This window comes from Lytechinus variegatus, chromosome 11 (assembly GCF_018143015.1).
Source record: "Lytechinus variegatus isolate NC3 chromosome 11, Lvar_3.0, whole genome shotgun sequence".
Taxonomy (NCBI): domain Eukaryota; kingdom Metazoa; phylum Echinodermata; class Echinoidea; order Temnopleuroida; family Toxopneustidae; genus Lytechinus; species Lytechinus variegatus.
This window is the reverse complement of record NC_054750.1, coordinates 17,192,351-17,300,791: the sequence shown is the minus strand read 5'-3', so window position 1 is coordinate 17,300,791 and position 108,441 is coordinate 17,192,351. Positions and strand designations below refer to the sequence as shown.

Here is a 108,441-nt window from a genome sequence, read left to right as displayed (position 1 = left end):
CCTACTCCCTCTGGGGACTGCTGAAGTTACCCGCTACTTTTACGTATTTTGCCCATTTATGGGAAAATATGCTATTTTCGAGCCCCCATTGAGGTAAAAGGTGCTTCTGCTATGTAGTAAAACCACTTTTATTGCTTTTAAAATATATCGAGACGAAAGCATAGAGTTTCCTCTATCTGCTACATATAGAGAAGTGCTGGTCAGCAAAGCCTACCCCCTCTTGGGACTGCTGAAGTTACCCGCTACTTTTACGTATTTTGCCCATTTATGGGAAAATATGCTATTTTCGAGCCCCCATTGAGGCAAAAGTGCTTCTGCTATGTAGTAAAACCACTTTTATTGCTTTTAAAATATATCGAGACGAAAGCATAGAGTTTCCTCTATCTGCTACATATAGAGAAGTGCTGGTCAGCAAAGCCTACCCCCTCTTGGGACTGCTGAAGTTACCCGCTACTTTTACGTATTTTGCCCATTTATGGGAAAATATGCTATTTTCGAGCCCCCACTGAGGCAAAAAGTGCTTCTGCTATGTAGTAAAACCACTTTTATTTCTTTTAGACTGTGGATACGAAAGAGTCGAGTCTCTTCTATCTGCTACATATAAAGAAGTGCTGGCATATTTAAGCATACCACCTTAGGGGTCGTCGAAATCACCTACCCCTTTTCCATATTTTACCTATTTATGGGAAAATATGCTATTTTCGAGCCCTCATTGAGGCAAAAAGTGTTGTTGGTATGTAGTCATGAGTAAGGCCATTTTTATTCTTTGAAACTACGTGGAATTAAAGAAGTAGACTTTCTTCTATCTGCTCCATATAAGTGGTTGCGCAGCAAAGCCTATCCCCATTCAGGGGGTTCCCAAAGTCACCCACCCCTTATCCATATTTTTTCCAATATATGGGAAAATCTGCCAATCTTGCAGCCTCTGAAGAAGGTAGATGTTGACACCTTTTTTACATGTAGCTGATAGAAAAAACCTATTCTTTTATTTCCAAGTGGTTTTCAAAATCAAAACAAGCTTTACTATATAACAGAAATGCCCTTTTGCCTGAATGGGGGCTCAACTTATTTTTCAATAAAGAGGGAAAATAGACATAAAAGTTGGAAGAGTTCGGCAGCCCCTAAAGGGGGAAGGCTTCAGCGTGCTACCACATCTTATATGTAACTGATAAAGAAAATCCTACTTTGTCATCTTTATGTGGTTACAAAACAAAAACAAGGTCTTTACAGCAAGGCAGAAACACCTTTTGCCTCAATGGTTCTCCAAAATGACGAATTTTCCGAGAAATTGGCAAAATACGGAAAAAGGATTGGGTGACTTTGAGAGCCCCCGAGGAGGTAGGCTTTGCTGTGCCCTGACGTTTTTATAATGTAGCTGATAGAGAAAAGCCTACTATTTTGTCTCTAAGTGATTTAAGGAAAAAATTGCATACCCAAAACAATTTTTGCCACATTGGGGGCTCCGAAAAGCACGATATCATAATAGTCAAGCTATACGGATAAGGGTGTGTTATGTAACCTTCTACTGGCTCTTGTGGGACTATGCGTTAAAGGGGAATCCAGCCTTGGCCATAAAATGTTGTGTTGGGAAGGAGAAAAATAAATTAAACAGAATGGTGAAAGTTTGAAAGAAATTGGACAAGCAATAAGAAAGTTATAGATGCTTCAAAATTGAGATCACTAATACTATGTAGATTTCAAATTGGCAACTGGGTAAGTAAATTATGACAAGGGGCAAGGACAACTTTCCCATAGGCCATGTACTTTATTATCAGGGATTTGTGGTTTTCTCCTAAGTACCCATTCCCCTGGGGCAGTAATCTAAATATAACCCATGTAGTATATTGTTTTATGTCCTCATGAAAGAAACATATAATTTTGAATAAAACATTGGGGAAAAATGACATTTTAGCCATAATATGTATTGGAGTACATGGAAGAGTAGTCCTTGCCTTACATCACTATGACATCCAATATGCGGCCAATTTGAAATCTCCATGGGTATAGTGATTACCAATATTTACAACTTTTAAAATTCATATTTTTCTTTTTGTTTGTCCAATATTGTTCAAACTTTCACCTATCAACTTGTCTGATTTTTCTTTTCCTTATAAAAACAAGTTTTTATTTGGGTTGGATTCCCCTTTAAGGTGCATGCAAATGAAAATGCAGAGCAATGCCTCGATCCTCTATCTTTTTCAATAGATTTCATTGTTATAAAAGTTGCTTTGCGTAGAAAAAGACTTTTACCCTAATACACATGATACAAGTAATACATACCTTTCTATCGATCGCCAAGCACGTTACATGCATTTCTGCCTGTTAGGCACATCAACAAAGGCGATGCAAGTTTAAACAGATAGATGTCAATGCACATGACCATTTTGGTTCAATTTTTTTTTATGAATTCTTGTTTTTTCAAAATATATTAACTGGACTATTCAGAATACAATTTCAACCGATTTCTACTATTCAAATCATATATATTGAAATTCGTATTGATTAAGATTGTCTCATTGAGAACATTGAGAACATGATAATGGATTGAACCTTGTTTCACAAGATCTTATTGTAATAGGCTGCAAATTGTCAAAAACCAATACCTTGTTATGATCACAAGATTTGATAGGAATATGTAATTGTAGATTGATCACAATCTGTACCTCATGGTGATATAGTATTTATTGTTCACTTGATTCGAGTGGAATACATTGCTAATGGAATATATATTGTTCACAACATTTGTAAAATATACTGTAGATTGCAAACGACCTGCAGCTTATTGTGATGCAGTATATTTGTTCACATGATGTGATTAGAATATCTTCAACCTGTTGACAACCCAACCTATATCGTATTGTGATACAGTATTTATTGTTCACAAGATCTGATTGGAATAAGTTACAAATTGCAAACAACCAATAACGTATTGTGATTACGAAGATGCAGACCACCTTGTACACATGATCCGAATAGAATCATAAATTGTGAAGAACAAATATCTTATTGTTAGGCAGTACAATGTTGACATGATTTGGTTGAGGCACATAGAAAATTATCAACAACCAATATCTTTTTGTGATGCAGTATACATTGCTCACAAGATCTGTCTGTTAACAATAAAATATTCTATAGTGATCATGATTTTATAGTACATAACGCCAGAAAAAAAATCTGATTAGAATTCAATGCCAATTGTGAACAATAAATATCCTATTGTGGTGCAGTATATATTGCTCACAAGATCTCATTGGATACAAAAATTACAAACAACCAATAACTTATTGTGATCACAATAATGTAGTACACTTTGTTCACAGGATCTGAATGGAATTGTAAATTATCTTTCTGGGCAGTATATGCTGTTGTTCACAGGATCTAGTTGAGATATAATGAAAACATATTAACAACCAATTTCTTTTGTGATACAGTATATATTGCTCACAAGATATATTTGTTGACAACAAATATTCTATTGTGATCCTGACCATGATACAGTATATAATGTTCTCAAAATCTGACTGGAATGCACTGCAAATTGAGAACAACCTATATATTTTGTGTTGCATTGTATATTTCTCACAAGATTTGTTTGGATTAAATTGTAAACTGTTAACAAGCAATATTTTATTGTGATGCGGTATATATTGTTTACAAGATTTAATAGGAATATAGGGTTAATTATTAAAAGCAAATATCCTATTATGATAACGATGATGTTGAATACGCTGTTGACAAAATCTGATTGGAAATTGATAACAACCAATATTTTATTGCGATACAATATATATTGTTCACACGATGTAACTGTAATATTCTTTAAACTATGACTAGCCTACGTCTTTGTAATGCAAATTATATTCACCATACCAATATCTGGTTAAAATACTTTGCGGATTGATCTCATCTGTAATGTCATGAAACAGACCATTGTAGATTGATCACAACCAGCTTCCTGTTGTGATGAGATATGCTTTGCTCACAACTAAGATCTTATTGTAAAATTACTATAGATTAATCATTATCAAAATTTCTTGAAAATGCAGTATGATCGATCAAAACTGACACTGCAAATGTGCTACATGTTGTTCGCAACGAGATTCTCGCTGCGAGCATCATGCAGTACATCGTTAATAGCAGTATACTAATCACAACCAAGATATGATCAAGATGTAGCTTAAATTATCCATTACCAAGATCTTATTATTAGACTGTTCACAACCAGAATCTTGTTGTGCAGTAATGCTCACAACCAACAATCTAATTCAAATATGCTTCACATTTTTGACAACCAATATCTTGTTTTGATGTATAATTTTGCTCAACAGATCTGATTGGAATATATTGCAAATTAATTGCAACCAAAGTTATAATGGAGTTTACATCCAAGATCTTACTGAAATACCATCTCGATAGATCACAAAACTAGATGATGCATTGTCGTCTGACCACATACAAATTATATGGTAATTGTATTCACTAGCAAGAGATTATCAATGAACATTCTTTAATCACAAATATGATCCTATTTCTTTTGCATTGTCAGTTAGTCAAAACTAAGACTGTATTGTAAGATTTTGCAAATTGATTAAATTCTAACCTAACTATATTTTATTAAATCATAAACCAGATATTGCCAAACCAATTCGTACTATGATGAATCAAATCACATTCTGTAAAATTTTAGTTTAAATTGCATGTATAGATTTGCTGGGCCAAGTAGGTCCGTACACTTGCTTTAGCTATTTTTTTTTAAGAAGCAACTTGCTCTCTCTCCCCATGGGGTATCCGCAGTTTATATTATTTCAGTTTTACACGTTCTCGTTCTCTGTTGCATTTGTTGCCTTCTTTGTTGACTCATCTTTTTTTCTTGGTTTGTTTTGTTTTGTTTTTTAGTGTGCATTAGTCTGTCTACATCATCATCCTTTTTATCTTATTCTTTTACATTCTAAGACCACCCCTGTTCCTCCTCCCCCTTCTCCCCCCCCCCTCTCTCTTTCTCTCTCTTGGCTTTGATTTGTTAAGTGTTGCGAGCATCATCTTGTCTGTCAATTTCTTGTGTGACCGTCATTCACCACCGTTGTTTCTGTTTCCACTGCATATTTCTTTCCTCTGTCGTCTTCACCGTTCACTACTCCTCTATCAACGAGAGTACGAACAATGTCTCATTTGATTTCAATACTGGCAATTATTCTTTTCTACAGGTTTTAATTCCTAGCACTCAATGGCCAGTGTGGATAACAATTTCGCTTTTAACTCTTTAACAGATGACGAACTATTTGAATTGTTTAGATCTCCTCCCACTAATGTAACCCCCACATATTCTTCAGGTACATATGATAATTTCATTGCTGATGCCATCAGTTCATCGGCTGAAGAGCTGCAATTTGACTTTGATCACAATGACCCGGCACATACTTCCCTTTGTAAATACGTAACCGTTTCCCAATTTAATGATATTGTTAAGAATTTTTATACCAATACATTCTCCCTACTTCATTTAAATATAAGAAGCTTGAGCAAGCACTTCGATGACTTACAATTGATACTGAATAACCCATCACCACAACCTATGTCTATAATAGGTCTTACAGAGACGTGGCTATCCCAGGACACTAACCTTCCATTTTCCTTAAACAACTATAGCTTCATTAACAAAAACAGACAGGGTAGGACAGGTGGAGGCGTTGCTCTGTACGTTCATCATAGTTTTCGCTACTCTATCCATGAAAATATTTCAATTGTCAATGACTTTATTGAATCTCTTTTTATAGAAATTGAAATCACCGGCGCCAGGAATGTAATTGCAGGTGTCGTTTATCGACCTCCAAATTCTAATGCAAATGACTTTACCTCGTATTTATCTGACCTGTTAAATTGTCCCACTTTTACCAACAAGGATTGTTTTATTATGGGGGACTTCAATATAAATATACTGAAATTTACAAACAATAACATTGCACACGAGCTTGTTGAAACTTTCTTAGCGGCCTCTTTCCTACCACTTGTGTCCAAACCAACTCGTGTCGCAAACTTATCTGCTACGCTAATTGACAACATCTTCTCTAATATTATACCTCATCCTGATTCATGCATAATTTTGTCCGATATTACAGATCACTATCCAATTATGACTTCTTACAAATTAGCACAACCGTCCTTTCGACAAGGTGCTTGTTCCTCAAGACGTAGCGTCAATTTAGGCAATTTAAACAGATTAAGTACAAGTCTTGAAAATATGGATTGGTCTTGTATTTATGACATAGAAGAGGTTAACTCTTGTTACGATAAATTTTGCGATTTGCTTTTAGGTCAATTTGACATTCACCTTCCTAAAAGGAGAAATGACAAGATGAATTATAAAAAGTCCCCTAGACTACCTTGGATCTCCAAATCCATACTTCGCTCAATTAATCGAAAAAATAATCTTTATTATAAATATAAAGCAAAAGGAACAGAAAATGCCAAATTGAAATACACATCTTATAAAAACACTTTGACTAAAATCATTCGTGTTGAAAAGAAAAGATACTTCGAAAATAAATTACAACTACATAAACATGATATGCAAAACACTTGGAAAATTCTCAAGCAAGCTATGAATGTCTCAGAAAATAAAGATGTTATTTCAGAAGTTAAATCAAACAACGAGATTATTCAACAGCCCCTCAACATCGCTAATATATTTAATGACCATTTTTCATCGATCGGAAACCGCCTTGCTATGGATATAGCGCCCTCATACAAACAATTTACCGAATTTCTTGGTACACCCAATCCAAATTCAATATTTTTTACCCCGACATCCCCTTATGAAATTATGGATATTGTCTCTAATCTTGATAATAAAAGAAGCTCCGGTTATGATGATATCAATAACGTTATACTTAAAACTATAATTCCATATATTGTTGATCCTCTTGCTTACATTTTCAATTTGTCTTTACTTCATGGACAAGTTCCTGACTCCATGAAAATTGCAAAAGTCATTCCCATTTATAAGAAAGGAGATAGACTGAATATTAACAATTATCGACCTATCTCCCTACTACCATGTCTTTCTAAAATTCTGGAGAAACTCATATATACTCGAACGATTAAATTTTTGAATGATAACAACGTTTTTTCAAATTTCCAGTTTGGTTTTAGAGAAAAGCACAGTACAATTCACGCCTTATTATCCTTTGTTGAAAAAGTTGCTCATGCTGTCGATAAATCTTCACACATGGTCGGTATTTTCCTGGATTTCTCCAAGGCCTTCGACACTATTAATCATGACATCCTACTTCATAAATTATGGCATTATGGCATACGTGGGAAGGCCTTGGAGTGGTTCAGGAATTACCTCTCTAACAGAAAACAATTTGTTTTTCTTAATGACCATTCCTCCAATTTGTGTAATATTAATTGTGGTGTGCCACAAGGAAGTATTCTGGGACCCCTCTTGTTCATTTTATATATAAATGATTTTTGCAGAGCATCTGACATTTTATCTTTCATTATCTTTGCTGATGACACAAATCTATTCTTCTCTCACAATGATCCGCTTACACTTGTTAACATAATAAACTCCGAATTAACTAATATTTTGAATTGGATCAGAGCTAACAAATTATCAATTAACCTTCAAAAAACTAAATATATTTTATTCAGTAATACCATAGATTCCTTACCTTTTGACATTTTTATTGAAGATTTCCGATTGGAAAGTGTTACCTCAATTAAATTTTTGGGAGTTCATGTAGATAACAAACTCTCCTGGAAATGCCATATTGATAAAATTTGCAAAACAATATCCCGAAATATAGGCATCATAAATAGGTTGAAAACGTTTATTCCTGTTACTTCTCTACTTACATTATATTCTTCTCTTATACTACCATACATCAACTATGGGATCCTTGTTTGGGGCAATACCCATCAAAGTTTACTTAACAAAATATTATTATTACAAAAAAAAGCCCTTCGTATTATTTCATTCTCGCACCCCCGTTCTCACACTGATCCGCTTTTCCTTGATTACAAAATTTTAAAGGTTCAAGACTTATACCAATTTCAGCTTGGGCAGTTTATGTTTATGTATAAAAATAGTATGGTTCCTTTAGCATTTAATCATTTGTTTTCTCAAAATAACAATTTTCATAGGTATCCTACCAGGCAAGCCGATAACTTTCATCTGCCTATCTTAAGAACTCGTTTTGCGCAAAATACTTTTATTTTCACCGCCCCCAAATTTTGGAATTCACTCCATAAAGATGTTCAACAGGCCCCCTCTATCCACTCCTTTAAGAGAAAACTAAAAATAATTCTTTTACTGTCTTACCAAAGTAATTAATTAGTTTGTATATTTTTAGTATTATCTAAGCATTGCTATTTTTGATTTTTTGATTTTATTGTTTACTTCTGCAATTACATCATTCTGCAATTACATCTATTGAGTCACACTCTCGTTGATCCACGTTTGTACTCTCGGTCTTGCCCCCCCCCCTTTTATCTCTCTCTATTTCTGACCCTCTCTCTCCATATTATCTGTGTCTGTCTGTCTGTGTGTGTGTGCATCCATCTCTCTCCCTCCCCCTCCCTACTTATCTTTGCCCTTTCTCTCTCCCTCTCGCTCCCCTTTCAGTACTTTATTCCTTCTCTCTTCCCTCTATTCTTTATCATGTCTGTTTTCTTTTTAGTTTTTAGTATCGTCCTGTATCTCTGTCATCTTTTTATCATTTCTCGCTATCACTCACCATCTGGTTATTATTTCCAATATTCTATTTTAACTTATTTTATTTACCCCTGCGAATGAGCCCCATTTCTCAAATGTTTGATATACTTTCTTAGGGGATCCACGCTCTACAAGCAATGCTTTTTAGTGGATCCCCTCATTTCCATATCAGATTCTGTTAAAACTATTTTACAAATATTTTGTAACTTGTAATTGATTTGTAATCATTGTTATCACATTTCATTTGTTTCTGTCTATATTTATAATGTATGTTTGATTTGTATTTGCTTGTATTTTGTAATGTTGATCATGGAAATGGAAAATAAACTTGAACTTGAACTTGAACTTGAACATTGTCAGACTCTGTGCAATAAAATATGAAAATAATTGATTTTCCTTTAAAAAATCAAATCCGCCAAAGATATCAATTTTGAACCCCGTGGGACACGATTTTGCAAAGGGAACATCAAGATTCATTAACTAGACACTTCAGGCCAAAACAAAAACGGAGAGTGAAAAATATTTTGATGGTACACAGGATCCCCCATATCCGACTCGACTACAACGATGCAGTCATACATGGCATAGGTTCGTTGTTGAAAAGTAGACTGAAAACGAAGCCTATAGACTGCCCAGTGGGCAATTAATCTTTGCTGAAATCATTTATTTATCAGCAGAGATATAATGAAGGTGAAAATATGTTGTTTGGAAGATTTAATATCATGCAAAATGCAGGAAACATCAATAAAGTATATCGTTCGCACACCTTAGCCATATCGTGAAAATAGGCCAAAAACGCACTATTTCTATGTGCGCACCATATTGAAAAGGGGGCTGAAATCACAGTCTATAATGTCATTTCCAATTACTGGCATATTTTTTCTAAAAGTAAAGATATAGATAAAGTGAATAATATTACGCTTGAGAAGATATATATCAAAGAAAATACACTAAAAAAGAAAATAAATTTCTGAATCGATTTTCGACAATTTTTGAAGCAAGAAATCTCCGAAACTAATGATATGCAAATTTCATTACGTAATTTGCATATGTAAACAATAATTTCTGTTTGTGAAATTTTGCATATCGCTTGTGCACTACTTGAACAATATATTTTGAAAGTTTCATACAGAACAAGCATGGTTTGGCTGATATATTCTCCCTTGACCACATGCTATATATGTGTAGAATGTCTGAAAAATGGTGAAATAGGGCCATTTTGTAGTGACGTCATATATTACGTCATTTCGGAGGGAAGACCACGGATAGAACCCGGCAGCAATGCATTTTTGTAAACTTCAGGGTCCATGCCATCCAGCTATGGGGTCATTTGCTTGTCCGGCTTTCGGTTGAATAAATCTCCTGGGCTGCCGGACTATAAGGATAATAATGCAAATACCATATCATGCCTTGATAAACTAAACGTAAACAACGTTTACACAGAGTAGATGAAAGAAATGGGCAGATCGGAATGTCGGGGAAAAACACACAAATTCTAAACACAAAGCAATGAATAAATTGATATTAATATTAGAACAAAGGAAAGAAAAACGTGTTCTGACCTTTCCAATTATTACAGAGCGTGACAGGGTGAAAGGCAGTTTGGCGAATTATAGTAAGGATAATAATGCAAATACCATTATCATGCCTCGATAAACTAAACATAAACAACGTTTACACAGAGTAGATGAAAGAAATGGGCAGATCGGAATGTCGGGAAAAACACACAAATTCTAAACACAGAGCAATGAATAATTTGATATTTTCTGTTTATTAAACCCACCATGGGCATTTATTATATTCATAATTGAAAATTAAAAATCACATTACATGTTTTCCATATTTCTTTTTCAAACAAATATTCCAAAATGAATTCTCGACAATATTTACCTGTTTTATTTCTTATAAGTAATATAATATTAGAATAAAGGAAAGGAGTACGTTTATACAAAAGTCACTATAAGTATTTTGTACATTTCCAATTATCACGTCATTTTTTCTTTCTTCCTCTTATCGCTCCCTTCGCTGTTTTTTATTATATAGTTTTGATTACTTGAAAATTACAAGGGTTGGTCTCTTTGTATTTTGGGGGACCCCTTCCATGTATGGGACACATGCCAATTTTCCGCCAGTGTTTACTGCAGTATAAAATGTGTCAACAATCAAACTGATTCATTTCAGGAATAGTGATTGATGATGATGATGACGATGATGATGATGATGATGATGATGATGACGATGATGATGATGATGATGGTGATGATGGCGATGATGATGATGATGATGGTGATGATGGTGATGATGATGATGATGATGATGATAGTGATGATGATGATGGTGATGATGATGGTGATGATGATGATGGTGATGATGATGGTGGTGATGATGATGATGATGATGATGGTGATGATGATGATGGTGATGATGATAGTGATGATGATGGTGATGATGATGATGGTGATGATGATGGTGATGATGATGATGATGATGATGATGATGATGATGATGGTGATGATGATGATGATGATGATGATAGTGATGATGATGGTGATGATGATGGTGATGATGATGATAATGAAGATGATGAAAAAAGAAAGAAAGAAAGAAATAAACAAGAATGTGTTTGGTCCAAAGTTTACGAGGATTATGCTATTCCTGAGTAACAAAGATTGTGATTATGGTTTTATTGTCGTTGCATCCAGTATCTTAGGTTTTACATGTAAAAGTTTGAAAGAACAATCTGATAAGAGTGGGCGACTGTTCCAAAAACGTCTTGAACCACCATCCGCCTGTAGGCCTTATAATTGCTTTGATATATTTATAGAATACCGGAACATTCAATAAAAATAATACTTTTATTCGGCTATTACCATTCACCAGGCTGCAACTGTTCTCATTCAATTAATGTGTCAGGAATGGTTAGCTGTCGAATTATTTTCGTTCTTTTTCAGTTGCCAATAACATGGCTCCCTGGCTAGCCCATTGATCCGGTAAAATGACGTGCGCTTTCCCGCTTCGTTTCGGAAGGCCAGTCTACACCAGATGTTCTTCTCCCATTCACGTCCACGCAAAATCCCTATGTTCTTACCTTTTTTGCGTGTTTTGCATGAAATTCGTATATGGTTTTAATTTGCATGGTTGTTATTCATGGACAGGAAGAATATTTCTAAAAATACTGGAAATATTGCAAAAGTGCCACTTCACGAAATACTTGGCACTCGGTGTCTAAAATGACCAATGATGTTTCTTTTCATAGGACTGTAAAATTACATTAAAAACTTGATCGATAAAATTACTCATCATGAACCAATGAAAAATTGAAACGCATGCATTTTATAATATTATAAAATATATAGATGGGCCAGCTGCTCACGCTTCAAAAACATAAAAATTATTATAACGTTCTTCATCTTCAATGGATTTCCTTAAACTTCACTAATATGTTTAATTATTTTTTTCTGGTATTTTTAAACAAAATTTTTGTCAAGGTAAACTTCCTCTTTAAGAAGGCCGACAACGTAGCTCTGTTTTGTGTGTGTGTGTGTGTGTGTGTGGGTGTGTGTGTGTGTGGTGTGTAGGTGCGGGTGCGTGTGTATAACTGATTTCATTGTTTTCTTTAAGATATAATATGATTCATGATTCTATTAAGTTCGTGAAAAAAAGTAAAAATATGAAATGTAAAGTGTTATGTGATTTGAAATGTTAAATTGAAATGTTATGTAATTTTTTGTTTATGAAATCAGAATAAAAACATTATTCAAAACAAAGAAAAGTGTGTGAACTCCGATGGAATCCTGCATCCGCCCCTGCTCGTACTAGGTATAAAAATCTATATGTTTGTCACATTTTCATTTCCAATATTGATCTTCACAATGCCGTGAAGGATCTAGGGAAACTATCGATTTCCGTGTGTCTTGCCATGGATCTAGTAGGTCCATGGTCTTGCTGATCGAGGTAATTTGCTCTTGCGACAATTGCTACTCCGATGATTAATCGGAAGATTGTATAAAGTGGGCACTATATCGTTGCGTATATCCAGTCTCGAACAGACAGTGTGGGATGGGGGTTTATAGCAATAATTGAGCTGAAAATGTCAAATTTTGCGGGCACCCCATATCAAGCGCTATTACTCATGTTATATGGGGGTGCATGATATTATTAGTTATCAATTTAGGTGGTCACAGTGAAGGCTTATCACTATTTATGTCACGAGGCGACAATTTGTGCAGTGTTAAAAATTTGTGGTGTCAAATTTTGCACAACATCCCCCCCCTCCGAAAAGTGTATTGGAGAATCTCCCCCGGGATTTACGCCCGCGCGACGTTTGGGTTAAGGTTGTGATAAGTTCAGAATCATGTTATGATTAGGATTATGATTAAGGTTAATGTAATTTTTTGAATGCAGAGTGTGTGTTTGAATTAATAAAATAAAGGGAATTTTTTTTCTTCTAATGTGAAGAACATTTATTGATTTAACGCATAATTAATACTAAAATTAAAGTCCGAGTCATCTGGTCACCAGCTTTTCCATTTTCATTTGGCATATTTCTCAACAACTTACATTTTCGCTTTTGTGTTCTTATCCAAAAGTCCTATATTGTGTTTTTGTAGCGATAATATAACCTACATCAGTGGTCACAGTCGTATGGAAAATCAATACACTCTAAAAACAAATCAGTCAAAAATGACTAGTTAATAGGGTCAGCTGGGAGCGACTGTTTTATTCTAGTCATATTTGACTATTTTCTAGTCATATTTTACTAGAAGGGAGTTATTTCTGACTAGAATATATGTCAGAAATTAGAATATCAGTGATTGCCATATCAGTTGCTCCCAGTTGACTACTAGTCTAGTCAATTTGACTGATTTGTTTTAAGAGTGTAGGTTCTCAAGCAGGCCAAAGCCATGAAAGAATGAAAGAAAACAACAACAAACAAAAATTACACTGTATTTCCGGCTATTCACTTATTTTCAAAGAAGTAAAAACCAAACTTCTCTATGAAACTAGAAACATAAAGTGAAACACTAAATTTGATAATTGACATAAAATACTTGTCAACATTCGATGAAAACATGCTGTTATTGAGCTATTTTTACGAATTCTCATTGCCAACCTTTTCAAGGAGACCAACGTCAGCGAATCGTAATTAATAGCATATTGAATGTCGCCAATTCCCATCTTATCATGATTTTTTTCTCTTTCTGTCTCCTCCTCCTCTCTCTCTCTCTCATTGTCTTTCTTCGTTTCGTTTCTCTTCTCCATTCTTCATCGCTTCATCTCATATGTTATTATCCCTGTATGTTCAAAATTTAGACGATAACTTAAGAAGGTAACTCCCCAATGACTCTGCTTATCCGTTGTATCTATTTAGCTCCCATCTTTCTTTAATCCATCTCCCTTCCCCCTGCGCTATGCATCTCCATTGGACTCTTTCTACCTATTTATCGCCCTCTCTCCATCTCTATCCCATGGCAACCCAAACGAGACCAGTTTCCTAATTAGAGATCACGTGCCTCCTTGGGCGTGACGGAATGGAAGGAGATATATAATCTCGAGGATAACATATCTTCCTCTCAGATACCAAACTCCATCGTCACCTGACGACTTGAATCCATCCCAGACATACCAAATAAAGGTAAGATTTTACATATGTATATAGTCAACCTACTTTATATTTGAGAACATACTTGTTTCTCCCACTATTTTTCAAATTCTTAGTTATTCTCAGTTAAGTAGTCGTTTGAAGCATTATCGTGATTATATTCAAATATGAATTTCATGTGACTATTTTTTATGGTCGGGTACTCTTTCTCTTAAAAAACCTAATATGTATTTATGTAACTTTTACTATATATCTTTTAGCCATTTGGGTATTGATGTTTTAGTTCATAGGCCTCTAAAAGTTTTCACTGTCACGATAAAATAGCTTATAAATATCATAGCTCGGTTGTTTTTTCATTAGAATTTGAATAACCTTATTTCATTATCTCGCAATCATTATTTTTTATAACAGCAACATGGCCAAGGCTCTTTTCTTCGTACTCGCTGCCCTCCTCATCGTCGCCGTCATGGCCGACTTCGAATTCCTCGACGACGACGAAGCCGAAGACGTCGAGTTCATGAAACGCGACCCCGAAATGCAAGAGCTGTTGCTCGCCACAAAGAGGGGCTCCAAGATCAATAAATACTTTGGTGAGTACACTCTATTCTTCGCCACTTCCTTGGAGCAGGCCTATATATGAGCGGCACAAGAGTATTTCAATAAGTTTGGCAAAAATCTACCTTTGTATTTGTTTCAAAATGGAGAAAGCAGTGGCCTTCTATATCATTATAACCCTTATTTAAAATTTCTTCTTTCTTCTACTCATTAACGATATTTTTCAATTTTCTTTCCTGCGATTTTATAGATTGATACCAGCCTCCTTCTCACTAGCTCCTTACCGTTTAGAAAAACTGTAATTTAATTAAGGGGAAACAGTTCAGTCGGTCAGTTGGTCATTTATGGGAGAGTGTTTTTTTAAGAATTTGTTACCATATTATTTACAAAAGTGGCTATGCTTTTTTGTAACTTTTTGAAGACGTCGAACGATGATTTACTTAAAATTTTGGCTGGAGCAGGAGTTAATCGGAGCAAAAGGATCGCAAAAGTGCATCGTTAGAATTTTATTGAGATAAATATTTGAATTTTAATTAAAGAACATGAAGATGTATAGGAAATAAATGATGGTTTGATATAAAATATTCTAAAAGAGATTATGCTTTTAGTCTTTTGTGTCATGCTTCATTGCTTGTGTAAGGCAATTCCTTGGCTCATGCCCTAATGCTTTTAATCCTCTCAAACTGTAACTTATCGACACATCGGATCTCAAGAGGCCCCTCAAGGTTTTGTAGTATCCCCGATCTTGATTCCAAATATAAAACATTATTAACGCGCAAATAGTTTTGGTTATGCCTTGTTGCCTATATCATTCTTTTAGAGGGTCCTTCGCGAAACGTGTGGTGCAGCACATCATATTCAATTGATAGACGTAATTATTATTATTATTTGACGGTAAGGACCAACTTGACTGAACCATAAAATGATAAATAATGGTAATTTAACATGTTCGGGGCGAAAAATAAGCACTTTATTTCACAGGACAATGAGGAGAAATTGGAATATTTCATCTTTCATTATAATAAATTACAACGTGAGTGATGTCACCAGTGATCTCATTTGCATACCGACCGGGATGTGCAGATAACTATTTGGTGAAATTAAGCGAAATTTAAAAATGTCATAACTTTCTTATTTTACATCCGACTTTGATGAATTAATGTTGTGCATGTTAGAATCAAGGTTCCCCAGAGCTATCTACCCTTTGTAAAAATTGGTGAGGCCTATAAAATGTCTCTGCCGGGAATCGAACCCAAGCCCCCAGTTTATGCCGGTACCTAAACCACTAGACCACAAAGACGGGTTAATGGATAGGGCGACCCCGATCCGAATGACCGTCAGAAATTTTCGACCCCACCAATTAAATTTCCTATGTCGGGTGTAAATGAGTTTTGAACAATGACAAGCCGATATGCCTCAGCTGGATCAAAACAAGTGCTTAGATACAGTACATGTATCGGATCGGGGTCGCCCTAGCCACTAACCCGTCTCTGTGGTCTCGTGCAGCGCTCCTCAAACGGTGGGCCGCGAGGCTCTCTCAGTTGGGCCGCGAGAAGCTCCAGAGGAAAAAAAAATGGGAAAACTATAGTATGTTTCACAGACCTGGACCTGTCCGACAACCCGAATATGTAATCGGTCTACGTGGGTCAAACAAAGTTAAAGCAAGCTTTATTGCATGTTGCAATATGCATATAGATTATGACGGTTTCGATCTAACTTTGATGTGAACCTCATCATCATGCATATTGTGTAGAATTATTTTTTCGAATGCAGTAAGTTTTTGAACTGTTTGTTTCGAACGTGCTTCAGGGCGTTGTGTTCCAATTTTACGAAAACATTCTTTCATCAAAATTGACCTTTTTTAAAGCGATTTAAAAAGGGTGAGGCAACAAAGTGAAAAGTCTCTGAATGTAACTGTAAGACAATGTGACCCTGAATACATGAAATTTGGATTCATCATGACTGGCAGAGATGCAAAATCATAAGCAATGTGTGTCGAATTTTGGAGGTATTCAGCATTTTCGTATAGGGTTGTTATATTGTCATGGTTATATATGTTTGGAGGAGGGGCTCAAAGTCCGGGCTACTGAAAGTTATATGCACTAATATGCCTATTATAATCATTGTCTATCTTTGAGTCGAGACAAGTAGTCATATCGCTTTCTTAAAATTTTGGTAGGTGGGCCTCGAAAAATATTTGAAAGTCAAAGTGGTCCTCGAGTAAAAAAAGGTTGAGAAGCGCTGGTCTAGTGGTTATGTCACCCGCGATCTCAACTGGGGCCTGACTTTTAGTCCCGGCAGAGACATTTTTTCGGCCTCAACATTGTTCTCTTCATTCTTTTCTTTCATATTTGAGAACAAGAGTTCTCAAATATAATTCACAGTATAAAGTTACAGTATACCAAGTGGATATTCGTATTAACAGAATATTTTTTATACTGTAAAGATGAAATATATCGCATACATTCGTTATTCCAAAGGTTCGTATTTCCGAAGGTTCGTTAGTCCATAAACGAAGTGAGATTCGTAATTCCGAAGGTTCGGTAATCCGAAAATGAAATGAGGTTCGTAATTCCGAAGGTTCGATAGCCCGAAAACTAAATGATTAACGAATCTTATTTCGTATTCGGACTAACGAACCTTCGGAACAACGAACCTTATTTCGTTTTCGGATTAACGAACCTTCGGAACATCGAACCTTATTTCGTTTTCGGATTATCGAACCTTCGGAATAACGCCACAAATGTTCGGATTAACGAACCCTTTTACGTTTACGGATTAACGAACATCGAGGTATAGGCAATTTACGTGTTTCGGAATTACGAACCTTCGTAATAAAGAACCTTTGGAATTACGAACCTTCGGAATTACGAAGTGTAACCAAATGTATACACTATATTGTCTTTGTGTACAGCTTGTCCAAGACCCGACGCTGATTGTTGGTGTAATAGAAAGAGCAGGAAGACCGTTTTCTGCCATGGTGGTGGTAAGAAAAATATTCTTTTTTAATATATTTTTCATAGCTTTCCACATTCCTTATCAAAATGTTATTGATATTTGCCTCAAAATGCTTGTCTTGTCGATTTATTGTTGGTTTTGGAAAAATAAATATAGAATAAACTTCCGAAGTGTCAATTGAACAATTTATATGATTTAGTCAATTGGAAATTCCAGGTCGCACAAAATGTGAAGTTAATTAACAAAACAAATATTGATCAATTATTATTTTTTTGGGAGGGGTATATAAACGGTTTTATTTATAATTAATTTTCAAGCAAAGTTGTTATCGCTTTTTTAATACTATAATGTAGCCTTTTTTTTCTTATCCTATGCAGGTGCCGTGTAAACTCCACTAGGACAAGAAACAGGATTTTTTTTTTTTTTTTAATTTTCTTTTCATTTTCCAAGTCGTCTCGTTTCTTGGTGTTTGTTTATTGCATCGTGTTCGTCCTGGCTCTCGCTCTCTCACTCGAATACGGATTCAACCATCTCCTGATCAACGTCACGTTCCCTGGTCGTTTTCACACCACAAGTTATTTTTCGTTGTCTTTTGTTTAAATAAAGATTATTTTTCTCCCCTCACCAAAAAAAGTACAAAAAATCAAATTGTTAGAAAGTGCATCATTAATGTCATGGACTCCAAGGTATCCTACCCTTTGTTGCAATATAATTTCAAGGAAACTATGGACACGACTGTTTAAATAAAAGTATAATCAACGAAATATATCCAGCGTCCCAAGTAACAAACCCAGAACAGTGGATGTTAAGTACTTTCTTTAAAAATTTTCATTTACATCGTTAGTTCGAACATCTTCTAGAGAAAAAAAATGTACCAAGCACATTGAATGTGATAAAGTATAGAAGAATACAATGCATGGTCGTTTCTTAAAATCTTTTTTTTATTTCGCCAACTTTGACGACAGACTGATGGGAAAATATTTGTGTCCTTTATCAGTTCAAACGGATGGGGGAGTCGTGCTAGCGTAAATGACGGAATTTCGTTATATGCGAGAAATGCAATTATCAAGATTTCACTCTTACTGGTACAAGTTATGATTCGAAAACTGATGTGAACCAAAAAAATACATTTTGGACTGTTGGAGGAAAGTATTTATAATCCACCGTTCGCCAACTTTTTTTTCTGTGACCTCCACCCCCCCCCCTAGAAATTCTAAAATGGAAACCTTAACAATATTAGGCCATTACACATTCAGTTGTTTTTCTTATTGCAACAAAGGTAGGATTCGTTCGATTTGATGAGAAAAGAATAGAAATGAGAAGGCAAAAGAGAAAGTAAAATCGGGGGGGGGGGGGGGAGGCAGAATAATAGGGGAAAAGAAGTAGAAAGGGTTTCAAGAATTGGATGTGCATGTATGTGAGTGGGCGAGTGTTAGCATATGGGTAAGAATTAGGATATGCGCATGCGTGTGAAGACATTTCGAGAAAAAAGACAAAGAAAGATTGAGAGAGAGGGAGAGAGAGAAAGAGTGTGAGTAGTATTGGAGAGGAAAAACGAAGGTTAAGGAAAGAGAAGACTAATAATCTACAAAGATCAATATAAACGTGAATTAAACAAGATCTTTCGGATCTCTGACTACATAGGCCTTCAAATCAAATCACTTTTATTCATCATCCCCTTGGATACATCCTTCATTCCCTCACATTAGACACAGAGTATAGAGAAATGAAAGAACGGGACCGCTCATGCGAATGATATTAATTTGCAGCTCGGCAATGTACCGACCACGGACTGTGACGAATTGCGACTTGATTCGTTCTTCGCGGTTGATCACGTGATGGAAAAGCAAAAGTTGTTGTCGACATGTGTGATTGCGATTACAGATGGAATCGATTATACACGATAGCCTCGTTCTGCGTGCATGCAGGCAAAGATGTAAAATGAGACATTCAGGTACTTAAGTGATGAGCAATTTACTGGGAGACGATTGGAGGTCATGACCGATTCACCATGGGCATGATGGGAAGGCATTGAAGAGTTCCAGGGAAATATCTATAGATATAACGGCGTATTTTTTTCAAACAAAAACGAAAGCATGATATACACCTACAACATCCAATAAGAAATATTACAAATTGCAAAATTATATAAGAACAAATATATATAGAGCATGAATAGATTGCAAAATTGATATAAGAACAAATATATATAAAGCATGAATAGATATGAAACCAAAATTAAATATCTGTCAAATAAATTGACATTCAGCAAACATGGTGGGTAAGGAGGGAAACAGGAAGCATCCGAAAATATATTTGTCACCTATTTTAAGCAGCATTTAGGTATCTTTATTCAGAAATAGCATTAGAGTGACTAGACCCAATGGAAAAACATCTTTAAAAGGTGTATAAGGGTGACTTTTAAGTTTGTATTTGCGTGTGTCTTAGTATGTGTGGGAGAGAAAGAGGAAGAGAGAGAGTGTGTGTAACTTGTACTCATAGGGTGACTGGAAAAATTAGGGTGTGTGTGTTTCAAGATGTGAAAAGGTTTGATCGTGAATTGTGTGTGTGTATGCTATTTAGTTACTCAAACTCGGAAATATGAATCAATCAACCCTGTACTACGAAACCTACATTGGCTTCCTGTTCATTCTCGTATTTCTTTCAAATGATTAGTTTTTGCATATATATATATATATATATATATATACATATATATATATATATATATATATGAATGCTTCCATGAGATAGCTCCATCATATTTATCCGAACTATTAACTTTACATCAGACTCCTCGTACTCTAAGATCAAGCACAAAGCGGCTGTTTGCTATTCCTCCCATTGTTACCAAAACATTATGATGAGCGCTCATTTGCACATGCCTCTTCCGTCTTATTGAATGCAATTCCTAATTATATGAGAAATATACATGATTTAGATAAGATTGAGATAAGATTGAGACTTCCCTAAAAAATATCCGTTTAACTTGTAATGAATTCAGTGCCCAACACTCTTTCCTTACTTTCTAATTTTTTTCCTTAATTTCATCAAAGTGCATAGGGACATGTGTAGTAATATGTATTGTGCGCTATAAAAGAACTGAGTACTATTATTATTTAGAGCGCATGTAGGTGAGGTTGGGAGATCTGTGGAAACGTGAAGTAGACTGGAGTGGATTGAAATAAGAGAATAATCCAGACATGTTTTTTTATAAATGAATTTTTTTAGAAATGAAATCATTATCCATCTTCAGAATTGAGGAAGAGGAGGAACAACAGGAACAACAAGAATAGGATGAAGAATTTCATAATCAAAAGATGAAATAGTAGTAGTAGTATGGTAGTAGTAGTAGTAGTAGTAGTAGTAGTATTAGTAGTAGTAGCAGTTGTAGTAGTAGTAGTAGTAGTAGTAGTAGTAGTATTAGTAGTAGTAGTAGTAGTAGTATTAGTAGTAGTAGCAGTTGTAGTAGTAGTAGTAGTAGTAGTAGTAGTAGTAGTAGTAGTAGTAGTAGCAGTAGTAGTAGTAGAAGTAGCAGTAACAGAAGCACAGTTATTTGGCATTACATTCTCCCATTTTATGAGAAAATATATAAATAACATAAAAAGAGACGAATGCCAATGTAGATTTCAAATAGATGATTACTTCCATTTTATTCATCTACAATCTATAAGTATATTCACATTATTTACAGATCAGCAAGACATTTTCATAACAGGAAAATGTGTAAACTACATACACATCAAAGATATAAACACCATATATGTATTTACACATAAATTATTTGTATACAAGGATAGAAAAGGTAATTATTTTCCATTAGAACAAATTCAGAGTTAACAAGTCTAGCGAGCAGGTTTTGCCTTTAAAATACATATCAAGTTTAATTGTCACAGTTTTTTGCTCATGTCACTAAGATACACAGATAACTTTTGTAATTTTTTTTTCAGGTCAGGTGGTGGATGTATGGAAGTCTACACTACACACAAGTGAAATTAACTCATCCCATTAAAAAAAAATATTCTGGTTAGGGTAGGGTGTGTGTTCGACAAATTCTCTTTGACAAGTACATCACCCCCCCACAAAAAAAATAAATAAAACTGAACAACTTTGAACTGCTCTCATCTCACATTTTTTTAATGCAATCTGTTTAGAGCATTCATGGTGAATGGAGTATAATAAGGCAACACCAGACTTTACAAAAAGCATACTATATATGAATTATAGCTCAATCTTCTGGGTGCAGCCAATGAAACCGTCCCCAAATCAGGTCTATCAATTAACAAATTCAATTCTATGTTTGGGTTATGAATACGACCTGTTAACTGCATAACACCAAAGGGTAATAAATTACATACTTTTCAGTACACAAATCAAATCCAAGCCAAAGTTTAATTGTTACACATAGTTAGCGATTAATAACTTCAATACACTTGATTTTTGTCAATGCAATTAATCATTAAAAAAAATGTTCTACGACTATTGTTGAGCTTTGTGTTAGATGCCCCAGATCTCATTTCTACTAGAGTGGGATTTAAGTCAATCGCTGAGCTAATGAGATGTGGTATGATAAGGGTATCTCTGTAGGAGAGACTTGAAAACTAATACAACACCATTTTCAAGTTACCAAACTTACATAGCATGTATGCAGGGATGAGTGCATCAATATGTCATACTACATATAGAAAAAATGCAATCACAACACATTTGAATCAATACTGTCTTTGAGTATTTATGTCAGATGTTTGGTAAATTAGAATTAGAAGAAAAATGTATTTGATCTGAATGAAATTCAGAAGAATTACATAATAGGATACTTTTTCTTCATGTGGATTACCAAGAGTTTATCAACAAAAATAGAATGTAATAAACACATTGGCCCGTAATCTTAAGTCAGGTTTAACTTAGACCGTGGTCAAACTCTGTGCGAAAATTATGGGAAGCCAAAATTGTAATTTTTTTTATTAAGTTGCATGTTTCTTATGTTTACTGTGCTCTTACTGATTCATCGATGGTGAAGACATTCATCGATGGTGAAGACAATCATCTATTTATACTTCCTAGATAATCATGAATGATTTGAGAGCCAAATGAGTTGAAATACCCTGTATAATATCTCTACTGTTAGTGATTTATGTGACAATTGGCTATCCATACTTAAACCACAACTTTTAATCTGAGTTCAAGTAAAACCTGACTTCAGAATACAGGCCATACAGGCTGCTTTGATAGGCAGTCTCTGTAAGTGCCAAGCTAAATAAAAATCCACAATCTCTTGCTTCTAAATTGAATTAATATAGCAGTCTACCAATTACAACTTACAGAAATAGATGTACACATAAAAAAAATGTATATTATGTAAAACCTGGATATGCTTGATAGCGCCAAAATAAACTACTGACATTAATTCAATCTGATATGCAACTGTGAACATGCCATGAACATAAATTAAACATCAAGACAATTACATTTCGATCAAACCAAAAGTTGTCCTTCACGGTGCTTATGATAACTAATGGCACATATTATTGATTGAATAACAGAAGGTAGCCAGTCCCAGAAACAGAGTATACAGACATAGAAAGAGATAAAGAGAAATGGAAAGGAGAGAGGGAAGGTGAGAAAGAGAAACTAAAATGGAATTTTGAGGACAGAGAGAGTGTGAGAGAGAGAGAGGGGTTGACAAAAAATAAGAAGGTGGTTTCAACCGCCTCGATCATAAGAATCCCCGTCAAATTACGAGAACTTTTTTAGGCTAAAAAATACCCATTAATCATTCCTTCATTCACACCGCCCCGAAACACACCCTTCGGGATAAGTTCCTGAAGTTACGAGCATGCGCAGGATGGTCAGATAAGCAGGCAATGCGCGAGATTCAAAATCACTAGCCCAGCAGCCACCCACGGCATCCGCGCCCAACGACACGCTGGGCTAAAAGTTCCCGTAAATTGCTTTCACATTGCCAAAATACCTGCGACCTTGGAAAAATCCCTGCGAAAGTGCTCGTAGTTTCGCCAAGTACCTATTTAGCGGGTATTTTCTATGGGGAAATTACGCGTAGCTTGCTTTCACATTACCAAAATACCTGGAACTGACGAACTTTGAGGCGGTCTGAAACCACCTATTGTGAGAGAAGGTAATGAACAAGAGGAAATAGGTGAAAAGGAGAGCATGAATAGAAGTGATTCCCTTGGAGAGAAGGGAAAGACAGGAGGGGAAAGAATAAGGAAAGGGGGAAGGGGTCAAATTAAGAAACTTCTTTGTACATTATACTAGAAGGTCAAGTTCTTCCAACCTAAAAAATTTCATGTATTTGTTTTTTAGACATGACATTTGATAAATTCTCTTGGTTTTGCAAAATTTGTATGCAGTTCTAAAATTCACACAATATTTCCTAAATGCATGTCAGACCCACGATTCAAAACATGAAGTTGTGTACAAACCCAATTTGCCATGACGGCTGAGATCAAAACAGGGGCTGACTCAGCCCCCCCCCCCTTTTCTTTGGTGTCAAAATAGCCAATTGTTATAGGGGTAAGTAACCTCTGAAAGACTAGGCAATTTAAGTAAAATGCCTTCCCCAAGGGCATAAATGTTATGATAAGAAATGTGACAGTGAATGGATGGAATACATCAAAATGCTAAAAAAGAATAATATCAATAATGCATAAATCATATCATTGTGCCAAAGAGTTCGACTGGAGACCTACATGTAGATGAATACTTTTTTTGAGTTTTACTATGATTTGTGACACATGTGTCTTTAAATGCACAAGGACAATAGATGACTCTAGGTTCAGTGATGAAAGCTTGGATTACAGCATCCTGCAGTTTAAAGTTGATTGTTTCCTCTCTTTTTGGTGGTTTTGTAGCCCTTGTAAAAAAACAAGGCAAACGCCAAGCATTGTCTCGCCTGCATATTGCAGTCATGAAGCGACTGCATGTCAAAACTATAGGTCATGTCATTATTAGTGGAACAAACAGATGCAAAAAGCATCCGAACATACAGTACCAGTCAGATATCTTTAATACCTTTTTCAAAGCTATAGAAACAGGTATCTTTAATACCTGTTTCAAAGCTATAGAAAGTTATTGTGTGTACAACACAGCACAGTGCCAGTCATGGAAAGTTCATTGACCTTAATCAAATTCAACTCACATTCGAACTTGACCTGCACCTTCAAGAGATGGACCTCTTGTATGAATTTGGCAATCCTACCTCGAAGATATAGAAAGTTATTGTGTGTACAGCACAGCACAGTGCCAGTCATGGAAAGTTCATTGACCTTTGACCTTATTCAAATTCGGCTCACATTTGAACTTGACCTGCACCTTCAAGAGATGGACCTCTGTTATGAATTTGGCAATCTCACCTCGAAGCTATAGAAAGTTATTGTGTGTACAGCACAGCACAGTGCCAGTCATGGAAAGTTCATTGACCTTTGACCTTATTCAAATTTGACTCATATTCGAACTTGACCTGTGCCTTCAGGAGATGGACCTCTGGTATGAATTTGGTGATCCCACCTCGAAGCTATAGAAAGTTATTGGGTGTAAAACACAATTGTGCCAGTCATGGAAAGTTCATTGACCTTTGACCTTAATCAAATTCAACTCACATTCAAACTCGACCTGCACCTTCAAGAGATGGACCTCTAGAATGAATTTGGCAATACAACCTCAAAGATATAGAAAGTTATCATGTGTACAACATAGCACAGTGCCAGTCATGGAAAGTTCATTCACCTTTGACCTTATTCAAATTCGACTCAGATCTTGACCTGTGCCTTCAGGAGATAGACCTCTGGTATGAATTTGGTGATCCCACCTCGAAGCTATAGAAAGTTATTGGGTGTACAGCACAATTGTGCCAGTCAGAAGGAAAGTTCATTGATTCATTGATTCATTCAAATGACAACAAAATGACAAATTGTGTCTATTGGGCATAACCTTTTGCACATCCAAAAGGGATGCACAGAAAACTCACCTCAAGTGGTAGTGAATATCCCACAAGAAAATCTGACAAGAAAAAAAACAGGCCAAACTCTAACAAAGGGTCAAAATGTCCATCCTCACTTCCAGAAGCGGGGGGGGGGGGGGGGGGGGGGGGGGGAGTATTACAAGGCGTGTCACTACTCATTGCTTGCAGGGTACAAATTTTGTGCAACTACATATATGGGGTGAAAGGGGAGATTCGTGCCCTTGTGTGCTTTAGATCTAAGCCATTTTTGCACAGTAACAACACAAATCATCAACCAAATTTATCTAGGCATCTATTAAGGCATAATTGGAAAGTAAAATTTTCCCCATAATGACGCTTGTATGACAAATTTTGCTCGAAATTATATTTATAGTGAATTTGTACATGAAGTCAGCCACCCCCCGTCTTGTTATGGTTACATTCTGCTAAAGAAAGGTCTGAACATTTCTGCGGACCTCAACGCTGAACGCCTTTCACCAATATATCCTGTAGCATGCGATTGTAGTCTCCGACCTGTTCTCTCACTTTGGCCACTAAAGGGCGGTAATCACTCTCCATACTTTTAGCTGCAATAACTGGGGAAGAAAAAACTGTCAAGGAAGGTAACATTTTCATTACAGATAGAACCAAGGTAATGATCTAAAATAGATTCTCAATAAATGAAAAAAGAGTGACAACCACACATCTCTATGTACTATGTTACATGATTTGGGGGAAAATATAATAGTAAAGCCTCATTTATTTCATATAATGTGCGCCAAAGCTTGACGAAATTCGTCAGTCATTGCTCATGGTGAGACACAGCCCCTCTCATTGTAATAAAAGCTGATTTACCAATGTTGTGCAGACAAACTCCAATATTAGAATGTTAGATGAAAGTTTACAAAATGACATAACTACAGCTTTACAAAAAACTTAAAACAGGACAGGTTGAAAGACTAATGGCTGATACAAATTTAAATGATAAACAAAAAGGGCTTTCATACGCAAGGGAAATTAAAATTTGGATTAGAAAGCCCATATTTCTATTTTTGTCGACCTTTCAACACAGTAGAAAATCATGAGAAACTGCACGGAAGAAACACTTGAAACTTGCATGTCCTAATGTTGTCTATGATAAGTTCAAAGAGCTGGATGGACATAACATATACATATATTCATGCATTATGCATAGTGTGCTTAAAGAAAATTCATATAAAGTCCTCGGCATCGAAATCATTCCGAATAACTAAAAGAAGACCTATAAAGAGGATCGTTCTTGAAATTTTGTCGGTCCAAACATGCACACACACAAAAAAATTGATTTGCAAATTTCCTTTTTTATGTATGTGTGAAGGCCAGTACTATAGGAGGAATTGTTATTCTGTAAGCTTTCTCCCAAACGAGGTCAATCCTTATGTGGGTTCATGTACATGTGACCCCGGAATGTAAGTAGGTTAGGGCATTTGGAGCAGACCATCTATTCATTGATTTATTAAACAATATTTCAATAAGGTGCCCTTCAGCAAAAGCTGGTATTATTGAATTATTAAAGGTTAGAAAAAATACTGTTTATTTGCCAGTACATACCCCTAACACAATGACAACATTGCTTGCTCAATCTCAGGCACAGATTCTATTGTCAACAAAAATAATCATTGTATTTCATTCAGGCATGTTACACAACATAAAAGGATAAATGTTAACAATGTAGCCGTCAGAAAATGTGAAAATGTCTCTACATTTCACTACATGGTTCACTCAAAATATAAATCAGTTGGGGCCTATACTCACATTTTGACTTTTTGGGTACGTGTCTACAGAACAAATCTAGTGCCAGTGCCTAGCCTAACTTGATCTATAAATAACTTCTAAAGCGACGTCTTTTGAGAGTGTTTGTTTCAAGAGAAAACATTACATTGATTTATTTTTCATGAAATGAAGGTATTTTCTAGTGTATTGTAAGCATCTTTTATTTTTTGAAAAGAAAAATATCACTCCTGTAATTGCACAAACTTCATGTCCTGGGGAAAGTTAATTTCAGATCTAGAATAACATGCCCAAGACATGACATGTAAGGCTTTTCTCCGGGGGGGCACTTCCATTGACAAGTGGATACCGTACGTAACGTAGTAAGGGTGTCAAAAACACTGAAATGCCGAAAAAGCAAAAATATTTCGCTAGGAAAGATACGTGTTCGCGGTCCTTTAGCGAGGGTATAAAAAAAGACTACAATGCTTTATAAAGGAAAGAAAGAATATGGCTTGGTTGTAAAACTCCATGTTTACATCTATTTATATATATATATATATATATATATATATATATATATATATATATATATATATATATATATATATATATATATATATAGGGGAAGGTGGGGTAAGTTGAGCATAGGGGCAAGTTGAGCCACCAGCCCCAGGCCAATAATGAATGAGTCAGACATTGTGGTGGTGTCATGTATTGATGACCCATAGCATAACCCCTAATCCCACGACATTGTTTCCAACTTTGAAACAAAGTTTTTTAGAGGGAAAAATATGAATTTCAGCCAAAAAAGTAAAAAAGAGTGTGAAATAGATAAGTGCTTTATAAACACACACGTCTTTAAATATAATAAAGACATGATAACAACATTATTAATCCAGGTATGGATCTTCATTCTTGTCATAGTCTTTTATATGATGGATGCATAATGTGTGGATACAAAATTATCGCACTAAGTTCGGACTGGGGTAAGTTGAGCCAAACAGCATGGGGCAAGTTGAGCCATGGTAATTCCTATGGTAATGTATCTTAAAAAACAAACAAACCATAAAAATCGATTGAAATGCAGGCTGAAAGGAGCAAATTTACATGACTGCTCTTTTCCTTTTACAGGATGTTAGTATTTATAGAGAATTAGCAAGTGAAAAGACTTTAAACAAGAAATTGACATGCTGGTTCTCCCCCATACATTTTGTACATAGTTTTTGTGGCTCAACTTACCCCAGAAGGTGGCTCAAACTTACCCCATATATGGGGCAAGTTGAGCCATTTGACATCGTTTTTTTCAAAGGTCACAATGATTTTCAGTGTGGGGATAGAAAGTTATATATACATGTAGGTGGAAAATATTTCAGAAGAATTAAATTTCAAGGCAAGGTACATATTTCGACAAGATTATTAATCATATCAATTCTAACATGCAAAAAGCAAAAACTGTCACAACTTACCCCGCCTTCCCCTATATATATATATATATATATATATATATATATAAAACAAGTGGAACACCTCTGGCACTCTCACCTCCATTACGCAATGCGATATAGCAGCTGTGCTTCCTTTGAAAATAACTAATGAATATCATTCACAGAAGAAAACACTAATATGATAATGAAATATTATGCCCATTGACCCAAAATGACCTTTGACCATGAAGATCGTGTGACCCAAGACATGTGCAAAACAATCATTCATACTTGATAATCATTATGTTGATGTTTCATGAGCTACATCCATAAACTTCCTTAGTTATGATGCCAATTCAACACATACTCCCAACACGGCCAGAGTTCATTGACCTTTAAATGACCTTTGATCTTGACCATGTTCCTGAAATGCATACAGGGTATTCAGGGATACACTGCTGCTCTTATGTCCGAGTTTCATGAACTAGATCCATAGACTTTTAAAGTAATGACAATTCCACAAAAGTACCCCCAACATTACCAAAGTACCCCCAACATTACCAAAGTTTGTTGACCCTACATGACCTTTGACCTTGGTCATGTGACCTAAAAGTCACACAGGATGTTCAAGCATACTTGATTGCTCTTTAGGTCCATGTTTCATGAACTAGATCCATAAATATTCAAAGTTATGAAAATTCCTCGAATAACCCCAACATGGCCAAAGTTTGGTGACCCTAAATGATCTCTGACCTTGGTCATGTGACCTGAAACTTGCTCATGATATTCAGGTATACATGGTTGCTCTTATGTCCAAGTTTCATGAACTAGATCTATAAAATCCAGAGTTATGATGACAATTCCTCAAATAACCCCAACATGGCCAAAGTTCATAGATCCGAAGTGACCTTTGACCTTGGTCATGTGACCTGAAACTTGCACATGATATTCAGGATTACATAGTTGCTCTTATGATTAAGTTTCATGAACTAGATCTATTAACTTTTAAAGTTATGATGACAATTCCTCACTCTCATGTCAGAGAACAAAACATGAGGGTGCGATTAAGGGCGCTTCATCCACCCCCACCCCCAAAAAAGAAAGTGTATTGATGGTGTGTATATCTATATAAAGTGAGTATCAATAAAAAAGTCTCCCTTATTTGATAAAAAATACATGGGAATATTGTTTCCACATCATTCTTAAACTTTGGTTTCATCTAACAGGTGAAAGTATAAATTTTGACAGAATCTTGTGTATGAGTGCGACTATCCATTTTGGTATAGCTCATCAAAATTCGTTTTCGCAAAAAAATGGGATTTTTCACGCTGTGTCAATGGGTAACTGCAAAAAAGCAAATTGACCGTGCTGTCTATTTTCGAGGGGCATTTTGGGTCAATGGAATACAACAGTTACATTGTAAGTGACAATTCATAACCTTTCTACTCGATTGAACATTTTAAGCATAGGTAAACAAAATATTTTAGGATGTTTGTTTCAGCTGGATTTGAAGTCATAAAATGTACTACATGTATGTATGTATAAATGTAAACTAAACTTCATTTCAGATATCTCAGGCATTCATCTTCATTACGTTTTGTCATTTAAAGGGGGGAGGATTACATTTCATACTTGATGTCATACTAATTTCTCCATACTTCCCCATGCATCACACTGAATAACAGAAGAAAAAATATGAAGGTCTGTAAATTATTTCACACAAATCACTGACAAGGGAAGCAGATATCATTACAATGATCTTAGAGTGTGTGGGTGTGGGGGTGATGGTGCTCAAAGGAGTGTTTTGGCCAAGGTAACAAGTTTAGGAGGGGAAAAAAGATGTTCTAGCAGTACAGACATTACATTTCAGACAATTTTTTCATCTTTTAAAGGTTAAAGATCACACAACTATTTTATTCTGAACTCATATCATGGAATCATAAACCCGGGACGTCTATGGGAAATGTGGTTGTGCAAAAATGCGAATGAAACACGCCTATGAATGTGCAATAATGCGAACGTAACGCATGAAGAGTTACAAGTATTGGAAACAAAACGATACTCTTGGCTTGGCAAGTATTCCCTCAAATGAACCCCTAAACAATTACAGCGATATTTAATTATGTCACGGGTCCATCGATCATCGGTTTTACTTGTACACACCATTTGGTTTAGTATGGCTCCACCTTCCACACTGCGCACGAATCGGACTCTAAACACGTAGTGTTGGGGCAAAAAGGAAATTCTTTATAAAAACATTTAAATTTTGTTTTATCATCCCTGCAAATTTGACCCTAAACACATAGCTTTCCTGGCGAAATAGATACCCTTTTTTCATTATTTTTGTGTTTTTGACTCCCTTATCTACGTAACATGCCCTTATATTGAAAAAGACATCCTTTTTACGTGTTTTTGGGGTCGCGCATGGTATCCACTCGTCAATGTAAGTGCCCCCCCCCTACCCTGGGCATAAACGGTACACTCATAATCAACTTCTATTCTTTATACAGAAACTAACGTATATTATTCATTGAACATTCAATATGACCATTTGGACCATGACAGAATGCTTTCCCTTTCTCTTTATTTCATAATTTTCACAGTCCTGTACAAATTAATGCAGTCTTGACAAGTGTAATTGAAGTCTTTTTCAGATATCTACATGTAGTTTTTTCCGCTTCCATATCACTTTCGAAGTAGATACCTGTATATGGTTACGGAGTAAGAGTAGAAGAAGGTAGCATTGCTGTGATTTGGCTCTATTCTACAAATAATTGTTCTTCCTCACTGTGCGCAAACCTGACAAACAAATGTGTACATCGATGTATTTTTTTGTAATATATCATAAAGATATTAGTGATATAAGAAATAGAAAATACAATTACTATACATACATTGCTAATGAAAAGAAATATTCCAAATTGAAGTTACAGGAACTCCGAGCTGAATTAATGAGTAACAAGTGGAATGCCTCTGGCTGTCTCACCTGCATCACGCGATTCCACATAGCAGCATTGCTGACTTTGAAAACTACTATAACTCGCACAAGATGTTCAGTGATACTTGGTTACTCTTATTTCCGCGTTTTATGAACTAGACCAATACACTTACAGAGATAGGATGGTAATTCAACAAATACCCCCAACGTGGCCAAAATTCATTGACCTCACATGACCTTTGACCTTAATCATGTGACCTGAAACTTGCACAGGATATTCAGTGATACTTTATTACTCTTATGTCCAAGTTTCAAAAGTAAGATCAATAAACTTGCAAAGTTATGATGGTAATTCAACAGATACCCCCATTATGGCCAAAGTCCATTGACCTTTGACCTTGGTCACGTGACCTAAAATGCGCACAGGATGTTCAGTGATACTTGATTACTCTTATGTCCAAGTTTTATGAACTAGACCAACATACTTTAAAAGTTATGATGGTAAATCAACAAATACCCCCAATTCTGCCCAAGTTTATTGACCCTAAATGACCTTTGACCTTGATCATGTGACCTGAAACTTGCACAGGATGATCAGTGATACTTGATTACTATTATGTCCAAGTTTCATGAATCAGATCTAAAAACTTTTAAAGTTTTGATTGTAATTCAATAGATACCCCCAAATCGGCCAAAGATCATTGACCCCAAATGACCTTTGACCTTGGTCATGTGACGTGAAACTCATGCAAAATATTTGGTGATACTTGATTAACCTTATGTCCAAGTTTCATGAACTAGGTCCATATACTTTCTAAGTTATGATGTCATTTCAAAAACTTAACCTCAGGTTAAGATTCGATGTTGACGCCGCCGCCGCAAAAGCGGCGCCTATAGTCTCACTCTGCTACGCAGGTGAGACAAAAATCATACAAACACTAAATATGTAATAAAAATTGAACAATGAATATGCAATGACATTCAAACTTTCAAAGTTATTTTTTTAGTAAGAAAATAGTTCTGTGCATGTGGTTTTTATCAAGTGAGCAAGCAGATCCTTTTGTATTTATAAATCGAAATACATGTAGAAAATACTATTTTACATATTGCTATTGAAAGGAAATATACTAAATTGAAGTTACATATTCAGGAGCTCCAAGCTAAAATGAATCAGTAAAAATCAAACAAACACTAAATATGTAATCGAAATTGAAAAATGAATATGTAATGACATTCAAAGTTATTGTTTTGGTAAAAAAAAGTTCTGTGCATGTGTTTATTATGAAGTGAACAAGCTGATGCTGTCTTTCCCAGTGTATTTCAATACATGAATATTTCCTCCAAGAATTTTAAATTGTTTTTTTTTTACTGATTAGATATTGTGTATACAGTGTATAAATAATCAGTGCAAGTACAAAGAAAAACATATCAATGTACATAAATCAAAAAAATTATGATTTAAAGTGATTGGTTAACATTGGTTTGACTTGTTAAAAATCTGAGCTAGGTCAAACTTGTCACCTGTGTCTGTGATATGTTCCAAAAATGAAGCCCAGAAAAAAATGCGTTCGAAACTGATTATTTAGTGCTTCAAAAATTGAAATATAAAGTGACCGGAAACACCATCTTAATTTCATTCTATACACTTATGTGTACTATTTAGGCTTCTATAAGACGCCTATTTACAAAATCGGGGTTTGCCTAGTAGTTTTAGCTTTTCATTCTCAATAATGGTTGTTTTCAGGGTTTTTATTAGTTCTAATACATGCACTTGTACATATGTTTCATCTTGGTTTGAGAATTCTTTAAATCGGCTGCTCACAAAGTTAAACAATACCTTTAATGTAAATATAAGGAAAAGGAAAGTGGAGGAATGGCATCATCAGCCTCGTCTGCAGGCACAGATCCTGATTGAAATGTTAATCAACAAGTAGGCCTCCACACAAAGACTTACATACAAACCTTGCTGTTTGCGGGTCTGGTCCTACATTTTTGTTGGGGCAGAAAGGCGAGTCAGACTCGCCTCATTGGGCAGATAATTTTCGTTCACATTGCGAGTTCACATCGCCTCATCATTTTGATGGATTCTGTTCTAAAGTAGGTCATATCGTTATTAAAACTGGTACGAATGGTATCTCTAAATAATCTTTACAAGACACCTTTTGAAGTGTCAAGGGATCATATTGTCATTTATAAAAGTAATAAAGTGATAGAGAACAATGGACGGATATGGTGAGAGAACATAGCATGCATGTGAAGTCAAATTTCTCAGGCTAGAATAACAAAAAGAATCATAAATCAGGAATAAAAGAGCAGTGCATTGTACGAAAATGTAGTCAATGTTTCCTTGGTTTCATGTTTCCTGTTTTCTGTTTCCTAAAGGGTATTTTAAAATTGAAAATTAAAACCAATCATGCTTGTTCACCCACATCATCAAACAATATTTGAAGTGCCGTGCGATATCACCATTGTAAAAGTAAAACATAGGGAACAATTAATGGATGGATAGGGTGACGGAACGTTAGCCAACATTGCGTGCATTTGAAGTCATATCAGTTAGACCAGAATAACAAAGAGAGACAAATCACAAATAAAAGAGTAGTGATTTGTATAGAAATGAGGTCAGTTCATCTGCAGAATTGCAGGATTGTTTTTTTTTTTTCCTGGAAGGATGTTGTGAAACTAAGAATTAAAATGAATCATGCTTGATCACCACATCATCAATGGTCTAGATAAAATGTCACGTCAACAGAATCAAAAGGACAAAGGAGTATGTGGCTTATGTAATAAAGATCAGTGCTACAGGAGTGGGCGGCGAATTTTACAAGTTATGAACCCTCATGCTACTGCTTGCTAAGTGAATCTAATTTTAATGCATTTGCTAATATCTAAAGGCTTCTCTTGCCATCTCCCATCATCATAAATGTTATATGACAAGTCCCTCTTTTGTCTTGTGGTATCCTTTCTCCGCTTATTCCCTTTCTATCTCTTCTTTTGCTCATTCCCATCTCTCTATCTTCCTTCGAATCCATCCCCACCTCTTCTCTCTCTCTCTCTCTCTTTCACTCTCTATTTTCCTACTCTTATGGATGAGTAAGAGCCCAGCCATCTCAGTTCATGCATGATGTTATCCTTGACAATAAAGGATTTTTTTCTTCATTTTTTTTTGAGTTTAGAAACAACAATATATGTAACCATATTAATCCAAAAGGGATGGATACAGTAAGAGAACATGAATCAATCAATCAACCGACATTGCGTGCATGAAAAAACAAATTCCCCAATTAGATTCCAAACAATCATATGTCATGCTTGATCAGTGAATTGTGTAAAAAGGATACATTCTTTCATGACGTAGTTGTTCTGCTCATAATGCTGCCATTTGCGTTCGAGGTTACCAAGCTGCGAGTGGGTTTCATTGTCATTGAGCTGTGACTTCAAGGCTTCGTACTGACTGGATAAAAGTTGGACACCTGGGGAAGGTTTCACAATAAAGTGTAACTTAAAAATCATATTTCCAAGTCACATGACGTACAGGCTATATTGCATCACCATAATGGTTTTATCATACTACAAGCACACTATGGCCCGTATTCTGAAGTCAGGCTTAACTTTATAGACCATGGTCTATTAAACTCTGTGCTAAAATTACAGGAAGCCAAAAGTGCCAAATTTGTATTAAGTTGTATGTTTCTTATATGTTTACTGTGCTCTGTCCTGATTCATCGATGGTAAAGAGAATCATCTGTTTATACTTCCTAGACAATTATGAATGATTTTAGAGCCAAATGAGCTGAAATATTATCTCTACCGTAAGTGATTTATGTAACAACTGGCTATCCATACTTAAATCACAACTTTAAGTCCTGGTTTAAGTTAAACCCGACTTTAGAATACGGGGCCTTTGTGTGAATGAAAACAATGAGATACATTCATCCAAGTCTATTGAGCATTCGGCAGCTTTAATTTTCCTTGTAACTAAAATTTGCTCCACTGTGTGTAGATATACAGTTCCTGGCCTACAAAATCAATAACGTCTTTTAGGGCTTAAATTAATCAAGGCCATTGAATGGCCTCAATGAACATCTTATTGGTCTTTGAGGTATTTGGTGTTTGTTTTATCTTTTCCCATTTGTGCTTGAATATAGAAATTTGTAAAACAGTATAAAAGAGTGGCCTTGGAATGAAAATATCATAATTAAATGCACTGGATTTTATCACATAAATTTTAATAATCATCATTCTATTCAGCCATGGAAATCATCTCTTTCGAACACCAAATAAGTTATAGCTGAAGCAGTCATGCAATTACAAGCATACCAGCCTTGTGACAGCATTATGACCGACACATTTCCCATGGGGGAAAAATGTTAGGTTTTATACAATAGCAACTAGAATGCCTCAGGCAATCCCGCCTGCATTATGCAGTTCTAAATAGTGGGACTGTTGACTTTGTGATATTGAAAATGGCAAACATTTTTTTTTTATCATTATTTAAATGCACCAAAGGCCACGAGGAGCAATGTTGTAGAGGCAATCTTTCATGGAATAAGGAAATTAATGGATTCAATGTGACCACTTCCTTATGATGATAAGAAAAAAATATCAATAAGATAAGAAAAAAATATCAATTTTCAGGGTTGTTTATTTTTACCCAAGTTGTCCATGACTTGATACTCCTTATATACAATCTCGATGGAGTATGAAAACATGTTAAGATTGAAACATAAATTTGAGTGGCGTTTCAGGCTGACGTATTTGTAACTGCTCTCCAAGTTGCAGGTTGTTTCGGGTATTTACTTTGCTTGTGTTGAAACATTCTGTTACAATTCTACACAACCAGACATTCTATTACAACCAGACATACTGTACGGTTGTAATACATGTACAGATGATTTAGAGACGACTTTTTTGTTTTACAGAGCTGCCAACCTGAAAAGGAACTTTCAGTATTTTTGAAGCTTTTGAAGTGAGGAAATCACTATTTTTAAAAAAATACCATAGGACCACACATACAACTGAAACTTTAGAAATCAGTATTTTTTATGGAACTATCAGTATTCTTCTCACTTTTCAGTACTAAATACTGAAAATCAGTACTACTTGGCAGCTCTGGTTTTAGATGGCTGTCGTTTTTACGAGATTTCTGAATTAATTTTGGTGCACCACTTTGGCTTGGTTATGTGCATAGTTGGCCAGACTTCACTGGTTACTGGTCCAAAAAATACATGTCCTTTAAAAACCTGAAACCACAATATATTTCATGCCTACTTTCTCCAGTCCAACAATCTCACTACATGTATTCGCTACATTCTAGATCAAATCCTTTTCATTTACAAATTCCTAAAATGAACTCCAAGAAAGGTCAGCAATGTATTATATTCACTGGTCCCAGTATCTACAATGGACTTTGATAGACATGGTTTTAATACAAGATCTGCTGATTCTCTTGTAATCTTGCCAAAACGTAATCTAGAAAAAAACATGGTTTTATTAATGCAGGAGGAAAGCTTTGGAACATCTCGCCATACGCTACAAAAAAATCAACATCTGTACTATCTTTTAAGCATTTGTCTAAGAAAGCATTTTTTTCACTAAATGTTTACTTATGTATTTTTACCAATGTAAACGTCCAGCTGCATTCATTTATAGTCTCTTTTAAACCTTTCGTGCAATAATTTGTATTGAGTGGGGACCTGGATGTTGCAAGCTTTGTCACCTTTTTACAATAGTTATCCTTGTACATTAGAGAATGAGTCGTGTGTGGATTTTTTTTTATTCATGTGTTGTTGCAGGGTGATCTGTCTACCGTGATTGTTTATTGATAGTTTATGAATGTATCTGGGTGAGGTTGACTGATTGTGATTGATTGTGCATGAATGTGTGCTGGGTCATATGGTGGATGGGTGCGTAGTGTGTACTCTTCAAATGGGTCACAAAGTTCGCAAATGGTTCCTGGTTCCTCTTCTCTTTCTCATTTTAACTTGTAAATACTGATTCTCAATAAATTACGTAAATACAGACTGCCACTGTCATTCTTATTTTTTAGCTTATTTTTTAGCTTATTATATGCAGCTGGTCGTATCCGTATATCAGCTTTGAATTTTGATGTAACTTTTTAACCTTTTCAGGACCTAGATGTAAAATAGTGTTTTCATACTGATATTGTGTTTTTCCTGAATAAATATATTTCAATAAAATAATCTCCCTGTCAATATACTTTCATGTTCTTCATTACGAGTATTCAAAATAAGCTAAAAACATATCTGTTTTCTCATTAATACCCCTTTCGTATTTTTATAAGCACTTGGAGAGCAGAAATTTATTTGTCATATCTTTTGGTAAAGTGCCTTGAGCATTATAATGGGAAGGCGCTTTCTAAATATTTGGTTTAAAGTTGTTACCAATTAATTGACACTACATGACCTTTTAACTTGGCTTGCTACATGAAATTACATTCATCTATTTTCAAATCTATAAAACTATTATATTATAAAACTTTTGATATAATGGTTAAAAGATCTACAGGACCGTTAGGCATATTATTGTGCTGAAGCTGATTCTAAGTATGTCCAGGCGATGCGGAACAGCTTTTAAAGTGTGGCGGCTGAGCATGTGAATTAAAAAAATGCAATAAGATGGCATTTCTATGTTTTCTTTAGAAAAGTAGGGGAGCTGATGCCCCTTAAACTCCCTGGTTTGGCGGTTCCTAATGTAGGATATAAAGGGTTATACTTACTCTTTTTTAAGACATCTCTTCTTCTTGCTAGAGTAATCTTGTCTTCTTGTAATTTCTAGAACAAAATAAAGCCAATATAAATTCAATTATATTCAATTTGAATAAATGAATGGTTTATTCAACATAATATTATTATAAACCAAAACATGATATGCTAAAAATACATACAGCAAATTAATATAATCAATGATATACAGCAAACATGTTCATGAGTGATTCCATACGTTTGTACGGGACATTTAGAGACAGCTTTTCGACAAGAAAAACAAAAAATATTCCAGTAACTAAAGGTGATCATCAAGTACTACAACACCAGGGCATTAGGATAACCAAGACTTAACATGACTTGAATTCACATCCTGCATAATACAGATTTAAAATAGTAATATGCAGTAAATGACACAGAAAAGGTGGCTTTTTTGAAAACCTCAAGTTTGTACTCTAAAGTCTGTGAGTTGGACAGATAATTTTCATAAACAAGTGGAATGCCTCTGGCCGTCTCACCTGCATCACGCGATTCAACATAGCAGCAGTGCTGGCTTTGAAAACTACTATAACTCACACAAGATGTTCAGTGATACTTGGTTACTCTTATTTCCACGTTTTATGAATTAGACCAATACACTTACAGAGATAGGATGGTAATTCAACAAATACCCCCAATGCGGCCAAAGTTCATTGATCTCACATGACCTTTGACCTTGATCATGTGACCTGAAACTTGCACAGGATATTCAGTGATACTTGATTACACTTAGGTCCAAGTTTCAAAAGTCAGATCAATAAACTTGCAAAGTTATGATAGTAATTCAACAGATACCCCCATTATGGCCAAAGTTCATTGACCTTTGACCCTGGTCATGTGACCTAAAATGTGCACAGGATGTTCAGTGATACTTGATTACTCTTATGTCCAAGTTTTATGAACTAGACCAACATACTTTCAAAGTTATGATGGTAATTCAACAAATACCCCAAATTCTGCCAAAGTTCATTGACCCTAAATGACCTTGATCATGTGACCTGAAACTTGCACAGGATGTTTAGTGATACTTGATTACTATTATGTCCAAGTTTCATGAATCAGATCCAAAAACTTTTAAAGTTTTGATTGTAATTCAACAGATACCCCCAAATCGGCCAAAGTTCATTGACCCTAAATGACCTTTGACCTTGGTCATGTGACGTGAAACTCATGCAGGATGTTTGGTGATACCTGATTAACCTTATGTCCAAGTTTAATGAACTAAGTCCATATATTTTCTAAGTTATGATGACATTTCAAAAACTTAACCTCAGGTTAAGATTTTGATGTTGATTCCCCCAACATGGCCTGAGTTCATTGACCCTAAATGACCTTTGACCTTGGTCATGTGACATGAAACTCTATTAGGATGTTCAGTAATACTTGATTAACCTTATGGCCAAGTTTCATGAACTAGGTCCATATACTTTCTAAGTTATGATGTCATTTCAAAAACTTAACCTCAGGTTAAGATTTGATGTTGACGCCACCTCCGCCGTCGCCGCCACCGTCGGAAAAGCGGCGCCTATAGTCTCACTCTGCTATGCAGGTGAGACAAAAACTGAACTCAAATTGATATTCATTTACCCAACAACAAAAGTAAAGAAAGCAAAATAAACATTCATGACTAAATAAAGCAAATTAAGTTGTTCGAGAACATTGTAGCGTACGGGACACTCAAAATGTGTCGAACGGACATCTCTAAATTGATGCCAAACTTTATTACTTTATGTCTCTTTGACTTCTTCAATTATTTATTTGGCTGATGATAATGATAATCCTATCAAACTTAAGACATTCATTATGTCAGAAACCATTGTCTGAATATTTCTGTCAATATTCAACCTGCTCTAGTCATTCTTTTCGTATTCAGATGTGTTCATTCATTACATTTCCATACCCGATTCTTCTGTTCAACATCCTATACTATGTAATCATCCCAACATCTTATTCATCTCCATCCACTATCTCTTACTGTTTATATCTATGAATTAGACTCTTCCACTTTTAGTTGGTTCCTCAATTCTCTTTATTTTGATTGGTTGATTTTATGTAATTTGAATATATGTAAATTGTAGATATGATTTGAGTTCTAATGTGGCAAAGCAGCCCTCTTATGAGTTCAGTGCACTACCACACTTCGTTTATTTAAGTTCCATTTTGTTGTGTCTCATAAGTTCTTCATCTCTCCGTTCGCTGTTCGATGTGGGATTGAGCTTATGCTATTCTCCCTACTTCAGTTAAACATTCCCCATAGACTGTATCATTTCAAACCCCACAGGCACCAATATATGTGTAATATACTAGGTAAATGAATACATTTCCAAAAGTATCAAAATGAATACTTGCACCCACCTTCTTCTTGAGATCAGCGTTCTTCTGCAGAGAGTCGAGGTCAGAGTAAGTCTTGAGCTCTTCCTCCATCTCCTTGATGCGCACCTTGAGGGACTCCAGCTCTGCTGTGATCTTACCCTCCAGCTGCTCCACCTTCTGAAGATCCATCTGGAGCCGAGAAGATTCTGATGGAGAGAAGAGAGAGGGGAGAGATGATGCAATGTAACCCAAGGGTCGATGTAGTAAAAGCGCTCTTGTGAGAAAAGATCAGGGGCCCGTTGCATAAAACTTTTTACCTGAGAAAACTCTGGTAAAGACTGGAAACTAAGGTTAGTCTGATTTCTGCCACTGACTTTAACACAGGGAAAAAACTCCTGTAAAAATAACCTGAGCTTGGGATAAACAGGCACACAAACAGGTGATATATGGAATACAAAGAGATAAGGACATCAAGGAATTGGATGAACTGGGCAGACTGAAGTTAACTCATCATTCTGAGATAGAACAAAGCAGCTGAAGAATAAATAAAGATAAAACAGATAAACAGAGAGACCTACATCCTCGCCGATGAGAATGATGTCAACGAATGTGTTCACATACATGTAGTGTTCACACAGTGGATTACGTGAATATGTAATTAACAGAGCTAAAATGCTCAAGTTGAATGCAATTACAATGTATACTCTGTAAGTCACAGTGTGCTCTCATAGTGGACTATGTGAAGGTGGGATTCACACTTTTAAAATGCTCAAATTTCACAGTGTGAATTGTAATTTCACGCTAAAGTCCACACTGTGAACACACTAAGGGAGTGGGGTGGACTGGAGTTAATTCATCTTTCTAAGAACAAAACAGCTGAAGAAAAAAAGAGATAAAACAGAAAAACAAGGAGACATACATCCCTGCTGGTAAGAATGAGGTCGCACAGTGTGTTCATATAAATGTCGTGTTCACACAATGAATTGTGTGAATACGTAATTAACAGTGCTAAATACTCACGTTTAACGTTCTGAATTCAATTCCACTCTGTATACACCTTATTAGTGTGAGTGTTCACAGTCTGCTCACATAGCAGACTATGTGAAAAAGGGATTCACACTTTTAAAACGCTCAAATTTAACAGTGTGAAGGTAATTTCACACTATGGTCCACAATGTGAATACACTATTAAGAGAAACTGCATTCTCTCCAGTAAGGATGCATTAATTCATTAGATGTAAGAAGATGATGGATTAAGTAGAAGGGGTAGACGTGAGGTACCTCCTGTGAGCCCTGAAGCAGTAGCTTCTGATTTGTGCATCTCCGTCTGTTTAAAGCTCAAGTCATCTTGCATCCTGGCCAGTTCCTGAGGGGTTGGCATGTGTTTCTGACGCCCAAGATTCTACAGAAAATAAATCACAAATGTCTCGCATTTTACTTGTTGCTGGGCTATTAAAACCTTGTATCGCATAATTAAAACATTTCAAAATTGCATAGACAGCAGAGAAAAAGTTGTGTTTCTTAAAATATGGCAATGGCAGCAAAAACACATTTCATGACAGCAGTCTCCTAATTGATGAAGACAACTGTTTCTCAGTAATCGAAAATTGCCATTAAAATTAAACTTTTCTGGAGCTGCCCTCTTATGATATCAATGATACAGTAAAGATACATGTACAGTATGAGCTCATCGAGCGACCAGTCATTACAAATCCAATGATAAGTCACCAGGATCGGTTCTCTATAAAAATAGTAATTTGGTCTTCAAAAGGCAAAATTTGGAAAATTAGTTGATCTGAAAGATTAATTCTTCTTCATATTTTCAAAATTTCAAGTTTTCAATTTGAATAGGAAACAGCAACAAGATACACAAGTTTCTTTGAACATGTTTACGTAGATTAATCACTCAGAAGTTTCACAGAGATTGCACAGTCTACACATCTCATGATTGAGTGACCCCAGAACTTTAATCATTGTTGTCTCGTTATTTTAAAGATAAATTCCAGTTTTGGTAACTATCTCAAAATGACTTTCTACAGAATCCAATATAATGACCACCCAAGTGTCTGTTTGTATGAATAAAAAATATGTGCCGAAGGATTCTGGAAGAAATTGTGCAATTGCTGAGAAATAGGCAAAATAAGCGCGGATTCGGTCACTTCCGTCGGGTCTTTATTCCAGCAATAATAATACACTGTCCCACGTGTGCCTATCTGTGTTGGTGATCTGCAGTGTGAACGTTTTTCAGCGTAGATTTCAAGATTTCACAAAGTTCAGTTTATGTAACTGTACCAGATCTAGATCCTCGCTGATATTCTGACAATTAAGCCTGGTTTTACAGACTTTCTCATGAAATCAGTGTTTACTGCAACTCAGTACTGGCATTTCTCTTTAAGCTCTCCCGGGCATTCCTCTACTTTCAATCAGGTACTTGTATGGGATTTGTTGATTAATTGTGACATTTCACATATCATTTCAAAGCTTAGGATGTGCTTTTTCAATCTCAATGACAACCTTAAAATCAATTCTGGGCCCCGTCTAAAGAGTTGCGATTGATCCGATCAATCACAACTATGGATGGCCAGCGACTTCAACATCTATTACGCATGTTTGATCAAAATATTTTCTAACTATGATGTATTTTCATGTATTCATTGTTTTCTTGAAAATTCACTGTTCTTCCCTTGGTTTACAATGGACATTGTGCAAATTTCCTGCAGAAAGAAAATGAGGACACTGATGGATTTCCATAGAGTTACAATTGATTGGATCAATCGTAATGGGTCAACTTATTGTTGTTTTGGGGGTGGTTGGTCAAAAATGTAGTCTGCTTGGCCTTCATATGGCAACTTGATCTCTATTCAAAACAGGGATGCCTGGAAGCATGATAAAGCATTTTATTTCTTTGCAAATAATATAAAATAAAATTTAAAAAAGGAAAAACATTCATCATGGTATTATACTTTAAGTAATATATACTTTAAATGTTACATTCTGGGTATGGATGAAAGCTTGTAATAAGGTCAAGAGATAACATTATATAAAGAGACTGTAACAGAGAGGTTTTAAAGTGATAAACTTGGAGGAAGGAAGGAAATAAGAATATTATCAACCCTCCACCACAAAATGACTGCTCAGTGACAAATTAGATTTTCTTTGAGCTTACCCTGCTGGTGTGGGACAGGAGCGTCACAATAGTTTCTTCACTGGTACTTCTCCTTTCCTGGAAAAACACACAAGATAAAAGACAACAAGAAACTGAAATCTAATCTGGCCATGATTTGATCATAGTAAAATACATATTGCATGTAGACCCCAGCACAACATACGTCAAGCATAGTGTCCAATGGGTTGCTAATGCTATGCTAATTTTGGCATTTCATTCACACTCAGAATATTAGAATTAGACTAATTGAATTCAATTTAAATTCTTCTTTATTTGCATAAAAATGCATATACAAATATTCAAAAATATGTTTTCCAATTTACAAAAACCAACATATTTGATATATAAAAAATACACTTTAAACATTCATTCAACAACAACTATAAAAAAAAAAAAATAAAGAACAACCCCGAGGTGGGCCAGGAATTAATATACATGTAGGCACAGAAAGCCAATCAGTTCCTTCAATTCACTTTCAGTTAAACAAGACACATCCCTTTCAACCCTCACTGTAATGAGTTCCCTAATTTGCTCAACCTTGCGATCCACATTAGCTTAGTGGCATTGAACCTTATTCCACTGCCTATTTACCTGACTAGGGTCCATCATATATTTACTATTCAAGTATTTGATATTTCCTCCAAGCACAGAGAATGAACCAAACTGACACATTTTTGTTATACATGTATATGATACTATGAAGTTATCAGCCTTAAGAGATGAAAAGACAAAATTTAAGCATCTTCTATGAAACCACAATTTTATGCACATCGGTTTGGCCATAAAGGGTAAGAACACAATAAACATGTTAACCAGTAAAGAAGGTTGATTCCTCCCCCCCCCCCCCCCTCCCCTGATGCAATCCCTCTTGGACCCTCCAATCATGCCTGAGAGAATTTAATGCTTTTTCTGATTTTAAAACAGATTTTTTTAGGTGCACCTGTGCACTTCCACCCCTCCTCCTACCCCTTCTCCTCCCTTTTATGGGAGTAGTATGCATGCCATTCAAAAAGCCCTATCGTCTTTTTCCCTGTAACACACAGTACTTCCTTCAAAATATGCTTTTTAGACCACACTGTTTGCAAGAACGATCTACAGACAATCACTCCCGCTGATGCTGTAAAAAAAAGGAGGGCATTTTGAAGCCAGCGCTTCATATATCTCTCTTGGTTTTGAGATGCAACATGCCAAAGGTCCGTGGACAACATCAAGGAAAGATTAATCAGCGGTAGTTATCAAAGCACTTTAAAGAATATTTTTGGTAAATTCAAGAATGAATGAATGAATGTGACTTGAATTGACTATTCTTATCATTTGCAGGCCTGTGAGTGGAGTTTCAAAAAAATAGTGGAAAAATCTGAAAATTTACCTTACTATCTACTATCGCCAAGCCACTGCTTTGCCCATCACGATTCACGGTGTATTCTAGACCAAAAGCTTCAGTCTCTGTATTTTGGTTGTTCCGCTGAACTGCGTCACCAATACATAGACTGAAGAGCTTGGAGGCCCTTACGTACAGACAACGTATTTTAGCAGTAACGTTAAATCTAACAGTGGAAACCCGATTTTCCGATCGTTTTTTTGTCCATAAAATGTCACATTATGAAAAAGAAATCACATCCATATTTACGAAAAAATGTTAAAAATTCAGAAATATCATACCTTAGACCGCAGTTACCGCTAATTCCTTTGAAATAATGATCGAAACATTGTCATCTTCGATCCTTTCGTTGGTCATCGTAAGTTGCCATCTTGGATGACGTCATCATCCTTACAGACGTATTTACCAGTCGCAAAATATCGCAATTTGAGCTGCTGCTTTGCACTTGTATGCCAACAACGGCAACGGGTGCACGGTGTGATCCACAACAGTTTCAGAGTTACATATACTAACATTCGAAACTTTGCGAAGGCAAAATACAAGGCCCCGTATTCACAACACACACATTCTGCTCGCATCCATTTACCTAGACTCGTTTTCCAGCGGTTTTGGATAAAATAGCGGAATTTTGACTTAGCAAATACGAAAATGGAACACAGCAAAAAAGCGGAATTTGAAATCGGTCTTAAAAATGAAAATAGCGGATTTCCGCTAAATAGTGGAGATTTCACAGGCCTGCATTTGAAAAAAAACAAGTGATAAAGAATATTCAGAGAGAAGGATATGTGTTATATTCTACATAAAATCAACTTACTATTTCCTCTTTCTTTGCACTTTCAAACGTTTCAAGGAATTCTGCAAAAAGGGAAAATAAAAGCACAGAAATCACAATGATGTGTCCTCTAATCTTTTACCCCAACAAACTACTAGTATTCTGCACTCACTGATTATAAAATGACTGCATAAGGTCAATGTTATGTATCTGAACTATCACTTTACTCAACATGTTGCAAACATAGATTATAAACAGACTAAAGGTCACAAAGAGTAATGACCTCAATATTTTACATCATAAGAGGTCAAGGCCATCATTAATTACTTGCAGTATAATAAACTGATTAGACCACAAACAGGGAAATGTACTGCTTAGAACACCAAATTGTCATTTTCTGGCAGTTACTATAGTAACATTCAGATTTCAATGCTTCACAGCCAATCAAAACCAAGTATTTCACTTAAATGGTCACAGCTAACAATCTGTGTCAGAGCTGACAATTTTCCTGAAATAACCCCACCCTCCCTCGAAGTAGTCTGCAAGCACAGACCCTTGTTTTTCGCAATTTGCATAGTGCATAATGCAGAGTCTGAACTAGTGAGACTAGATTCACTGTGTACTGAGGCTGACTCTTATTTGACAGACAGAACCTTTGGCATCTAGTCTTTACTCTAGACCTGTTATTGTTAAAGGTGTCAAATATGAGTCGGTGCTTGCATACAAAACAGGAAGTGTATAAAAAAATATCATGTGTTTCAGAAAGCCTAACGTCCAACCTGACCGTTTGTGAAAAGGCCATCAAAGTTAAAAACCAATTCATTATTCTCACTAAAGATACCTCAGTAGCAGCAAATAAACTTACCATTCATGCTCTCTTCCCTCTTCTTCAGCTCTTTGTACTTCATATTTTTCTCTCCTAGGAAATGAAAGATAGGCAAAATGAATTAAAATTCACAATCGTATCATGGCTCTGTGATGCTTTTGTAAAGGTTGAATAATTAGGGTTCCCACAGAAATTCATAAACAGAATTCCATGACTTTTCCATGACTTTTCCATGACTAAATTGCTGCTATTCATGACTTGCTTTCTGGCACGGTTTTCAAAATCAGACACATTATGATGGTATCCATAACCTCCTCTCACAGACATCCATTCCACCCACTACCTTACTCATGACATGTACATCTACATGTATCATCATTGGTACAGTATATGGAGACCTGTTTCTGACCACGGTACAGTACCATTTTCGTTTCACCAACATCAAGATTCAAAATTATCTTGAACAGAAACTCATGTAATTTCTTGAACTGACAGATTTCCATGAACTATTTCCAAATTTTCAGAGCATAGCATGCAGATCTTGTCACAAAAGGAAACTATACAATAGATGAAAATGTCAAATTTTCCAGGCATATCCTGAATTCACCTTAACTACAAAACTTCCACATAAAAGTCATGGAATTCTGTTTTCAAATTTCTGGGGGAACCCTGAATTATATGAAGATGAAACACTTTACATATGTCACACATGAGCCAATTATTACAAAAGAGTGACTTTTAAGTTTTACAATTTAAGGTGACATGAAAAAGGGCTAACAAAGACACCCTAATCCTAAAATTCTCAACATACATGTAGTGCTGCATTTCACTCTACATTACAAAAAATGAGGCCATTTGTGATACAACTTGAGGTTACCAGCTAAATTAACAAGTGCCATGAATTTTACCTTTGGGGACATATAGCACCCTCTCTTGGTAATATTGTCAATTTCATTGAAGAAGATCCTTTGAATACTCACTGTAGCTTACACATTCACAATTACATATCAGAAATCTAGCCGATGCTATACTTCAGAAATGTTTTGTGTATCAAAAAGAAGAGATACTTGTCTACAGTTAATTCTATTTTGACGAAGGTCCCAAAGGAAATGGCAAAATTCATTCTCCTAACATACATTTGAATTTCATATCACCCACAGCAGTTTGGAAACACAGTCATATAATGTAGTAATAAACTTAAACAAGTGGAATGCCTCTGGCCGTCTCACCTGCATCACGCAGTTCAATATAGCAGCAGTGCTGACTTTGAATACTACTCTAACTCGCACAAGATGTTCAGTGATACATGGTTACTCTTATGTCCACTTTTTATGAACTAGACCAATAAACTTACAGAGATATGATGGTTATTCAACAGATACACCCAATTCGGCCAAAGTTCATTGACCTTTGACCTTGGTCATGTGACCTGAAACGCGCACAGGATGTCCAGTGATACTTGATTACTCTAATGTCCAAGTTTAACGAACTAGACCAATAAACTTTCAAAGTTATGATGGTAATTCAACAGATACCCCCGATTCGGCCAAAGTTCATTGACCCTAAATGACCTTTGACCTTAATCATGAGACCTGAAACTTGCACAAAATTTTCAGTGATGCTTGATTACTATTATGTCTAAGTTTCATGAATCAGATCCATAAACTTTCAAAGTTATGATGGGAATTCAACAGATATCCCCAATTCGGCCAAAGTTCATTGACCCTAAATGACCTTTGACCTTGGTCATGTGACGTGAAACTCAGGCAGGATGTTCAGTGATACTTGATTAACCTTATGTCCAAGTTTCATGAACTAGGTCCATATATTTTCTAAGTTATGATGACATTTCAAAAACTTAACCTCAGGTTAAGATTTCGATGTTGAATCCTCCGACATGGTCTAAGTTCATTGACCCTAAATGACCTTTGACCTTGGTCATGTGACATGAAACTCTAATAGGATGTTCAGTAATACTTGATTAACCTTATGGCCAAGTTTTATCAACTAGGTCCATATACTTTCTAAGTTATGACGTCATTTCAAAAACTTAACCTCAGGTTAAGATTTGATGTTGACGCCGCCGTCGCCGTCGGAAAAGCGGCGCCTATAGTCTCACTTTGCTTCGCAGGTGAGACAAAAATGACCAACACTTCAACAGAAATTAACCACCATTATAGAGAAACTTTGATAATCATTAATTCATTGATTAATCATTAATTTGTGGGTGCAGGTGATAGACAAACTATTTCTTGAAAAATGAATGGATGTGTTAGGACATAAATGGTCTCCATTATTTCGGTACTGCTGTAGTTCATGCTGTAAGAGCACTGGATCTCATCTTCAGATTAATGAACAAGATTCTCAAATAATGCGGACTCTGGATAAAAAGTGAATTGTTTGCCCCATATGAGCACTGGCACTGCACTTCATACGTTCCAATCAAATTTTGTGTGTGGCTACCATGAAAATAATCTGCACTATTTCCTTCCCATTTTGGAAATATTTTTGACTATTTTGGAAATAGTGTACATTATTTTAATTCATAGGTCTGGAATAAAATCTCGGGAAATAATAGTTGCAACCTGTGCCCTCTAACAAAAATCAGTATAAATTAAAATATCAATATTAATGTGATGCAGATTTGACATTGAATTAAGGAGAGGGCATGATCATAAGCCAGGTAGGTGTTTCATAAGGCTGTTCGTAAAGTTACACACAACTTAACGCACAACTGGAACTTGATCTTAGGTCCTAATTCAATTACATAGGAATATCACTTGGCACAAGAAAGGGTTACCAGTCGTGCGTAAAGTCATTCGTATTTTCCGAACAGCTTTATGAAACACACACCAGGGGGCCGTTTCATAAAGCTGTTTGTAAGTTAAGAGCAACTTTAAGAACGACTGGTGAACCTTTCTTACGCGCTTAACCATCGCCAATGAATATACCATTTTCTACAAGAAAGGATCACCAGTCGTTCTTAACTTACAAACAGCTTTATGAAACACAAACCAAGGCTACATTACCTTGATGTTCCTCAAGGTCAACATCCACTTGACTGATTTCTTCCATAGTATCCTCAAGCTTTTCCTTGATCTCTTTGATTCTAGTAAAGAGATATAAAGATAAAAAAGTAATTATCTTATTTTGTCTTGAAAAGGAAATGTGTGATGACGACTGCTGGTAGTGAGAAAATGCAAATCATTAATATCAATCTTGAAAATTTGTCTTTTAAGCATTTACATGTAATCAACTGATGTATGTTTTGATTCATCCAGGAAGAAATACCAATTAGAAATAGAAATAAATCTGATCATCTGGACTTACTTGTTTGAAATGGAGAACACTTTCACGTCTGATCCGGGACGCATCTTTAGATCGTCTAAACTGGTGGGAAATCGATTGTGTGTCGCCACCAAGCAGCAACGATTTCCTGCCAGTTCAGACGAGCTGAAAAAACGTCCCATATCAGACGTGACAGTGTTCTACATATCATACCAGTAAGTCCAGATGATCAGATTTATTTATATCCGTAATTTTCATTTACATGTAAGTGGTAAAATTGCCCCCCCCCCCTGTATTTTTCCCCCAGAGTGGATACCTCTTGGAAGGAAAGAGTTACAAATGCTTTACAAGATAATAAAAATCCATAAATTCTATTTGAACAACTGCAGCAACACAGAGAATTTAATTTGTTATTTGCTATCATATACCTAGACAAGTCCACCCCAACAAAAAGTTGATTTGAAAAGAAAAGAGAAAATCCAACAAGCATAACACAGAAAATTTCAGCAAAATTGGATGTAACATAAGAAAGTTATTTTTTTGAGTTTCGCTTAATTTCACATAACAGCTATGTGCACATCCTGGTTGGTATGCAAATAAGGAGAAATATGTCATCCGCTCACTATTTCTTTTGTATTTTATTATATGGAATATGAAATGTTCTAAATTTTTCCTCATTGTCTGAAAATCAAAATTTTATTTCTTCCTTGAATGTGGAAAACTGGTAACCATTGTTTTAACATACATGTATGACGGTTCAGTCAAGTTGGTCTTTATTGTCAAATCTCTAAAAATTGAAATGTTATACAATTCAAACAATAGAAATTTGCATGTTGCTGAGTGGTGCATTAACCTGTATTGTGAAAAATAAGCAAAACTCTAAAATCTTTTTATTCTGCAGTGGACGTGACCTTTAATTTTCAGACACCTGCTTCCATTAATCAACACTAATAATTACCCTATCTCACTATCCAAATAAATCCCTCAAATATTTGTACAGGTTCATTCAATAATGATTCCTGTACTACAAGTGCTCATGTAGAGGTAAAATACAAATTCAACAAAAACACATTCAGCTGATAACGATGGTGATGATGATAATGATAAAAATAATAGAAGAAGAAGGAGGAGGAGGAGGAAGGAGAAGAAGATAATAATAATAATAAACTATTCTTGTATAGTGCAATACACCTTTCAAAATGTCTCAATTGTGGTAACAATTTTAATCTTTTTGAACTTTCCTTTTTTAACTATTACCTTTTACTAAAATGCTTTTAGACGTTTTTTACTTCTGAAACTTATTCCTTTACAAGACAACTTACTGTCTCTCCATACTGCCGATCTCCTGGTTATCTTCCTTGACTTGTTTGAGGAGCTTCTCTCTCTCTTCTGCAGGGGTTCCCCTGGACTGTTCCTCAGCAATCAACTGGTTCTTCTTATCCACTAGCTCATGCAGCTGCTCATAGAGACGAACTGCCTCCTGCTTTACTTGGGAATGTTGAAGCTCCTTAAAATATGAAATAACCATTATCAATAATAACATTACATGTGAAGGGTACATATCCTTCTTGTAAAGTGCTCAAGGTGCTCCTACAAACATGTATATATATACAGTCCGACCTCTCTTATCCGGACTCCCCTTATCCGGATCTCTCTATTATCCGGACGCACACTTGCCGAGATTTTTTTTTTTATTATTCAATCTAGTACCGGTACGTGAGGAAATGAGATTTCAATCTAAACTCAATCCTATAGGGCCTACGTAAACTCACTTTGATTACATATATTTCCAAACATATATATATATATTTGATCAACTTTTTCAATCTACGGTTGTTTTATTCACATTGTATTTTGCTTTATACTACCACAACCGACGCAGGACCTTCATTTATATATATACATGTATATATGTCTTAGCCAGATAAGTTAGGCTACCCATTTCGGTGTCAATATTTTTATTGAGGAATTCCATGAGTTGGTAGGTGAAGAAGAGAGGGAGAGAATAAGAGAGGAATAGAGACTTACAGATAAAGAGAAAGATAAAGACAGAAAGAGATAAAGAGAAAAAAGGATACTTTTTTCAGAAGCGGGGAAGGAGAGGCAGAGACAATGCGAATGAGGAGGAAGAAAATGGAACCCAATGAAGAAAAGGAAGAAAGATATAGAAAGTCATACATACCTCTTCCAACGAATCCTTCTTCGTGCTAAGTGAATCAATTTTTTGTTGTCTCTCTTCAAGTTGCCTAAGGAGTGTCTCATTTTTCACCTTCAGATTCTGGTACTTGCTTCTCATTTGTGGTTTCTAAATTGAAAGAGCATAAATGTTCACTTTGAACAAGCACATGTACCCTAAACAATTGATCAGTGCAAATCCAAGATAAAAACAAATCAAGGACAATAGTCCGCTAACCACAAGATATATGGTGTACCACAAAGCATCCATATAATGACTCATTCTCTGCCATGGAAACTTTAAGAAGTTAAAAGAAATAGGAAATTAGACAATAGTTTAGCCGCACGATATATGGTGTACCGCAAAACATCCATACAATGATTCATTCTCTGCCATAGAAACTTTAAGAAGTTAAACAAAATAGAAAACAAGTGGAATGCCTTTGGCCGTCTCACCTGCATCACGCGGTTCAATATAGCAGCAGTGCTGACTTTGAAAACTACTCTAACTCGCACAAGATGTTCAGTCATACATGGTTACTTTTGTGTACAAGTTTCATGAATCAGATCCATAAAATTTTAAAGTTATGATGGTAATTCAACAGATACACCCAATTCGGCCAAAGTTCATTGACCTTTGACCTTGGTCATGTGACCTGAAATGCACACAGGATGTTCAGTGATACTTGATTACTCTAATGTCCAAGTTTAACGAACTAGACCAATAAACTTTCAAAGTTATGATGGTAATTCAACAGATACCCCCGATTCGGCCAAAGTTCATTGACCCTAAATGACCTTTGACCTTAATCATGAGACCTGAAACTTGCACAAAATTTTCAGTGATGCTTGATTACTATTATGTCCAAGTTTCATGAATCAGATCCATAAATATTCAAAGTTATGAAGGGAATTCAACAGATACCCCCAATTTGGCCAAAGTTCATTGACCCTAAATGACCTTTGACCTTGGTCATGTGACGTGAAACTCATGCAGGATGTTCAGTGATACTTGATTAACCTTATGTCCAAGTTTCATGAACTAGGTCCATATATTTTCTAAGTTATGATGACATTTCAAAAACTTAACCTCAGGTTAAGATTTTGATGTTGATTCCTCCAACATGGTCTAAGTTCATTGACCCTAAATGACCTTTGACCTTGGTCATGTGACATGAAACTCTAATAGGATGTTCAGTGATACTTGATTAATCTTATGGCTAAGTTTCATGAACTAGGTCCATATACTTTCTAAGTTATTATGTCATTTCAAAAACTTAACCTCAGGTTAAGATTTGATGTTGACGCCGCCGCCGTCGGAAAAGCGGCGCCTATAGTCTCACTCTGCTATGCAGGTGAGACAAAAAATTGAAGGTTCTGATCTTAAAAGCACATTTCTATAGTATTGGCAAAGTGATTCTTGCAACATAATTTTGTATTATAGACTGATTTAAAGATGGGTAAAGTAATACTTGATGTTCAGTAATACTTGATTAACCTTATGGCCAAGTTTTATTTACTAGGTCCATATACTTTCTAAGTTGTGACGTCATTTCAAAAACTTAACCTCAGGTTAAGATTTGATGTTGACGCCGCCGTCGGAAAAGGGGCGCCTATAGTCTCACTTTGCTTCGCAGGTGAGACAAAAATGTAGAATCTGATTATTTACACTCTGTGTACACTTGAATAGGTTTAACCCTAAAAAGACTGGGGGGGGGCTGATTCAGCCCCCCCCCGCAACATTTTTCGCAATAAATCCGCTGTGCGAAATTTTTTGACCGCGTCGCTCACTGACTTTTTACTTTCAAGTCTCGCGCAACTTTTGAGACCAAAATTGTGACCCCCGGGTACGCGGTTCCAAAATTACACAACATTTCGTAAGTGCATGCAGACCCAAAATTACTCAAAAAATGTGAATTTGTGTACAAATCCAATGCAAATAGTGTTCTTAGCCAAAATTCATAAATGTTTCATTATTTTTCCTTTTACTGCTTAAAATCAATTTAATTTTATCTTGTTTATGGTTAAAATAAAGTCCTCGACAATTTCCATTGAAAAAACAATAAAAAAAAAGTCGAAAAACAAAGAAATACATAAGAAATTTAGAAAACAATAGAATACATAAGAAAATAAATTTGATTTTGAAATTTTTTTAAAATCAATTTGATCAGATGCCTATCTAGAGTATGTGAAACAAAAATTAGCATTTCAGGGGCATTATTTTATTAATTAGAGCAAACTTATGATTTTACGCATAAATTAGCATAATTAATGAGACATGAGATTTTTTGCCGAATTTGATGTTATAGTTTTGTAGATAATGCCATGGGTAACGCGTGTGCCAATTTTCGTTGCGATCGTGCGATCAACGGCCGAGATCATAAGGGGGGGCTGAATCAGCCCCCCCCCCACCAGTCTTTATAGGCGTCCAAATAGCCCAGTCTATTTAGGGTTAAGATGCAGTTTCAAAGAACAATTATTGTTTCATTGATCTATTAAGAAATCTTCTTTCAAACATCTTAAGGGATATGTCTTATTATACATAATAATTGTTTTATATGGATAATGGACTCTCATAGTAATATTTTAAGGGTGGTTTTGAAGTGTGACTTAAAGTGGCATAAAAACAGTTGAGTGCGGTATATAAACACTGCTGCATTGATCAGATCAAGCTCAGAATGTACACTATTGCATGTTCATCAACATGATTCTGCAGAAAATACAATGCACTTGATGAATTCAGCCACACTTAAATTTCTGTGGCATCCTCCCCCCCTATCAATATCACTTTAGACACTCTATTCATACACTAAGTTTCGAGAAAAAAAACTCTGACATACACGTGCAATACAACAAATATTGAATTGATGAGTGGGGCACACATCTCTATCACTATAAATAATAAACACACATTGAACCTTGACTCATTCAAAGTATTTTTCTTGTTAGATTACAGACATCTCTTTTTTTTCAAAATCATCAAATTCAAACAACTGTATTAAGTTTTGGTAAGTTCAGAGATTTTTCATTTTTAATTTTTTTAATCTACTGTCAGAACACAAGTATAAGAGTACAAATGTATACCAGTACTTCAAATTAAACACACCTTTTTTGTTATTGTTGAAGAAGATGTAATCTGATAAAAAAATAGTGACTAGAATAATGATAACAAAATATGTCAAAGTCAAAAAGCGTCATTATCATATACGGTAGTAGGACAAATTACATTGTACATAAACTGAGCCTTGAATCTTAATCTCAATTCTAATTTGTGCATGAGTAATATGTTTACTATTTTCATGTTTATTTTATCAATGAAATTAATTTATCTTTTGTATAACATTGAATTCGAGAGCATATTGTCAATTTAGCATTTGTTTATTTTCTTCAAAGGTACCTGTATTCAAACTTAGCCAAGAAGATGCCTATGGCACAGGAAATTCTACTGAAATGGACGTTTCAAATACTAATCACTAATCTTCTGCTAATTGCTATGGCAATACCCAGCGAACCTACCACAGTTAATGCATTTGAGGGGGAGCTTGCAGAATTCAATTTCACGTATCCGTGCGATAGTACAAGGGTCACATTACGGTACAGTTATAGGATCCCTTTTTACAGTTCTGCAAACCCCCGGAAAATGGCTTTACCCCCGCATCATTTTCTGAATGACTGGAATAACACTAAAGGTGACCAATGTTCACTGCAACTGACAATTAATCCAGTCTCCAGAGATAATCAAGGAACATACATTCTCACAGCTTACAAAAATGGCCAAATGCTTCCAGATTATCCTAGAATTATGCTACAAGTGAACTATCCTCCTGGAAAGGCAATTTGTGCAACACAAGGGGAATATACTGACGAGGAATGGGTATCGCTACAATGTACAGCTCCTGCAGGCAGTCTAACGGGACAGATTGTATGTTATCAAAACGGAATGAGGCTACCCTCGCTGGGTAGAGCCGCTGAGAGCAGTAGAACTCTGAAACAAAGGATTCTTGCCCGAGTAGCAGATCCTGGGCCTGTGTACTGTTGCTCTTGTAGTTTGGAAGATATCAAAGACATCTGCAACTGCAAAGACTGTCAGTTGCATCCTACTGAAGATAACACTTTCACCAACATCACAGATCCATGTCCAATGACTCTCACCACCGAACACCTAGAGACATCAGAAAAGTCTACAGAAAGATTGATAGATAGAGAATACTCCACCATACATCCAAGGACAGCTCTACCAAAAGAAGCATCAAATGCCATAGCAAGTAATCCATTCATTATATCCACTGTAATCTGCTCCGTGAGTTTCATCATTCTTCTTGTAATATATATTCTCAAGATTAAACAATCTAAGAGCATGTCGAGAGAACTAGTAGAACTGAAAAATAACTGCAAGTGTGAGCAAAGTCATAATTCAATATTGTTAAGGAAAGCAGAGCAAAAAGAAGAAATGTATGTATAGTACAATAGCCTACAGTGTAGTTTCACCAACTGAATGTTAAATGTACATTGTAGCTGCCATTAAACAATGCAGTAGTAGGTGTAAATAAATTGATTCAAAATACAAGACAATCATCAAAGAAAGGTAGAATTTAAAGTGCAGTAGTTGAATTTTATCATGAACAAGCAAGTACTTAAAAGAATGAGGTACTTGTAGTGAGATAAAATCTTTAACACCAAGACAGTTGAAGGGTCGTGTTTTTATCCTTCTAGATTATATTAAAGAAAGTGCTTTCCAACAACTATTTGTCATAAACCAAGAAACAAAACCAAGCTCATGATCAATTTACTATCCATATATGGTTTTTAATAAATAAGGTGGAACTAGGCTTTATTTTACAAGATTTTGTATGAACATGAATAAACTCCTTAAGCATGGAAAACTTGGCAGTGACTGCTTGACTTACTAGAACATAAAAAGTGGCTACATGTAGATGCAGTTTATAAAGTATTAATGCAATAGAAGCATTACCTTAAGTTTTTCCCCCTCAATTCTTGAGGGCAAAGAAACTTATCCCTTAATAATGGACTTGACTTTTAATGAATTATAGATTCTGATTGGTCAATTTTCGTAAGAAATATTCTCAATTCTTGAGGGCAAAGAAACTCATCCCTTAATAATGGACTTGACTTTTAATGAATTATAGATTCTGATTGGTCAATTTTCCTAAGAAATATCAGTTTCCTGACCAATACAATGTAGATGAACACACATGGCAAATTGGATTCCATTATTCCATGAGGCTGAGAACAAGGGGGTGTTTTTTGTTGGTCTCAATGTCTAATATCGAAGACCTATCCATAGTATTGTTAAATAATATTTAGTCAGGATAACTACATTATTCCATGAGGCTGAGAACAAGGGGGTGTTTTTTTGTTGGTCTCAATGTCTAATATCGAAGACCTATCCATAGTATTGTTAAATAATATTTAGTCAGGATAACTACATGCATGTACATGCATCTCTGCATTTTGCAACTTATTGTAGTCACTGTGGAAATCTTGATTAGCATTCATTCAGAGCAGTCACCCCACCCCCCCCCCCTTTCAACACCTTCCTCCCCTCCGTCTCTAAGTATAAGAATTGTACAAGTTGCTTTTGTGGGCAATAATGAACTCTCATATTCCACTCAACTCTACATTCCACTCTGATATTGCAACATTTTTGTGCAAAATTGGCCCTACATGTAACTTGTGAACAAAAATTGGCATTCCATTGCCTATTCAGAGACATACAATGTAATATCACAAAATAAACATTAAAAAAAACAGCCATCATCATTTATCAGTATTCTGATTGAAAGTAAAACACCTTGAAACTATGGATTTTTTTGTATAAAAATCCAAATAGAAACTGTATTCAACAATAATCAAGGTATGTCTATTCCAGAGGTTCATCTAAACTGAATAGGTTATCTTTTGTGAAAATGTAGCCAAAAGTGTGCTAAATATACACATACATGTAGCTTACGTAGGCTACACTATGTATAACATGTACACCTTGATTCAATTGTTCACCTTGCTTTTACTTTTCTTAACCCTAAAATGGCCGGGGGGGGGGTTGAATCAACCCCCCTCAACATTTTCTGCGATCATTCCGCTGTGCGGAATTTTTTGACTGCGCCACTCACAGAGTTTATACTTTTCAGTCTTTTGCATCTTTTGACACCAAATTTACGACACCTGGGTACGCGGTTCCGAAATTACGCAACATGTCGTAAATGCATGTCAGACCACAAATTGTTCAAAAACGTGATTTTGTGTGCAAAGTCAATGCAAATTGAGTTTTCTCATCTTAATCATAAAGATATGATTATTTTTACTTCAAACAGCTGAAATCAATTGATTTAAGCATAATTATGCTTCGAAAAGGTTGTGCAGTAAATCTGGCGAAAAAACAAAGAAAAACAAAAGGTTGAAAAACAAAAAAATACTTTAAGAATTCATAAAACAATAAAATACATAAGAAATGGATTTCCAAATTGAAGCTTTTCTTAATTGCTACAAAGAATATTTTTACCAAAAATTAGCATTCTAAGAGCTTTATTTAGTGAATTAGAGCAAAAAGTATGATATATTAATAAATTAGCATAATTAATTCATAAAAAATAAAATCTCATTATTTTGGGGATACAGCCTTGTAGATTACATCGCACACTACCAGCGTGCAAATTTTTGCAGTGCTCACGCGATCGGCAGCTGAGATGTCAGGGGGGGTTGAATCAACCCCCTCCCCGCCACAGAACAGCCAAAAAAGCTGGGCCTAGTTAAGGTTAATCCTTAATATTGTATCTGATACTGTAACATATATATTGCAGCATCAAATAAAATGTTAGAAAATTAAATTATCAGAACTTGTTTGACTTATATGTAAAATCATATCCAAGGTACAATTATATTTAGGTATGTAATTTAATTTCATACTTACAAGTACAAGTCTGTTCTTTTATTACCCTGGTTCCCTTGTTTCAATGGTTCACCTTGCTTTAGTGGTCTTAATGCTTAATGTTGTATCTGTTACTGTAGCATATATACATGTATTGCAGTATAAAAAGTATAAAATTGTTTGATTAATGTAATATTATATTCAATTACAGGAAAGGTACAATTACAATGGTATGTCATTTAATTTTATCTCCTACTTACAAGTACATGTACATGTCTGCTGTTTTATTATCCTAGATTCCTATTGTTTTCAATACATGTTCATGCACATTCCCTTATACACCAAGTACATGTTATATGGCCGAGTGCTCAGTTCTCTCCATCCTCTAAGAAAGAAGCATGTCATTACATTTCCTGCAGATGACTGAAATCTTGAAGAAACACTAACACACCATATTGTGCCAAAGGAGCCAAGGCATATTGTGCAATCTTGGTGTGCAACCACGTGTACCTGTTAATTTATAACACAACACTTCACTCTAATTTCCCCGCCTTTTGTATGAGCAGAAGCAAAAAGGTCAAAAGAGAGAAGCCACGAATACAAAAGTGAAGACTTTTTAAATATTATAATCTGGTGGGTGTTTCATAAAGCTGTTCGTAACTTAAGATCGACTTTCAGAACGACTGGTGATCCTTTCTCGCGCAAATGTTATATTCATTGGCGATGGTTTACCACGTAAGAAAGGTTCACCAGTTGCTCTTAAAGTCGTTCTTATCTTCGAACAGCTTTATGAAACGGCCCCCTGTTGTGATAAGCTATTCAAATATTGGATCTATTGCTCAGTGAATATTCCAGTCTGAAGTTCTGTTTATTTATCTGTTAATATTTCCGGTCTGAGTTTCTGTTACTTATGAATCTATATCTGTTAACTTATTGGGTCACAGAGGATAAAGCCATTTCCTGTATATAATCTTTTATAATCACAAAAGAGTACAAATTATAGGCATATATGAATTGAATTTGAGTCCAACAGAAAAAGAAACAAGGATATGCTCAACATTCTTTGAATGGTTTAGAGTGAGTAATACATGTACATTCTTTCAGTAGCACCACTCTGTTTTAAAAGAAGGTTTCATTTTTACAGATGCTTATAATTTTGTATAAATGTATTTCCTAAATACACAGGCCCTTTATTGATTCTGAAGTCCAGTTCAACTTCATAAGCCGTTGTCTAACTCTAGGCTGATATATGTTTACACTGTATATTTCTTAGGTATAATGTCCCCTTTCATCATACTTTAAAGCTCTTGCTTCCTTTTATTAGGTCCCTCCACTCTGAATGTAATAAGTGTACCCTTTTTTCTATTTTATTCTGCAATAATTGTAATCATTTATACTATTTCAGAATTTATTTGTGCAAAATAAATGAAAGGAAATTATTAAAGGGAAGAAAACTGTTTTAAAGTTACATATACAGATAATTATTTTGAGTGTCAAATGATAGATAGATCCAGTACATTAAGAGATTTATTTCACAATTGGCTAATCATAGTAAAAAAAAAATTTGGTAGGATTCATAACAATCATGTACATGTATGATTTTTTGTAATTTGAATTGTGTCTTTATTTTGTATTGCATATTAGATTTCCAACTCATTGCCTTTATTTTCCATTTGCTATTGTACAAATATTGAAACTAGCTAACAAATTTTGTTTCACTGTGTGATCACCTGCTCTCATAGTTCTATACTTTAGTGCCCACGATTGCACAATAATTCTGCAACAAATCAATTGCATGTGTTCTACTTGTTACCAAATAATTTTATGAAAGAGATCAAGTCGAGCAAAGAAAGACGTAACCCTTACATTTAAATATTAAAGGGTTTCTGCATTTTAGGATGGGATAGGATTTGTGAAAAGCAATAAACGAAACCGAGATTTAGCAATCATTTATCATAACTTTATCATAAATAGAATAGACAAATGACCTACCAATTTAAAGCTTAGAATCTCCTCTTTCATCTGATATTACTTAGGTTATTTCTTATTCACGCATGAGTGAGCAAAAACAATTTGAAGAAAGGATACCAAAAACTCATTTGGCGGGGGTATCTGGGTTTCAAAAAGAAAACCACATTTCTGAAAAGTTCAATATCTGCTCTTTAATTTGGTACCTAAATTACAGAAAATGGTCAAGAAATAAAAAAGTTCTGGTCATTTGAAATAAGGCTTGTATTTCCATAATTTCATGAGATAAACGTGTTTTCACCGGTTTCCCACAGAAGCTTTCGCATGGTGAACAAAAGATTTAATGCATGACTGACCGTCGACAAAACGGAGTGTCGAGTGAGTTTGAAAGCCAGCCTGGAGAACCTCTTCATTTTATGAAATTATTGAAATTCAAGCCTTATTTCAAATGACCAGAACTTTGTTTTTTCTTGACCATTTTCTGTAATTTAGGTATCAAATTAAAGAGGAGATATTGAACTTTTCAAAAATGTGGTTTTCTTTTTGAAACCCAGATACCCCCCGCCAAATGAGTTTTTGATATCCTTTCTTCAAATTGTATTTGCTCACTCATGCGTGAATGAGAAATAATCTAAGTAATATCAGATGAAAGAGGAGATTCTAAGCTTTAAATTGGTAGGTCATTTGTCTATTTTATTTATGATTAAGTTATGATAAATGATCGCTAAATCTCGGTTTCGTTTTTTCTGGGACGCACTGTATAAAGACAAAGATTTAGATTGGTTTATATTTTCCAGGATGTCTCAATGTATTCATATCAAGACCATCGGTGAAGAGCCTCCCTTGGGACAGGGAACAGCCAGGCTTTCATCTTGATCATGTGAACACACAAAAAAATAACCATGCATGGCTGGTAATAATAACCATTTTGTCTTAGTCCAATGGAGTAGATGACACTTTGAAAATCATAGCATTTCTTTTAAATTAAACTTCGGTTAAGATATCACTATGTAGGCAAAACCAAAATTATATAATTTTATTTTAACATACCATGTCATCCACCAGAGTATCAGCCATCCGTCTACACTGCTGTATTTCTTCATCTACTTGGGCTATCTGAGATTCGGTCCTAAGGATAGAAAAGGAGAATATGGATACAAGAATAATATTTTGAACAGTAAATGCAGTATACATACATGCATTTATTGAAAAAAAAAAAACTTTTGTTTACACTGCAATTTCATTATGAGAAAAATATGAACTTCATATATCAAATCTATTTGGATATTTTTAGGGCAAGAGCCACATTTCTGTAGTGAACAGCACAAATTAGAAAAAAAGTATGTTAAAGGGGTACAACATAGCAAAAGAGAGGGGTATTGAGACCAATCACAAGAACATTAAAAGTCATGGTCTTTGTTGCACTGGATTAAGACTAGGCCTAAAAACATCATTGTATTTGAGAATATATATCAATTCTTATTTTATCATGTTGAGGCACCTGAAATGTAAAAGTCTTGTCATGTCATGTCAACTTCCTCACTTTGTAAGTCAGCATGACAACATGTGTGTAATGTATCTTGCAAGTTCAACTTCTAAGCAGTTATATGTCAGTATGGCAACTTAGCAACACACCTAATATTGTCATGTTGACTTACAATGTAAAAACTAAGTTTTAGACTTTAAATAAAGGTAAAATGAAAATTACTTACTCTTGTCGTGTTGTGAAAATTGTGTCAATATTCTTGCTTTCAAGGTCATTTTCAACTTTCAGCTGTGAATAAATGTAAATGTATAAAGAAATCACAATGTAAAAACTTACTCAAATTGCATTGACACATACTGTATCATAGGGAGCATTTCATGAAATAAAGTCAATAATTCTAATTGACTATTGTTATGAACTAACCAAATCCTTGTACCTGATTGGCTCAGAGCAAATACGTCAGTAAAAATAACTATTTGTTTCATTAAATGCTCTACTGGTTTTGAATAATATAGGAGCTAGGAGAGATCTACATAAGTACTCAATCCATACAAGGTGTGTAAGAAAGAGAGAGAGAAAAATAAGAAAACAGAAATACAACATACCTGATTGTAATCCTCTTGCACTTCATCCATTTCAGTATCTGTGTTCAATTTGTCTACAAGCTATGAGATAAGATTGATATTTTATACAAAAACAGTTATATCCTCACATATACATGCATCACATATAACATAATTGTAAAATTTATATAGCTACAAGCAATCCTTCATGTACATGTCATTCTGTCTTCTGATTCATGAGCTCATATGAAGTAATAACGCAAAATTTACCACAAACAATATTTTCTACACAAAAGAGCAAACTGTGTGAGTAAAATAATATGACAGTGTGGGTTTTCGTTCAATAAACATATTCAACAGTGGAAACCTCTTAACATGTTAATTCCTCCTTTAACAAACCTAATCCTTTACGACAATTAACTAGCCAATGTATACAATTATAATCCCTCATTTTGAATTATTCAAGTCACTTGATCGACATTAAATATCAATTTAAAAATATTACATTACCTCATTCCCACAAAGACCACTAAGGGGGTGTCGCAAGAAAATATTTGTGATCAATTGCGAATATTCTGTTGCAACTTTACAACTGATAAATCAACATTAGCTGCAGCAAATCAGATTTAACTTCTTGTTTCAAGGAGCAAATTAGCAATCAATCACTAATTTGCAGTTAACTGCAAGATTGATTTACGGACCAAAAATTGGCTTGCAATTTGATCGCAAGTTTCTTGCAACACCCCATTAGTCCCTGTATTTAAGGTAAACTGAAGTAGATGCATTTATAATTTCAGTGGAAAGTCTTTGTATAAAGGTTTATCATTATTAAAACTTTTGTCACTGACATTGATCTACATGTAGCAAGTTCTAACTTCAAATATATAAACCAAACTACGTCAAATAATAGGATCTAGACTGCAAGCACAGAAAGTTGAAAATTGCTAATACAGATAAGCACATGTGGGAACACATCATTGCTTGACAAAAAAATCTACCTGAAAGAATATATCCACTTATTTTGGTTATTACTGAGCGATTACTTGTTTTATAACAGAGTCACTTGGCAATTTTTTTTCTACTTATACACAAAGAAACACCTAGGGGTCATTGTGTTTGATTGGTATATGATCATTGACTGGAATCCCATACAGGAACTCATGAATTGGACACCAATTTGATGCTTAACATGTAAGTTAAAGCTTATGTTAATCACCAAAAATGGGACTATGACAAGCAGACTTGACTGAAGAATTTCTAGTTGGTGCATCAAGTTTGTTTCACCCCTAAGAAATATATATTACAATTATTTCCACTGCTTTCACAAAGTCTGGAGTCAGCAAAGATTAAAGAGGTACTCCAGGCTGAAAATAACATAATTTGAATAGATGAAGAAAAAGTCAGACAAAGTAAACACTGAAAATCTTATCCAAATCAGACAGTAACAAAGTTTTAACATTTTAAAGACTTGCATTATTTCGATGAAACAGTTCTGTGCATGTCTTCACGAATATTCAATGAGCAAACTGATGATGTCATATCCCCACTTGTTCTTAGTGTATCTTATTATATGAAATTATGTTTATTCATTTTTTTCCTCCAAGAGCTAAAGAAGTTGGATTGATAATCAAATGTATTATACATTCATTGCTGCAACTCATGTTATAATAAGGGAGACATATCATTCACACTTACATAGAAAAAAATGAAATAATTATGATTTCATGTAATAACATAAGAAAAAGGAAAGTGGGGATATGACAACATCAGCCCACCTAATGAATATTCATGAGGATGTGCATATAACTTTTCAAAAAATATTGTTAAAGTGTTTAATCCAATCTTCATTATTTGTTATCAGATTTTGATAAAATTTTCAGCATTTAGCTCTGTGAATTTATATTTTCAGCCCAGAGTACTACTTGAATCTATTCCCCATGAAATCTGATGCCAATATTACTTTCAATGGTGAAAAATTAAGTGACAACTTACTGTATTGTAGTCTCCTAATTGACCCTGCAGTTCCTTGATTTCTGCAGCCACACCCTCTGCCCTGTAAACATCATATGACACATGCAAAACGTAAGTATTCTGCAAGCAGAATGATGTGCATTTATCTATTTTAGGGTTGCAGTTTTAACAGGCATCCATTAGGAGCTTTTATAAAATAAAATACAAATATACATGGTATCACTAGCCCTGTAAGCAGAGAAAATTGAAATGATTCTTAATTTTCTATATTGCTACTGAAAGCTGTCTCCTATAAAAGCCAAGACACCAGAGCAATACTCACATGTAGTGCAATTCATAGAAGTCAGATTCAGTCGAACCTTCTTATCCTGCTAGCTCCATTTTGTTTCTTTCTTCTGCCACAATGTCAAATACATTATCGAGTATGCAATATCAGCCTAGACCCTAATAGACTTTAAAACAATCAAACCATCTTTCACAAGTCTACACATGTTAAGGTTAACCTACTTTTTCTCGTAAGACAGAAAGCTGTTATTCTCCTCATTTATCCTGTCGATTTCCCGCTGAAGTTTATTGTTTTCAGTTGTCAGCTCATTCATCTTGGTTCTCAGAAGGCCGAGGAAATAAGACTTATCCATTACGACTCTTGAAGGACCTGTAATGAGATGCATATATAGAAGGTCAAAGGTCACATGTTTCATCACCCATAAGGAAACATAATATTTAAAAGAATGACATGATTAATTTACATCACAACCAGCAGGTTGTTTCTGAATAAAAAAGTATCTGTAAAGCTCTGAACAAGTGCATGAATGGCTGGAACATGGAAAGTCACATCATATTTATTCATGCATTTGCAGTTGAAGTAGGCATATGTTGCACAACATATAATTTAATTTCTCTGCAGTTTTTAGGCTGACGATTTGAGGCTCTTGCTTTTTAAGGGCACCACAATCATTTCAACTATATCTTTAATAATTGTGCATTCATGTATGATTTGTATATTGATTTGTTTTAATGATTAAATAAAATGAATTGAATTGATTTGATTTGGAGAGGGGTGGGCTACTCTTATAGGTTAGGCATAATCAGTGTGTTGTTTCATTTGGTAAAATCAATATTCATATCAACATTCACTGTATTTGTTGTAGATTTATAAAAACAGCTTTAACATTCATACTCACCTTTTCTTCCAGTCTTGAGTCCTCCAAGACCTTGTTGAGTGGTTGGCCTGTCAGCAACATTGATGTTTGCATTAAGAACTTGGAGAATGAAATGAATAAAACAAAGGAATTCTGTAACCATCTTAGGGGCATATGACAAGAAGTACCTGTATATTTGCTACAGTTCTTATAATAATATCAGTTCCTTAAATTTTCACTGCACTGAATTCTTTGTAACTGAAAGATACTTTGTTTGAACTGAATTTAGAATTCACCTTCTATGAAATGGATGCAGTCTTCAATTATGAAAAACGTCAATTGTTATTCAACAGTAACATGAAAAACAGTCTAAAACATCAAAGAAATTCATGAAAGGGGCATTAGACAGCAGTATACATGTATGGCAGAACCCTTACAAGCATTTCAACATGTTTATCGCTTTAATTAAGCAGCTTTTAAACCAGGTATACACAATAACTGGTCTCTATACAGAAGTGTCTGGAATGAATTCAAGTAACTATGCATCTATTGCCAGATACATGTACATGAAATTCTAGCATTTAAATTACTAATGATGTACATACAATATAAAAAGGCCAGCTGCAACTCTTTTCAATCTCTTGCCCCCGTCTTTGGAACAAACTCCCTCCATCTCTTCAAAACCTGACCTCTTAAAAGATATCTTAAAACAAACCTACTATATAACCATAAACCTTAACTTGTCTGTGTCTATAACAGTGCTCTGTATCCTCCGGAAAAAGGGCTATATACATGTAAATCCAATTATTACAATCATTTTATTATAGAATGTCGTAAATTAATAAATACCTGCCCCTGTTGAAGGGCCAGCTCCACCCCTTGTCCCAGGCCGAGCTGTTCCTGGAGCCTGTAATGCAAATGTAATACAGATACATGTATTCTTCAATAAGTTTTACATGTCAAAATAAAAGCACCATACCAACGGAATTCTGCTCTCATATCCTATGTCCTACCTTTGACACTACAGTTTGATTTACTAGTATAGACTTGACTAAGATAAAGTGCATTGATGTTGAGGACAAAAGTACTCTTATTAATTCAGAAAAAGGCATTGATTACTACTATACATGTTTACTAGTGAATGTTAAAAAATAGCGCTCAAGGCCTGGAAAATATTCAAAGAGTTCCTACAAGTTTTATTATCCTTTGTATCTGTTTAGCATCACTTGGCGAAACGTGAACTAAATCACTATGACCCGCAGGTCTCTCCTCCCGATAATTTTGTGGCCCACTACATTGGGGCTTCCCCTACTGATACATACATGTAGTATGAGTAATGCAGATGATTCTTAACGTGCAAAGGTGCTGACTCTCCTCTACACGGAGTCTCCATTTAAAATCCTAAGTCTTGCATCTAATTGCTCAATGTTATAAATTTGGGAAACATTTCAATAGTTCTTAGAATTTTCAATGAACTGAATTACAGCTGAAAACATCATTATAAATAAGAACTAGTGCTGGTCGATATATGATTTCAATGTTAGTAGATTATTGTCAGCAAATAATTGTTGATAATATGATTTATCTCTGAGTCTGAAAAATCATTATAAACATTCATTATGAGCTGCAAATCTGTGAGAGCAGGGAAGGGGGAAAATGAAAGCAATACCTTGGTCACATTTGCACTATGGCAGCCGTACGGCGAGGCGAAAACAGCCGTTTTATCAATTTTAATTCAAACCATCTAGTGTATATGTAGTTGGTACAAAAATGTTGAAACGGCTGTTTTCGACATGCCGTACGCCGTAGAGCAAATATGACCATGGTATTAGGCTTTTACCATTGCTTCTCCATGAAAAGTGTGCATTAGGGTACAAACTTACATATGTACGTATGTAAAAAGTTCTGATACAGAGTGCTTGGCATTTGGGCCAATAAATTGTAACTATTCATAATGGACAGTATTTTTTGTGGTCATAAAACCATTATTGAATATTTGAATTTTTTTGTCAATATCGCCTAATTATGATGATATTGATAAATTGTCCTGCATTAATAGGAAGACCTATATTTAAAATTCTTAAAGGCCAAGTTCACCCCAGCAAAATGTTGATTTGATTAAATAGAGAAAAATCAAACAAGCATAACACTGAAAATTTCATCAAAATCAGATGTAAAATAAGAAAGTTATGGCATTTTAAAATTTCGCTTATTTTTCACAAGACAGTGATATGCACAACTCAGTGAGATGCGAATGAGTCATTCGATGATGTCCATCACTCACTATTTCTTTTGTTTTTTATTGTTTGGATTATACACAATATTTCATTTTTTTACTGATTTGACCATAGGGACCGACTTGACTGAATCATATAGTACTAAATAATGCTGATTCCACATGTTCAGGGAGGAATTAATCATTGTTTTACTGGACAATGAGAAGAAAATTAGAATGTTTCACATTTCACATAATAAATACAAAATAAATGGTGAGTGGATGACATAGATGAACTAGTGAGTGGATGTGCATATAACAGTTTTGTGAAATTAAACAAAACTTTAAAATGTCATAACTTTCTTATTTTACATCTGATTTTGATGAAATTTTCAGTGTTATGCTCGTTGGATTTATTTCTTTTTATTCAAATCAATTTTTGTTGGGGTGGACTTGTCCTTTAACAACCCTTACCCCTGTACCAGGAGGCATCCTCATAGCTGTCCCTGGAGGGGGCTGCCTCAAACCAGAAGGTGGTCTCATTCCTGTTGTTGGCTTTCGCCCGCTGCTAGAGGGGGGACGATTCCTGGAAAAGTCAATTCAAATGAATAAATAACATAAAATATACATCACATGCAGGTCATAAAAGTCCAACAAGATTCAGAAATATAAAGGTGATTCATGCCAGGCATCACATCGCAAAGGCCTTATTTAACAAAATTCAGAACGTTTAAGTGTTGTATTTGCAATGTATGGTAAAATCACTCATTCAATGAACAAGGTTATAACCCTGTTCATTGAATGAGTGGATATAACCTTGTTCTCTTTACATCTCCATGTGCGGCAAAATGCATGTAAGGTTTGCAATGTTTGGCTTATTTTCTCTTATTTTTTTTTCAGAAAAATGCTTGATTTTTTTACACTGTCAGTTTCCATTACAGCTTTTTAACTTGCCTCTTAAGTAAATTTGAATAATACAGTACCTCCATTAGCCAATAAATATTTATTGGCTAATGCAAGTATCTTACAATTCATGATATTCATCAGCAGATTGAATTTTTTTAAAATTGGCACTGCTCATGATATCGTCGCCCTCTTTTAAAAGTGTCTTGTAACTAGGCTGCGAACAAAGAGGGAAATATTATGGCGACAAGATCATCGGTGAGTAGACCAAAAGCTTCAATCTCTGTATTTTGGTTGTTCCGCTGAACTACGTTGGCTCCACTCACCAATACATAGACTGAAGAGCTTGGAGGCCCGTACGTACAGCCAACGTATAGGTGAACTAACGTTTTATAGGTCGCGATTTTAAACTGTTTTAAGCAAAATTTAGTTTCATGGCTTTGATTACCAGGGAAATATAAGTAATTGCGTATCTTGGACCGGAGTTATTGATAAACATCCTCTGGATGATCCAGAAAAATTCATCTCAGACATTTTCACCTGAGCTAACGGTTTTTGTTGCAAGTTGCCATCTTGAATAATGTCATTATCGTTAATGTCTCGATATATCGAATGTTGTCTGCTACCTGTGATCGTAGCGGTTTAGCTAGCATGTGGAGCAGATTGTATTATAATTGATATCGAAAGCAATATCGATATGACATTTGTAAATTGTCGATGCACTCTCCGTCCGTTTGTAATTTTGGGTGCTATTTTGGGAGTGATTCTGGCGTCCAAGTTGCAAGAAAACATTGGTAAAGTACCATTTTCATACCTTTTAATATATATCTTTGACATTTTTTCATTGATTAGAAATTATAAATCGATATCTTGTAGTTGATAAATCCTTAGAATGTAAATTCAATGTAAAAAAAGCACATCGAAATCTGGACAGTCAAAATACAAAAGGGAGGGCGTGATAACACATGCGAGCTCACACTAACACACAGTAAAATGTCAGAAATTGTTGAATAAATCCCCAGAAACGACGGTTATTCCTGTCTAATCGGTGAGTATCTGCTTGTAGCGACTTGCATTTGTTTTGACCCAAATGTAAATTTCCGTCTACATTTTCTTTCGTCTTATTCTGTAAATACAATGGCCAAATTCCTTTAGTTAATCACGAACATGTGTACCTCGTTAATTTCACACAAGTCGCATTATTTCTTATTGTCAAGTTTGCGTGCCGCATTCCAAACTCTTGGGGCGTGCCTCGCGAGTGACCAATCATCATGATTTGTCCAGGTCAAACGCGACATGTTTATTTAATTTCATCTACCGGGATTTGTGCAATATACTTGGACTTCACTTTCGCAGTGATAAAAACTTTTTGACCTGAGCGCTTCACGCCATTCATCGCTCAGCTACCATTGCCCCCGAACTTTTCGCGGACACTCATATCGCGTCTCGGTCCAGTTGGTGGTGATTCGCCTTCGATCTACACCTCCTTGAACTTCACAGTTTTCCGGTGAGTTGGAAAGTAGAGTAACATGCCCAAGATTCGACATGTTAAGCCTTTTCTGCAGTATTTTTTGTTCTCAAATTTCTTTTCACAAAATTATATTTGCCCCAATATTTGTTAAATATATTTGTCTATTTTTAATTGCAATGTTAATTTTAAATTCAATCTCGAGTATTCATAAAATCTTGAAATGTATTTCCATGTTTTACGGTCAAAATTCGACATCCCTCTGCCTTCGTTCGACATGGCGCATCTCGCGTTCAAAACTCAATGCGTGCAAGAGCCGCTGAATTGCACTGCACCGCATGCGATGTGCAACCCGGAAGTGCCGCGGTCATTCGCTTCCGCATTGCGATCGGAGCACATGTCGAACGAAGGCCTGCCGCATGCATGTCCTCAACTTGATTTCTGTCCAAATTGAAATTTTTCCAGTGCCGCCGAAATTTTTTTTGATTGGAAATTTGAAGATACGATACTTAATTTCCGAGAAAGCTTTTGCACTCGGAACAGAACCAAATATTTCTTCGTTTTTGGCGCAGTTTTCGGCGACCCCGCTTCTTAAATCTGAGCACTCCTAGTACCAATGAGGTCCAAACATTACATGTATGGACCTCATAGGCGACATCAGTACTATTTTTGGGTTAGAAAAGTTTGAGCACAGGATATTTCTATATTTATATCACAAGTACAAGTTATATTGGTTTTTTTTTCTTTAATGCTTGATTTTCGAGTGTAAAAGCATTGTTAGCAACAACAAAAAATGAAAAAAAATAAGGGAAACTTACATTTTGACGACTTTTTCCTGATTTTCTTGACAGTTGCCCTTCACTTCTGACTCGCGATTGAAGCTGATATGCAGATCACGTGATACGCGTTCTCGTCAGGTGATCGGATGGTTATTCTTTTCGCCAGATGTTGATAATTATATATTTCATAACGCAGCGTTCATCGCAAATTTAGGTGAAAGAGATTAAAGTTAAACAGCGCAAGCTTTAATTTTTTTCAGAAATAACGTTTAATTGATTGCACAAGTTTCGCCTCGGACATGTAGGATCATTTGGTCCCATACTGGCGTAACTACGGGGGGGGGGGGGGGGGGGGGTGTCCCTACCACTACCGTCCACTAGCCAGCAATTATCTTTTTTCTCTGTTTTTTAACCAAAATGCTCCCCCCCCAGAAAAAAGGAACCAGGGTTAAAGAGAAAGAGAATTATGATAGAGGAACACAAAATACTTTATTTTTTCAGCTTTTACTGCATCGACTTATAATCAAATATTAAATGGGGCTTAGAACATTTTTTTTAAAGTCAATTAATAAAAATATTCCTCCTCGGGATTTGAGCTTTCATGAAATATCAATCTTTTTCATGATTACCGAAAATACTTAAGATGTCCAAAAAAAATTTATCGGTGTATGAAGCTTTAGCTGATACCTTGCGCCCGCCTTAATTATTTTAATGTTGAGATACAACTATGCTTTTAATGAATTCCTAAAAACATTAATTCTCAGATCATTTTTCGCAATCGAATGATTCGATTGGTAAGCTAATGAATAATTGTTATGATTCATGAATTGTTTAAAATGTGTCTATCAGTTTTGAATATTTAAAAAAATGTCAGCTCGTGCTTTTTGCTTGCAATATTTTGATTAGTAAGAAATTCTTGTGTATGCGAGTTTGATAGATAAATAACTAGAGAGAGGGGGGGGGGGGGTCCCTCAGCTACTTGTCCTCGCTTATTCCATATTTTTTTATTATGCTCGTGTTGTGAGTATTTCAAAGTCTTTTCTTTTTCTCACCCTTTTTATTGTCTCGGAGCTTCCCTCTATTTCTTTGCTACGATGTATAGCCCTTCTTACTTGTTTCAATTATACTATGTTCTCATTTCATTGAAAACATAATTATTAAACTCACGTAGAAGACTTTACAACGAAATTTTGATATTGTTTTTTCTTGTTTGTTTGGCTTTCTTTTTTCTTCTCCTCAGTCCTTCTTTTTCTTCTTAGTTTCCCTTTCCTTATTTTCTCTTATTTCATTTCATGAGGCATCCGCCAACTTATATACAACAACAAACATATTTAGAGGCCGATATCCAGTGAGGGGGCGTGGTGGTGTGCCCCTCTAAAAAAGGAGGAAAATAGGAAGGAAAAAAGAAGGGAAGGGGAAAAAATAAGAAAAAAAGAAAGACGATGATGGCAATGATGATGATGATGAAAATTATCTTGGTGAAGATGATAGTGGTGGTGATGGTGGCGGTGATGATGATGATAATGATGGTGGTAGTGGTGATGAAGATGAGAATGAAGTTGGTGACGATGATATGATGATGATGACTAGATGTAATTTTGTTATTTTGTCTTAAAAAAAAATAATAGTGCAAAGGCGAAATCATTTAAAGTTTATTATGAAAATAGCAGAAAAAAATAATTTGAAAAATTGTACGTATGCGTATGGAAAATCCATCCCCCACCAAAAAAGAAAAAAAAGTGAGATTTTGTTTTGTTATTTGTGACGGCGTAGGTCTATGCGAGCAGCTATGGGATATAATTATGGGAAAAAAGTAAATGAAATGTCAAGAAATACATGATAATGACTTTTATTGTACATTCAGTATATCAGTAGATAACTTCATACTCGTTCCAAAAAAGAAAAAAGTGGGTATATTATGGACCATTAAAAATGGGCAGTTGCTCTATATATTATATTACATAGAATATATAGAGCAACTGCTCGTGTGTAGCGGTAAGTTATTCACCTGATCTACATAATTCATGCGGCGTACGGCGCGTGCGCAATGTTTAATAATTATTGCTGTGAATACAATGAATGTCATCAAAAACATAATCTCACAGATCAAATAATGCCAGCTCGACGCGCAAAATCAGAAAAAAATATATTTTCTGCCCTGATAATTTGATAACCCTTACCTAACCCAATTTCTAAGTATTTTTATCATAAACAGGATATCTATAGACAATGATTGAAATTAACTTTATATTCTTTTGCGAAAATGAATATGAAGGACAGCTTTTTGATAAAGAACACAGTTTTAGAGTGTTAGAGCGCGATTTATACCTACAACCGCTAAATCCTGTCACTGTCGGTATACATGAAGCAGTGATTCCATCAACACGGGCGCCAGTCCGAGAAACAGACAGGCATTTGCCCAAACGGACAACATCTCAACCTCTGCTCATTTCTTTTTGCACGGGCACATAAAATCTCAACGTAACCCATCACATTTCTCCCTATTTTCTCCTCCCTTTTATTTTCCATTAATTTTTCTTTCGTTCACTTTTTTCTGTCCTCTTTCCCCATAATTTTTTTTACCCATCACATTTCTCCCTATTTTCTCTTCCCTTTTATTTTCCATTAATTTTTCTTTCTTTCACTTTTTTTCTGTCCTCTTTTCCCTTCTATTTTTGTTCTCGTCTCACCGCTTTTCCTCATCCCCCAGCCTCCGACGCCCGTGCAGATTCGCAAACAATATCAAGAGTATGTCTACATGCAAGGGCGGAAATCTCTCCCCAAAGGTAGGGGGACCAGGGGCTGGAAAATCTGACAAGTAAAAAACAAACAAACAAAAAAAGAAGGTTTATCACCCCCTAAAGAAGGTCATCTTGACCAAAAGAAATTTGACAAGCAAACAAGCAAAAAAAAAGGGGGCATCCCAAAAGTAAGATCGTCTCTTCCAAGATACATGTTTTATTTCGATTTTGAATGAAATGACCAAAAATAGTAGGGGGACATTTCATAATGTGCCCCCTACTATTTTGGGTGAGGGGGACATGTCCCCCGGCCCTGGGATTTGCGCCCATGTGGGTGGGGGTGTTGCGCCTCCCTATCGGGATCATATCACAGCGAGTATACACTCTTCCATATGGAAGAGTGTTTACTCGCTGTGATTTCGATCTCACACATAAAAAAATAGAACAGCTACGCCTTGATCACAGGCCAAAATGCCTAACGATTTCTCCGCGGCATTAACAACTCTCGTAAGGGGCGCTCCATTTATAAATAAAGTTGCATGAATAGCTGTCTATGGCGACAAAAATTAACGCAGAATTGTAGCCAGAAGCGTGGGAAATTGGCAGAAAATTCAAGAAAAGAACCGGTGAGTACCGATTTAACAGTACTATTGTATTCATTAACATTTATTGAATCATAAGAATATTCATTTTTTAGTTAAACAAAGCTTAGTTCTAAGCTAGGGCGGCCCAAATGCGCGTGAGTGGAGTCCCAGTTTCTTAACACGGGTAGCCAGGGGCGTTGTGGGGAGTGAAAGTTATATACTGTACGTAGCTCACTCCCCACTAACGCCAGGAATCACCGTACATGCCTTTGCGTGTCGGACAGGATTACCCATGGTGAACCTAGACCTAAATCACCAATTTTAGTTATAGTTTTTCGCCCAAAGTTATGTACATGGGCAAGTTTTATGTTTACCCCCATTTGATTAGATTTCTTTTATTTTTCATTAAATAAATAGTCGTAAAATTGAAAGAAATTAAGAGCAATAGCGTTCACTTACCCCCGTCTGTTTACGAAGCCATTTTGATTTCTTTTGTTATGATACCTAGATACACACGCGTGCAGAGCTGCAACTTAGATTTTAAAAATACTTGCATTTGTCAATAAAAATCACGATTTGTAAAATATTTGTTTCGGTTGAAAAATATCATGAAATAATTTATATGATATTTATCGATAAAAAAAAATATTTTGCGATTCCTGATATCTATCGGCAGATGCAAATATTTTTTTAATCCAGGTTGGCGGTTTGACTGCCAACTTGAATTAAAAAAATATTTGCATCTGCCGATAGATATCAGGAATCGCAAAATATTTTTTTTATCGATAAATATCATATAAATTATTTCATGATATTTTTCAACCGAAACAAATATTTTACAAATCGTGATTTTTATTGACAAATGCAAGTATTTTTAAAATCTAAGTTGCAGCTCTGCACGCGTGTGTATCTAGGTATCATAACAAAAGAAATCAAAATGGCTTCGTAAACAGACGGGGGTAAGTGAACGCTATTGCTCTTAATTTCTTTCAATTTTACGACTATTTATTTAATAAAAAATAAAAGAAATCTAATCAAATGGGGGTAAACATAAAACTTGCCCATGTATGATGGTGGGCCCCAAGTCTGCGCACCTAACAATTTGAGTTGAGATTTAACATGAATTTCTTCTTATTTCACAAAACCGTCCAGTTGATAATGTTCCTTACATCATAATGAGTTAGTGTGCCAAATATCTCATTAAAAAATTAAAGAAAAGAAAAGATTTTCTTGAAAAAACCTCGGGCAGTCATTTTCAGATTGAAAAAAAAATGGTACCCCATGTCTGCGCACTCATTCACTTTGCATACGATTCGGGGATTTTGATGAGAAAGGCTGCATTTTGAGGCCGTCACATGAAATGCCCTGAATTCATTATTTTTCCACCATTTTGAGTCAGATTTTTTAATGAATACCTGTCTATGTATTGCATGTGTAAAGTTCGTGCTCATTGCGTATCTTCTTTTACTAGAATCGCGCAGATACGCGGGTGCGCAGACTTGGGAGACCGCGCAGACATGGGGGAACTGACCATACATAACTTTGGGCAAAAAACTATAACTAAAATTGGTGATTTAGGTCTAGGTTCACCATGGGTAATCCTGTCCGACACGCAAAGGCATGTACGGTGATTCCTGGCGTTAGTGGGGAGTGAGCTACGTACAGTATATAACTTTCACTCCCCACAACGCCCCTGGCTAAACACGGGTAAGTATTGCGGTGTCGCCTAGAGTGAATCTGAGCTAAGGCGCCTCGTGCTCTAGATATATGGCGCATATTCTGGCATTTTAAAGGGAAAATTTTGACTTTTTAAAGATGAATTTTTAGTTAAAATGAGGACTTTCTGAAGGGAAGTGATAGTGTCTTTGTATATTTGTTTGGGGTGAGTTTTGGTGTTTGAGTGTGCAGGCTTGCAAAATAGATTTGCCATGTCGAATCTCGGCGCCGGTCGAATGAAGGGAGGGTTACTCTAACTTATTTTGGAGTTAGCTTTATTTCAACAACACACAGACTTTAATTCCACATGCTCATCTTCTTACATGATGTTTCTCCATATTTGCATTATTTTTCGTGTAAAAATTATTTTATAAATTAAATGCCTATAATGGGGGGAAATGAACTTCTTTTGCATTTACAATACAAAATTGTGTGATAAGCAAAATTAGCAAGTTAAGTATTTTAGAGCAACATTGTTGTCTCCAAATACTCGCCTGCGTGTGTGCCAATACTTCTACTCCACAGAAGCCTTCACTCTCCAGGCTGGGAGGACCGGAGGTTAACGTTAACCCGGGCCTGAGACTGAGAGCTCCGGCCTGCAAAATCAACGAGACAAAGCCAACATAATCTTCAACGTATGGGACTGTAATATAGATCAAGAGACTAGATTAGTCGATCCTTGCTCCATTTTTTTCCAAAAAAGGTCTTTTCCTCAAAAACATCATGAAACGAAACATTAATTCCAATGCAATTAAAAAGTAGCCATACTCACATAGATGTGATAACGACTTATGACTTCCAAAATATGCTTTTTTAATCGCTTGGCGTCGGTGGTCGCTATGCGATTTCGGGTACGAAACTATGTGCGCACTGCATGATGGGAATATTGCGCCCTCGCTCGGCATTTATTATGCAAACAGCCAAGAGTCGCGATTTTTGCGATAGAGATTTTGATTGGTCGAAAGTTCGCAGCCTCTAGCTAGCGCTAGCTAGCTAGCTCTATATCGCGATCTCGATCGAGTCGAGTCCAACAACTTCTCAACTCAAGTATTGCCTTCGGATTGTTAACTTTTTATCTAGCCTAAATCCTGTGGATTTTTATCAAAAGATCAAGATGGGAAACGCAGTTATGAAGTATAGGAAAGAAAGGATACAAAAGAGAGCACAGCAGGCAGGCAGGATTGGTTTGATAGCAAATGTTTTCCTATCTGCTGGTAAAAAGGGAGCTGCACCAATCACAGCTGCTGGAGCAACGCCTTTTGACACGGGGCAAAGTAGGCAGCAAGACGGGACTACAACAACAAGCAGCGCGACTGCAACTGACAGCCAGAATGCTGACACGGCAAAAGGAAACACCACAGGCACAAGTTCATCATGGATGAGACCTTTTCAAAAAATTAACAGGTAGATATTTTCACTTAGGCCTACTGAATAATGGGCAAGTCCAAGAATTCGTGCGCATTATGTATGGGACATTTCAGAGGCTTTAATGACCTGAAAAAAAAGTGTTAAATGACTTTGATTAGATTAAATACCCACATGATTGATGGTAGACATCTAGATTCTAGGAGTAGGAGAAGAATAATCATGCAAAAAATGGTGACATATGACCTTGACCTTGAGCTTTTAGAGAGAAAAGATGTGCCGTTACGTATGGGACGCAGAAAAAAGACAATTTTCAAAGCATTTTTTCAAGTTGAGAATTCTCTGAAAGTATTTCATTTGACAACTTGTTACTTAGGTCTTAGTGTACTAATAAAAGTAATTTACTCGCATTCTGCCGAGTGGATTTGGCGCACTATAAATTACATATATTATTATTATTATTATTAATAGAAGTCACAATACTCTATATAAGGCAAGGTTCATGTCATAAGCCAATTCCCTCTAATTACAGACTCTAATTAAAAAAAATTAATGACATGTTACGTATGGGACAGTTACGTATGAGACATTTTGTCCCCATATGTACAATACACAATTTTCCCCATAATTAAAAAAAAATTGAAATAATTTGACATTTGGAAATAAGAGTTTCTTTCTTTTAAAATGTTCTATTGAGACATATTTGATATGACTGAAAGGGAAATAAGCCATTTCAACATTTTTTTCTTGTTTTTCATGGTTTCATGAACTCCTTATGTATTTCTATGTTTTTGATTTTTTTCACATTTTTCCATTTTCACAATTTTTTCGCTTTGTTTTCATTTATCAGTATTCATAGCAAATCATCTTTAAAAACTAAAGAAAGGTAAATAATCACTTTTTAGAGCACTCTTGAAATTTGTTTTTCTCCATTCACTTTGTACACAAATCTCCCCATTGACATTGTATGTAGATGTCCAAAACATAACTTGTCCCATGCGTAACATTTTTTTAATTAACTTTTAATTAAAAATTAAACACTATTTTTGAAACTATTTGTGGTATAACAGTTTCATACTTAATAAATTAGAACTTCCCAGAGATGCAACAATACAAGTATTGTATTATGAGAAGTAACTTTTAAAAAATCCTCAAAATGTTACGTATGGGACATTCCATCCTTGGATAAGACCTAATTTGCATAATTAATTAGATGATACCATTTTTTCCCCAAAAAGTAATAAGATGTTAGGGGGTCCATGTCCCACCTATGACTAAATCTCAGAAGATTTGTTATCATTTTCTATGAGTTTTATAATTGTCCGATACGTAACGCCCATTTTACCAATTATGCAAATTTGGTGCCCCAAATTAGCATAAATATGCATATTATCAAAATTTTCTTAATGAAATTTTAAAATTCAACATTTGGGCTTTCTTACCCCACCAAAGATAACTCTTAAATTAAAGATGAAATTTTGCCTTCTCGGGTGACCTTTTCTTGGACTTGCCCTAATCTAGATCTACATTATATTGGATGATCAGTGTTGATGTGATGGGATTTATTTAGTGTAGGACTAACTTTTAGTTTTGTTGTGCCCTGGGCCTGGCTAGTAGTAGTACTACTAGGTCTAGGCCTATCGTTAGATTCTTCTTTCTAAAAAGAATCTAGTCTAGATTGACTAGGACTACATTAAACCAGCCTAGCCTAGATAGAATCAAGCCTGAACACATTGTCGAGGTTCCCAGGACAAGCCCTACCCCTAGCCTAATTAGTAATTACCTAACTAAGGCGAGGGTAGGGTAGGCAATAATATAAATGGCACTTGTGCTGTAGTCTAGACTAACGTTTGACATGTGTCCAAAAAGTCAATAGTTGACTTGACCTCAAATTTTCTTTCTTTATTTTGAGTGATCAATATACTACCAGTAGTTAAATATAGCGACATCTTCACATTTTCTGGCACACTTCCAAGTTCAGTACTGCAGATCTAATATAATCTATCAATTAATTATCATGTGACATGTTTCCACGGCTCCTCACAGAGGTAATAGAGGCTCAAACAGTAGTTGGGTCAGCACAAAAAATAACTTTAAAATGCCTATTTTTATCCACTAGCCCTCAGTATATTATTACCTAGGCTAGTATGGGGATGAGCGATTGCTACATGCATTTCCAGGCATACTTTATGGAGTAGTGTCTAGATCTATTTAGATATATACATGTAAGTCTTGTTTTTTCACTCTTTCATTTCTGTAACTAAGTTCAAGTTATACTTGTTTAGCAAGATATTTTCTTTATATGCACCGTAGGCATTCTGATCAGCCGAAAGAACCAACACAGATATCATACAACGAACAGCGTTCAGAGAGACAGGCAGAACGTCAGAAACTTGCCCTTGAAGAAGCTAGATATGGCACGGCACCAGCCAACCTAGAATACGAATCCATGCTTGAAGTAAGACTATACATCTACATGTCATAATTTACACTCCAATAAATTGATATAGGTTCTGCATGTACATTTAGACTTCTAGGCGTATGTTTGCTTGTTTGTTTTTTTTTTTTTTTTTTTTTTTTGGGGGGGGGTAATAAGGCATTCTTCAGAACTATCTTTTCCCCAACTATTAAAGCTAGGTAATGATTATTTGTTTAAGTAGGGATACGAACTGAGTTTCAGAATTCTGTATTTTGTATCCTATCATAATTTGATTTTAACAAATTTCCCCATCCATGGTTAAATCTTTTGTTAGACTTAGATCTAAGTAATAATGGTACCATCTACCTTCTATTCTGTGATGTAGCCTGTCACCACTTTCAGTGCTGACCAGTCTTTTTTTTTAGTTGATATCTTTGTTACATAATTTTCATATTACTTATACTTTACTGTCTTTGTCAAGTCTGTTACTTTCAGGGAGTCCTACCTACAAGCTATTGATCTTGGGGCTTCCTTATCATTAAACAAATCATCATGTTCTGTTGCATTGTACATTATATGTATGACTGCCCCATTTGACCCATAGTCTGACATTGATGTGAACTGTGCGCTATGCAACATGGTGAAGAATGACGTCATCCATGAGTGCAGGATCTGTGGGAGGTGTTCGCATCAGAAATGCCTTGAATCCGGTGGCTACTGCAGTGATGTCAATTTTGCTACGGCCTTGAAGAACTCAGAAGAAGAGGTCGGGTGGAGCTGCTCCGAATGTGTAAGTGTTATTGAATGATTTTTTTATAGTGTTTTTTTTTATCATTGTTTTCAACTTTTCTTGTTTATGTTCATACTGTTATTGCACATTTGAGAGGGATTAAATTGGCCTGAAGTCAATTTATTTGAAAGAATTATAACAATTAAGTGTACCAGTCTTTAGTATTGAATTTTCTCCATTACCTGTTATAGGCCAAACTCAAATTTAGGTAAATAGACTAGTTTTGCATACATTTATTTATGAATGATAATGATGAAGTCACCTCAGTCAAGCCATGACTTTATAACTATCACCATTTTTTTCTATCAAAGGAGTCCATTGGAAACCTTATTACACTGGTTGAGATGGATGAACTAATGGAAAAATTTGACAGATATGACAGAGATGAAGGTAAGTTATTGTAGGTATTTTAGGAATAATCCTCTCTGAGGAGCTTATCTTGTTGGAAAGAACAGTGTCATACAGTGTGATCCCAGTGTGTTCACGTACTTGTGAAAATATTATTTGTATTGTTAAAGTGCCCCAATTTATCTTCACACTGTGGACACCTCGACAGCGTGACTGTTCACATCGTGCTCACATGGTCGACGACGTGATTCACACTGTTGAAATGTTTAGATTTAACAGTATGAAGGTAATTTCACATTGTGTTCCCCTCTGTGAACACACTATGGCACAAACATGGGACACTGTGTCTCTTTTCAGTAGGGTAATGAGACTCCTTCAGGCACAGATCCAGAGGGCGAGCGAGCCCAGACTCACCTTCAGGCCATACTGTTTTCTTTTTACTGTGCTTCCCCCCCCAAAAAAAAAAATGGTGGCCCTAAATTTGTTTTTGCTTTTCATATCGTTGAGTGGCGATTAGTGCATCCTAACTTTCCTGGATACGCCCCCGTCTTCCCAAAAGACCCATAAGCTTAAATGGCTTTTTTAAAAAAGTGGGAAATGAATTGTCAATATAGAGGTAATTTACACTGGCAACGTAATTTCTATTTCTATATTTTGGTAAAGCTTATTCTGTTATAATTTTGCCGTGGGCAAAAAATATTCTAAATTGTAGTAGAAATTAACTGTTTTCCTTGAAGTGGGCATACATGTACATGTACATGTTTTCTATTATTTGTTAATTTCATTTTTATGTTCTTTCCATGTCTCATCTGGTTTTGAATATGTTACTATCAAATCGTTTAAGCGCGTAAAATACTTTCGCTCTCGGATTTTATATTATCATAATTCCGTGGCCACCTTTCAAACAGCAATATATCAGGAACATAATCAAGTCTTTTTCGTGTTTTATTGTCTGTCGACGTTGAAACAAATCCCGGTCCAAACTATAAATTCCCTTGTGGTCACTGCGAGAAACCCGTTAAAAATAACCAAAATGGACTGTTGTGTACCACTTGTCAAAAGTGGTATCACACTAAATGTCTCGAGATCTCTTTAAATGAATATACTAGGCTGTATCAAAACCCAAATGAGAATTGGATATGTTTAACCTGTTCATTGCCGCCATTTTGTGACTCAATTTTTACACAATCCTTGATTGATGTTCAACCCACCTCAACAGTTAATGCACCTCCTATCCCTGAATTTAACACACCTACTGGAATTGATAGGGCTATTTTATACAAATCATTTAATGATATATTTAAAGCAAAAGGGTTGCATTTCGTTCATTTAAATATCAGATCCGTTTTACATAAAATTCCTGAACTACGCGTCCTTCTCTATGAAAGTAGAATTTCAGTAATTGCAATTACAGAAACATGGTTGAATTCGTCCATAAATAATGAAGAAATTTATATCGATGGTTATTCTATATTAAGACGAGATCGTGCAGGCGACCATGGTGGTGGGGTCTGCCTTTATATTAAAAATGATATTGCATTTAATCTAAGAGAAGATCTTACACCTGATGGTATTGAATCATTGTGGATCGACATTCTATTACCACATACAAAGCCTATTACTTTAGGTGTAGTCTACAGACCCCCCAGAGACAATCACTTTATTGATTCTCTCCATGATATATTGGACATATTAACAAAAGATGATGAGGTTATTCTTTTAGGGGACATGAATATTTGTCTATTACAACAATCAGCACTGACCAAAAGATACAAGAATATTTTGAATTTATATGGTTTTAGCCAACTTATAACAAAACCCACCCGAACTACACCTACCACTTCTTCATTAATAGACCATGTAATTTGTAGTAAAGAAGAAAATATTTGTCAAAGTGGTGTCTTTGAAATTGGCTTAAGTGATCACTTTTTAACGTATTGTTCAAGGAAACTTATCAGGCCTGTATTTGGGCAGCATAGAACTATAAGCATTCGATGTATGAAAAACTATTGTGAAAATGATTTTAATTTCGTTTTATCTCACATCAATTGGTCTGTTATATTTGAATGTAATGAAGTGAATATTGCTTGGTCACACTTCAAAAGTATTTTCATGTCAGTAGTTGATAAGTGTGCACCTTTAAAACAAGTAAGAATTAAGCAAAGAACAGAAAGATGGATGACCAGTGAAATTATTGGTTTGATAAGACAACGAAATATAGCTTTCAGGAAAATGAAAAAAGATATTGGTAATTTAGAACTCGAAAGGAAATTTAAACTATTGCGAAATGTGGTACAAAGGAAAGTGAGGAAAGCTAAAGACGAATTTTTCCAAAATCAAATTGAAGACAAACATGATTCTAGGAAATTATGGAAAAATCTCAAAGAGTTAGGTGTAAAAAACAAACAAAAAAATATTCAGAAAAGTGTTATTAATATTAAAGGGGAACTATGTCATGATAATCTAAAGATAGCCAACGAATTTAACAATTATTTCACAACAGTGGCCGATAAATTAGCTTGTGAGCTCCCCATTACGGACAGAAGTGAGTTTGGGGCCGACAGTCCTAATTTAAAAAAACTTTACGACAATAAAGGTATACAAAAAGGCTGTTTTAATTTTTCTCCTGTCACAGAAAAGTTTGTATTAAATGAATTATCCAAGTTGAAAATATCAAAAAGTACCGGACTTGACTTGGTTCCTGCTAGATTTTTAAAGGATGGTGCAAAAAACGTCTTTATTCCTTTAACTTACATTATTTACCTATCTATTTCAACTTGTACCTTCCCTGATGAAATGAAAATCGCTAAAGTCACACCATTACACAAAAAGAAAGACAAAACTCATGTTGGGAATTATAGACCTATTAGTGTGTTAAGCATAGTGTCGAAAATTTTGGAGAAATGCGTGTATTCTCAAACTGAGAAATATTTTAAAGAATACAAAATCATTTATGAATTTCAGTCTGGTTTTAGGAATGGTTATTCTACTGAAACATGTTTAATTCACTTGTTGGATTTTGTTAGGAATGAAATTTCCGAAGGCCGTTATGTTGGAATGGTTCTTCTTGACTTACAAAAAGCATTCGATACGGTTAATCATGAAATACTCTTAAAGAAATTAGAAGTGATGGGTTTGAATTTAGCATGTTTAAATTGGTTTAGGTCTTACTTGACAAATCGCCGCCAAGTGGTATCCATGCAAAATGTACTCTCATATTCTATGCATATAAAGTGTGGAGTTCCTCAGGGGAGCATATTAGGTCCCATTCTTTTTATGTGCTATATCAATGATATGTGTATTTGTGTTAATGAAAGTAAATTACTTTTATATGCAGACGACAGTGTTTTACTCTATTCTGATACAAGTCCTAAGCTGATCGGTGAAAAACTTAGCTTAGAATTATCAAATTGTGTTAAATGGATGACAGATAATAAGCTTAGCTTACATGTTGGTAAGACCGAAAGTATTTTGTTTTGTTCGCGGGCTAGGTCTAAGCATACAGATGATTTCAATAGATACTATAACAGTCAATTAATTAAGAGACAGAATTCCGTGAAGTATTTAGGCCTGATATTAAATAGTGATCTCTCATGTACATCTATGGTTGACTCTATTGTCAAAAAAGCTAATGCTCGCTTGAAATTTCTATACCGGTATCACAATTGCATGAATACGAAATCCAGACGCATTTTAAGCTTTTCATTAATACAGTGTTTATTTGATTATGCAAATGCAGCATGGTACTGCAGTCTTGGAAAGGTTGATCAAAAAAAGTTTAGAATTATTCAAAATAAGATTGTTAGATTTATTACTTGCTTACACCCAAGAACACATAGTGGGAAGAATGAAATAAAAAAAGCTGGCCTTCTTCGCATAGACTTGAGGTCGCAACAACTTATACTTCACCATGTTCATAAAATTTTCTATTCAAACGAATATCATTACATCTCAAAAAACTTTACACGGTCATCTAATATTCACGGGCATGAAACAAGAAATAGTCTGTTTAACTTTGTTGTACCTATGAGAAAAGGTCAAATTGGCAACACATTTTATTATAATGGTATACATTTTTGGAATTCCCTCCCTAATCATGTTAAATCGGTTAAGACTTTTACACAATTTAAAAGAGTATTGAAACAACACTTAAAAAATGTCCCCACTCTGTAATATTAAATATTCTTTCTAATTTCATGTGTATCATGTAGTCTTATATATAACTATTTAGTTATGATTTATTTTAATAATCAACTTGTTTTACATTTTATCATCATCTTTTGTTGTTTGCGTGAAAGTTTGATGTCAAACTTATTTGTACTTTTTCATATCTTAGGTTTTACGATTCATGAATCTTGTATTAGTTACGATGCATTTAGCGCTATTTAAAAACTGATTATAGTATAATTTTCATATGTAACCTAGAAGTAATGATCGTTTACTCAACCTGTTTCACAATTATTTTAATCATATTTTGCGTAAATGGTTTTCATGGCAAACTTATTTGTTTTTGTCTTTTTATATATTAAGTTTTACAATTCTTCGTGTAATTTTAGTGGTCTAGACTTAATTGATGTAGTTTGTATAGATTTCTATAGGTGTTTTTCATATATGTACATTGTTGTCAATTACTGATGTAAGGACCCCATTGGAAATAAGCCACCTCGGCTTTCATGGGCAATCCTGTCAAGGTATACACTACTGTTCATATTTTCATGTACTTGTTCACAGTTACCTGACAAATAAAATCAATCAATCAATCATGATCAAGTAATTGTGGTAGTCTGGCTTTAAGAACAAAGAAAATCTTTTTTTTTATTCAGGAAATAATTTCTATCTCAGATTGTCTCATTTCATACATTTTTTCATACAATTTTCATACAACCAAATTAGCTTCCAGTAATGCGAAACACTTGTTTTATAGTCATTTTTAACAGACCAAGTGTAATAACAAAACAATATATGTATTCATCCATCTCATTTGATAAATTTGTGGTTGAAATTATGCTGAGCAAATAAAAAAAATCTTGGATTTTGTGAAAGAAGAGTGATTTTTTTTTTTTTTTAGTATAGTTTGACAAAATTAATTACCACAGCTTGTATAACCTACATACTACTGGTATTGCAAAAACTTCGTTTTTTGTATAAATTACAAAATTTGTAGATTCGAAGATATCTTGGGCAGATTACCGAGCAGTAGAGACATCATCAGTTACTGAAAGTAACGCAAAGGAAAAGGTAGGGAACATGTATTTTTTACATTTGTATTTCAATTTCAATTTTCAATTTGTATTTCATTGCAACCTTATGCCAATATTGTTTATATATGGTCGTTTTTTTTAAGGGGGGGTGTAATTAATATATGTTTTGTTAGGGTGTGTGTGTACTGTGTATTCAAGAATGCATTTGTATGTCTGAATCAGTTTCAGCCTCCACGTTATGATTAACAATAAATATACATGCTATTTTATGCCTCTAGAAATTATTTATATATTAACCTGACAAAAATTGTTTTACCCTCTCTGGGAAAATGTAGTCATTATCTAGAAGTGTTACATTTACTTTCTAACTTCATTAAATCCCTCCGATCTGCATCAAACTGTTTCATGGTTTTTACAACAGAGTAATGAAGATTGAATGAAAATTCCTTCATACTTCATCGCAATCACTGTAATTATTCAATTGAGACTTAAGACCGTATTCTGAATTTTTCAGAGATAAAATATTATTTATTGGGGTTGATGGTCAAACATTCTAGAATTTACTGTGAATTTAATCTATTTACTACTTTCTGGCATGTCCTTGCATCATTTGCATGAATTTACGGAAAATCTTACAAATTCCATTCATGGTGTCGCATTGCAATTTACTCCACATTTTTGAAAGACTGCTATGCATAAAGTCTTTTGTATACCATATTCTACATATAGGATTGTACATTACTTAGTTGAGAGCATTTCTCTTATGACAAAAACTGCATTTGCCAATATCAAAGACTAATTATCAGTTCAATGCTGATTTCTTTTAGTTCTTTCAGTATGATACTGATGGAGATGGCATTGTTTCCTGGGAAGACTATCTACTTGTTGAAGCTCTTGATATTCTGGAAAAACAACCTCAGGTAAATGCAAAATTTGAAATCATTAGTTTTTGTTATTGTAATTATTATCATTATTATTATTATCATTGGTGTAGTATATTATAGACATGAAGAAATCTACACATGAGCTAATTGGCCCCAACTTTACTGATTTTCAATACCTCATTCTATGAACACTGATTTGTGAAAACATTGAGGAAGGCATGATCTGTAACAAGATGATATGTTGTTGGCTTTATTCAGCTGCAATTAGTAAGATTAAGTACAACTCTTGTAGATGGTCATCTCTGGCATTTTCGGTCATGGGAATATTTGTAGCATGTAACATTTTTTTTCTGGAAAAGGAAAAAGCATTTTATCATTCTTTGAGCTGGTCTCAATTCATTTCCCTTCTTTCTTTTAATTTTTTTTTCGTTGTTTTTATTCGTTTTTCTATGACTTTAAAAATTTCTGGAGGGGGGAGCGGGGTCTGTTGCCCCTGCTTTCTATTTTCTAGTAACTGGGTCATATAAGACAATGTATAGATTATGAACCGGAACATGAATAATTAGCAACTACAGAAATTAAAGATAAATTCCAGTTCTGGTAACGATCTCAAAATGACTTTCTACAGATTCTAATATAATGACCACCCAAGTGTCTGTTTGTATGAATAAAAAATATGTGCCAAAGGATTCTGGAAGAATATGTGTAATTGCTGAGAAATAAGCAAAATAAGCGCGGATTCTGTCACTTCCGTCGGGTCTTTTTTCCAGCAATAATAATACACTGTCCCACGTGTGCCTATATGTGTTGGTGATCTTCAGTGTGAACATTTTTCAGCGTAGCCTTCAAATTTCACAAATTTCAGCTTATGTAACTGTACCAGATCTAGATCCTCGATGATATACCGATAATTACGCTTGGTTTTACAGACTTTCTCATGAAATCAGTGTTTACTGCAACTACTGGCATTTCTCTTTAACCAGCTGATATTTTGTTGCTGATATTGAAATATTGATATTACATTATGTGTAAGTAACATGTTTTGAAAGCTGTATAATAAGATATTGGTGGTATTATGTCTATATCTCAAGGTTCAACTGATGATGTTCCTGGTGCCTAAGGAGATAGAGCGCATTAAGAATTGTTTCAGGATGAAGGATGATCATAACACAGGAGTCATCTCCGTAGCTGCAGCAGCCGAGGCTTATTCAAACTGGCTCACTGCCCAAGGGTTAGTGAACCAAAGCTCAAATCCAGGAGACAAGCAATTAACTTTTAAAAGAAAATCCCCCTTGTAAATTCGGGTCTGCCCCTGGGTAAACTTAAGATATGTTTTTTTCTCTCATCCATTTTAAATTGTACACTATCATGACGTGATAGTTTTATATCAGAAAACGTACATATTTCTATGATGATAGTAATTGTAAGAAAATATATACGTATAAAAAATTTAAGAGTACAAATATACTGATGATAATGATCGATGAATTAATGATATGTAGCAAAAGTAATCCTTAAAACATTAAGATTCACTTCTTAATGACACGAACACTTCCATTTGCAAGAAAATCAGTAGCTTTGTTGGTCTCCTGTAAATTAAATTGTTTTTTTTTTTAGCAGTGTGGAAACTATACTAATCTAAAGAGAAGTCATTCCCGTTGCAATCACTATATACATGCACATGGCATACATGCATTGTAAAATGGCAAAATTGACTGAACTACTATATCTTTTTAATTTCCACTCAGGTTAGAGTCAAGTCAAGAGGGAAGAAATGCTCAAGAACAAATGTACAATCCATCAAACAAACGAAAGTAAGTTTCTTTGTCTTTTCTAAGCGCCATCTGTTTTTTGTTTCCTTTTTAAAAGACATTTGCCTAGTGAAGATCGTAATTTCCATTTGTTATCCTAAACTATCGACCTTTCTCGTTCTGTTATACAATATTTGACTCACTGTTTCTTCCCAGGTATAGGCACCCATAGTTGTCATAATTAATTCCTTGTACAGTCTTCAATACTCTTGACTTTACTTGATCCAACCTTCATTTCCCATGGACATTAATGATTGAAACATGAAATTTATGAGTGACACTCTGACCTGAAAATGGGATATTTTTCTTTTATTTTTTTTTAGATATTGTACAATCCCATGTGTTTTTTTTTTAATATAAAAACTGCTACACATCTACATGATGATATTCAGTTTGTATTAAATTCATTTTTGTGGTTTTTGTTGTTGTTAAGGTTGATTTCTTGGGAGAGGTTTATCCGACAACACGCCCTAGCCATCTTGAGTGCTCGGCCCAACACAGCAACTATCACCCCTTATATTAGGGGTCACCCCAGTACAGGATTATAGGTTGCATTTGCTCAATTTTCTTTCCTTGCTATAAACCCTGATCCTGCTTCCACCAACTCCTTAGCTGGTGCTGCTGAGGAGATCTTGATTATGCACACTTCAAACTATGAAACTGAAATATAAATCGAATTAATTTTTTTATTGGATTAATGAATTTCGGACTTAGAATCTGATTTTTTTATATTTAGTGTATTTACCGTAAACCACATCAGCAATTAGTGTATTTTGTTTGTAATGAATTTGGGACTTAGAATTTGATTTATTTTATTCTAAATATATTTTCATTGTTTGTATTTTAATGGCTGTTTTGTGAATAGTCTCAGTGTCACAGCTACACTGTAAAATGCAATTGATTTTAATGTTCACAGGTATGATGGCAATTTTGATAAATGCCAATGAGTAGATTTATTTAATGCAATACATGTTTTTCCTTGGAATCATATAATGTACCTCATTAAAAATGTAAATATACATGTAATTATATATATTCCATGAACTTTTAATTTGTTGAAAAAAGTATATATAATACTGAAAATGCATTTGAAATATTTGAATAGAATGCATAAAAGTACCTACCACAGACATTATATCTCTTTTCTCTTAAAATTTGAACATTTAGCTGAAAATTTTACTACTATTTCCCTTGTTTTATGAGACTCCCTCGATGAATATGCCAATGAAGTTTCGGGAGGGGTTGTCGTCAGATAAATTAAAGACGTAGAGTGAGATTCTGCAGTGCTCCATAAAAGTTGTCAGGTTGGAAATGTTTTCGGGAGTCGACGGGAGGCACAAACACTGTCGGAATATGTAGAGCTCAAATCCTGGATCCCCCCCCTCCCTCGATGTTTTGACATGAACTTACAATTTTATTTTGGAAGAGTGAAAGAAAATGTTTGCATCTTCTAGTGTGCATTAATTAGATAAATAGTGATCAATATGTGTATATTCAAACTTTAAAATTTACTGATGCAACCTATTTGTGCTGATTGGAAAATGTTTAATCAATTTAGCAATACATATTCTAGCAATTCTGAGAACCCAGTTTATATGCAAGTCATGTTTAGGATGGATGCCTTGTATTTTTTTTTCTTAAGAGAGAGGTTTGGTGGTTGGACACTTGCCGACCTTAAATTTTGTTATTTGTCGGCTTTCTATACACACCTAAATTGTTGGGCAACATACTGTCCACTGTGTTGGGTAATATGGGTAATATATGTTGGTTAATATATACACAACAAAAAAAGTAAGTCCCCCCTTAAACAAACATCAATAATTTCCCAACCAATGCGAGTTTTTAGTATATTTTTACATGAGCGTGTAGGTAATTTTATAAGCTACCCTTTGACTAAATGTTGTGGACTTATTTTGCGTCATGCTTCAGTGAGCACCGTCAGAAGGCAAAAATGTCACTTTTCAAAAGTCACAAGCCAAAAATCATGACTTTGATTCCATTTTACTGGAACTAATTCCACATTCTTATCATGAAAAATAGTCAGAAGGCTTGTAAAAGGTACTTTCTAAAGTACGATACAACTTTTTCGGCTAAATTTCACGGTTGAATAAACACAAGTCCAAATTTGCAATAATTGGATTTTTTACACATTTATATCAGTAAGAATGAAAGAATATGATGACAGTTATTTTTGGGAAGAGTATCTTCAACAATATTCATCGTTTCACGGTTCAATGAACATTCAATAAAAACAAAAAATACGATTTTCAAATATCATAGGCAAGTATTGTTTCATTTTGGTAACTGAAAATGATCTTTTCTCAACTTTTTCGTTATGTTCACGACCATTTAACATGCTTCAATGATTCAAAGGCGTTTAATTAAACATTCACGCTTGAATGAACATGTGGAATGTGATGCTCTCTTTTTTACGTTATTGGAAAAAATGCAATTCGTAACTATGGATATCTGTTGAAAACCTCCTTGCATAGTTCATTTGATTTGATTTTTATGAAAATCCCGATGTTTAATGCATCAGTGAGCACATAATATTCGAAAATTATGCAAATGAGAAGAAAGTTCAAAGCCTTGGCCCCACTCTGTGCCGTGTTGAATGGTTATTTTGGTGTGCGCGCCTTTTGGATAGTGTTACTCTGAAGCCATGTGCGTAGTTTCATGAAATAACTGTTGGCAGAAGTAGCGAAAACCGTCCATGAAACAAACCCTCATTTCATATTTGTGAAAATTTTGACTTCTTCTCTCATAGACTTGTGTACATTATGGGTGCATATGTTTAAGAATAAGTAACCCCTCATTCAATATGGTGGAACTTTTTTTTCAAGGCTGTCTTTAGCAATGTCATTTGGCAGTAATGTTTATCAACCTATAATAAGGGCAGAATTCTGTGCAAAAATGAAATCGATATGTTTATTCATGGATGAGTGAGCACGCATCAAAGTAGGAAAATTGGTATTTTCAATGTCACAGACTCATTTTAAAGGATAATAAAGTGAATATTGAGGTCAAATTCGGTTTCAAATGTTTTTGTTTTATCATCCATCATTTCTATCACCACACACTTTCCGAACTTAAAACATTTTCATGGTTGAGCGAGCACATTCGAAAACTTAGGAATGAATACTCTTTATACGGCATAAATGTATTCTTTTCGTAACAATTTCTCACGATCAGTTTAATTTATGGGCAAATTAGTGGCGGACCCAGAATTTTAAAATGGGGGAGGGGCCTATAATCGGGGGAGCCACCAACATTTTCAAATTTTGACATGATCTAGCAAGTTGTAAAGAATACTACCATAACCCCCTATGATGATACGTCACACTACAGGGGCCGCGGAACAGTTTTCAAAGTGGGGGGGGGGGGGAGCTGAGCCAGAGTGGGAGGGTGGGGGCTGACCATGCAAAAAAATCACAATCATATGGTCATTTTTACATTTTTGTACATGCTTTTTAAGAAAGTGGGGGGGGGGGGGGCTGAACCCCCCTCCTGCTTCCGCGGCCCCTGCAATACAATGTGCTCACTCAACCATGACAATAATTATATACGATATCAAAATTGTGTGTGGAGTGGCTAAATGATGGATAGTAAACCAGTATAACACCATAAAATTCACCTAAAAAACAACTTTTGTCCAACATTGTACTTGCACAATCTGAAACACAACACTTGTGACTTTCAAAAATGGTCATTTTTAATTCAATCTTTGATTACTCATGCATGACTCAACCGATCAATCTCATATTTCCCCAGGAGTTGCCTAATGAGTGTAGAAAGCCACCTACGAAATATCATATCTCAAAATAATTCCGTTCAAAAGTTACAGCAATTTCATTTAGGGGGGACTTACTTTTTTTGTTGTGTATATATATATATATATACATATATCCACTTGGTATTGGATTGGTTGAGGGTTCCAAAAAGTGAAGTGCTCAATGCCGGGGCAGAGCAATTATATATTCATACCTTGGTCAGTTCAGTCCACAACCGTCGCTTTATATATATATATATATATATATTCTGGTCAGTTATTATCCAATTGAGCAAATCTATTACCCAATTATTAGTTTTTATTACCCAATTTGAACAGATTTTAACCAATAAATTTGTGGACAGTATGTTGCCCAGTGATGGTTAAAAACTTGGCCTTTTTTTGCTCAACCTTTTTAAAAGTGTATATGTTCAGAAAAAATATGATCTCAGTCAAGACCAGAAAGTGCACAAGTTGTGCTATTTTCATCTTCTAAGTCATATTTGACATAAGTCAAACATATAACTCGACTTGGGCAGATCGTTTCAGCAGTGTAGTACAAAGTGTGAGGTCGTTCTTCATTGAGCTGTTTTACTGTCTCTACTTGTATACTAAGAACAGTAAAGTATGAATAAAATATTGCAAAAACATCTTTTTAATCATACTTGACTGTTTATTCTACCCCTCGTTATTTATGATGGCCTTTCAACCCAGCTGACTTTGCTTGTAATACTTTTAAAAAGGAAATAAAAATAAACATGATAAACAAAGTTAGATTTGATTTAAATTGAGTTTATTACCAGATCTTACTGCGTGTTCCGTGCAGTCATTATCATAATAATTTTTAACTGATTATAACAAAGTTATTTACAAACATTTTCTACTAGGACATAATACGATAGCAACATGCTAATCGAGGTTTATCCCCAAGTATAAATTATATCATACTTTAAACAGTATCGTACAAAATAATGAACAATTCATGTCTTTATACATTCAACATGATTTAATACATTAAAACGTCGGTGTTTCAAAATATATATACATGAATATACATTATTTATACAAATAAGGAAACATAATAGCATTTTCTTACAAAGCTCAATATCACTGGTAGAGAGTAAACACACATAGTAAAATTGGTTGAATATGAAGAGATGCATGTATAAATTGAATGAATACAGTATTCAATGCTATATTCAACACTCAAAATTGATTGAATATATATGACATGTACAAAGTGCTTTATGTTTAGGATGCAGATTCCAATGGCCGTAGACGAGATATAGTATTTTATTTATATAAAATTATATTATGTATTATTATTTCATTTCATATGCATTCATTAAAAAAAATAGTCAAGGAAGGCCAATTATGAACACTGCAATCATCGCTATTGAAATAAAGATGCTATCATATCTGTAAATATGCAATCAATAATATGTGAAGTCACCAACAGAGAAAACAACGACATTACTTGTAAAAACCAAAACTTACCCCCCCAAAAAAAAAAAAATTGATACGAAACAAATGAAAAGTATACGTCAATATAACTACAAAAAGACGGTCCTGAAAACAATAAACTGAAAAATTAAGCATAGAATTGATCTAATAAAATAAAATGTTGATCTAAAATATCATCAATTAGCTAAGAATCGAAATAGTTAAATATCTAATAATTCCAAGGGGAAGAATTCTTCAAGATAACAGGTTACTCATCAACGACGATTTTGCCCAGGTACCCAAACACCTCCATTTAAATATGTTGGAGGGGGCTCCGTTTGTCGTGATTCCGGTCGATCTAAGTACGAATATGCATAAGGGTACGGCTCTGTATATCCCGAGGAATCTCCTATCACAGGTGTTTCACTAAAGCCGCCATCAACACCAGTGGTGTTTTGGTATAGTCCGGAGCCATCTGGTGTGTCATATATATGTGATGGTTGATTTATGTTCGTTCTTATTGGATCTGGCTCGAGGTAGGAGGGTGGACGATCAGGAAGGGCGGCATTAGAAGACTTTGTTGATTCAACCGATGGAGATCTATCTCGACTGGAAATAGAATGATACAATATAATGTATAATGATTTGAATTCCATTGTTTAGTATTGCTTTTTTGCTTTTTTTAAGAATCCGCGATTCTTCTCTGGCTGTTCACCCCCCCCCCCCCCCAATAAACCTTAAAATTTTCTTATTTGCCATTTCTTCCTTATTAATACATTTTAATAACCCTTTCACTCTCCCTCTCTGTTTTTTTTTCTTCATCTTGTTCTTCTCATCCTCCTTCCTCTACTTCTACTACTACTTCTACAACTACTCCTATTACTACTGCTACTACTACTACTATATGCTGCTGTTGCTGCTACACTTCTACTACTTTTGCTACATGCATTACTACTACTTCTATACTATTCCTACTAATACTTCTACTACAATTACTACTGCACTACTAATACTTCTACTACTACTACGACTATTACTACTACTTCTACTACAACTTCTGCTACTACTACTATATACACTTTTCCTTCTTATTTTTTCATCTTTTTCTCTTCTTCCTTTCCTTCTTCAGTGTATATGCATGTACCAATAGGTCATCTTACCCTATTTTAATTCCAATAGTTATTATCAAAGTGATGATTAGAACTCCAATTATTGAACCTCCTGAGATAACGAGGATAAACATCGGTTGTGGTAGATCCTGGTTGCCATCTGTAAGGAATATATGATAATTATCTTTTGGTTTGGGCAAAGATCGATCGTGAACATCCGAGATGACCAAAATGAAAAGGGATGAACCAATCTAGGGAATAAAAACAGTTTGAGAAAAAGGACGTGCAATTGAATATATTCATGTTTTCATACCTTAAACCGTCCTATTTGTATATCTGAATAATTCAAAAAAACACCATTTCTTATTCCCAAAACGGATCCTAGCCAGGCAGAACGCATATTTTTTCCTGGGGATCGGGGAGGGAGGGGGGGGGGCAAGAAACATTCAAATAATCGAACAAACTCAAAAGCGAGGGAGCAAGGAGACCTTGGGGTCCATTTCATAAAGTAATATTTCGTAAACCTTTCAGCTGTTTGGTGAATTTTCCTAAATAGAATTTTAATTAAAAAATGTTTAGTTTTCAAAATTTCCAGGGGGGAGGAGGGGGGTAGGAAACATCTCGAATGTATGATAGGTGTATGAATATCAACAAGGAATAAATAGATCAAGGGAGTGCCTCCATGATCCAGTCCATGGTCGTATACGTAGCGGAGGAGGAGGGATAACACTAACATTTTCTTACAGAAGATTTTCAGGCAACGAAATAATGCGTGAGAATCCTTCAATCCACTTTAAAAAATGCAAAAGCTCCCCATGACAAATTCGGTTGCTTCACTCTCTCGCTTTTTACTTAGTTTTTAGGAAATTTTTACGTGCCCCCCCCCCCCCCCCGTGAGCCAACACGATCAAGTCATGATGACCTACCTGTCGTAGAGTTGATCGGTGTAGACATCGTAGAGGACCCGGCTATTGTCGTCGTGTGATTGGGGTTCTCTGACACAATGATCGTCGTGGTGGAATCTTGAACGATGGTCGTCATTTTTGTCATCGAAGCTGGGGTTGATGGACACGGCGGTTGCTGGGGTGCCGCAGACTTGGATTCTGGATCACAAATGACTATAAGGGATGAGAGCAATAATTTGAAGGGGGAAAAACGAGATCTAAAATCGACAAGAAACTTATCCCAGAGAAAGGAGGATATATCCATCACACTTGTCAGTTATGCCTCAGTCACATCCATACGGAGGCGGTACGGCGAGTCAGAAACAGCCGTTTCAACATTTTTTTGTACCAGTTACATTTAGTCGGTTTGAATAATAATGAATAAAATGGCTGTTTTCGACTGGCCGTAATATGTGCATGTTTTTAGGGACACCACTGGATATCTCGACGAATGGGCTATCATGACAGAGTACAACCGGCAGATAAAATGAAATAAAAATAAGCAAAATATATGATCTACACCCCTTACAGATACCTTCCGAAAATTCGCTAATAAAGATATGCGTCAGATCCCGAAATTGACCTTCGTTGCCTTGGATCGTTATTTCTGTTTGGTCACTTCTTCGCGACTTGTCGATTTCTAAGATGACCTTCTGAGTATGATCCGAGTAGAATATCTTATCTTCCCTTCCAAGGAGCGCGAGGCCGTAAGGTTTGATGAAGGAGAAGCCTTGCACCTTGGTAACATGTTCCCTACGGTCGTTACCATTAATAGTTACAGACGCCACATGTCCTGGCCCAAAATCTGCCCAGTACAAACGATCCTCTGAAAAAAATATGCATATATATATATATATATACATATATATATATATATATATATATATATATATATATATATATATATATATATATATATATATATATATATAAACATGTCATCAAGGTAGAATGGACAAAAACGTAATGTTACATTAAATTCGACATTAATTGTTGAGCAGAATAACAGTTGTATCTACATCACTCCTCTTCTGTGTGTACCTTATTGGCATTCAAAACTTTGCAAGTGTATTAATAATAGTTGGATGTTATAACTTCTCTTACCTTTTTATATAAGTGCGAGTTTTCTTTTTATTATAAGTAAGATGCCAGTATAGAATAGATTGCTGCAATAACCGTGTAACATAGAACAAATTTCATGAATGAAGACTGTACTTTTGAAATTACATCAACAAAAATCTATATACACACTGTTAGAAATTTATCCTTAAAATAAAAGAAGTTCTTGCAGCAGAGTTTCGAGAACACCTGTAATTTTACCAGATTGCGTAATCTTACATTATATCATGTAAAATTACAGGAAGTTGGTATTTGGTGTATGGAACCTTACAAATTTCCTTTAATAAAACATCCTTTCCCCTAGACCTGTTCTGTTAGATTGCGGAAAAATTTATGTTTATTGAATTTACAGAAGTAATGATTCTTTCTGTAAAATCAGTTTTTTTAACAGAGTAATTACAGCCTTACTGTGATTTTCTGTTCTGTCGTCGCGTTGTTTGCATTTTTTAAAAATCATATCTAAAATGCTTTATTACCATCGTGGTTGAGGGAAACTGCAGTTGGATAATCCAGCTCACCCGAAACGATCGTCATGCGTTGGCTACCTGCGGTATTGACACGCTCAATTGTCCCAGGATTGTTATTGTCACCCCGATCAACCCAAAACAGAAGGCTGTATAAAACAAGCAAACCTAACGAATAAATATGTGAATGAATGGATGAATGATTGAATAGATGGATGGATGAATGAGTACGAATTTTGTAATGATTGAATAAACAAACGAATGATTGAATGAAGGAATGAATCAATCAATCAATGAATAAATGCAAATAATGAATTACTAGCATATGAAACTGCCGACTGTTGGCGGAAAAAAAAACAATCAACCGGAATGAGAAGGAGGCCACAAGGGAAAAATTGGAGCATGAATCGTAATTTGGAAAAAGGGAAGGGCGAATATTTGTCGTATCGTTAAAATAGGCGACAATATGCTAATTTCTTGCCAAAAGCCTCCCCCATGTAATATGTTTGTATTTAAAATTATAAAAACCATACATTTCATGGGGAATAATTATATTCTTATCCAGCTTGCAATAATTAAAGGCCCCATTCCATTTAGGAAAGAAAAAATGAAATCATCAAACTAGATACCAATTGAAAGCTTGTTAACTATGCAGATTCACTTTAACCGGTTCCTATGGTAACAACATACATGGTAATAAAACAGATAACTTTTTTTTCATTAACATAATGTTCCCCAGCGAAGACAGCCCTAATGAGGCAGGATGATATTGCTTGGTTTAGTTTTGAATAAACATCCGAGGCAATGATATTTCAGACAAGGATATATTAATACATGTATAATTTCCCTCACTTGTTTCTCGTGGACACTGTGATACCTTCCGGCGTCGTTAATCCACTATTGACCAATACAGTTCTGTCAGTGCCGTTAAGGGTTGAAGATCCTACCACATCAAGTTCACGGTCTGTCCAGTAAATTCTGTCGTTCACTGTGTCGATAGACAGACCAGCAGGATCTGTGAGGGAAAAAAAGGAAATGCATTATCCAACTGTCATATATTAGCAGGGTAGAATTTTATCATTAAAAAGCAGTGACGTTGGAAAATTATTGAAAAAGAAATGACATAAATTGTGACTATGAAAAAAGGTTCTTAAACTGCATGAAGTATGAATTCAGAACACTATAGTTGATTAGACCACGACGGCTGATATCCTATGACCACAATCAGGCCTAGATATAGATAGTTGTGTTTAAATATCGTGTATTTTGTAAGTTGCATAATTTACCTGTATAGTATCTGCAAATATCGTACGCCGAACTTTGACGGATTCCTCATTATAATTTTGTGCAAAACTTGGGAAATATCTTGTCTTAATATCAAATACAATCAAATTAAATATCGTGTATTTTGTAAGTTGCATAGTTTGCCTGTATAGTATCTGCACTAATATCGTACGCCGAACTTTGACGGATTCCTCATTATAATTTTATGCAAAACTTGGGAAATATCTTGTCTTGATATCAAATACAATCAAATTTGTATAAAATTAGGACAAAATGCCCTGGTCACGATTTGAGGCAATGCTGCTTCTCTATCGCGCAACTTCACTTACATCCTAAATTATCTACTATGATCCTCTGATCAGTACCATCGATATTCGCTCTAAAGATGGCGTCAAGTACAGCATCTGACCAGAAAACAGTCCTTGATCTGTTGTCAAAGGCGACGGCCCATGGCAACATCAGGTTGTCCAAAGGCAGAGCTTTGAAGTTTGTTTCAGCAAAAGACCCGTTTCAGCAAAAGACCCGTTTTCATCGGAAACCCCCACGTATATCGCCCGACTCCCCATCCCTGGATCAGCGACGAACATTTCAGCTGGAAATAAGGTAAAAACATAAAGGTTGCAAAATTTGAAATCAACCGGTTCCGGTATATCATTTTGACAAGATATCATCGAATACACTTTATTAACTTCGCCGAGGACATTTGATCTTAAATAAGGGCAACTGAACCCAAATGTGCTCCTGCACACGAGAAAATTCAAGTAAGCATAGAAAGCATATCTGATATGCATATAGGTACTTAAATGTTAAGATTTATTTTCACATAACATTAAATTTACATGATATTTACAGAAACACTGGCTTTTAAATTTTCCCAAATACCTAATACACTATATAAAACAAAATATTGGGTAAAATTTATACCACCACGAGGGAAATGATGTGTCCAGCCAATTTTGGGCAGCATTTTACCCAATGCGGGAAGTAAGGTTAAAAAATAAGCAGCAATTACTTTAGAATGGGCAAAATTTTCATCACACTGGATAAACAAAAATGCCCAAAAGAAATGCCCAATGTTGGTTGGACACATATATAATTACCCTCATGGAGCACTTTTACCCAATATTTTTATTAGAGTGTGTGTTTGCTTGCTTTGGATAATCCTTTGTATTTTTCAAATACAGACTGAACTTATAAACAATGTTAAATGGAAACCTATAGATACCTCCATAAGTGCAGATTTTGAAAAATCCTGAAACTGCGAAGACTAGAGCCGTGGTTATGAACCTCATCTTTGAGATGAAATCAAATACCTGTGAAACAAATTATTAAAACAAAAATTATCATCGCAAACCCATGTCAAGGGAAGTCATTTTCCATTATTTAATTTTGTTCGTTTTAGAATGAATATCATACGATATGAAATCGCACCATTTACTCACACAACAACAAGGCTTTGTATTCACTTGGTGTCACGACCATTACGTTAATTACGTTGTAATAACATAATGATGGTGAACCCAACATTTGGTCTAATATTACTTGCCCCAACGATCACTTCCGTCTAAATCCGGGAGGGGGAGGGGTCGGGGATATCCCCCACTTTTCGGAGAAGGAGTATAGCATGTACAGTCACCCCAACAGTTTTCAAGACAGAAACGATATTTTTTTAAATCACCAAATGATGCGTGTATTTATCTTTAAATGCGGTTAAAGTGCTTAAATTTGCCAAATTTCGCGTTCTAAAAAAAAATAAAAAAATTCTCTCGCGGTCGCTCAGTTCCTGCATGTGCTCAATCTAATAAAAAAACGACTAGTTGATAGGGTCAACTGGGTGCAACTATTATTCTAGTCATATTTGACTATTTTCCAGTCATATTTACTAGAACAGAGTTATTTCTGACTAGAATATATGTCAGAAATGTGAATATCATTGATTGCTATATCAGTTGCTCCCAGCTGACTACTGGTCTAGTCATTTTGACTGATTTGTTTTAAGAGTGACACGATTTTAGCCATGGCATATCCTACTTTTATTGCAAATATTATATCCCTTGTATCATGAAAGTATGGTGATACACTTCGTCCATTAATGAATATGATAGCACAGACTTTTAAACATGGTTATAACTTATCCAACTTGATATGATCATAAACCAATCAAATCTTGAGTTTAATACACTGGTGTGAGGAGGAGGGGCATATTATCCTAGCATCTTTGTGGAAGGGGCATTCACACACAAAAAAAAATATACACAAACCATACAGTTTACGTTAAGTGTACGATGAGTTACTAATGGCATTGACCTAAACATGCGGTTAATGCAATTAATACAGCAATAATATTTCCCACACACTTAAAATTTCATCCGTTTATAGGAGAATTTATTTCACAACAATGTAATCAATATTTCAACTATGAAATCTGTTCAAAATTATGCATGTTTCATCATCTGCCAATAATCTTAAAGATTATTAAAATTCTGCCCTTTCTGCAATATTTTACTTTTAAATTGCATCCTCTGCCATTTCCACATTTTTGGGCCTGTGATGGCACCCTATGCATGCCGGAGGTGGTGACCAATAATCATTTTCATAAAGCACCCTAAATCCCGATAATCAGATCCCCATTTTCATTCTTATCTCACCTTTAACCAGTGAGCAAAGGAGTTTCATTGAACAAAATATCGACTGTTCAATAATTATTTGCTCTTTATACTTACTTTTATTCTATAGTTTGATTTATTGATTAATTATCTTTATAATCCTCTGCAATGTATCCACATCTCTTTTAACGACTGAAGCAACCTTTTCAAATGATGCACACACTTTAAATACGATTTTGGTCATTATTCTGTGTTTAACTATTGAAAATTTGCTCGCTTACTTCACCCACTTGCATATTGATATCAAATGTAATTCTTTAATTAAATCCCAACAAATCAATCACAATATAGCCATCGAAAATAAAAATCGTGATAGACCTTTAAGTGAAAGATGGTAGTACAATGTACAAATTTACAGTATATACATCCGTATACATATAATATGTGATAATTACACACCACCTGAAAGAGGTTTTTAGACATCATTTTGTCTTCCAACTACTGAAAATTTACTCGATGGTTTCGCTTCCTGGCATATTTATTTTAACTGTAAAAAAATCATGATATGCCTCTAATTGAAAGATGGTGGTACAATATACATTGTATAAACCTACGCATACATTGCCCGTAAAGTGATAATATTACATACCACTTGAAAGAAGTTTTTGGACACCATTTCGTCTCCAACTACTGAAAATTTGCTCGTTTGCTTCGCTCGCTCGCATATTGTGATTAATTATAATTCCTTACTTTATATCACAATAAATCTATTCCAATATAGCAAAAAAACAACGTATAGGCCTTTAAGAGAAAGATAACAGTATTATGTACACGGTTATTTACCCCCGTATTCATAGCTCTTGGTGTGGGGATGTACCCAAAATTGTTAATATTAAGGTGAATATATTGCTATCACCCCCCCCCCCCCTTGCTCGGAATGCATTGACGCCAGTGTTACGTTCGGTCACACTGAATGCAAATATTGTCCAAGGTTAAATAATTTGGATTTCCTCGTTTGTTGAAACTTTCTTTGAAAAAAGATAATTCAAAAAGCATTATTTGCGAAACTATTGGACCTTGAATCCACAGAGACAATTTCACCCAACCACACACACACACACACAATAAATCGTGTTGATAAGTCATCCGTAATAGAGATCATGCGATATTTTGCATTATAATTTTGACAAAAGAGAGAGAGGGTCACATACCTTTCATTCTGAAATGTAAAATTTCAACGTACAGTGGGCCATTTTGTTTTAGTTATATCAATCGGAGTTCAATTCAAATGATGTAATGTTATCATATAATCATGGGTCTCATATAGGTCCAAGGATATCAATAATTAAATTTGTTAAAAAGACTAACAATATGTATACAGTACACACTGTAAAATTTTAATCAGCACGGGGGTAATTATGTGTCCAACCAATTTGGGGCAGTATTTTACCCAATGCGGGAAGGATATTGCCCAGTAAGGTTGATTCATTTATTCATTCATTTATTCAATTTTTCCAACAAAATTAAGAAGCATTAATTAAAAGGTTGAAAAATAAGCAGCGATTACTTTAGAATGGACACAATTGTCATCACACTGGATAAATAAAAAAAAATGCCCCAAAGAAATGCCCAACGTTGGTTGAACACGTAATTACCCTCATGGAGCATTTTTTCCGATATAAAGAGTGCATATTATAATACATCTTCGTTGATAAATCAATTTACAAAAAGCGGATCCAGCATAAAGTTATATCATCAATGCGGCAGTCACACGGATGAGACTGATTTCAGAACAATGCACTATTCATGGAGTCATACCGCATACATTCGTAATTCCGAAGCTTCGTTATTCCGAAGGTTCGTATATCCGAAGGTTCGTAATTCCGAAGGTTCGTTAATGGGAAAACGAAATGATGTTCGTAATTCCGAAGGTACGTTAATGGGAAAACGAAATGAGATTCGTAATTCCGAAGGTACTTTAGTTCGAAAACGAAATGATTAACGAACCTAATTTCGTTTTCGGACTAACGAACTTTCGGAACAACGAACCTTATTTCGTTTTCGGATTAACGAACCTTCGGAACATCGAACCTTATTTCGTTTTCGGATTATCGAACCTTCGGAATATAACGCCACAAATGTTCGGATTAAAGAATCATTTTACGTATTGGATTAACGAACATCGAGGTATAGGCAATTTACGTGTTTCGGAATTACGCACCTTCGGCATTTAAGAACCTTCGGAATTACGAAGTGTAACCGAGTCATACTATCGGATGGTTTGGAGTCGACTTTCATGGTGTGACAGTAGCATTACTGACCACTGGTGATGGTATCTATCATGGTTACATAGGGTAATCAAAATCGAGGTCATGTAGATACCATCACTCCAAAAGCTATAAAACACTACGAAATATGACTAGATAAATACTTTAAAGAACAAGCCACGTTAATATAAAAGGAATATAATATGAATAGTTTATTATCTGTTCTAATGTTGTAAGTAATGAAAAATTATACACATTAAAAAGAAATTATACAACGCTGTTTACTACATGAACCTTAGAGTAATTGTTTAAGCAGTATAAACAAGTGTTTAAATCTTAAGCAGCAAAGTTTAATTTTCAATATCTAATCTTCAATAAATTAAACATGATTGTTTAAACGGTTAAACAAATACTGACAAAAATCAGGTTCATATAGTAAACAGCGTAGTATAAAATATTAAACATCGTTTTTACTGTGTACAGGTTAAAAAAATCGGTTTGGGGGAAAATGATGCGGAATTTTACATGACATCATTACTGGGCATCACAGAGGCCCTGTGCACAAAAATTCCATAATGCTTTGAGTAATTTATCTGGGATATCGAACGGTTACAGATCCCATGCAAGCAATCGCAAAAACAACAGTGAAATCATAACTATCAATTGATACAATGAAAAAGAAAAAGTGTTTCCCCAAACAAAAGGATAGAATGATTATACTCACATTAAGTACAAATTTTCAAGTTGAGCAGGACCATATCAATCAAACAAGCAGCATTCACATCTGTTTATTGCAATATATCATGTACATTGTGTTCATAAACCTCTTAGTATGGATGATTAAGAAATAGTTTTGAAACAGTATGAAACGATGTATATTTTGATATTGTGATTTTTATGGGATGGAAATAAAAAAAAAAACCACATCTATTTACATAAACTATATCTAATCAAAATATCTAGTTTCTTGTTTACGTTATGATATCCGCATTCGTTTCAAACCTTTCCTCTCAAATAAATACTCGACCACAGTAAACAAACACTTTGTGAATCACAACAAATCACCGACATGCTTTGCCAACTTTGATCAAAACTTCTCTTTGCAACGAAACTAAATTTAATGTTTGAATATTATTTCGCAACATTACCTAGTTTATACAGAACAGGTTTGTCACTTTCAATATCGATAATAATCATGATAATGAAATATGCGGATGGCTTCGGTTCGTTTAGGCTTTATTGATAATTTATTTTTGTGTACTTGGAAAATCACTTTTTATGTTATTATTCGACACTGGAAAAAATTCGATATGTTGAATTTTTTGTAGAAGCTATTATTATCATCAATGTTATTTATAATTATGTATTGGAAGATGTCTGACATTGTGTTTTATTGTAACACTTAAGAAAAAAATAGTGTTAAATTTATGAGTTTTCAAGGTATTTATTAATTTGTAACGACATCAAACTTCAATTTGTCATATCTATTTTATTTTGTATATGAATTGAAGTTGTCAATAAAAACTACTTAATACAAAAAAATAATGAACAAATTGAATCGTGGTCGCACAAACGCCAACTTTTAGGGCTTCTTCCATATAGGGACTGCGCCAGGGAATTTTGATGGGGGAGGGTAAGATAACCTACTTTTATTGCTCAATTGAATTACAGAGCTAATTCATAGATTTACACCACAGTTGCCCTGTAGGACCTATACAGGCGCGCCGGAACACTTTCAGTTTTTGGGGGGCAAAATCCCGAAGGGGGCACAATATTTTTGACAGCGTGAGATAGCGAAGCGATCGAGCGAGAGAGGGCGTGGGACCCCCCCCCACGGTAAGGACTTTGTGTAAAAATGGAGTTTAAAAGTTACGTTTCTAAGAGAATTCAAAAATAAATTTCTTGAGAATTAAACATAGAATTCACTACGAAAGACTATACTCAGAGTTTATGAGAACCTATGAAATCTACGCGCAAAACGATCGCTCAATTCGGAATGTGGTTTTCGTGTCTGATCAATTAAATTACGTAATACGCTTATATTGACTCAAAATACCAGAAATTACATTTTTCATGCAATATCCTTTCAGAAATATTTATTTATGTACATTTACATACACGGACGACGCGAGAAGAAGAAGCAGAAGAAGCGTAACAACAGAAACAAAATACATTCCAATGAATGTCTTTTTAAATTCAAAATGGCGGGTGTTCTGACGTGGCAGACGACGATAAGCGCTTAAATACCCATTCTATTTAAATCATTTCTGACCTCAGCATTGGAGAGAGTCCCTGATTATACATACATAGGCAAAACGTTTCATATTTTGTAACTGGAGGAAAAAGAAATAGACCTGCTTAATTATTGTCTAACAATTTAAAACTTTTCTGAAAATTTAAAACATTACTCGATTTATGTGTTTCCTTTAGTTGGCATGTTTTGTATGGCTGGGAAGCACTTTTGGATGACCCCTTCAAAATCTTCTTTTTTCTTTACATATTTTCTGGGGAAAATGTGACCATAACTAGGAAATGATGAATATCGAATTCCTGGAAATATTCATTGGTAAATAATCATGAACTAACAAACTACGGCAGTTCATAATGTACATTATGTAACATTATTTAGAAGAAAACAATTACAGAGATGCCAAGTTCAAAAAAATGTTATGCGTGAGATTTTCATGACTCGACGTCTCTGTGCGCGCGCGCGTACTTACACTCGTACGTTGCGAAAAGGCGCGCGCGCATGAGAAATGGGCTTCAAAACTATGCGATACACGCACGCGATTCATCGTATCACGTACTAGCTGTGCGCTGACGTGCACTCTCGATTCGTCTCGCGTGCCGGGCTGGACGCGAAGGCGGTCGGCCAGTTGTATAATCTCGCGAATAATGCTACTTTTTCTCTTTTTTTCTGTCGGGTCCCGATGCGTGAGAAAAATGGGTGCTATGCGTGAGACCGTGAGACGGACCCTGAATGCGTGAGTCTCACGCACAATACGTGAGACTTGGTAGCTCTGCAATTACATTCCAACAGCGGATGTGGTTGACGGTACACCATGTGGAGTTTTCGAAAAAAAAAGAGAAAAAGTGGATAGAGGAAGAATTGAAATTGATAGGAGGAAGTAGACAGTGAAAGTCGAGTAATGTTTTGTTCAAATGAGCGTAATCCTGATAAAGACAGTAAACCAAAAAAAGGTTGAAGAAGAGGCTTGATTAGTTGATAGATGAGTACTCCTGCTCTGCACTCCATTCGCCGAATCATAGCATCTTCTCATTTATCCAATAAGCAACTACTCAATCCTCTATAACTCTTTAAACTTTTCGGTTTTACAGCTATTTTCAGATTCCATATGTTGCTCGAGTAACTAGCGTTCACGCGCGTAGGTGATATCGGGGGGGGGGGGGCGTTTCATGAAAGGACTTGTCGGACGTTTTATCCGAAAAGTCCCATTTCATCCGACAGTTAAACCATAGTAACAGTACCTCTCAGCCAATCAACATCAGAGAAAGATGTCAGATCTGACAACTTGTCGGATGAAACACTCCCCAGGTCCGGGAGCGTTTTATGAAAGGACTTGTAGGATGTTTTATCCGACAGTT

General features: G+C 35.2%; 3 protein-coding genes and 1 long non-coding RNA gene across 4 annotated transcripts; 1 reads left to right on the top strand and 3 right to left on the bottom strand.

The window, feature by feature from the left end:
* Nucleotides 1-26,211: 26,211 nt before the first annotated feature.
* On the bottom strand, nt 26,212-77,885 carry LOC121423768 (intraflagellar transport protein 74 homolog). The gene is made up of 20 exons (XM_041619255.1): nt 77,785-77,885; nt 69,296-69,407; nt 67,456-67,513; nt 66,649-66,726; nt 65,972-66,119; nt 65,486-65,546; nt 63,536-63,595; nt 63,157-63,218; nt 62,495-62,573; nt 52,598-52,720; nt 51,738-51,922; nt 50,157-50,236; nt 47,167-47,220; nt 46,344-46,384; nt 44,149-44,205; nt 42,264-42,384; nt 41,025-41,188; nt 38,645-38,699; nt 35,247-35,378; nt 26,212-26,387 (listed from the first exon to the last, which is right to left on the bottom strand). Coding segments are annotated over exons 1-20 (1,791 nt in total). The 5' UTR covers nt 77,787-77,885; the 3' UTR covers nt 26,212-26,268.
* A 139-nt stretch (nt 77,886-78,024) lies between these two features.
* Nucleotides 78,025-90,542, top strand: LOC121424493 (PHD finger protein 24-like). The gene is made up of 9 exons (XM_041620200.1): nt 78,025-78,416; nt 80,691-80,835; nt 81,401-81,586; nt 81,898-81,976; nt 87,099-87,172; nt 87,963-88,055; nt 89,111-89,250; nt 89,768-89,833; nt 90,264-90,542. The coding sequence occupies exons 1-9, from the start codon at nt 78,127-78,129 to the stop codon at nt 90,376-90,378; spliced, it is 1,188 nt and encodes a 395-aa protein (XP_041476134.1). The 5' UTR covers nt 78,025-78,126; the 3' UTR covers nt 90,379-90,542.
* A 3,669-nt stretch (nt 90,543-94,211) lies between these two features.
* Nucleotides 94,212-100,466, bottom strand: LOC121423479 (very low-density lipoprotein receptor-like). Its single transcript, XM_041618826.1, has 7 exons — nt 100,292-100,466; nt 99,531-99,693; nt 98,691-98,827; nt 97,631-97,921; nt 97,078-97,269; nt 96,203-96,311; nt 94,212-95,651 (listed from the first exon to the last, which is right to left on the bottom strand). The coding sequence occupies exons 1-7, from the start codon at nt 100,419-100,421 to the stop codon at nt 95,318-95,320; spliced, it is 1,356 nt and encodes a 451-aa protein (XP_041474760.1). The 5' UTR covers nt 100,422-100,466; the 3' UTR covers nt 94,212-95,317.
* A 7-nt stretch (nt 100,467-100,473) lies between these two features.
* LOC121423478 lies at nt 100,474-106,201 on the bottom strand. The gene is made up of 3 exons (XR_005971292.1): nt 105,560-106,201; nt 101,188-101,275; nt 100,474-100,554 (listed from the first exon to the last, which is right to left on the bottom strand). It is a non-coding gene; the product is annotated as an uncharacterized LOC121423478 (long non-coding RNA).
* Between the last annotated feature and the right edge of the window lie 2,240 nt (nt 106,202-108,441).

Coding starts and splice junctions, on each gene's coding strand:
- LOC121423768 (XM_041619255.1), bottom strand. Junction 63,219..63,535: donor TGCAAGAGGATTACAATCAG/GTATGTTGTATT, acceptor ATTTATTCACAG/CTGAAAGTTGAAAATGACCT. Junction 41,189..42,263: donor TGCTTCAGGGCTCACAGGAG/GTACCTCACGTC, acceptor TCTCTCCATCAG/AATCTTCTCGGCTCCAGATG.
- LOC121424493 (XM_041620200.1), top strand. CDS start 78,127: ATGGGAAACGCAGTTATGAAGTATAGGAAAGAAAGGATACAAAAGAGA. Junction 80,836..81,400: donor AATACGAATCCATGCTTGAA/GTAAGACTATAC, acceptor TTTGACCCATAG/TCTGACATTGATGTGAACTG. Junction 87,173..87,962: donor AAAGTAACGCAAAGGAAAAG/GTAGGGAACATG, acceptor GATTTCTTTTAG/TTCTTTCAGTATGATACTGA.
- LOC121423479 (XM_041618826.1), bottom strand. CDS start 100,421: ATGTTGCCATGGGCCGTCGCCTTTGACAACAGATCAAGGACTGTTTTC. Junction 99,694..100,291: donor CATAGTAGATAATTTAGGAT/GTAAGTGAAGTT, acceptor TTTCCCTCACAG/ATCCTGCTGGTCTGTCTATC. Junction 97,270..97,630: donor TATTAGCGAATTTTCGGAAG/GTATCTGTAAGG, acceptor CATCCCTTATAG/TCATTTGTGATCCAGAATCC.